The sequence below is a fragment of the Setaria viridis genome, chromosome 1 (assembly GCF_005286985.2).
Source record: "Setaria viridis chromosome 1, Setaria_viridis_v4.0, whole genome shotgun sequence".
NCBI lineage: Eukaryota > Viridiplantae > Streptophyta > Magnoliopsida > Poales > Poaceae > Setaria > Setaria viridis.
Genome location: NC_048263.2, coordinates 33,808,334 through 33,947,930, shown reverse-complemented (window position 1 = coordinate 33,947,930; position 139,597 = coordinate 33,808,334). Strand labels below are relative to the sequence as shown.

At 46.8% G+C, this 139,597-nt stretch overlaps 14 protein-coding genes and 1 non-coding gene across 20 annotated transcripts in view; 2 read left to right on the top strand and 13 right to left on the bottom strand.

Moving 5' to 3' along the window:
• The window catches only part of LOC117866192 (pentatricopeptide repeat-containing protein At1g74900, mitochondrial), a 2,105-nt gene extending 896 nt beyond the window's left edge, over positions 1–1,209 (top strand). Inside the window, exons 1-2 of the mRNA XM_034750381.2 lie at positions 1–817; positions 904–1,209. The exon at positions 1–817 is cut by the window's left edge and continues 896 nt beyond it. Coding sequence (XP_034606272.1) covers positions 1–654 — 654 coding nt within the window. The 3' untranslated portion in view covers positions 655–817; positions 904–1,209. The remainder of the gene's footprint in view (positions 818–903) is intronic.
• A 1,944-nt stretch (positions 1,210–3,153) lies between these two features.
• LOC117844669 (growth-regulating factor 10) lies at positions 3,154–4,450 on the bottom strand. Its single transcript, XM_034725424.2, has 3 exons — positions 4,197–4,450; positions 3,827–4,108; positions 3,154–3,691 (listed from the first exon to the last, which is right to left on the bottom strand). The coding sequence occupies exons 1-3, from the start codon at positions 4,273–4,275 to the stop codon at positions 3,354–3,356; spliced, it is 699 nt and encodes a 232-aa protein (XP_034581315.1). The 5' UTR covers positions 4,276–4,450; the 3' UTR covers positions 3,154–3,353.
• Positions 4,451–11,607: 7,157 nt separating this feature from the next.
• Positions 11,608–11,746, bottom strand: LOC117841757 (small nucleolar RNA Z247). The gene has a single exon (XR_004637346.1). It is a non-coding gene; the product is annotated as a small nucleolar RNA Z247 (small nucleolar RNA).
• Positions 11,747–12,322: 576 nt separating this feature from the next.
• LOC117856066 (uncharacterized) lies at positions 12,323–15,909 on the bottom strand. Its single transcript, XM_072291146.1, has 3 exons — positions 15,268–15,909; positions 12,906–13,700; positions 12,323–12,823 (listed from the first exon to the last, which is right to left on the bottom strand). The coding sequence occupies exons 1-2, from the start codon at positions 15,865–15,867 to the stop codon at positions 13,032–13,034; spliced, it is 1,269 nt and encodes a 422-aa protein (XP_072147247.1). The 5' UTR covers positions 15,868–15,909; the 3' UTR covers positions 12,323–12,823; positions 12,906–13,031.
• Positions 15,910–16,777: 868 nt separating this feature from the next.
• LOC117866881 (bifunctional dTDP-4-dehydrorhamnose 3,5-epimerase/dTDP-4-dehydrorhamnose reductase) lies at positions 16,778–20,855 on the bottom strand. Its single transcript, XM_034751180.2, has 2 exons — positions 20,280–20,855; positions 16,778–17,511 (listed from the first exon to the last, which is right to left on the bottom strand). The coding sequence occupies exons 1-2, from the start codon at positions 20,748–20,750 to the stop codon at positions 17,059–17,061; spliced, it is 924 nt and encodes a 307-aa protein (XP_034607071.1). The 5' UTR covers positions 20,751–20,855; the 3' UTR covers positions 16,778–17,058.
• Positions 20,856–23,132: 2,277 nt separating this feature from the next.
• On the bottom strand, positions 23,133–25,599 carry LOC117864956 (protein HOTHEAD). Its single transcript, XM_034749019.2, has 5 exons — positions 25,462–25,599; positions 24,725–25,372; positions 24,141–24,541; positions 23,464–24,053; positions 23,133–23,358 (listed from the first exon to the last, which is right to left on the bottom strand). The coding sequence occupies exons 1-5, from the start codon at positions 25,544–25,546 to the stop codon at positions 23,292–23,294; spliced, it is 1,791 nt and encodes a 596-aa protein (XP_034604910.1). The 5' UTR covers positions 25,547–25,599; the 3' UTR covers positions 23,133–23,291.
• Positions 25,600–26,774: 1,175 nt separating this feature from the next.
• LOC117841542 (SPX domain-containing membrane protein OsI_08463) lies at positions 26,775–31,971 on the bottom strand. 4 transcript variants are annotated; one of them, XM_034721944.2, is made up of 11 exons: positions 31,539–31,971; positions 30,186–30,266; positions 29,899–30,019; positions 29,459–29,770; positions 29,281–29,385; positions 28,732–29,183; positions 28,278–28,582; positions 27,953–28,131; positions 27,626–27,816; positions 27,354–27,487; positions 26,775–27,235 (listed from the first exon to the last, which is right to left on the bottom strand). In XM_034721944.2, exons 2-11 carry the CDS (start codon positions 30,236–30,238, stop codon positions 26,997–26,999), a joined length of 2,091 nt encoding a protein of 696 aa, XP_034577835.1. In that variant the 5' UTR covers positions 30,239–30,266; positions 31,539–31,971; the 3' UTR covers positions 26,775–26,996. The 4 variants fall into 4 exon arrangements, with proteins under 4 accessions (XP_034577835.1, XP_034577838.1, XP_034577837.1 ...); XM_034721947.2 differs by having other exon boundaries at positions 30,186–30,260; XM_034721946.2 differs by lacking the exon at positions 31,539–31,971 and adding an exon at positions 31,107–31,463.
• Positions 31,972–55,132: 23,161 nt separating this feature from the next.
• On the bottom strand, positions 55,133–61,291 carry LOC117866836 (zinc finger CCCH domain-containing protein 17). Its single transcript, XM_034751129.2, has 9 exons — positions 60,583–61,291; positions 60,410–60,505; positions 60,222–60,311; positions 59,880–59,981; positions 59,643–59,789; positions 58,665–58,784; positions 58,489–58,548; positions 56,006–56,103; positions 55,133–55,921 (listed from the first exon to the last, which is right to left on the bottom strand). Exons 1-9 carry the CDS (start codon positions 61,018–61,020, stop codon positions 55,786–55,788), a joined length of 1,287 nt encoding a protein of 428 aa, XP_034607020.1. The 5' UTR covers positions 61,021–61,291; the 3' UTR covers positions 55,133–55,785.
• A 1,961-nt stretch (positions 61,292–63,252) lies between these two features.
• On the top strand, positions 63,253–64,694 carry LOC117841537 (uncharacterized). The gene is made up of 2 exons (XM_034721939.2): positions 63,253–63,894; positions 64,175–64,694. Exons 1-2 carry the CDS (start codon positions 63,382–63,384, stop codon positions 64,448–64,450), a joined length of 789 nt encoding a protein of 262 aa, XP_034577830.1. The 5' UTR covers positions 63,253–63,381; the 3' UTR covers positions 64,451–64,694.
• A 4,953-nt stretch (positions 64,695–69,647) lies between these two features.
• LOC117862483 (dehydration-responsive element-binding protein 1G) lies at positions 69,648–70,724 on the bottom strand. Its single transcript, XM_034745973.2, has one exon. The coding sequence runs from the start codon at positions 70,713–70,715 to the stop codon at positions 69,969–69,971; it is 747 nt and encodes a 248-aa protein (XP_034601864.2). The 5' UTR covers positions 70,716–70,724; the 3' UTR covers positions 69,648–69,968.
• An 11,369-nt stretch (positions 70,725–82,093) lies between these two features.
• Positions 82,094–83,594, bottom strand: LOC117842944 (ethylene-responsive transcription factor ERF027). The gene has a single exon (XM_034723476.2). The coding sequence runs from the start codon at positions 83,238–83,240 to the stop codon at positions 82,407–82,409; it is 834 nt and encodes a 277-aa protein (XP_034579367.1). The 5' UTR covers positions 83,241–83,594; the 3' UTR covers positions 82,094–82,406.
• Positions 83,595–89,986: 6,392 nt separating this feature from the next.
• LOC117841487 (putative RING-H2 finger protein ATL12) lies at positions 89,987–94,255 on the bottom strand. Its single transcript, XM_034721880.2, has 3 exons — positions 93,501–94,255; positions 91,862–91,959; positions 89,987–90,716 (listed from the first exon to the last, which is right to left on the bottom strand). Exons 1-3 carry the CDS (start codon positions 93,723–93,725, stop codon positions 90,377–90,379), a joined length of 663 nt encoding a protein of 220 aa, XP_034577771.1. The 5' UTR covers positions 93,726–94,255; the 3' UTR covers positions 89,987–90,376.
• Positions 94,256–110,609: 16,354 nt separating this feature from the next.
• Positions 110,610–112,841, bottom strand: LOC117845292 (protein DETOXIFICATION 49). Its single transcript, XM_034726279.2, has one exon. It carries the CDS (start codon positions 112,504–112,506, stop codon positions 110,818–110,820), a length of 1,689 nt encoding a protein of 562 aa, XP_034582170.1. The 5' UTR covers positions 112,507–112,841; the 3' UTR covers positions 110,610–110,817.
• Positions 112,842–121,109: 8,268 nt separating this feature from the next.
• On the bottom strand, positions 121,110–128,222 carry LOC117866735 (lysophospholipid acyltransferase 1). The gene is made up of 8 exons (XM_034751020.2): positions 127,597–128,222; positions 124,388–124,443; positions 123,671–123,891; positions 123,199–123,595; positions 122,850–122,935; positions 122,188–122,251; positions 121,957–122,069; positions 121,110–121,504 (listed from the first exon to the last, which is right to left on the bottom strand). Exons 1-8 carry the CDS (start codon positions 128,220–128,222, stop codon positions 121,370–121,372), a joined length of 1,698 nt encoding a protein of 565 aa, XP_034606911.2. The 3' UTR covers positions 121,110–121,369.
• A 4,409-nt stretch (positions 128,223–132,631) lies between these two features.
• LOC117866711 (F-box protein PP2-A13) lies at positions 132,632–136,175 on the bottom strand. Of its 3 annotated transcripts, none has more exons than XM_034750992.2 (4): positions 135,853–136,175; positions 135,169–135,761; positions 134,888–135,006; positions 132,632–133,403 (listed from the first exon to the last, which is right to left on the bottom strand). In XM_034750992.2, exons 2-4 carry the CDS (start codon positions 135,514–135,516, stop codon positions 132,968–132,970), a joined length of 903 nt encoding a protein of 300 aa, XP_034606883.1. In that variant the 5' UTR covers positions 135,517–135,761; positions 135,853–136,175; the 3' UTR covers positions 132,632–132,967. The 3 variants fall into 3 exon arrangements, with proteins under 3 accessions (XP_034606883.1, XP_034606889.1, XP_034606875.1); XM_034750998.2 differs by having other exon boundaries at positions 135,169–135,723; XM_034750984.2 differs by having other exon boundaries at positions 135,169–136,175.
• Positions 136,176–139,597: the final 3,422 nt, after the last annotated feature.

Genomic DNA, 139,597 nt, shown 5'->3' with positions numbered 1-139,597 from the left:
GTGTCGTACACTACCGTACTGCACGGGCTTGGTGTTGCCGGGCAGCTAGAAAAAGCTCGCAAAGTGTTCGATGAAATGTCTAAAGAAGGATGCCCACCATCAACGGCAACTTATAATGCATTAATTCAGGCTATCTGTAAGAAGGGCAATGTGGAGGATGCTGTGGCAGTCTTTGATGATATGGTTGGAAAAGGTTATGTCCCAAATGTAGTTACTTACACCGTCTTGATCCGAGGCCTCTGCCACGCCAAGAAGATTGACCGAGCTATGAAGCTTTTGGAGAGGATGAAGAGTGAAGGTTGCGAGCATAACGTTCAGGCACACAATGTCCTTATAAGGTATTCATTTGAGGAAGGGGAAATAGAGAAGGCATTGGATTTGTTCGAGAGAATGAGCAAGGGGATGGAGTGCTTGCCCAACCAAGACACATATAACATCATAATAAGTGCAATGTTTGTGCGTAAGAGGGCAGAGGACATGGCAGTGGCTGCGAGGATGGTGGTGGATATGGTTGATAGAGGCTACTTGCCTAGAAGGTTTATGTTCAATCGTGTACTGAACGGATTAATGCTGACTGGGAATCAAGAGCTTTCAAGGGAGCTCTTGAGGATGCAGGAGAAATATGCACGCTTGCGACGAGAAATAAGATTGTAATTGGCTTTGGTTTCTTGAATGGTATATGCATTCAGCATCATCATTTTTTCAGCTTGGATGACTGAAGATCAGAATCAAGGTGTAACCCTGGAGTACCCAGTCAGTTAATGCTCCTGATGTCCCATGATTTCTGATCTCTTTCATTTGGAACTGACACTTAACTGTAAGTATATATTGTGAAACTTATCTGCAAGTTTCCCCAATTGATGTGTATCCAGACTGTAACTTTCTTTCTTAACTTCTGTTTAGGTGACTTTGGCGATTCTTTCAGTAGCTCTGCGAATGTTTAAAGTGCCACGGTGTGCAGATTGTCTTGTGGTAGTTTGATCTCGTCTTACTAGAGTCTAGGATAGTATGATGCTGCAAGTGTGTTACTGACCTGTGAGGAAGAAAAATGTTTATTCATGCTTCATGCCAATTACTAGCAAAGCACATTTTAGGTTTCAAAAATAGAATGGATTTTCAAGCATTCTGATTACTATTTTGGGTCAACTTGCCGACGAACATCAATAAGGTCGGATCTCTATTCAGGATACTTGAACTTGCTTTGATGTTTTCCTCATATTTTTCTTTGATGTTGAGATTTGTTTGGATTATGGTAGTGCCCGGTCTAGGTCTTGTTCAATGGTGATTTCTGTAGCTAGTGAGTCTTATGTGCACCACAGTTGCCAATGCCAACCCAGGCATCATAAATCTCCAAATGTACTGTTGAATTTTGTAGGATTCAGGCGCTCTGGTGCCTACTCGCGCTCACTAGCATGTAGTATGAGATACTCAGTAATCAGCATCCGACATCCAATCCCAACAGTATTATGCAAGTGGCAGAACAAGATATATGCCACAGCTTTCAATTGTGATGGACTGGGTATATTTGCCACAATCTGGCTGGCGTTTTACCAATCGGTCATCTCAAGTTTAACACATGGGCCAACCTATAATTTCTGAAGTACCATTCTTCAGAAATAGTTGCTTTGTGGTTCATGTACCATTCTTCACTGGAACTCATAGGTCCACAATACTTGCTTTTGTGTTTCGTTGGCGCCCGGCTGCTGCTTCTATGCATTCAGAAGCAAACATTGGATAGGAGAAGGCCGAGGTAGTTGCCTACTTGGATTGGGCCAAAATATACGACTTGCAACTTGGTAAAACTTTGTAAACCTCCTGCTTACATTGGTTGACTATTTATGCTATGTTTTTGTGGGCACATTCCCTTGTCGACTGAACTTTTTGAGGGCAAGGTCTATTGGGGGAGCAGAAAGTTCAGCCCATCGTCCATCTAGCCTCAAGAAGTAAAGAGGTCCACATGCGTGGCGGCAGGCGGCAGGCCAAAGCCTGTTTAGCCTGTTGATTGAACCTGTTTGCCACAGACAGAGCAGTGAGGTGTACTAGTGAGAGTTCTGCTCCCCACGGTCCACGGGAACCAGTGATCATCTCGTGATGCCGGCATTATTGCATGACAGTGCTACGGCCTGTACAGTATATTGGCTGGCAGGTCAAGGAGCCCTTGGCCCATAGGAATAGTTTGCTTTGAAATCGAAAGATCCTCCTGTGGCATGCATCCACGAGCGCGGTTTGCAGAGGAGGAAGAAAAGGTATACGATCATACGATCATAACGGATGTATCATGGGCAAACGCAAGCGCAAGGCGATGGAATCGTGCATCGCGAGCCGTCTGGTCGGGTTTGAGGTTTCGATGTCGTTTCACCTCTACCTAGCTCCTTAGCAGAAGCTAATGAACACCGTTCCAGCCGTTTGAATGTTCACCTGAAGAATGGGTTCAGATTAATTAAGCGCACCCGGTTCAAGATTAGGTTAAGTGCACCGGGTAAGTGCTGCGCCGGACCAGGATTTCGCACGGTTTGAGCTGCCCAGCAGAAGTGGAGTGGAGCAGCCCAGCAGCTCAGTTCTACACCAGGCCCTGCAACTGCAAACGTGAAGCTTCATGCCACGAAAACGGACACGTAAATGTGAAGCCAACATCCCAGCCATCTCAGGTTTACGGAGCCATGCACTCACCAATCACCGCACCCGCGCGTGAAGGCAGCTTCGAGCGGAAGCGCTGGCTGCAGTGCTGCTGAGAGCATGAGACGTGAGTCAGCAGTTCTCACTCAGCCGATCGTTTGCGCTGCCTGTGGGCAACGGGGCCACCGCGCCACAGGCCACTGCGCGCCTGCGCCATGCGCAGACAGGAGTGCAGCATCCAACGTCTCACACTGCCCGAGCCTCTGACATGGTCAGAGCGCTCAGCACTGCACACCGTCCCTCCCTCTCTCTTTCTCTCTCCCCCTCCGACGGCCCGACCCTCCTCGCGTCCCCAGGAGGAACCACAAGGCAGGCCCCCCCGCCCACACCTCCTGCACCAGCAGTCCAGCACCACCGAGGCGCGCTCCCCACAACCCAACAAAAGAAAATGATCCCCTGCCCTGGTACAGGTGTCGCAGGCCACGCAAAGCCACAGGCTCACGCACAGCACAAGGCGTAACAGCACACGTAACAAGAGAAGCAAACGCCGCGATGCATGCCATCGAACGGCGCAAACTGGTTTGGAAAGTTGCGAGAGAAAACGAAAAAAAATTGCAGCACACACGACATAGCAATCCCTGCGGATTCCGTTTTCCCTCGTCATCCGGGTGTGGCCCAAGGCCCCAAGCCGCACAGCGTGACGGACTGACTGACGGTGGCGCCGACGGCGTGCGCTCTCATGTGGCACGCGCGGCGCTGTGGGCGAGGAGGACGCTGGTGGGGGAGAAGCCGAGCCCGTGCGGGGCCGCGCCGCCGTGGTGGGCGACGGGGGCGCCACCGCGGCTGCTGCTGACGGCGGCGGCCGCCGCGGTCGGCGGCGGGGCAGCTGCGGAGGCGGCTTCCACAGGCTTTCTTGAACGGCCGCGGCCGCGGTGGACGTGCCTCTCGCAGTACTTGTGGCCCGGCACCACGTCGCGGGAGCACCGCCACTTCTTGCCGTCCGTGCGCCGGCACCGCCCGGGCTCCGGCTCCATGCTGCTGCGGTAGTCGAAGCACAGGCTCCCCAGGCCCACCACTGCGCGCCATTCAAAACAATAAATTCATTTTTCGGTTTCGCTAAAGCATATTCTTTTTCTCCCAGGAAACAGCCAAGCCATAACCAGCCGGTAGTAAGCAAAACGCAATGCCTGTAAGCTCTGCCGGCACTTACGGGAGGGAAAGCGCTGCGGGCCGAAGGAGGAGGCGGCGACGCTCTTCCAGATGGGGAGCACGAGGTGCACCGGCACGGGCGCGCCCGCGGCGAAGTAGCGGTAGATGAGCACCTGGTGCTCCAGCTCCTGCTGCTGCATGAACGTCAGCGCCGACGCCCTCTTGGGCGCCGCCGTCGCCGCGGACGCCTCGCCGTCACGCTCGCCACCGCCGCCGCCGCCCGCGCCGAGTCCCAGCCCCAGCCCGAGGACCAGCGGCGACGAGGCCGCCATGGTCACCTCCCCTGCAAACGAAGCAACATTGATCAATCAACTCCTCCAACGAACCCGACCAGAACCTGTCCTACTCCCCCAGCGCCCGCGTGTACTTACCGGCGCTCGTGTCGGCGCAGGAGAGACGGGGTAGCTTGGCCGGCGGCTGCGGCGAGTCGGTCTCCTTGTCCTCGGCCATCTGGGGGGACTCCGGTGTTGCGCTCCCGCGGTGGTTTCGATTTCGAACTATATGGAGGGACGGGGGCGGAGAGCCGAGGGCGCGCGGGCGGGTAGGTTCTCGAGGGGAGGGGCGAGGCGACAGTGGCAGTGTCAGAGGAAGTGTGAAGCGGTGGATATATTTTATGCGTGACGGCTCCCGTTGTCTGGTCGCTCCTGTAAACTTCTGTCTCGCAGGCTCCCAGCTCGAGAGGTAACGGGAACTGTCGTCGCAGGGGGCGTCCGGACAAAATTCATTCAGGTTTCGGAATTAAAGGTAAGTATGAGCTAATTAAAAAATAAATTAAGGAAGGCTAATTGAGGCGAATCTATTAAATCTAATTAATTCATCATTAGCACATGTTTACTGTAGCATCACATTGTTAATCATGGACTAATTAGATTTAATAGATTTATCTCGCCAATTAGTCTTCATATGTGCAATTAGTTTTATAATTAGCTTATGTTTAATACTAATATCTAAATATTTGATGTGATAGGAATTTTAGGAGATACTATAGAAACAAACACGCCCGTAGTAGCGAGGGGGTGTTTGGATAGCTAAAGTATTCATGTTACGTAGCATTTTTGGAGGCTAATTAGCATTTTTGGAGGCTAATTAGCAGGACTAAATGTGAGTTAATTATATAACTAATTACACGGATGGAGGCTAGTTCACAAGACGAATTTATCAAGCCTAATTAATTCATGATTAGCACATGTTTACTGTAATATTATATTATCAAATTACGGAATAATTAGGTTTAATAGATTCATCTCGCAAATTAGTCTCCATCTGTTCAATGAATTTTATAATTAGTTTATATTTAATACTCCTAATTAGTACCTATTAAATATTAAATATTAATATGATAGTAACTTTAGTCCGCACTAGGAACGAGGGTCACCTCCTGGAAGCTCAGCCGGCTTGCGGTGGCGTGAAGGTGGCAATGGCATCCTGGCACGGCAGCAGCAGGTGACACGCATGGAAATCTTTTGGCCTTTTCGTTGTTTTGGACCGAGTTCGGCTGCTGCTTTATCTCATCTGCCTTTGGCAATGCGATGGCCGATGGGGAGGGCCAGTGCTCGAATGGAGTGGCCATTTTTTACCACAGGACTTGCTTGCCAAGAAGTGATATTTGCTCGAATGGAGTGTACGAAATGTTTGATGGAGCTGTCCACAAGCTGCGGGAAAACCCCAAAAACCGGTGAAAATTTTTCTGCAAGGGAAAAGTCCGCGTGGATCTACTCGCCATATCACGTGAAGATCAGGCTCCCGCTCTGACCTCTGACACGGTGTCAGCCTTTTGTTTCGTTCCGCGTTCTTAATTATTTCCGCCATGGCGCCATGCCGTGACCGAGCCGCTTCGAGAGGAGGAAAGACTGACCAAAAAAACTCACTTGTGCTTTCTTTTCCTCCGATAAAAGCACGCCTCTTTCTAAATTCTTTTCATCAAAAAGAAAACATCGAAAAACTTTGGGCGCAGCTTTGAGTTCGCGCTTCGCATGGCCTGCGCGCACTGCGCCGGCCGCTGGTGCAGCGAGGCTGGCCGGGCGCCAGACGAGCGGCGAACGCTGCTGATGCAGTCGCCGCTGACAGGGGGCAGAGCGGGAGCCAGAGCCTGCGCAAGACCGGCGAGAAAAAAAATATTTTCGTGGCGGGACGGCACGGCACAGCCGGACAGGAGGGGGAGGCCGGAGGGGAGAAGACGGAAAGCGGGAGCTGGGAGCGATCTGCCTGAACACTCCACCGGGCCCCTACCGCTTGTCCGCTGCGGCCGAGCGCGTGCAGCGGCCAGGCGTCAGGACTCAGGAGGCTCGTGCCTCGCCGAGAGCTGGCCAGCTGGGGTCTCGGTAGGGTGCACACAGGGGCGGGCGCGTGCTACGGATGCTGGGGCAAGGACACAGCGTGTCGTTCCCCACGCCGGCAGCCGCGCGGTCCACCGGTCTTGGCTGTTATCACCGCATGATATTGCGGCCGTAACCGCGATCCGGCCCAAGCGGGGGCGGGACAACGAGGCTGATCGCGGCCGGGGGCGGCCGTGTACGGCGACGAGCTGTACCCAGCTTGGCGGCCTTGTTCTGCTTGCCCCCGCCAGTTGCCGCTTGCCGGTGACGACGAGGCCGAGCTCGGCGCGGAGCCCAGACGGACGGGGACCGGTCGCAACTCAATGGACGTTTTCAAAAGCGTCCGGAGTGCGAGTCCATCGGCGTTGGAGTCCATGGTCCATAGACATGGGAGGAGGCTTGCAGGCATGCGGCGCGGCAGTGTAAAAGCTGCGAGCTGCAGCAGTTTCAACTGACACGCTACCCTAAAAAAAAAACTTCACTGCAACTGCAACGACTGCAAGTGAAAGCAAGCTCTCTGAATCTCTGACCCACCTGTAAAGGTGAGCAACCGTTCGCACTCTCGGAGGAGGATTAAGGGTTGTTTGATAACAGGGTGAACTTTAACGGTCTCGTGTCTAGTATTCGGATACTAATTAGAAAAACTAAACATAAGCTAATTATAAAATTAATTACAGAAAACTGTGCTAATTTATAAGATGAATCTATTAAGCCTAATTAATTTATTATTAGCAAACGGTTAATGTAGCACCGCATTGTGAAATATGGACTAATTAGGCTTAATAGATTCGTCTCGCGAATTACACTTCATTCGTGCAATTATTTTTGTAATTAGCCTATGTTTAATACTCCTAATTAGCATCAACATCCGATGTGACGGGTGTTAAACTGTAACACCCTGAGCCAAACAGACCCTAATTTAGCGTACTGTGCTAAACTTTATCAGTATCACATCGAATGTTTGGATGCTAAGTAGGAGTACTAAACATAAGCTAATTATAAAACTAATTGCAGAACCCCTGGACTAATTCGCGAGAAGAATCTATTAAGCCAAATTAATCCATCATTAACAAATGGTTACTGTAGCACCATATTGTCAAATCATGGACTAATTAGGCTTAATAGATTCATCTCGCGAATTAGACTCCACCTATGCAATTAGTTTTGTAATTACCCTATATTTAATACTCGTAATTAGTATCCAAACATCCGATGTGACAGGTGCTAAACTTTAGTGGGTGGTATACATACACCCTCTTAGTCCGTGTCACATCGAATCTTCGGAGGCTAATTAGGAGGACTAAATATGAGTTAATTATAAAACTAATTATATTGATGGAGGCTTTCGCGAGACGAATCTATTAAGCCTCATTAATTCATGATTAGCACATATTTACTGTAGCATCACATTGTCAAATCATGGACTAATTAGGCTTAATAGATTCGTCTCGCGAATTAGCCTCTATCTGTACAATTGGTTTTGTAATTAGTTTATATTTAATACTCCTAATTAGTATCTAAACATTCGATGTGAAAGGGACTAAACTTTAGTCATGGAAACCAAACGGGGCCTTATATTGGCGTACGAACAAAGTATCTACCGAGTAGATTAGGCTAGGTTTGTTACAACAACCTAGCATATACGCTAACAACTAAATCCTTAGCCTATCTACTCGGTTGTACCAATCTGTTTACAAGACGCAATCTCAACTAACTCTAACATCCTCCCTCAATCTCAACCGGGGAGTCCAAGGTTAAGATTGCTCCCCGACATGTCCATGGTTTTGTAAACCCATCTACTATTTGATCATTTGTTGATATAAGCCTCACGTCAAGAAGTTTGTCAAAAACTCTTTCTCTGACAAAATGGAAATCAACTTCTATGTGCTCTGTTCTTGCATGGAAAACTGGGTTAGCAAATAGATAAGTTGCTCCAATGTTGTCACACCGTATCCAGGTAGCTCTAGGACTTGGGACACCAAGCTCTTGTAACAAGGTTTGAATCCAGATAATCTCCGCTGTTGCATTCGCCATGGCTTTGTACTCTGCTTTAGTAGAGGATCTGGAGACAGTAGCTTGCTTTCTCGCGCTCCGCTCCAGGAGACAAGGTTACTTCCAAGATATATTGCGAAGCCTCATGTGGAACGCTGGTCATCAAGACTTCTTGCCCAGTCTGCGTCTGTAAATCCACAAACTAGGGTGGATGTGGATTTGATTATTTTCATGACAACCTTTAGTGTATACTTCAAATATCTCAGCACTCTCTTGGCTGCAGTCCAATGGATGTCAGTAGAAGTATGCAAGAACTGACAGATGTTACCGCGAAAGAAATATCTGGTCTTGTGAGAGTTAAATATAGCAATCCTCCTACTATACTTCGGTACCTTGTTGCATCTTCAGGCCCTAGTGGAACACCTTCATGAGCTGACAGTTTTTTTGATGTGGACAATGGAGTATTGGCCGGTTTACAGTATATCATCTTTGTCCTTTTAACCAGATCATCTGCATATTTCTCTTGTGAGAGAATTATTCCATTCTGTATCTTGTTAACTTCGATGCCTAGAAAGAAATTCAAGTCTCCAAGGTCCTTGAGTGCAAAGTCTGTCTTCAATGCATCCAACAGAATCTTGGTAGCTGCATTTAAGGAGCTTGCCACAATAATATCATCAACATAGATTAACATAAATATGATAGTATCACCTTGATTGTAGAAGAATAATGATGTGTTGGCTTTGGCTGGTTTGAACCCCAACTCTTGGAGTTTCATACAGAGTGTATGATACCGCGCCCGAGGTGCCTATTTTAGTCCATACAATGCTTTCTCCAGCTTGCACACATAATTTGGGTGCCTCTTATCTAGAAAGCTAAGAGGTTGTTTCATGAACACTTCTTCCTCTAGAACACCATGAAGAAACGCGTTTTGCACATCCAATTGCCGAAGGCTCCATCCTCGTGAGACAGCTCTGGAGAGCACAAGTCTGATGGTAGCCTCTTTTACTACCGAACTAAAAGTGTCCTCGTAATCGATGCCGTACCGTTGCTTGAACCCTTTCACCACTGGACGTGCTTGTACCGATCTATGGAACCATCTGCTCTCTTCTTGATCTTGTAGACCCATTTGCAGTCTATCACATTCCTCCCTTGCTGTGGAGGAACCAATGACCAAGTGTTGTTCTTGTGCGAAGCTGAAATCTCGGTGTGCATAGCTTCTTTCCATCTTGGATCGTCGAGAGCTGTGGCAATGGAGGTTGGTTCACTAGCAGTCATGAGTAGACCATACCCATAGCGGACCGTCCCATTGGTGTACTGCTTGGGTTTGCGAATACTGCTTTGTAATCGAGTTGCAAGGCGAGTGGAAGGAGCAGCAGAAACACCAGGAGGAGTTGGTTCAGCCACAGCAGTAGCATCAGGCATAGCCGCCACATCAGATCCCATCGAATCCTCCTCAGAAGCAGCGGAAAGCACAGAGGATCCCTCCGCCCCCTGTGTGGCACCATCGGACATGGTAGCTGGTGTAGAAGATCCCGACGCCAATGCGGTGCGCGCTGAAGAAGACAAAATCGGGGCTCCACGCGGCAGCAGCGAGGTGGAGGGCGCATGACTCGATGGCAATCCGCCTGCTGCGCTGCCCAGACAGATGGAAGGTTCGGCTGGCAGCAGATCCTCCTCGTGACTAGCGCTTGTTCCCTCTGGAGAAGCACTATCTATATCCCCTAAAACAGGCAGAGATCGATCCTGCACACTTTGTGAAACATCAGCACCAGGGTTAGGAACATTATGCACAGGCCCTAGCAACGTACCATCCCCTAGCGAAGCAGGAAAAAGAGATGGTAAAAGAGAGATTTCTGTGCAAAGTTGAGAACCGGCATTTGGATTTAATTTGGCGAATGGAAAAATGTCTTCATCAAAGACAACATCCCTAGAGATGTAGATACGGCCGGAGCTGATGTCTAAACATTTGAACCCTTTGTGGAGATTGCTATACCCCAAGAAGGCGCATTGCTTGGATCTAAATTGTAACTTATGAGAATTGTAGGGTCTCAAGTTAGGCCAACAAGCACACCTAAAAGTTTTAAAGGACATATAGTCAGGCTGCATATGACAGAGTCGCTCAAGGGGAGTTTGGGAATGTAGAACCTTGCTAGTGTGCAGTTTATGAAATAGGTAGCAGCAAGAAAGGCTTCATCCCAATAATTCAATGGCATGGACGAGCGAGCGAGGAGAGCAAGACCCACTTCTACTATATGTCTATGTTTTCATTCGGCGGCGCCATTTTGTTGGTGTGCATGAGGACAGGAGACAAGATGATAAATCCCTACTTGATGAAAAAAGGAATTAAGCCTCTCATATTGTCCACCCCAATCCGATTGCAAGGCTAAAATTTTCCTGTCAAATTGGCGTTCAACGAGGCTTTGAAATTCATGGAAGCGTTGGAAGACTTCATATTTATATTTAAGTAAGTAGATCCAAGTAAACTTGCTGTAGTCATCAATAAAACTAACATAGTATTTATTTCTTCCAAAGGAATCACAAGCTGGCCCCAAACATGTGAGAACACGAGAGCTAAAGGAGCACTAGATTCACTAGATGAATGCGGATAGGGAAGCTGATGGCTCTTGGCCCTTTGACATGAATCACAAATTGAATGGGAAACAGACTCATCTAAGAAAGGTAAATTGTTCTTAATGACGACTTCACGAATAACACGACTTACTGGATGCCCTAAATGATCATGCCACCTCTCCATGGTAGGCTAGGAGGAACTGGTTGCATCGGAAGATGCACCAAAGGCATGTTTATTCTTGAACTTGAACGAAGCAGCTGGAAGGGGATAAAGGCCGCCTCTACACCTACCTTGAAGCAGGGTTTTCTTTGACACCTGATCCTTGACAAAGAACACGTGTGGGTGAAACTCTAGAAAGGCATTATTGTCAAGAGCAAGACGATGAACAGATATCAATTTTTTTATGTTTGTGGAACATGCAAGATATTTTTAAGAACAAGATTTCGACTAGGGGTATGGCAAATCGTGTGACCAATATGTGCAATGTTCATACCTGTTCCATTCGCAGCATGAATCTGCTCATTGCCTGTGTACTTGTCTCGGAGCATCAGCTTGTCCAATTCTCCTGTGATGTGATCTGTTGCACCGGAGTCACTCACCAGTTTGAGTCAGCACCATAGTTATTAGTTGCTGTTGCTGCTGCGGTCTTCTCTTCTGGTGGCACGAAATCTTCATCATAACGGTACCAACCGTTGACAATGGAGTGTCCATCCTTCTTGTAAAGCTGTCAATTGATCTTGGGCTTGCCGTTGGAGTTGTTGTTGAAGCCACCATGTGATCGTCCACCATTGCCGCGGCCACGGTTTGCTCCGCAACCACGACCGCCACCACGACTGCCACCACAGCCACAGGTAGCAGAGTTTGCTAATGACCCAGAGCCGCTGCCGACGAGATCCAATCGCTGCTCAAAGGCAAGCAGTTGGGTGTAGAGCTCGCTGACCGAGATCGGTTCAACGCGAGCAAGGACCGCAGACGCGATAGGATTAAACTCCATATCGAGCCCGGTCAGTATGTAGGAGACCAGTTCTTCATCATCGAGAGGTTTGCCGGCGCTCACCATCTCATCAGCAAGCGCGCGCATCTTGCCAGCATACTCCGAGTTCTGCATGGCTTCTTTCTTCATTGTGGCTAGGGCTATCCTGGTGTTGACAGCCCAGGCCCTGGTCTGGGAGGAGTACATCTCCTCCAGTGCCGCCCACACCTGGGCGGCAGTAGTGTGCGTCGCAATCTGGGAGAGGACATCACGTGATAATGATGTAACAAAGTAACTGAATACCTACTGATCCATGGCTAGCCACTTGACATAGTTAGGATTCGGTTGCTTGACGTCCTTGTCACCGACTTTGACGTCAATCTCCTTCACAGGTGCCGGCATGCTGTCGTCGAGGAAACCTTCGAGCCATGCTCCCCGGAAGGCAGGAAGAATATGCACTTTCCACTTTCCACTTTCCACAGGACAAAGTTGGACTTGATGAGCTTCTCAGTGATTGGACGGCCAAAGGGAGCAGGAAGCGCTGAGCCGGACGCCATGAACGAGGACGGGATAATTAACATTGTAGATGTATTTATAAAGGAAGGCTCTGATAACCATGTAAAGGTTAGGAAGTGTTCTCACCTCCCGTAGGAGGCCGCGTGAATGTATTTATACTGGCTAAGAAGAGCCCTGGCGTGACGATTAGGCTGGGTTTATTATAACAGCCTGACATATACCCTAACAACTCGGTTGTACCATGACGCAACCTCAACTAAGGTCCTGTTTGGGAGGAGGGGCTAAAATTTAGCCTTGGGCTAAAGTTTAGCCCACTCAAATAAAGAGGCTAAAATTTAGTACCTAGGGTGTTTGGATGGGAGGCTAAAATTTAGCACCTAATAGTGAAAATGACTACCATGCCCCTGCTTTTCTCCTCCCGCCCGCGCGCTGCCCCTCCCGCCCGCTTGCATGCATGCGCTGGCCCCCCTCGCTGGCCCCCCTTGCATGCATGCGTGCTGCGCTAGCTGTGCTGGCCCCCTCTGGGCATTGGACCATTACGAAACTCCGGTAGATGGTACTTCGTACCCTTGTAAGGTGCTAGGTAACCGGGATGGTTAGGATACCCCGAATCAACTAGGTAAAACTTGCCTACAAATAAAGGCAGACTTGTTAGGTAAAAAAAACTAGAGAACATATAGGCAAAAAAACTATCGTATAGAAACTAGTGTACCTGTAGGAGGATGTGGAAACTTGTCACCGTATTTTTCTATGGCATCACTGAACACTCTCATATCATGGACCGATCCAGGCCATCCACTAACAACAAATGTAAACCTCATGTCGAAGTCACAAATAGCTAGCACATTCTGTGAGGTATACCCGTGCCTCCCTGTATATTGCATGACCTTTCACTTGGCACCACAACTGGAACATGTGTCCCATCTATAGCTCCTATACAGTTGTTGAAATACGGAGCAAACCGAGGGTTGAGTAATCTCTTGTGCACCGTCTTAAATTGAGGGTCGAGCGGCCTAATATTATCTACTGCTAGCTTAAGAACAGTGCCTAACACTTTGTCGAACGTACGGCTTATTGTCTCCAACGACCTCACAAATCGATCCTCAACTTGCCTAAGTGACTGCGGTGCACCAAGTATCCATAGGAACATTCCTAAGGCCTCCACTGTTGACATATCTCGAGTCCCTCTCAAACCATAGGAGTCAACCAATAAATCATGAAGTTGATGAAATAATGGGCAACTCATCCTAAACATGTTATAACAAGAGGTCGTATTTGATAATGTTTCGTTTACCCATTCAATGCCCGTCACTGTTGCAACCCTCCTTGGAGCTTTGTGTATGTAAGATTCGTAGTACATACCGAGGGTTAACATCATTTGGACGAACTCCCGATTCCTCTTACGACAGTGCAATATGAGCTCCATAGTTTCATCTTCACTAGATAATTCTTCCATAATATGATTATCCTCATCATCACTTGAGAACTCAGTTGAAGAACTAGCATCCTAAATCATAAACAATGCAAAAGGTTAGTACTATTTCATCCTAAATCAGGAACACTACTCATTTTATTCAAACAACATGGTTCAAACACAAACAACTCAGTTCAATCAACTCAATCAACTCAGTGCAATCAACTCAGTTCAAACACACTAAGACAGGAAAGTAGCAAACAACTCAGTTCAACAGGGCCTAAACTAGTACATCTTGTGTTCCTCGCACCATCTCTTCAAGAAAACCAGCCTAGCTTCAGGACTTGGGATATTGCAGAAGAACTCCCTGTGCATTCCATCTTTAAAAATGCTCAGGCAAGCATAGTACTCAACACTATCAGCAGCACCACCACATTCTAAGGCCAATTCTTGACACTTCTTCAACTCTGCTCTTTCCTGCATCTCCTTGCTAGTTTTGTCGTCCACCTTCTTCTTCAGTATCTTGTGGTGCCTAGCATCAGATTCAACCCATTTATGCAACATCTTGTCCATAACCTGAACCATAGGACTCTTGGACTTCTTTCCAGGACTTGTGGCAGTGGACCTAGTGCTAGTACTACTAACCCTCTTCCTGCTATTAGTACTAACTGGGCTGTCATCATAATCAAAAGGGAGCCCCTGCTCTCCGGGAAGTTCTTCATCTTCTTCTCCAGGTTCTCCATGAAGTTCTTCATCTTCTTCTCCAGGTTCTTCATCTTCTTCTCCAGGTATGAAGGAGGTAGACCCATCTACTACAACCTCATGGAATATCTCCTCTAGCTGGTCCATATACTCTGGAACACCATATCTGAACTTTTTACATTCTGATTTGGGAACCTGCAAAACAAATGCAATGGTGGTTACCTTTGTGTTTTTCTACATAAGACAGGAGCACATAACAGTACCATTTGAAGCTGTGACTTACCTTTGTGTTTTTCTCCCACCACCAATCTGGAGCTGTGCAGCACCATTTGAAGCCCTTCCCAAGCCACTTTCTGTCTGCAAGCCCCTCCAGAAGGTGTACAATGTTTTCAATCCATGTATCCTATTCCTGAACTACCTCCTTTTATGTCTCAATCCAGTTGCAGCAAAATATTTTTCTTGCACTATTTTGTAACCTCTTGCGGACATGGTAGCTTTGTGACAATTCCCTTCTCTAATTTGCTCAACGCACAAATTACAGAACAAATGTGTATTTGGTTCTGACCAATATGCCTTGTCATAGGTAATCTAGTGCAAACACACAAGGATATGAAAAAGTCATACAAAAAAGCTTAGCCACTCTTACTAGCTTAGCTACTGCTGGATTACTCATACATATGGCAATGAATCAGTACAATCAAATGAATCAAATGAATCATACAATCAAATGAATCAGTACTGCTGGATTACTAGCTTAGCTTAGGTAATCTACTTGAATTACTCATACATATGCCGCTGGGTTACTAGAAGGATCAGGAATCAAATGAATCAGCAATCAACATTCAACATCAGACTAGCAGGAATCAAATGAATCAACATTCAACATTCATACATCTGGCAACCTCTGGCGCAATTCAACTCATTGCATACAACTTGCAGTTCAAGTTTAGATAATTACCTTTGAAGAGCCAGGAAAGATCACTTCGACGCCATCAGCAACCTCTGGCGCGTTTCCTTCGTCAGCATACAGGTAACCTTCGTGGTCACTGCCTCCACGTCGACGACGCCCACCCACACGTCCACCGCCGCGTCCACCGCCGCCGGCAGCACCACCATCAGACGCGGAACCAATGAATAGGTTCCTAGTCACGCGCCCACCACCTCTGCTACCGCCAGTGCCGCCGCCACGGATTGCACCGCCACCTCTGCTTCTCGCGGCGCCGCATCCTCTGCTCCCCCCGGCGCCGCGAACCTTGCTCCCACTTGCGCCGCCACCTCTCGTGGCGCCTCCTCCTCTGCTGTCTCCGCCACCATTGTGGGCCACGCGAAGCCCGGGGGTGCGAGCACCGCCCCCTCGAGCAACTCCGCCGTCCTCACCCCGGAGGATGTCGGCGTACGAGCTGAAGGCGGGGAACTCGTCGACCTGGGAGTTCAGATCCAAGGCCTGCATCCCGGATCGTGGTCCTTGATACGAATCCGCCTGGGAGTAAAGGTCGAAGGCGCCGGAGGGGAAGGCCGGATCCGGCTGCGAGAAGTGGTCGTCGCCGTGGCCGTCCATGACGACGCGCGAGTGGTGCTTCTGGATCTGAAGCTAGAGCGGCGTGGAGTGGGGACGCCGCCGCCACGCGTGGTGGGGAGTGACGGACGGCGAGGAGGCGCGGCTGAGGGGGCGCGGCAGAGGGAGCGGCGGTGGGGTGGCGACGCAAGGAAGGCGGCGGGGTGGGGAAGAAAAGGAGGGCGACAGAAGGGGCGCGGTGGAGGGAGCGGCGGAGGGGCGGCGGAGGGGCGGCGGAGGAGCGTCGGCGGAGGGAGCGGCGTAGGGAGCGGCGGAGGGAGAGGCGAGGGGGGGCGCGGCGGAGGGGGCGCGGAGGAGGGGGCGCGGCGGAGGGAGCGGCGGCGGAGGCGCGCCGGCGGAGGGAGCGGCGGAGAGGGCACGGCGGAGGGAGCGGCGGAGGGGGCGAGATCCAGACGGGAGGGAAAGGGAGTGGTGGCGCACGTGCGGGAGTGGGAGGAGAGAGGATGGGTGCGGGGTACCGGTGGAAAAATGGAGGAGGGGGACCACTTTTAGCACTTCTAGTCCATTTTAGCATCTCTTGAAGGGCTAATGGATTATGGGGGGCTAAAATTTAGCACCCCCTCCCAAACACCCAACGGGCCAATGCCACAGAACTGATCATTACTGAGGAAACGCAGCTGCCCATGCCACAGCCCACAGAACTCATCATTACTGAGGAAATGCAGTTGCCAATGCGACAGCCCTCCTAGTTCAAAACAAAAAAAAGCCCAGAACTTATCATTACTGAGGAAATACAGTTGTGCAGTCGGAAGATACAACCTCTCAGAAAAAAGTACTCGAAGCACTGAAGCATACCTGCAATGCAAGCAGCCCATACCTACATTAGCTAGGAATCCAAAGTCATTGCCAGATAAAAGTTTGCAAATGAAACAGATCGTGAGCTACAGTCACATGGCACAACAGAGGAAGCTCATCAGTCCATTCCCATCGTATTGATAAGACCCCAGGAGGCATATAAAACCTGAGTTAAATTACACCTTGTCTAGCTCCGTGTTATAATCTGACCGTAAACAAGCAGTATGGCATGACATCCTATGAGAAACCTATCTGCTTCAAATACAATGCGCACGAAACAGGGCGTGCTTATTGATGATCTCAGTAGAGAAAAATGTCAATTCAGATAGAATAAATAGCATCAACAATTCAACAAACAGTCGTGTGCAGCTCCATCTCTCAAGCCTTGGGTGTCTTCCGGTTCGGCTCGAAAACGTATTTGATCAGCGACTCCTTGATTGACAACAGCTCCGGGAACTCATTCTTCAACTTGGTTTGATCGAGCTCATTGTTGCTCCTGGGTGCAACTATGACCTTCGCTTGCTCCTCCAAGTTGAAGTTTTTCCAAGAGAAGCTTGGGTCGATGCAGTCTCTGTACATCTCTAGTATCTCATTGTGGCTCACCACACCAGGATTTGTGAAATTCCAAATTCCAGTGAGGTTCCTCTTCGCCATTTCAATTGAGATGGGAAGAAGTTCATCCAATATTGTCATTGAGTTCGGGATGTTGACAACCTTCTCGTATCTGGTGATTTTGGTAATGAAATTACGAGGATTGGAGAGATCCGATGAAATAGGCATCCTTACACGAAGGGTGCATACATTCTCGTAGTTCTTCAGCAGTTCCTCAACCTATGAAAATAAATGTTAGGTTCACTATGGATGGAATAACTGCTCTATCAATCTAATCAGATATAGGGACTAACATGAAATACAAATAATGTAGAAAAATAGCATGGTAACATGCCAACATTATCTCTATCTAATATTAAAGTGCGGTTGTTTCTTCCAACCGTCGTGGTTGTTTTGCAAAAAAGTCCCTCAACTTTTTAATCAACCCGCAATCCTTGGAGTAGTTCAACTGTCGTCATATTTTACAAAAAGCCCCCTAAACTTTCATGGAATCAACCTGCAGTCACCGATGATTGGTGCTTGACTGCATGGATTTTGAGGAGGCCTGTAGAAAAGGAAATGCTGCCAAGTTGCTGGTTTAAGCTCAAGGAGGAAGGTGGCGGTGGCTTGGGTGCTTGCGTGTGATTGCTTTGGTCGTGGAGGTTAAGGAATAGAGGAGAAAGGATAGGAAGTGAAGGTGCTTCGGTTCGATTCAAAGAGGAGCTCCTTGGAATATTGGAGTAACGAGAAGAGGATAGAAAGTGTTGCAGTTTTGCTTGCTTGAGGATTTTTTGAGAAAGAAGAGAGATCGAGAGGACGAGAGCTGAGGAAAATTGGAGTGAATTGGGTGCCTACTGTTGCTGCTCGAGTGGGGATCAACCAAAGGAGATGAGGTGGTGAGTTTAATTGGGGAAGAAAGATTATAGCAAAGAGAATCAGCTCAAATGTTATAGCAAGGAGAAGTAGCTCTGTTTCTGCTGAATAGCTTCGTGTAAAAGAGAAGCTGGAGAAAGAGACGAGCAGGCCGGGGTGCGGCAGCCTGCTAGGAAGGGAAAGAAATGAGCGGCAATTTGGGGATTAAGTAATGTTAGCTATGTTAGATTTGGTAAGAGATGGAGTTCAAAAAAAAATAGACTATTATTAATCGAATTAGATAGCAATGGGATTAATTGGCAGAGCTGTAAAATAATATGGTTAGCAAACAAGGATTTGTTCCTTGTTCAATAGAATAAAAGAATAGTAGGTCATAAATAAGTTACCACATGAGTTTTGGGACATGTTTATTTACTGGACGAGGGGTGGGTGTGCAAATTTTTTCTCACCCGTTGCAACGCACGGGCATATTTGCTAGTTACAAAAGAAATGAGAAAGGCATAGTTTCTTCCTCAAAACATCAAATGGGTTAAGTGTGCGGTAGAATGACAACTTTTGGGTGCACTAGTTGCATGCCTCCCAGTGTTCTACTCTATCTAAAAGTTAAATCATCATGTGAAAAACACTTGCACTTCCACGTTCCAATGCTCGTGTTTGTAAAGTATAAAGAAACAGAGATTATAAGGGCCCAGCTAACATATAGACACCTTTTGCTTTGCAATTAAGAAACTATTTTCCAAGATTCAAGCTCATGGCGTTAGACTGCTCAGATGAAAGCAAAGAGACACAGTAGTCAACAAAATGCATATCCTAGTAACATTAAGCAAACTTCAGTGATTACTCAATAATCTAAAGTCTGAATCAGAATGTAAAATGTTAAATAACAAGGTTTTGGACAAAAATCCTTGTTTTCACACTATCACGTCAGCACTTCTATCAATAAAATTTTAGGTGATTTCATCCTACAAATATATTCACTGTGTTAATTTATATATGCTATTTCTAATCTATAGTATTTGAAACTTACGTTTTTAACTATCTCCTTTGGGTGAAAAATACTGCCATTATCCAGAGAATACATATTGCATTAGCTTTGGGTAGTTGGAACTCAAAACACACTTGAGAAATTTAATTTATAAAAAATCAACAGTCTTCAGGATTTCCTTAAGACTTAGCAGGAACTGATAGGATCATATCCTGTAAATTCCACTCTAAACTCAGCTAGCTGCTTCTTAGTGTGGATGTTAGCCACAAGATGCAGGTGCCATACCATTGGACAAGCCACTGTTTGGAAAGAAACTACAGTTTGAGAAAACGAAAGCAATTATTTAGATAAGACGAGGTGTGCCTTGCAGTGCAATGCACCATGTGCAATGCAAACAAAAATGTAGCAAGGGATATCGCGAACAATTACTAATGCTGTACCTAAGATGCTTACTTGTTCAACCTATGTAGATATGTCTTTCATTTTTTTTCCGGTTGTTGTCTCAATTCAGATTATAGAGTTTTCCTCCAGATAAAAGGTAAACCTCACATGTATTCAAATTAGCACAAGATGGGAGTATATCTTGAGGTGAGCATCTGCATTTAAATTAATGACGACCTCCACAGGTCTATCTGATCAAAATGAAACAAAATTTCTTCTTGGCCAATCTCTGCCAATGATAGGATACAAACACAAATACAGAGCACCCTGGCAGGATCCAAACATTTATCTAGTAAGGATGGATGGTGAAGACTGGACCAGACTGCTCTGTGAAGTCAAAACAGACTCTAGCACATATTCGAAGGTTGTATTCGAAAATGAATTATAGTTTTCCTAAAGTCAACCGAAGCTGAAGGGCAACGCGATCAACCATTCCGCTGACCAAGATGCACAATATCATGTACTATCTTGTACAGACTACACCAGATCCAAGTGAAAGCAACCTTAAGCATAAGTGCACACCAATTGAACTCGAACTAGCACCGAAAACTGAGCTAGTGGCAGCCCCATTTTCTCACTATGATAATCGGGACGACCATCCCAGGTTTTGGGTAAAAATAGCACCGATCTATTTGTACTTTCCCATTTGGAGGGAAACTTGAGCATGTAAAGCTACCCCAAAGCCAGAAGAGGAGAGAGCAATGCATACCATGGCCTTGGTCTTGGAGTAGAACGATCCTACGAAGTTGGGCGTGTCCTCCTCCTTGAAGCCTACCCCGGAGCCGAGCGGGTGCGCGTCGTCGTACTCGAAGATGCACCCGGTGGCGTAGTTGATGAGCACGAGCCCGCGGCCGCGGCAGACGTCGGCGAGCGTGAGCGTGCCCACGACGTTGGCCCGGACGGTCTCGGCGCGGTGCGTCTCGCACCAGTCGACGTTGGGGCGGCCCGTGACGCCCGCAGCGTTGAACACGTGCGTGGGCGCCGCGGCGTCGATGTCGGCCTCGAGCTGCGCGCGGTTCTCGAGCCGGCCGGCGCCGTAGGCGAAGGGGATCCCTTGCGCGGCGCAGAGGCCGCCCAGCAGGCCCCCGATCCAGCCCGTGCGGCCGTAGATGAGGAACTTGAGCGCCGAAGCGGGCGCGGGCGCCTGCTCCGCCGCCGAGCCGTTGGTGGCGACGCCCATGGCGAGATCCGGGCGTGGGGGGGCAGCGGCGGAGTGGTGGCGACTGGCGAGGTGAGCTGAGCAAGCTGAGGGCCAGGGGCTACAGGGGAGAGGATCAGAGGGAGACTGGGATTTTAATACTGAGGTGAGCTGATGCTGTCAGTCCCGGGGCGATTGGGCTGGGACCTGGGAGTAATGGGACGCGAACACTGACGGTGACGCACTGACGCGGCAACACAGCCTGGTCCTCCACCGCCACCGTGCTTCACGCTGGCCGGTCGTGCTTCGCCCTCGCATGATCTCGGAAAGAACGGGCATCCACCGACAGGTGCAAAACAGTTACTGCACGACACGAGCTCTGACAGAGAGCGAAGCCACTTTTACGAGCTTTCGCCTTGGCGAAGTGATTCAAGTTCTCATTTTTCATCATTTCATGTAGCTGCTCAGCTGCTTAAAAGAGCTTTGCGATAGGTTTAACGGTGGCGGAATTAGCGAGGACGCGGTGGGGGTTTGTCCGTTTACTTCCGAGATCTTCGTTATCTGGAACCCGGGGAACGGGGGGAACCGAGCGTGGCCACGTGATCCCGTGGCCGGAGATGGGCGATTAGCTGGGGGGCGTCGGCGATGCCTTGCACTCCATCATGTGCGTGATCGGACCGTGCCGGGCAGTCATGTGCGGCTCATCATGTGCGTGATCGGATCTTTCTTTGGGCGTTCGTGGCTAGTCGGGCATGTTAACTTACACGGCATGCAGTGTGTTTCAGCCATGTTCTTGTTCTCTTTATTAATTCTTTTTAGATCAGGCTCGCATATATTTGCGGTCCTTGACTGACTGCACTCAAGTCGTGCAATACTTTACTGATCAGGCCAGCGTTATCCGAAGCAGGAAGGAACCTTCCAGCTGCGCTGCGCTGAGTTTAAGAATCTGAACTTGTAAGCCACGATTTTTACAAGTCTTCGAGATTTTTTTTCGAAAGACAAGTCTTCGAGAATTTAGGCTGAGCTTTGAAGAAACGATGTCAGTAGAACTCGTGATTCGTACTAAGTTTGCCACCAATGCAAGGCCAGAATATCACAGTTCCACGAGTAAGTACTGACACTAACAGGGCTTTATTACTAACCAAGCCAGAACGGACGGTAATCGGGCACTTCTCTGAAGCATCACGTGCGGAGCAAACCTGTGGTGATTAGTCTACTAATCTGTGGTGATTAGTCTACTAATTAAGTTGTCTTTTCGTTTTCCAGGCCCATTAGGCTAATCCCAGAGTTTCATTTTGATGTTCCAAGATAGCCACATAAACAACATGAAAAAGAAATTGTGTTTGAAACTACCTCTACAATGCAAAATTTCATGGTGTAGTTTCATATGCACTACATGCAAGACACAAACTGTGTTGGTAACTGTGCATACATGGTTTCATCTAGATAAAACCCCTCTTACCTCTCTCCTCATTAACTCACTACCACATCATCAAAAATGCTGACATGACACCCTAATTAATGTGCATGAAACCTCTATGAAACCTGCACTAGGATTAGTCTTAGCAAACTGAGAGAGTCTGTGTCTGACGCCTCACATCCCCTCAGTAATCGATCGACATATACGGCACAACACCGAGGCCAACGCGCGCGCCGCCGCTGCAAGCCGCCGTCCGTCCAGGGGCTACAGCTCGTTCGGCTGGCTGGCTGCTCGGCTCTCTGCCGCATTAATACTTATATTTATTACATTATTATGTATAAATATATTTTGTTATTTGCATTTTGAAAATATAAGGTCATCATTTTGTGTTTCTCGCCGAGGTCTCGTAAGCTTAGGTACAGGCCTGCTTGACTGGCATCGTCCCCAAGCATCGTCCCCGGGACCGAAACGACAGAAAGCAACAGTGCAACACGACACCTAAGAATCCTGCTTCAGAAAAGACAGGGAAACTGTCGAAAGTTGAAGGATTACCTTGCACTTTCAGAGATCTCAATGCACCATTAGCAAACAAATGGTACTACTACAACATAGCATGTCTTTGATTCTCGAGAAAAAACGTCTTTCAGATTAGCTGATAAACTATTAAGGCACTGTATTTTCAAAAAAAAAAATTAAGGCACTGGCTTGCCCTATACATGGCGTGAGGTTTTTGCCCTTTCTGCTGCGAAGGCGACTACTCCTAGTTGATACAGGAAAGTTCGTGGCTTCGTGCCGACAAGTACGGATCAGATCCAGCCTCTCATAATTGGAGTGCAATAGTAGAACAAGGCTTTTCGCTCAAGATTCAGGAAAAAGGCTTGCCCGTTGATTTCACTGACAAGGCGGCCACGTTTGTGTAAGCACGTTTGCTAGAAAAATGCGTCTCATGATAGTGGACAAGAAATATTCATGGGCTCAGCAGTGTGCTAAAGAAAAACACCAAATGAAGATCTAAATACCATATATTTCCACATTTTTGGGCAAATTAATTGGCATGAAATTTTCATGTATTACAATCAGTATCTCAAATAACTCGTAGGATCATCATCGCTAAAAGAATCCTGAAAGGTTAATAGCAGACGTGCAGCGATCATCAGGGCAGGCTACGGGTTTTTCCTGCCTGGCCCTTCGAAGAGCATCCTCTCTCTCAGGAGCTTCACGCCCATGTACCTGTCAGACCAAAGAGCATGAGCGCACGTCGGTCAGATTGACCCCCCGAATCACGGGCAAGAACAGGCCCAAAGAGACGCCAGACGGCGAAAGATGGTTCCGTACCTGCCGAGCATCATGACGGTGGCCTGCGGGTTGGTGCCCGGCGAGGCGTTGAACGTGGAGCCGTCGATGACGCGGAGCGCCTCGACGCCGAGGACCTTGTAGTCGCGGTCGACGACCCGGCCGACCTGGCACCCGCCGTGGTAGTGCCAGATGGTCATCACGGTGTCCCTGCAGAACTGCTCCAGCGCCCTGGGGTCGCTGCCCCCGCCGCCGCCGGCGCCGCCGCGCCGACCGTAGAGCGTGTTCACGGGAAAGTCGGCCGTGACGTTGAGCGTGGCCGGGAACGCGAAGTTTGGGTACGTGAACCGCGAGAAGGCCCTGGACCGGATCACCCGCTCGATGCCCGAGATGCCCGCCACGCAGCGCCGGAGGTCGTCCGGGTGCGCGAAGTAGTTGAACCGCACGGAGGGGTTGTCGTCGGGGTCCAGGTTGCGGAGCGCCAGGTGGCCCGTCGACTGCGGGCCCAACACCTTCTCAAGGATGAACCCGCCCCGGAGCGCCGCGTCGGGGACCTGGCTCATGGCCTCCACGGCGCGCGCGATGGCCTCCGGCGTCCGCTGCGCCGGCGGCACCGTCGCCAGCTGCCCCGTCTGCGACAACACACACATAAGTCTCGATCGATCCATCGTGTCCCTATGGCTGTGCTGTGCACGTCCGTGAAAGGAAAATCGCGTTACCTGGGGAGAGAACATGCCAAAGTTCCGAGGAGGAGGCTGCGTGCCGGAGGGATGGCTGTTCCAGTTGGCGCCGCTGGCGCCCTCGATGTAGCTGCCGAACCGGGTGATGCCGACCACCTGGATCAGCGACACCTCCACCGGCGACGGCGACGGCACGTAGATGGCGTTCATGGGGTTGTCGGACATGCCCTGCCCGACGCCCGGCAGGTCCAGGATCACGTCGATGCCGAGCGACCGGAGGTGGTCGGCCGGGCCGATGCCGCTGAGCATCAGCTGCTGCGGGCTCCCTAGCGCCCCCGCCGAGAGGATCACCTCGTTGGCCGCGCCGCGGTTCAGGTACGCCACGTGGGTGCCGCCCTGCGCGTCGCGGTACACCACGCCTCGCGCCACCGGCTTGGTCCCTGCCAAAAAAAGAACCGTTGGCATCCCCAAATTCCTCGCTCAGTTCTCCAGCGTGACGCCGAACACGACCCCAATTGCGTGACGCCGACAAAGAAGCGACGGGTAAAACCGTTACACTTACCTCAGCCACATTGTAATTTTTTTTCCTGCAAACATTAAATTGATGCACGATGTGCTCTCACCTTTGTAACCGAACAAGATCCTGGCCACTCTGGCCCGGAGAAACAGGTCGATGCCGTCGGGGTTCGAGTACCGGAGCAAGTCCGCCGCGGTGTGCCGCCGACCGTCGGCGTCGAAGATGGATCCGCCGACCTTGGTCCCGGGGATGTGGTCGTAGGTGAACCCGTTGTCCGGGAGCACGCCGGTCTCCAACAGTCCCCTCTGCACGGCGGCCTGCCACGGGCCCAGCGCCGGCTGGAACGCCACGACGTCCTCCACCCACCGGTACGCCGCCAGCACCTCCCTGGGGTCCCACCCGACGGCCCTGACGTACCCGGCGCCGGCGCGCGTGAAGAACCCGGCGTTGATGCAGCTGCCTCCGCCCAGCACCCGCGGCCGGGAGTTGATCACGCCGTCCTCCGACACGAACCGCTGCGACGGCGACGACGCCGACGTGTCCGCCAGCACGTCCGAGAAGTGGACCATGCTCAGGACGCGCCCGTCCTCGTAGGGCGAACCGCCGCGCTCCAGCAGGAGCACCCGCGAGCGCTCCGACAGCGTCGCCGCCAGCGGGCAACCCGCCGTGCCGCCGCCGATGATGATGTAGTCGTAGTAGGCCACCGGCGGCGCTTGCACCGCCTCCCTCATGAAGGTGTAGTTCACAGCTCGCGCTGCCACCATTGTCACAAGCATCAGTCACAACGTACACAACAGATGCAGAATTTGACATCTGAATCAAGAGAAGAAGAAGACCAATCACCTAGCTGAGCGACGCACAAGAGCGCGAAGAAGCTTGCGACAGTGAAGACGGCCATTGTTTGTGCGGAGACCAGGGCAGAAGCCATTGGATCGCCTGGAAGCTGTTGCACTTCGAGTTTGATGATGGCAACTCGGAGAGTTTGGTGCGCTTATATACTGGCAAGCCGCAAGCGGTCAGAGGTTGCTGAAGAAGCCGTTCTTGGATGGGTTGGTAGTTTGTTCTGGTGCAGTTTGAGTTGACACACCGGCTCTTTGGTCGGTCCGCAGCCTTTGTGTCACCTGAAACTGTTCGGCAGATTCGGATATGATAATTGGATCAGCTCCGTAGTTGTCTGCTACTTGCTAGGCAAATGAGAGGCGATTCGGAGAAACGTGTGGTTCCTTTGGACTATAGCAATTCCAGAGCAATCAGTTCAGTTCAGTCCAACACAAATGGGGAAAAAAAACAAGCGTTTCAGCAACAGATGCATGCTCTACTTTTTTTTTGAGAAAACAGGAAGGGTACAAGCCCCTACTGATTATATTAAAAATAAGAAAGAAGCATTACAAGTTTATAAGAGCCAACAAAGAGGAATAGAGTCGGGAGAAAAGGAGTAAACAAAATGAAGAAAGAGAAACCTAGAAAGCAGGGAAAGGAAAGCAAGTGTATCGTTAACGAAAACAAGACAAAGAGCCCTTGCTAAAGTACGGCGAACAGATGGAGCCAATTTTCCATCTGTTGCAAAAATCTTGGCTTTACTCTTAGTAAAAGGTCTTTGAATTCCGACTTGAATTTTTGCAAGCAAACCCCAGGAGATGGAGCCAAATTGTTGAAAAACCATCCATTCCTTGTTGTCCATATACTCCAAGCCATCAAGATGATGATTTCCATATAGAAGGGAACCTGTAGCTTGTTTTTAATTTGTAGGATAATATTCTGGATCGTCCTTGTGGAGGTATATGTTATCCCTATACTGTTCCAACAAGTTTTGGCAAATGCATGCTCTACTTAGCCGGCCTGCAAAATAAATCTTCGATTTTCTACATGCTTGACCGCGCGAGCATGCCATGAGTGTGAGGAAAGAAAGGCCTCAACCACCCAACGGCAAACCCACCAGTCGCCTTTCACTTGGTTGCATCACGCAGCAATCTTTTGTTCCCGCCTTGCATCAAATTTCAAACGTGTATGCTGCTATTGTGCTAATTTTCTTCCCTGAACCTTCCCATTCAAAGGATCCGGCAAATGAACGTCTGATAACTGACAGAAATTCTAAACTTGCCGCGTTTAATCCAAACATACAGCCAATATATTCTCGTGGTTAGGACTTAGGAGCATTAGATCAGTAGGGCAGTTTATTTAACAAGTCCATGTCAGGTTACAACCGTTGCAAGTTTGCAACACTGCAGGCTCACTGCAGACTTCAGGACGCACGGACCATTCACATCTTTACACTAGCAGCAGCAGCCTGAAATTAACAGCGTCATTGCAAGACGCCATCCAGCAGCAGCTCCACAGCTCAGAAAAACGTGCGCAAGAGGAGAGCTGTTCATCGGTCATCAGTAGAGTGAGTTGTAAGTGCAGAACGTCGCGACGATGGAGGCCACGCAAATCAACAAAGACGGCAGCAGGGTGGCATTCAGGAGGCGACTCTGCCCCAGATAACCGGCGGCGGTGATCGTCATGTCCGCGGCGACGCGGGCCAGCGTCCCGGCCTCCGTCGAGAGCAGCCCGCCGTTGTAGGTCCCACGGGAGAGCCTCGACGACATCACGCGGGAGAGGAGGGACAGGTTGACCCCTGCATCGCATTGTTCACAAATGGTCAGAAATGCATGGAATGGCAATTTCAGAAACATGGCACGCACCTTCAGAATTCAGATTAGATTGTGCGTTGGCTTTCTGCAGTCACTACTTACCTTCGAGCACCTCAGAGAATACGAACGTTATGAGAGCTGACGTGACGTATTGTGGGACGGAGTATTGAGGGGTGAAGCAGAAACTCATGACTATGCCGATCAACACCATGATCTCGGATGCCACCAGAATTTGCCTTTAGTGGTCGAGCAAGAAAAATAAGTGGAAAATAATGAGAATAACTGTTGAGCGTAAACATGAACAATATTCCTAGAAAGAACAATGCAAATGGCCAGTGGCTTCTCCAGTTTAAGGAGTCACAAATACAACATACCTGTCCTGAAACAAGTTGGTGACATAGCTTCCAACGATGACATTAACAGGAAGAACAGTCAGTCCAAGAACTGCTAAAAAGATTGCCACAGTACTAGTTGTCCAGTTGAAGTAGAATGTGGTGACCACACTGGACTCCGAGAGTAGAATTTCCATGGCAAACTTGAGCATGAAGTAGATCAGTAGTTGAACCTGTTAAGTTGCAGACATCAGATATAAGCTAATACAGAAGAAACGCAGGGAAGCAGGTAATCCAACAAACAGGAGTGGTATTGTGCCTCAACGATTGTAAAAGACAATACAAGTGTAACATATGAATAATCAAAACCTTAACGGATGGTGTTAGCAATCTGTATGCTGCAGCAAGTGATGTCGCAGGTTTATGAGATTCTTCAGGGTCTTCTTCATTGTCGTCATTGTCCTCTCCATCTTCATCGTGTCTTTCCTTTACATCTACGAGCAAAGGCTGTCCTAGACCATCCTCCAAATTTCCGCTTACTTGATGAGCTATTTTAGCAGAGAATTTGACAAGTAAGTTATATTTAAATGATGTTCAGAGGATATGCTTTCTGATCATGACCATACTTGTCTAATCTATCTAAACTATGCCCCTACTTTTTTCTTTTTAAAATGAAGCAAATGAAAATGTTTACCAGAATCAGATGACTGTGAGTTGACAGAATTGTCTGTAGCAATGTGACCCGGCTCTTTGAATGAAATCCACAACCAGCACAGATACACAAGCCAAGCAACGCACATGACCCACCCAGGTAAGGTGTTCTGATTGAATGTGAGCCCATAGATCCTAAATTTTGTCTGCAGCAAACCGGCAAGAGCAGGACCGCATGCCATTCCAAGAGCACTAGCACTGACAAACCCTGCAGATGCCTGCAGCCTGGTTTTCAGAGGTACGCAGTCGCTGATGTACCGACGATTCACAGCTCTGGCAGAACCCAAGCTGCACATCATGTTGCCAATTTGATCAAATAACAGTTTGATATTACAATGCTCAAATTAGCTCAAGCACTGTAATGTTCAGCAACTTTATAAAAAAAGCAAAAATGAAACTTATTTGCACATAAATAAACTATGAGAGGAGTAACTAACCCACACAGCAGCCGGCCAACAATGAGAACAGTTAGGGAATTCAGATCATACGCCAAAGCATACAGCAGGTTCCCCAGAAATAACATGATGCTGCTGAATACGAGGGGTCTGAAGTACGACCTATTCGACCAGGCACTGAAATATACTGAGGAGAAGATTTGAGCAACTGCCATTGATCCAATAATCACACCGCAGACAGTTGCTGCTGCGCCGAGGCTTACTGAATAGTCATCTGCAGTTGGCACGATGATATATGTGTTCACCATATACAGAAATGTGTTCACTAAGTTGAGCAGTAGTGACAGGAAGTGGTAGCTTTGGTCATCAACAAGATCGGAGCCACTATGCATATCATCTGGAACGATAAGTGCGTGTTGCCCTAAGAATTGCAGGAAGTTTGTGGAGTGTGTGAGTTTCTGTACTGAATGATTTATTTGTTCTATGACAGGGTCCTGCACATGGGAAGAAAAAGTGCACATGTTCCACTTTAGGATTCGGACTATATGAGAATGCATCAATATGGTTAGAACAGAAAAGAGAATTAAATACCTTGAATGTTATTGATGGATGATCATAGATGGATGAAAAGCTTCCTCGATGATCTTGCAGATAAGCAAGATTGCGTGACAAAGCGCCAACTACAGCCACGACACCCTGCATTCATAAACTGCATCATAAGAGAAAAGTGATCCTTTTTCAGATAAAAAGGAGAGGCGTGAGAATTTACCACTTGCTTGAATATCTGCTGAAGCTGAGAATAAGGATGGTTTGCCCGAGTAGAGACGTAATAATCCGTGAACTTATAGCCAAAGCGCTTATCAAACTTCTTGAGTATTTTCCGGATGCCAGTTGCATTCATATCAAGAAACCTAAGGAGCTTCACAAGATCATATCCAACCTCCCTGTAAGCCTCTCGTAGCTGGCAAATCTGGGATACATCAGACTGTTCCATAAGTGCGGCACGCTGTTCTCCCAAATTCTCGATCCTGCTAGCAAGATGACCTTGTTGTTGCAGAAGAAAGAGCACAATCTTTTCAATCTGCAAGGAAGAAGCTTATATGAAGGTTGTTAATAAGGTGGCAACTTGCACTGAAGAATGGGCATTTAGGCTTTGACGATTCAAGCTAAAAGTAACAAATCAGAAAATAATATCGATTTTATTTATACCTGGTCATCCAGCATCCTTGAAAACTCTTTAAGAACTTGTTCACGGTTTTTTCCACCAGTTTGCGTCTGCTGGACATACTGTTTTACCTTTTTCTTCATCATCTTGTAGTTAATATAGTATCTATCAATGAAAAAACAAAAGAATAATAAGTTACATGTCTCATTTGCAGATTTTGCTTATTTTATCACAAGAAGCTCATAACCATTTGGATTAAAGATCTAATTATTCTGATCAATGGCACCCTGCTTAAATGAGAGATAACTTACACAAGAGCAAAGAAACTTACTCTCTCCACTCCTCCAATTGGTCTGCCACCAATCTCTTACCGAAATTAACCATCTTGGCGTTTCAGTACCTGAATCTGGAACTGAAAAGAATTGTTAGCATGGCACCACAGAGGATCATCACTCAGTATAGGCATGGTTTAGTTTAGGATACCAGTTAGAAAGTTCACTGCTCGGCTAATCTATTGTTCTTACTGAAGAGCATTTTTCAGTCTCGTCTCATGTACTGAGACCGGGAAATAGATACTGTTGACAGACTACTCTCAACAACATATCATAAGACATACATCATGAGTGTTAAAATGCAGAGCAAGGCCATCAAGAATAAAGGCAAAAAATTCTGAAAGCCCGATCTGTCAGTGGGTAAATGGACAAAAGATACTTTATAGTGGAGAACCCAAGATAACATTAACATTTCTGACTAAAGAAAAAAAATCCAGATAGATCCAAAAGTGTACGGCACGTGGCAAGCAAGGTGACACCGAATCATCTAGTGACACTGTCGGATGAAGCCAATTTAGGATGCTCCATCACTGTCCAGGATATGCAGCAACACTAACGCAAATGGCTCTAGGAGCTCCCAAGAGCTAAGCATATTATGACGACATCGTTACGCTCTTCCTGCACAAGCTATCCGTGCAAAGAGTTGAGCATGCCAAATACTGAAGCCTTACTGTGCCTGGAAAGTGAAATGCAATGCATGCCATGTTTCTTTTTTTTTAAAAAAAAAGAGAGATAGAAACAAACACTTCTGACAGGCTTGTCATGCAGTTTAGTACAAGCAAACCATTCAAGTGAATTATTCAAGGAAAGGTGCCGCTCAGCCGAGGATGTTTACTCTGAAGAAATAAGGACGCACTAGAGGGCACATTCACCATGTTTGTCTCTCAAGAACATGTGTCAAAAGTAAATTATGTCATTACCCCATGAAGAAAATGGTTTTAAAGTGAAGATGCTGTGCTTCATCAGAACATACAAACTGGTGCAGCCTCCGAGCTTCGTATCAGTATGATCCTCCAATGGTTGCACAACAAAAAGCACAGGCATGCGCATCATATAAGGTGCCCATTGAAAACGATCGCCTAAAAACAAGACATGTAATGTTTTGGTACCTCTCTCTGTTCGTTCGCCATCACTTTTTGTTCGATAGCTAGAGCGGCAAAAAGCTAACATATAGCGCCACGACCATTCAGAAAGCAGAAAAATGAACAATATAATGTGCCAAGCGCAACAAACAAAACTCCCAAAATGTTCAGACAGTTAAATGCCAGAAATTCCGTACATGCGACATGAGAGAAGATAAATCTTATTTCAGGTTTTAAAACAAGGGAATAGCAACAGAACAGATGGCTTACCGTGGGGCGCGTCCTTGGATTCAGCGCGCGGCTCCCTCTCTTCCTCCGATCTCGCGGAGCGATCGATCTCCCCTCTCGCTTGTAGCTAGATGACCATCAACAAAGCTCGATCGCGCGAGCGCAAAACCGGCAAATGGGAGTAGTTTTTAGCCGCTCCAGCTGGGCACCATCAGGTCAAAGCAGGGAGCACACGAGCCCTAGGGGAGGCAACAACGCCAGGAGGAAGAACCAAATTCATGCACGGGCGTGCATGCGAATGCGCGAGACGCAGGGACGCATCGATCGATCCAGCACCAGCAGGCTAGGACGGACGCCGCGGCGAGGAATCAATCCGAGGGGCTCCGCAACCTTCGCTGCAATGGCGCGTGGGCGCGAATGCAATGGGTTTGGCTGTCAGTATGCGCCTGGCGTGGGAGATGGGGAGGGAGGGAAGGGAAGGAGGAGGTATTTATAAGCGGCGACGAGCGGGAAGGGAGAGGACGGAGGACAGGGGAGAGGCGTGCGGCGGCCGTGTGGACGGAGGGAGGTGGGGTCTCGCCGGGGTTGTGGCGGAGAGACAGCGCTGTGCCTGCGGGGCCGTATCGCTGTCGGGTCGCCGATGCGGACGTGGCGGATTCGATCGGGACGACGCCTTTTGGAAGCGCCCGTGGCTGTGGCCAAAAATGCCTCGCCACACCCAACCTCTGCTCCAAACGCTTGTCTCCTTCCTCGGTTCCTCCTCTCCTTCCCGATGGATCGGTCCAGATGGTTGGGTTTGGGGACAGCTCGGCGCCGGGCGCACTCAGCTTACCGTTGTTCAAACAAACCAAACCTTGGGATCGCACGAACGAGCTACGATCTTGCACGTAGCGTCGATTCACCCTCACCTGACAATCGCTCCATTATCAGGTCTCAAATCATGGTGTTGAGCTAGGAAGAAGATGAAGTTTGGATGGTTCGATCAGGATCAAGTGGTTGAGGTCTGTGGATTACGCGCAACATATTTCCATACGCCACATAGTTAGCATATGCTATTATTTTATCAGATTCGCTCAACGTTAGATGATTAATATCCATTAAACCGATTTTTGATGAAAAAACAAACCTGGCTTGCCAGTGTATCGGTTGGACACTAATTCATCGATTGAACCATCGGTTCATAAAAATATAAAATAAATAACTTTACGTAACATGCCCATAAAATATATCACATTGTCATTCCAGCACATAAATTTTTTTAACAACTCTGCGCAACTCCAGCACAACAGTCCAATTGCATGGCTGATCATTTAGTTGAAGGGAACCTGTAGTGTCACTAGCTAGTTCTGTTTTTTCTAATTCAACCGATAGCCGTCCACCTTTTTAACTGTGGCTTAATGTTCCAAGGTTACAACGAAAATATTCTACTCAATGAAAAATATTTGAGCTTCAAAAGAAAAATATTATAGCTTCTGCTCATAATAATAAAAACATTCTATTCAATAAAAAATAATTGAGTAAAAATAAAAGGATACTAGAGATGTTATATTCAAAAAGTATGATCCACATGTTAGTGAAATGTGATACACAGGATTTAGTGGCTACCCCATATATAGTTCTAGGTGTTAATCCATAAGGCATTGAACCCAATAAGACCACTAATTCACTACTAACGATAAGTGAAATAGCAAGTAGGATACTCTTAATAAAAACGTTCTCATGAAAAAAATAGCAAGTAGCAATCATGGTCGGGCAACAGGAACGGAAATGGTTCATTGTTGATCACGATACCCATACGCTTTGAGGAAGACCCAATAACTCTGCCAAAGGTGTATTCATGCAGAGAGATAAATGAAATATTATTATTTGGTTCAAGACTTGTATGACTACTCTATATATGATATGTGGGACCTGAAGAAAATCTGTTCACACATCCACGTGTGTTTTGACGGAACAAATTCTCCTTAATAAAGGGCATTTCAATCTCACAAATGAGAAAAAAAATCAAACTATTGTACTCTTATATATTCTGGAAATTTTTAATCCTCCTGAATGCAAAAGGGAGGAGGCTTGCCTAGAAATCCCATCTTATAAGTGGGACCAATCAGATTTAAAGTTGGAGATTTTATCATTTCTTTGACGTAGATGTATGCTCATCCCAATATACTGTCTAAAACCGTATTTGTTTTTACAGTGAAGATTGCCAACTGCTCTACGAATCATGTGACAACGCTTGTTCCCCAACACCTCCGTTGTTTGCATCCAGAATCCAATATCTCGAAATCTTAAACCTTTTTTGTGCCATGTACTTTCTGATGGAACACCGATGTAAAGTTCAGATGCAGACTGTCACTCTGCCAGTTCCTCAGGGAATAAACCCGAGAATATTCAAGATACCTACCCAGAACGTCGTCTTCTCTCGGTGACGGTGACGGTGAACAAGAACGACTCCCCAGAGGGCAGAGGCCAACCACTTCTTTCTTTTCTTTTCTTTTTCTCAATCCCAGTCACTAGCTCCTCATCCTCATGTTCATGTAGTCATGTAGCAAAAAGTTGGGGACGATTTTTGGCAGAGAATCTCCGAAGCTGGGGCGAACATGCTACAGTAGCTAGAAGAATGGCATGTGAGATATCTTGACTGCATTTGCTATGAAGTGCTACATGCAATCCTTTGCGTGATCTCGACAGCCAATTAAACGTGAACCCTATCCACGTCCAAATAAACATGTGCTTCCCACTTTGTACTCCCTCCGTATAGGAAAAAGAAAGTCGTTTTGGACAAGGTTTGGACAAGATTTGGGTAAAACATTGGAAATATAAATCATGAATAGCTTTTAAGTTGTTGAGTTTGGAAATGTGAAAACCATATAAATAGATTTGTCTTGAAAAATACTTTCATAAAAATATACATATATCACTTTTTGATAAATATTTTTATTAAAACAAGGAGTCAAAGTAATGCTTTGGAGACCGTGTCGCTATCCAAAACGACTTCCTTTTCCTATACGGAGGGAGTATTAACATAAAGTTTTAGAAGAAAGAACAGTTTTCCCTGCACGTGTTAGTTGACTAATGGTTGGTACTAAGCAGTGTCACTTTGGTATATGACAGGTAATAATATGGTGATGTCTCAAAATGTCCACGTGAATATCGAGGCCATGCTTTGGAGATATATAAACAAGCACGGCATCAAACATGATATTTATCAGGTACAAAGGTTCTATAATTTTAGTAATGTGCACAAAAGGTGGACGCCTATCTATATTATTGAAAATCCAGGGTCAAGTTGCACAAACACTTTAGCTATCTCCAGTGATAAAGGGAGATGAATAAAGCACAAAGCAATCCACCACTATATATAAAATATTGTTTACTTGAGACAAGTGGACATCTATTCCATGGTTCAAAAAAGACAAGTACACATCGCCTATCTTCATATTTTGTCCTGGAGGAGACAATAAGTTGTCCTTAGTTGTGGTGGATGTGGCGTATCGATGCTGTCTTTGTCTTTCAGCATATCCCATGCCTGTGCCAAATAACTTGACAAAATCAATTTCTGCCAACCTTAGGCGCTATATATTATCCCAACATATGGTTATGAGGAATATATAAATTGTACTACTAGCAAACAAAATATATTTCCTACATGTTTAGTTATCTTCAAGTCAAACGCAACCCACGTGTTTACCTCGCTAGGATAATTTTAGATCGTAGATACCATACCACTGATTATAAATAGTACAAGAAAAGTAGCAGCCAGGAGAATTCCCTCCGATATACCTGATTTTTCGTGGCTTCTGAGTTTTAACTTCGACCACAGTTTTATAATTATAATATAGTTATAAGGACGTGTTTTATCTACATGTGCATGTAGCTACTCTCATCATCAGTATACCACCGTGGGTATGTCTACATACTCATTTATCACTTTGAGTATGTTCACATACTAATTCTAAGATACTCCAAAGGGAACTATATGAAAACTTTCAGAAGCACCCGTAGTTTTTTAATATATTTTGATTGTACCTTATTACTGGTACATAAAAATTAGTATGTCCATATACTCTATGTATGATCACATACTCAATGTATATACCACCACAGATGGTCCAATATCATCACATACGTGTATGTACTTTTCATTCAGTCAGATTCATCGTATATCATGAGATACGCAGGTAGGAGTAGCTAGTAGCTACACACGCATATAGAAAGGATTTTCCCATAGTTACAATATCTACTATGTAACTTTATATTTTCAAACTAAATGCATTAGAACTATTGACACTCAAAATTTACAAAGTTTGACGATATTTTAGTCATTGAATACTTGTGATGGTTCAGGGGAACATACACTACTACAAAAACGGTTTCCAAGGACGGTTGATATGACATTTGCATGGGTGGGCGCACCACCCACTCCTAGCTTTCGTAGCTACAAATAGCTATTTGTAGGAGCGGGCAAAAGTCCCGCCCCTGTAAAGCCGTTTCCAGTATTTCGAGGGGCAGGTGACGGCATCACCCGCCCCTAGTAATGGTGTCTTTAGGGGCGGGTGACACCATAACTGTTGACGCTCGTTATTGACACACTTTTAATGCCATTTAACTAGTATTTTCATGCATATTCTTATACTAACCCACCACTTGGCACCTGAAATAACCCGGTTTTCGCATATGAAAGATATTTTGGAGGATATTCTATACTCGTAGGAAATTGAGCTAAGTATACATTTTTTGGATAAAGCCATGAACGAGTAGTGGATCAGAGAAAAACGAAGACTAGGAGGCAGAAAAAGGGCCTAGGCCGATCAGCCTGGTGCCTCTCAGGACGATCGACTTGGGGTCTTCTGGCCTCCACCGACGCTCATTTTTGGCAAGCAATCCTCCAAGATGAATTCATCGAGCCCGGGGATCCATCCATCAGAAGTTGGTGAAACCAAGGGAGACACAACATAGGGAGCTGAGTGCCATGCAAGTCTTCGAGGTTGTCTAGGAGATGGCTTAGGCTAGACCCTAGCCGCCATGGTCGTCCCTGCACGGCGAAGCCATGGTGGAGTTCCGGAGCCAAGCCTTGTGATCTTCAAGGCTTATGTACACATGATGGTGGTATCAATCTAATCTTGTCTTTACTTTGATCTACTATGATGCATGCTTATCCTCATATGTTCAGCTGACATATGTTATTAGTAGGAATAGATGTAATCGTGGTGATTAGTCTATGTCTTGCAGATACATCTTACTAGTGCGTAGGAAGTCGGTGTGATTACTCGATTGCGTAATGTTGAGTAGGATCGATGGCGAGTATTGTGGGAGTCGTTGCAGTAGCTATCAAGAAGGAGAACTTCAGATAAGAGCGTTTGATAGTTGTTTGAGGTAAAGCTTTGGGAAACCGAAGGCGTCAACACACACACTGCAGTGGCATCCATAAGGAAGTAGGCTGCTTGCGAGCCGCCTTTCTGAGAGATGACTCTTCATCAAGGTACGAGATAGATTGGTTACCACTTTGGCTAGAGCTACGATAAGAAGACGATAGGCACATGCTACCCTTGGTTATGTTACCACATATATACATGGATGCAATCTATTTAACCTATCTATAATGCTTATCTCATGATTGGGTTACCTTTATATGCAATTCGTGCTTCTTGATAGGATTAGATCCATTTAGCTGGATAGAGAACCCTAGCCAGTTCGCTGTCGATCCATGAATTGATAAATCTTGGATGGAATACTCTAAGGGAAAAGTTACAACTGATCCGTGCGCTTGTGGTTCAAACTGGCGTGCTAACTGCCGTCAACAAACTTTTCTGGCGTCGTTGCCGGGGATCGTCAACTCGAACCCTAGGGTGATCTATCTAATTTTTTGGACTACCCCTAATTTTCATTGTTGCATATATTCTATTTTTTTCTTGTTTGCATCTTTGAAAGCAGGAAAATACTAGACGTCAGATAATGGAGGAAGTGGATTAAACTTCAAGTTCATCAAATCTGAAATCACTCCAACACGAAGATGATGACATCAAGCTCAGCTCTGTAGTAGTAGGTGCTAACTTTGTTAGTGGCCCAGCATTTGCTATCGAGTCCACACTAATGAAGACAATACAACTAATGATAAACAAGGTATGCCGCTGTGTGAATTATTTTTGAGACTAATGTTTCTTGGAGATTTGTTTGTTCAAGTAACAGGTGTTGGAAGTAACCATGTCAAGCAAAGAGGGACAATTGGATAGCCTCTCTACATAGAAGGCGACAATTTGGAGGTGATCAAGACTAGAGGTGAGAAGATTAGGAGCACCATGACACCACCAAACTTCTCCAGTGAGATACTCCTGAGGGTTCCACCTAACTACCCTCTGCCCTGTTTTGGCTTGGTTTGTTACCCTCAATTCTGGCACCCTCGTTTCTGGCACCCTTGTTTCTAGCACCCTCGTTTTGACTTGGTCTGGCACCCTCATTCCGACTTGGTTGCCTAAGGCTACTGCCATGCTGGGATGAAGTGTGTCGAACTGAGTCTATTGGGCTTTATTGACCAAGTTGCTCATACGCACGCTCCGCCAGTTGAGCAAGTTGCCTGGTGTACTTGGTTTGTGGCAATGCCCGAATAATCAGGTCGATGGATGTGATGGTGGCGAGAGGAGTATGGTACTGACATGATTGAATTGATTCAAATACGTGATCCAAGTTCATGATGGGTAGGTCAGCTGCAAGGTGGCAGCGATGCTCTACTCTTGCAGCATTTCTTGCTCGTCGTCGATTCCTTTGAGCTTCGATTTCTTATCCTTCTACGTTGGCGGTGAGCTCATCCTGCGAGATGTCGTCTGGTTGACGTTCATGTCGTGGATTTCTTTCTGGTTGATCTTCATCCTCACCTCCTTGTGGAGTAACGATGGCGAGGAGTTCCCGCTCCGGAGAATAGCTACCGAACTTGACGTGATGACCTCTGTGGATTCGTATTCTTCATAGATGGGCGATAGAGGGGTTCCCTCTTGGTACGGGAGGGTGTCGAAGTAGGCAACAAGGCGTGACTCATCGTCCTTGGTGAGAGCAGGTGGGTTCATGTTGGGCCAGTAGATTAATCTGCCTTGTAGAGTAGATGTGATAACCAGGCCCTGTTGTGGACCTAATAATGGATTCTACTCGTTTAGATCCAAGTAGTAGTCAAGGTCCTCAATCAAATCCGAGTTGGATTGTGATCTGGACAGGGTAGCTTGGTAAGCAGCATACGAGTTTCGAAGTCCGAATGGGAATCGACTTGTATTGTAGACTGATTCGCATAATGGCTTAAGTGCCAGCTCGTGGGAACAATTCAGACTAGTGGGAGAAGTCGAGTTGTACTCAGACTCATCCCTCGAGCAACGAAATAGGTCAAAAATTTCGTTGTTTTTTTGACGAAATCCTCCAAAGCTTGGTGATGAAAGTTGATGTCGTACTGCTTCTCCTCCAGGGCCGGCGCAATGTGGTGGTGAAAGTTTCCAACACCGTTTGTGACGCAAACCCAGGAGCCAAAGGTGAATGTCGCACCCACTTTGAACGCGACGGTTGGCTTGATGATGACGTGAGACATCGAGTTCGCTAGTGGATTCTTAGCGAGATCCCCTACCTGGCACGCCAACTGTCGGTGTTTAGACCCGGCAACCTACCGAGGGGGTATCTAAGGTAGTGTTTTATGCATGGGGCTCACTGAGATCAGAAACTCGAAGGTGAACTCGAACACACGATTTAGACATGTTCGGGCTGCTTATGTCGCGTAATACCCTACGTCCTATGTGTTGGTTGGATTGTATTGATTGAACTTGTTTGAAGGGGTCCCTGCCTGACCTTATATTACTAGGGGCAGCGTTAAATTTTGGTTGTTTACAAGAATACTAGTCAGATTCGACTAGAGAGTCCTACTCTAATTGCTACGATTAGTTTCCTAATCCTCGACTAGTTCTTATCCCCCACGTAGACCACACCGTCCTGCACCGTAGTCTCCATGTCTGACACGTCTTGGTGTAAAGCCCCATATCTAGGACTGTCCAAACCTTCTGGTGGGCCCATAAATGTATGGACGATAGCAACCAAGAAAGACAACTGCTCAGATCATCGATACAAAGCGCAGGAGCATCCTCTAATCCCGTCACTTTGGCTAAAGCAAAAATTATGGAGAAGATGCATCATTGCCGCCATGCTACTCACTGGTGCAGCAATGGTGATGACCCGAAGCCAAAGGATGTGTGACATCATGCCCCAAAGACCACAAGATTAAGATCATCCACATCTCCAAATCCATTTACGAGAAGCTACTGTTATCATCAAGATTTTGCACGACCTCAGACGAAAATAATAGAATATTTTTGGATATTTAGAAGCCCCATGAAGTCCACGTTCCAACGAATCAAGAAGCAAGGCAATCAGGTTCCCACAAGCGATTATGGCCAAATCATCGAACGTCGCGCGTCCTGAAATCAGTTCTGGACAACACGCGGTGCTAAATTAAAATGGGCATAACTGTCTCATTTGAACTCCGTTTTGGATGAATGACCACTCGTTGAAAAGAAAATTTCATAAACTTTTCAATAGAACTATATTTCAGTATATGTTCCGTTCTTTATGCAGGGGAAAATCCATGAAGAAGGGGCAGCAGCAAGACGATTAGAACAAGACGAAGGAGATGAACATGATAACAATGAAGAGGAGCTTGGGCAATACTTTCATTGAGCTTACATAATCAAATTCAGAGACTTAGAACAAAAGAAAAACCTCTGGAGCATTGGCACATGAAGACACAAGTAGGCATCATTCAACACATGAAGATGTTACAAGCGAACCATGAAGGATTACAAAAGATGACATCAAGCTACATGGACACTTTGTATTATCCCACAAAGGACCATGGCTTCACATAAACATGAGCAAGATGAGGAGTCTAGCTATTTGACTATAACTAAAGCGCTTTGCGGGAGGCAATCCATCTTTTTATTTTATTTATCTTTATTAAGATGATGGTCTATATTGTGGTCTTCAATCAAAAACATCAAGCAACATTGTACCATTACTCTAACAAATTCTGCAATAACATGTGGTATGCTTTAAATAATATTGAGGGAGCACTTTGTTATTTGATCTTGGAAAATTTGTAGACCCCTTTTGTGTGCTATTAATGTCCTTTTAGAGAGGAATATGAAGCATGGCACCACCCCTTTGATTCTAAACTTGTGGCTAGTTGATTTAGGCTAACTTTTGTTTTGTTTTAGACCACCTCCATTTCATGTCATGTCATTTTGTTCTTCCACCTCTTCTTATTGCTTTGCATTTTCTTGCTAACCCTTGTGCATTTGCATTTGTTCCCTCATTCATGTGTTAGCTTGGTTTTATCCCAAAACTTTATGATCAATGCTTTCATATCTATGTTAATGCTTGGACAGCATTTTTCTTTTGCAATCTTGTATAAATGTGGTGTTTAGACATGATCGCAGACCATCATCATTCAGTTTAACAGACCTTTCCAACTGTTCATATTGCATTGGTTGGTTTATAAGCTTTGTATGTGCTGTAAAGAGTTATTGATCTTGGGATAAGCATGTTATTTGACCTCGATTAACAATTTTTATAGCTATGGAGAATTTCAGCAACCTAGTTGTAAGTATGGTGTTTAGAACTTGGTGTAAACATTGTTTTAGTTTATGTTCCAACCTATCATTTGCATTCCCACCTACACTCACATACACTCATTAGATGGTTGTTTTTATTTCACTAAATTAGCTATACCACAAGTTAAGGTCTTAGGGATGTCTTTGGTTTGTTGGCAACTGTATCTACTCCTGACAGTCACCCTGGGGGTAGTATGTGCATTTGAATTGTTTTGCAGGCATAGCGAAGCGCTTTTATGAAAAGAAAAGAGAAGAAATTGAAGGATAATAAATGCGACAAAAGTGAAGAAGCATAAAGACAAGCTCCGGACGCTGAGACCAAGGATTTCAACAATCACGAAATGCTTCATCTTCTTCTTCCATGCCTAGCACAATGCTAAGCATGGGGGAGGACTTGACGGATGAAGATAAAAATACTATTTGAAATGCAAGGACCATGATAGCTAAAAGATGCTCATTTTTTCTTCTTCCATGCTAAGCACAATGCTTAAGCATGGTGGTGGCTGCGCTACACTTCATTACAAGCATCAAAAGGACGGTAAATTTTTTCTACACCTTCTCTTTTTTGATTTCTTTATAAAGCCTGTGTATATAAACCTTCAACCATAGACTTGATGCAACCTTTGTATATCCCTCGATAATAACATGGCTACTAGGAGTACAACGTAGTTTTTATTTTCAATAACTTATGATCACCATCTCCTTGTGCTCACCGCGATGTTGTAATTTTTGTATAATCTTGCTTATGAAAAAATGATGAAGGTTGCTGCTTTGTTTTACCTACGCAATGTTGTATATGACTTGACTAGTTACTCTCCATCTAATGAACCTAAATTGATTAAATGATGGCTCTTTTAATTTGTGGAAGTTAAATAACTAAATTCTAGACCCACAAACTCTATGTTGCTCTTCGATTTAAGTTTACAGATGACCCGATTACTTGATTGGTTTTTATTTAAAAATTAATTCTTATGCAATCTATATTTGAGAATCTCTTGCAAAGTTCTACCTACCAGAGCCTATATACATGCATGATCTTTCATAATGAACCTTTAGATTGCAAACTAATATTTTGATTAGTTGGATTAAGATTGATTTATGTGGTATGATACTTAGAAGCTGGTCATTTCTTTGCGTAAACCTTTTTCTTACTAGCCTTTCTGTCCGTGCATTGTGAGTTTCTACACTAAAAATTTTGCAAACCTCGCTAGGCATCCAACCTAAACTCAAATTATCATTTTTGTGACTACCACCTTGACCACAACCTATTATTGAGTATGGAAAAATATTTTGGCAAGATTGAAGATTTTAGTACTTACCTCAACAGTTTATCTTCCTTTCTCTTACATGCTCGAGGACGAGAACTGTCTAAGCTTGGCGGGAGGAGTCATTGCATTATCTCTGACTACCGCTGAGTAAGGTACTATGTTGCAAGAAGTTCTGAGGAGAAAGAGAAAGAAAGAAGAGAAAACGAATGAAAAAGAAAAAAATATAATAAAGGAGAAAACTAATAAAATGCTCCTCAGTTCTTTGAGCCTCGTTAAAGTTCCCAGTGCTCTCAAGATTAAGGATTGATCCATACTCATTTTTTCAACCATGTGCAATCTGATTACGAGAACTTCATTTGTGTCTCGTGATCACCCTTTGCCCTTGCACATGTCCACTATCTAAATGTGTGTGTTTCATCCCTCTACTTCTCCAATATTTATTTTCCATGGCCATTTTGACAAGTCTCAGTAATCCTAATAGATCTCTCTCTTAGTTTGATAATATTTCAGATATAATATTTTGTTAGGATCATTTTTACCTACCAAGCTCCACATAAGCCTTCCACTTTCATATATGAGTAGAATAGGTTGAAAACAATCTAGTATAGGCTTAAGTGACTTGATGAGATGAGTGTTTCCATGAGCTTTTGCAAGAGAACCTCCCTTATGTTGGATTTGCATCTTTTTGAAAAACTCTTCACAATGGAACAAGGTAAAGGTCTGAAGTTCACTTAAGTTCAAGAGCACTATATCTATTTATTGTGGCATGTTCTTTATTGCTAAGTCTATCTTTCATAATGAAAAGCAGCCAACCAAAACTTGAACTTTAAACGCTAAATACTCGAGAGAGCAATGTGTCTTTTTATGTATAACTGAGTGCAAGGATGACATCGAAGGGCAATGCTGATTTTCTGATTAAGCAAGTATCCTGGACTTACTCGAGGGCAAGCAAGGCTTAAGCCTGAATAAAATCTGAGGGTCGAGTGAGTGCTTTTAGTCTCTACCTTTGCTTGCTTGTCTTTTACTTTGCCCTTGCAACTTTTGATTATAAGCATTGTCTTGAATTCTAAATCTTAGTTGTGGAGTTTAGTAATTATTTGTCTTTGCAATACCCATGCTTTGTGATGATCTAGTGCTTTAGTTTTAATTATGCTTCATGAGTAAGACTTAATTTGGAGGTGATGTGAAATTTTTATTGCTTATCCAAAACCTCTGCAAAAACAAGTTTGAACAAGTTCTCTACCAGGTTGAGAGTTTTTACATATCCTATCCAGTACCTGATAAATAAATTTTGTGCCACCATAAGTAGAGTTGATGCTTTGAATTGAGTTAGGATCGCTCTCTCTCGGCTTGTTTTAATTTCAAGCATTGATCGTATCCTTCTACTATCTTTTATTAGCCTCGTCAATATTCAGTAATGAGTGTTCCTCATTGAATCAGTCATATTCTACTGAATTCCTTAAACCTGAACCAAATATTTCTCAATTTTATTACCTATTCCTTGAACACAACCTAATATTCAAAGATATGTTCTGTTTCTGACCGTGGAATATAAAATTTTATGGAAAGAATAATGTATGGAAGCCACACTAGAAAATTGAGCAAGAAAGGAAGGAGGAAGAGGCCAGGCCAATCAACCTGGGGATCTCCTACCTCGGTTCACGTGTGAAAATTTTTGGGAAGCTCTTGGGAACATTCTAAAGCTAATTTTTGTGGTGTGTTGTTCAAAGAGAGGTTCGGAGAAAAGATGAAAAATATAGGAAAGAAAGAAAGAAAGAAAGAAAGAAAGAAAGAAAGGAAAAAAGGAAGAAAAGAAAAGGTATAGAAAAAGAAACGAATAAGAATGAAAAGAGGAGGAGTTTCTACTGTCATGAAGATCAAAGAAAGTGCTAAGAAGGATTACCTTGTTCATGGAACGGATTTTCATTCCAACCATGTACAATCGGACGAAGGGGACATCACTTGTGCCTCAAAGTCATTATTTTATTTGCCTTTGCACATGTCCACTATTCTATATCTTCTCATCCTTAAAGACCTCACATTACATGGATATTCTTATGATCATTGGCTTAGAAGGTAAGCAACCGTTAGAGAGTTTTCTTAATTTGATAATATAAGTGTTGATTCTTGCAAGCCCTATCCAAGCTCCACTGTGTAATGAGTGACTTTTTGAGAGATGAGAATTTGCAAAATAACTAGGATAGCCACTTTTAAATTTAGCGACATGTAAGCACCTAGAAGAGAATTTTGTTTTCAATTCTTGCTGCAGGGAGATTGTTTTATAACGAAAGAAAAACCCTCCAAGGCAAGCTAGAAAGTAAGTGTGATTGATTCATGAAGTTACTTAGTTCTGATAAAAGCTATGGGGTGATTTTTGCTTAGATAAATCTTTAAATACCCATACTTCGATTATCTTTGCTGCTCCTCTAATATTTTGTTTGAAGGACTAGTTACTTGACTCGCTTGCTCACGTTTGGTTAAAGATCTTTGCTCGCCCCTATGGAGAATTTTGTAGTCATCTGACTTGCTCGAGGACGACCAAGACCTGAGCATGGGAAGACTGTTTACGCTCATTATTGACACACTTTTAATGTCATTTAACTAGTGTTTTCATGCATATTCTTAAACTAACCCGCCATTCGGCACCTGAAATAATCCTATTTTCGCATATGCAAGATATTTTGGAGGATATTCTGTTTTCCCAGGAAATTGGGCTAAATATACATTTTTTGGATAAAGCCATGAATGAGCAGTGGACCAGACCATGAGGCACGAAAAGGGCCTAGGCCGATCGGCCTGGGGTCTTCTGGCTTCCACCGACGCTCATTATTGGCAAGCAGTCCTCCAAGATGACTTAAGGGTTAAATTTGTGAAGATATGGCAAGGATCACTTCAGGATCAAGGAGGAATCAAAGAAGATCAAGCGGAGATTTGGAAAGTAATTAAAGATCAATCTCATCCCGAAGTACCGACGTGCCAGGCCCACATGCATACAAAAATAAGGTTCCAAAATATTGAAAAAGACTTGGCGACGAATCTGGACACGAGGGGGTAAAAGGAAGGGCCAGGCCGATTGGCCTGGACCCCTCCAGGTCGATGGCCTACCCCTTTCCTTCACCCGTTCGCCTCCCAATTTAGCCCACGGGCTATCCAGACTATAAATACCCCGAAAATTCACCGAGCCTGAGGATCCATCCACCAGAAGTCAGCGAGACCATGGGAGACACACCATAAGGAGCTGAGGGTCATGCTAGTCTTCGAGGTTGTCTAGGAGATGACTTAGGCTAGACCCTAGCCACCATGGTCGTCCCTGCACGGTGAAGCCATGGTGGAGTTCCGGAGCCAAGCCTTGTGATCTTCAAGGCTTATGTACACATGATAGTGATATCAATCTAATCTTGTCTTTACTTTGATCTACTATGATTCATGCTTATTCTCATATGTTCAGCTGGCATATGTTCTTAGTAGGAATAGATGTAATCGTGGTGATTAGTCTATGTCTTGCGGATATATCTTAGTAGTGCGTAGGAAGTCGCTATGATTACTCTTGTGTGCTGACAGCGTGCGGGAGGAAAAGGCCGAATGATTGTGTAATGTTGAGTAGGATCGATGGCGAGTATTGTGGGAGTCGCTGCAGCAGCTGTCAAGAAGGACAGCTATAGATAAGAGCGCTTGATGGTTGTTTGAGGTAAAGCTTTGGAAAACCAGAGGCGTCAACACGCACCTCGCTGTGGCGTCCATAAGGAAGTAGGCTAGTTGCAAGCTGCCTTTCTGAGAGATGACTCTTCATCAAGGTACCAGATAGATTGGTTACCACTTTGGCTAGAGCTACAACAAGAAAACGATAAGCACATGCTACCCTTGGTTTTGTTACCACATATATACATGGATGCGATCTATTTACCCTATCTATAATGCTTATCTCATGATTGGGTTACCTTTATATGCAATTCATACTTCTTGATAGGATTAGATACGTTTAGTTGGATAGAGAACCCTAGCCAGTTCATTGTCGATCCACGGATTGATAAACCTTGGATGGAATACTCTAAGGGAAAACCTACACCTGATCCGTGCGCTTGTGATTCAAACTGGCATGCTAACTACTGTCAACAATCACCCGCCCCTGGAAATGTCGTTCCCACCAAAAAATTCAGCGATTGAAATTTGAATTTGCCGAAACTGTTGCTTGCCAGTTTTTAAAACTTTTGGTTCCCGCTAATTTCACTCTAACAGTCTAGTGTGCCATCGAATTGAAGAAGCTATAGTGATCGACATAGAATATATATTCCATAAATTTAATTTAAGTATACGAAATAATAATAAGGAAATAGAACCGTATATATACATCATTAGAGTGCACATTGACAACATGTTTTTTTGCCCCTCACGAAGGCTAACCTTGGCGGTACTCTTGATTCTCCCACTCACAGAGGCTAACATATTTATCTTCTTGTGCTAATTCGTGTTCTTGGTGATAATAGGTACCTATCAGGTTTACCACTTCACGCAAAATGAAACGACATAAATCAGAGCCTATATTTAGAATTTGTTGCTCATGAAGACGCGAACTGCATAGTCTAGGCCTAACCTGTAATTAAAATCTACGAAAAAATTAAGCAAGTGTTAGATAGGCGGAAAATAATGCAATGTACATATATATATATATATACAACCCTATATATGAAAGGTAGCCCCTTACACGTTCGGGATCAGTTGTGTATCTCCTGATCATCCTGATGTGCTCGCCCATGTAATACCCACAGTGTACAGAACTAGATGGTTGCTTGTGGCATGGAAAGTTTGTGCGTACAACCATTTCTTTCGGTCTCTTGGGGTTATGAATCCCTCCATTGGTAATGTAGTGCTGGTAAGCCCTGTTTTGAAAAAAAAATGAGAAGTTAGTTTATATGTAACCTTTAGGGGGGGACAATTTGCACAATGTAAGTGTACACAACGAGAAATTTCCTAAATTTTGTAGGATCAATATGAATTCTTTATAGGTGCTCTGGTCATAATCCAATGAGTCAAATACGGTCACAACTCCATTCTTTGGTTGTATCATAAAAGAATCCAGTGACCCCTGCAAAAATATTATATAAGGTTTTTTTAGGTATGAAGGAGCAAGTGTATATATTATAACAAATGGTAGAAATTTAGACTAACTGAAAGTTGTAGGGTGCCCATATGTAATGCCTATCTTGCCGCTTAAGCATCATATATGCTATGTAGGCTGAAACCCTCCTCATAGCTTTTTTATGTTGTTGTACTCGTTTTGCCCTGTTGTCCTTCTTTGTCTTGTACTTAGCTATCTTGTCATGGTTGTCTCCCCACTGGCTCGGGAAGTTGTGCTTAACTTCATAAGATCAAGATATCCGACCTTCTCCTTTACAACATGCACGTCATTTTCTTGCATCCTATACAATGTATCGAAATTAATTAGTTATGCATAGTACATGTGTAGTCCATAGCATATATACAAGATATTAGCATCGATGAAGCACTTACATGCACCACAATCTGACGAGCTATAACTCTAGCTCTGAGAGGCGGAACACATCATGGATATCTCAAAAATTGAAGAAGATTTTGCTGGAATCCTCATTGAATGGAGGTCCGAACACATCCGATGAGTACCGTGCCCATATGGTTCTGAGCCCAATCTACATGCCCTCGTGTACCAATTGTGCATCCTTTGCATTTCACCTGGAATCCCAGCGATTGCCCAGTCGAGTAGTAATGGTTTTCCATACTCAAATTTTCGAGGACAATCCGGTAAATCTGGTATGTCATCAACTCTAACGACCAAGTTGTACTCTATGTCAGTGTGGGCCTTCGAATATCCCGATCATCGGATGTCTTGCGTCTTGTCTGTCATCTTGGCTGCCGTCTTGGCTGCTTTGTTGCTCACGTGCCATCTTGCTGCAATGTTTCATCCTTCCTTCTCGTAAGCTCGTATGACTCAAGGCACTAATTGCGGGTCCACCTATTGTTGTTGTAGCTCCTTTGGTGGGTCCACCTGTTTTTGTTGTGGCTCCTCTAGCAGGTCCGACTATTGTTGTTGTGGCTCCTGTGGCAGGTCCACCTGTTGTTGTTGTGGTGATGCTTGAGAAGGTGGTGGATGGTCTTCCGGCCATTCCACCGGCTCTGATGTTGCAGCTGGGGATGCCGGTGGTGTGGCCACCCATTGTTCTTCTGATGCTGCATCTGGTGGTGCTGGACCCGGTAGTGTAGAGTCCACAAGTGCGTGCTCAGAAGGAACCGAAGATAGTATGATATCTCGTTTATGCCACAGTATGGTACTGCTGGTGCTTTGTCCAAGGCAATGGATACCTTCCGCAGTGGGAATGTCTATCTCATGATCATCATAGTTTGAATTAATTTCAAGCACTCTTACGCATGCATAATGGTGCGGGATAGGTTTTCCCTCAGACAAACTGCCAACTGGAATCGCAAGGCCCTTGACAACCTCTTTTTGTCTTACCAACTCTGCCAACCAGAATGTGCAACGACCAAGGAGTACTGATGCATATAGAATCTATCGGATATGGTTGTGCTATAGTAGAGCCAACGCTGCTCGGAGCATAAACTTGTGTATTTGCTTGGCCCAATAGTGGATGTGACATCATGACCATCGGTATTTATATATTGGCCTCACCGCTTTGTTGCTACTCCGCAAGTGTTGCTAGCAAAAAGTCCTTAAACCTAGATTCTAGTGCTTTCTCTGTCGCCTCTCTTAGATCGTCCTTGTAACGGGAGTGGCTCTTGTAGCTAGCCCTATCCCTCTCGAACCCATCCTTGATGGTCAACTTCAAGGAAACCCCTCTGACGCGGCCTCCATGCTCTTTCATCCCAAGGGCCGAACTAAGCACATCTTTATCCCTATTTAGTATGAACTCTCCTTTCCTCTGACGCTTGGAAAGATTGTTTATCTTTTCTGCCACCTGATTGGTTTTGGATGTTGAAAACGTAGGTTTACCATCTACTATTGTAGGCTTCCTTGCTACAAGCCACTACTAGCCACGCTCATCCAAGCCTTCAAAAGGGTCGGGTTGCCTTGCAGCTATTGCTGCCTCCCTATCCTGCTGCCACTTGTCAATCTTCCCTCGATACCCACCCGGCCTAAGGTGAACTTTATGTATGTTCGTCAGCGCAAATTCTCTATTCCTCTGGCTTAGAGCTAAAGCTTCCGGAGAGGTCTTTTGCCTTACAAACTCATCCCATTGGGATAGTGTGATGCTCCCGTATTCATTAAAGGGGGGTAGGCCCGTTTTGAGATACTTGTCATTCAGCTCACCCCTCCACCGGCGAAAACTTTCACCAAGCTGCTTCCTGGCATAATGCTTTACGCGTTTTCTGAGTTCTTCTGATCTATGCAAAATAAATGTTTCTTTCAAAAGCTTCCACATCGCTTTCCTCCCCTTAGGAACCAATAGCCAATCAAAGATCGAGGGATCCAAAATTTCCTTTGTTCTAATTATTGCTCCTATTACGTTCCGAAACTTTGAACGCACCATGAAGGCTCTATGGGCTCTCCTGCTGGGCTAACAACATAGAATCTCCATTTGCCTTCAGGGTATGGGTATCTTCCTCGCTCACCCCATCTTTTTTTACTTTGACTCCCAAAGGTTGTAGTTTCAACTTCGGGAGCTGAGCTGCCACTGTCTTCAAGATCTTCTGGGGGGGTAGGGGGCTGGCGGAGGCATTTACTCCTTCCGGTGGGAGACATCTACATGAATCATAAGGTTAAGAAAATGAAATTCATTGCAGTTAGTATATAAAAATGTGCACTAAATATTGGCGGCAATTATATTCAGCATTACCTCACTTGGATTCAGATTGTAATCCCGATCAAAATCCACCATTGAACGGACTTCTCTCGGAGGCAAAGGGTGTGGATATAGAGGATCTTGCCACAGGCCCTCTACCCACGCCCCTAATCCTATCTCCAGTTCGTCATTATCTTCGTCCCCAGATCCTACACCAATATTTGCTTCGTCCTCCCATGACGGCATCTGGAATGCAATTTGGTCCATTTCATTTTGGGACACATCACCTTCGTTCGATGCATCCCTTTGGTGTATAAATGCTGCGGAATGCATTTACAAGTTCTACATATAAATTAAAAAATGATAAATATATAAAGAATTTCATATGGAGTTTGTATTTAGTATTTCTCATGCAATATACAATTTACCATTTCACAATTTGCCACACAATTAACATGCATGCATCCCTATTGAGAATTCACATTTCAAAATTTAAAATTGAATTGACATTCACAATTTCACAATTCACAATGAAAAAAATTAAATTCAAAGGAAAAATTCACTATTTAACAATTTATCAATTTCACTAAGTACAATTTTACAATGCACTAATTACAAATTCACATTTTCACAATTCACTAAGTACAATTTCACAATTCACTAAGTGCAATTTCAAAATTTACCAATTTCATAATTTCACAATTTGTAGGTTCACTAAGTACAAAATGAAAAAAAATGAAAAGAAAAGAAAATTAAAGAAAAGTGATGTGTACTGGATGGAGGCGGCGCGCACAGAGAGGACGGTCCGGCCGGCGGCGCGGAGAGGAGGGTCCGGCCGGCAGTGGAGTGGCACGGGGAAGGGAGGAGCCATGAGGAGCTAGGACGCCACGGTGGCGGTGTGGAGAGGAGGGCCTAGCCCCAGCGGTGGATGCGTCGCGACGGGAGGCGCCGCGGGAAGGGGAGGCACCACGATGGGAGACGGCTAGCGCGGGGAGGGTGCCGCGGCGGCGTCCTGCGAAAGGAGGCACCGTGGGAGGAGGGGTAGACACGCGGCACTGCGGCGGCAGACCGGGTGGCGGAGGGGAGAGGTGCCGGAGTGGGGGAGGGAGGGTCTGGGAAATTTTGGCAGCCTAACGGCGTCCCGCGGGCTTCTTCAAAAATTTGGCTAAGGCCCCACGGGCGCAACTATATATAGACTGCCATTTAGCAGGGACGGGTGACATCACCACCCACCCTGGAACGATTTCCAAGTGCGGGTAACGCCATCACCCGCCTCGGAAAGGATTTTCAGGTGCGGGTGCTGGCGTCACCTGCCCCTGGAAACATCATTTCTCTATTTTTTTTCTTCTAAAATGTATTTTGGAGCTATTAAATGATCTCAAATGTAAAAGTTGTCAACTGCAAAGTTTAATGTCTCGTTGAGCTCTACAATTTTTATATAAAGTTTGTATTCATCCGAGATGAAATGAAAAAGTTTGTATTAAAAAATACATCCACTAAACACATTCACATGTACTCACACATATACTCATACATTCACATATACTTATACATTAACATTTAGTCACACATATGATGAATGAATAAGTAAATGTGAATGTATGAGTATATATTGATGCATTGTATAAGTATATGTGAATGTATGAGTATATGTGTGAGTACATGTGAATGTGTTTAGTGGATGTATTTTTTGAATACAAACTTTACATTTCATCTCGGATGAATACAAACTTTATATCAAAATTGTAGAGCACAATAAGACATTAAAATTTGCAGTTGACAACTTTTGCATTTGAGATCATTTAATAGCTCCAAAATATATTTTAGAACAAAAATAAAAATGGAGAAATGATTTCCAGGTGCCAGTGATGACGTCACCCGCCCCTGGAAACAGTTTCTAGGGGCGAGTGATGGCGTCACCCGCCCTTGCTAATGCCACCCTATATATGGTGACGCCCATGGGTACTTAGCCAAATTTTGAGAAGCCTGCGGGACGCCGTCAGGCTGCCAAAATTTCCTTAGCCCCTCCCTCCTCCCCTACTCTGATGCTGCTCCCCTCCCCCGCGGGCTCCGCTGCCGCAATGCCTCCCCGCGACACCTCCACCGCCGTGTCGTAGCGTCGCGCCTCCTCCCCTACTCCCGTGGCGCCTTCCATTCGCAACGCCTCCTTCCGTGCTCGGGCCGCTGCCGTGGCGCCCTCCTCCCACGGCACCTCCTTCCGCGCGGGCACGACACCAAGCTTCCACCGCCGACACAGCTTCCGCCACCGCAGAGAAGGACAAGGGAGGCAAGGCAAGATGTCGACCTTTCTGATCGTCCTCTAGCTCCTCGACATTCATCGAGAATAAGCAAGTGAAGGTCATGTCAAGCAGCTGCCCATCGTCGGTACCAAGCCGCAAACAGTTCATGCCACTCCCCCTCGTCGACTGCCATAAGTGCGAAATCAGGGTGATTGGCTCAATGAGGGCTACATATTCTACAAGTGCTCCAACAACATTAAGGTAAGATTGCAACCCTAACATCATAAAATCAACCGTGTTGGAACCATAGGGTTGACTTGCATTTGTGTTGTTGATGTAGGGAGATCCTAGAATATGTGACCAATACTGGTTTGAGCCGCAGTACTTGAACCATTTGAAGGAAAACTTCCCCATTTGGTGCCTCCAAACTACAATTGGCGAGTACTGCTCTAGGAACAGCAGTAGCTCAGTCAAGTGCTGGATTTCAGCCTCCTCAGCCGTCGGCAAGCACTGATTTGTTGAATGAGATAAGTCAGATAAAGGTGGTAAATTGTTATCTGAAGATGGAGATGTGTGAATTGAAGATCCAGTGTGGAGAAATGAAATGGCATGTTAATGAACTGAAGTTGGAAGTAGGAGAGTTGAATCATCTTCTGGGGAAGAAAAATAAGGCTGTTGTGGCCAAGAAAAACAAGGTTGTTGTGGCCAAGAAAAACAAGGTTGCTGGGGGTGGATGCAATATGGCTGCCATTGTTGCTGCTGTGACCTTGATTGTAGGTGTCATATTTGGGATCTTTGCCTCGGAAGTAGCTAATGCTAAGTGAAGAAATGGATAGTGTAGTAGTGCTATTTGTCAATGAATCTTGGTTCTGTCTCTGTTGTGTGGAATTTGTCATTTGGTTGTGTTGAATTGTGATCTATGAACTTCATATGTAATGTGACATGTTTGTTGTGTGGGATCTATCATTTGGTTGTGTTTATGTTGAGTTGTGACATGACTTATCTGTTGGTTTATATATGACACTTATTTTTGTAAGCTACAGTTTATATTTTTGTGAGCTTGTTTCCTACCATAGTCACATTCAGGAAGGCAGTGAGGCACTATGCCAAGTGTTTTGCTGAGGATGTCTATGACGCATTCATGCATAAAAGATTGTACCCATTTCCAGTGGCGGGCCACATCATCACCCGCCCCTGGAAATAATTTTCGGGAGCAGGTGATGCCGCACCCGCTCCTGGAAATGAGGGTTATTTCCAGGGTTGGGTGTTGTTATAACCCATCCCTGCAAATTATGATTTCCAGGGACGGGTCACCCCATCGTCCGCCCTTGGAAATCGCCCCCATTTCCAGAGACGGGTCGTCCTGTGACCCGTCCCTGCAAATAGTCTTTTAAGGGTGAGCCGTATGCTACAATAACAAACTCGTTTTGTATGCGCGGTTGGAACATCCCTGCTAATAGCAGTGATATGCTGGGTGGAACATCCCTGCAAATCGTTTTTTAAGCAGTGATATGCTCAAGCAGCTGTCGGTGTTACGGCAATAAACCAAACTCCCGGTGTCGCCTTCTTTTCCGTATGATGCTACTGTGCGACTGTGAGAGTTGCCACGCGGACGTTTTCTCGTGCTATCGGTGCACATGGGTGCAAATACTGGCCAACCCTACACGGATGGCTACCTAAAAATTACAGAGCTTTACAGTACTAGCGTACTACAGGAATGTACCGAAGGATATTCTCTCCCTCTTGCTAGCTTTCCCAAGGAGAACATTATCTTTCCCAGAAGGTCGTCGTCGTGGATGGCGAAACCGCTGGAAGAATCGCCACGCTCATCACGGTCATCAGCGTCATCTTTATGTTCCAATCGCTCGTCAGTTGAGAATCACGAGATGCATATTTCTCCGCAAATGACTGATGCATATTTCTCCGCAAATGACTGGAACTTAATGGTAGTGGCAGCATCGATCGTTTGGCGTCTCGTCTCGTCGTTGATGTGTGCGTGCTCCGACATGAAAAGATCGATGGGATCTCGTGTCACCAAGTCACTGTTCAGCATCCCATCCACGCTGACATCAGTCTGCGTCGAGCGATGACGCCTTGACGTACGCGCTGCCACGGGCCGCTAGTTTCTGCGGTGGGGCCGCGGGAGATGCCGCACAAATCACCACCAGTAGCGTACGGCGTATCAGAGGGTATCATTGCACAATGATCGGCCGGCGTCGCCTTCTGTCTCCGGTTCGGTATCGTTCCTGTCCTGTCCAACTTCTCAACAAAAGCTTTCTGCTTATGATTTGAGAACACTGGTGAAGAACCACCGAGAAGCACAGCCCGTGGCCTCTCCAGAATCTGTCATGACTCACGATCAATCATTAACAAACCGATGCGTCCGTTATGGTTCGTTACACGTTGGGCGTTACGAAAGTTTTCAACTTTTTTCTGGGGCCGCATTCTAGTTCTAGCAATTCAAATGGGCCGAAGCAATAGCGGTCCATCCAAGTAACCCAACTTTTTGCCCGGCAACGGGTCATGGATGGAATGGAAGGAAGTAACAGAGACAGAGGGAATCAAGTACTGACATCAAAATAGATAGCAGCGACCCGGCTCTGGTGCAGCAAAGGTAAAATATCGTGCTCAGATGAACTCTGAAACGAAGAAAAATAGCATGCACACATTTTACCGTTGCTACCATTTCTGATCCAAATAAGCATGCAAGCACAGTACAGCACCACGTAGTCCACAATTCCAATTGATTGCATAATTTGTTCTCTCAGATTCAGCAACAAATACAAACAATACCATCAACAAATACCCCGCTGCTATCCAAACAAAAATCTAGATAAATATTGGTACACAAGCTTTGCCTTGAGCTCCCGAATACTTTGAGCTGCCCTTGCTGCCACTCACCGAGCCGAATGAAGTTACAAGAACTGAAATGATCAGTTTAGCAAAAAAGTGATCGTTCAACAGTTCTGAAAAAGAAAGATGCCCATAGTCCTCAAACAATGAAGAATGGCCTTCTGAGAAAAACCACCAGTTCCTCGTGTACAAATGCAGCTGAACAAACCCTTTAGATTAGCATATCCTTTTGAAACTGTCAGCACCTCCAAGCAATGATCAGATACTTGCTGGTTCCAGTGCTTTACAAATTACAAGCAATTATTTCCATATCTTGAAATTCATACCAGGACAAAACTACAGTCTAACAGACTCTGCTTGTGCCAGCATGAACTGCCAGCCAGATCAACTGAATCTTGTATCCTTTGCGAATAAATGTAGGGCATATCACAAAAAGGAACTGGCCGCCAACCACAACTCATTATGCATATTTGCGAGAACTTCCTCATGAAATACACGAGTGAAACTATTCTAGCACATTATGTTCGTTAGGTCTGGGCTCCATCTACCCATTGCCAAACCTTCAGCTCACCAGTTCCATCCCCGGTAAAAAATAAACCAGCAGGACCCATTTGTATTGCCCTAATTTCTTGTTTGGAGAATATTCGGCCCCTATCACTGAACCTGTAAAACAAGCAAGAGTCACTTCTGATAACATCATTAGAAATAGAACGCATGAAAAACATCTTAGTATGACAGCTTGCTTACGATGGCAGATCATATAGGCGGACAGTATTGTCATTTAATGAACATAGTAGCACAGGTTTTGACTGTGCATCAGGCATACCACTGAGAGCAAGTGCACCCTAAAGATGGAAGAAAACCATTAGCATAAAAACATAAGAAAGGACAACACAGCATTGCATGTTCAAAAAAAATAAAGGCAAAGATGATCATGAACACTGTTGAAAAAGAAATGTTAAAGTGGTGACAAAATGAAACAGATTCTCATGCACAGTAATGAGTACAGACAGAAGTTATAGTTCTCATTTCAAAAAATCCAAAAAAAAAGAACAGTATGGATATAGCAGTTGTTATTGGTTTTAAAGTTGAGTACAGTAACTACTTAACATCACGATTTCAGGGTGTTGGTGATTAAAAATACTATTCTCAATTACCCCTTAGGAAGATTAAGGCATTTTAAGGACTTAGTGCGTGGTGGGTATGGGAAATATAACATCAAAGAACCTTCTGTCTGCAGGCTAAACCCTTTTATTGGAAGTTGTAGGGCATTTTATAATATCTTTGCAGGTCGGTGTTTCATTTCTACCTGTTAGGGGTGGCACTTTTCAGTTAAGGCCTTAAGGGGCATTTGTGTTTGTGCGGTTGTGCCCCTACTTTGTAGGCTAATGGTGAGATAAGATAAGAGTTCACCCCAATTCCGTTCAGATCAGTTGAAGGTGTCAAATCAGCTATAAAAAGACAAGTTTGCCCATGCGGATTTGCCCCTACCTTTCTGAGTACTATATGATTTTATCCCACTTTGATATCAAACATCCGGATAGCATTTTGACAGAGTTAAAAATTATTTTGACAACACAACTTGACAAAAATTGCATAATTTAAATATGGCCAGACTTTGACAAATTCTGAGAAAATTTTGATAGCATTACAACAGCAACTTTGATAGCCAAATCAAATCCAGCACATCAATCCATCTCCCTCACGGTACCAATCTCTCTTAGCGGCAGCCAAAAATCAATAAAATTTCTTTCCCAAAATCCCAAGCACCAGCCTCCGTTCCTCTCACAGGAGAAATCAACAAGAATCTGCCACCAATCCAGAGCAGAGCAGAGAGCACCATCGGCAGGCACATGGACGCCCCCAGCCCCTCTAAGATGATCTCATGCCACAGGTGGAGCACCTCTATGAGCATACCATCCTTTTGGAAGCTCCACCTTGAGGAGCTCTAGCCTCACACACCCTAGCGCCTACATGTCAAAAAGGTCAGGCCATAGCAGCGGCTGCCCATGGGCTGCTCCGGCTCGTGCTACCACAGAGTGCCGACGAACGATACCTCTGGATACAGCGGCCGCGCAAGCATGACCAGCACTATGCATCCAACCAAAAGGGCAGCACTCGGATGTGGCCGGAGGACAGGGGTCTTATGCATGGGGCCAAGGTCGGGCGATTATCTACTGTGGTAAGATCTAGGTGACAGCTGGCATGGGATGAGCAGCGTTTCAGATTCTCAGGGGTTAGCAGGGCCAATGGGCATTGGGTTATGGCAGCCTTCCTGCACGGCACACCGCACGCACTGCATCCTAGGCGGCCCGTAGTGCCCCAACGCCAGAAGCCACCAGCCACCAGCCAAGCAATGGTGACGGCTCGGAGACGCGGCCGCTACCTGACAATGACGGCCACCAACGGCGCAGGAGCAGACAACCCATCGAGGTTGAGCCACCCTGCCACCACCTCAGCTGCGCCGGCCATTCCCGCCCGTGCCACCTCCGCCTGGCCTCTCTTGAGCAATGGAGTCACAAGGGAGGGAGGAAATGCACGAGTATGTGTGGATAAGCTTAGGGGTAGTACTGCCTTTTCCAATTGCTCTGAATATTTTTTTCCATTTATAAAAAAGGAGGGGTAAAATCACAAAGTTAAAAAAGGAAAGCAAAATCACAATCGGAGTTCACAGATGGGGCAAGAACACCAAATTCCCTTCAGTTAACTATAAATATGACTGAATAAAGGCCTGTCGTGATTCTTTTATTGCACAACCATCAAGAAGTGGAAAACCAGCTAGGTTAGGCTTGTCTGTTCATCTCCAGCTACTTCTGCTATAAGGGTACAAATCTAGTATATGTTAGCTAAATATCAGTGAACCTAAATTACATATTAAACAAAAGTATTATATATCAACATATTGAATTGCTGGTCTAGTCCTTATATCGGTCCACCTTAGACAGGTTCAATATATCAGTTACTCCCTCCGTTTCAAAATGTAGGTCATTTTGACTTTTCTAGATGCATAGATTTTGCTATGCACCTAAATATAGGGTTAGTCTAGATACATAGCAAAATCTATGTATCTAGAAAAGCCAAAACGACCTACATTTTGAAACGGAGGAAGTATGTTTCAACAAGACAATAACGATATCTCAGTGGTTAGCACTGGCGGGTAAGAATACAGACTATAATAGCACAACACAAACTGGGTGCAATGAAGACGGTACTAGTGTAGGGTCTTTTACCTGCTCCTCTTTGTGTGTGTATGTTACTTCCAAGTTTCCAGTCTCTGTAGCTGCCCAAACCTGCACCAAAATAAATATTAGAACCATGAACAGCATTGAGAAGGGCAACATCTGAAATATGAATACATAAATTTATGAAATTACTAAACAAAATGAAGGCAAGGATGGGAACTAACTTTTATTGTTTGATCCAAAGAGCAAGATAATAGAAACTGATCCCAGCAAAGCACAGACATAACAACATCGGTATGATCAGAAAGAGTCTGTATGCACTGCAATGTTGCCAAATCCCACACCTGAAATTCACACGTTTTGTTATTATTATTTGTAAAAATGAAGTGAACAAAAAAGACAAGGAAACTTCTGTTGTCTTGATAGGAAAAGGTAATATGCAATAAAATAACACCTGACAGCTATCACTAGCAATGAATTCAATTGACAAAGTCGTGCACATAACAACACAAGTGATATCCCATTCTCCTAAAAAGTGAAGACATCAAAATGCTGGAGTAACAAGCATTCATTGCACTGAGAATAAATTCAACTTTCAGATATACCACCACTAGGACATTGAACCAACACTGGCATGGGTATTTTTTGGCAATTTAATTCTCCAGTACTATTTTCTTTTCTTTTCTTTCTTTTTTTCAAACACTAGCTGCAAATATTCAGCAGCCAATTGAAATATCAACACAAAACGTCCAAGCGAACATGCTACCACAAGGAATCAAGGGATTGCCAACTGCAGATACTATATGATACATGCTGGTACCACCTATATAATAATAGTGCCTCTTTGTGAACAAGTTTGCACCAGCATTAAGTTTCAACATTTTCCTGAACTTATTTTTACTGAATACTAGCAGACATTCATCCGCTGATCTTAGTCATAATCCATTGTTTATCTGATTGTTATTAGAACTCACAAATAGCTCTGCCACCTAAACACTAGAGAAACTTATAGTTGTGTTGAGTATGAGTAATTAATTGAACATGCACCGAAAAACTTCGACTACGAGGAACAGAAATGATAAGAAGCAATACATCATTATGTGAATAGCCAAACATCAAGAAATTAAAATCTCAAACGCAACATATACTCCTGCGTAAATTGAATCTATCTTAAAATGAGGATGTGAACAAGTTTGCCATACTCTGATTGTTTTATCCATTGAAGCAGAATAAAGCCTCATGCCTCCTACTATTAATGAAACAACAGCAAGCTTATGGCCATCAAGAGAAGCAGCTGGCTCAAAACGGTTAGTTGCAGCACTAAATCTCCATGCCAAAATCCTACCATCCTGCAAAAAGTGCACCAAAAGAGAATCAAGTAAATGAAGAATCAAAAGCTTCAAGACAAACAAAGATAACCCGAAGGATGAAAATCTTACTTGTGTTGCAGCAAAGAGTAGCTCACTGGCAACAGCGAGTGCATAGACTTGCCCAGTTGGTCCTGTAAGATCCATTACCGCTGATGTTTGCGTATTCCAGACCTGAAGTAATAGATCATGTATTCACACACATGCAGAACACCAGTGGTGACGAATTACAGAATTTAAAAAGAACTAGGGGAGTAGCAGTGGTGCATGGTGTCCAATCACTGACTAGGTGGGCTACACAGGTAATTAGATGCTAAGCAGGAGAGTCATGCATAAAGCCTATCGCATGATGGGCTAGGTGGCCCCAAGTTCTGAAACAGTGAGTAATGCACAAATTTGAAGTATATTACTTACCTTCACCGCATCAGGTATTCCAACAAATAACCATGGACCTTCGCTGATCATACACCCAACCTCGCGACCCATAGGGCTGACACCGGCACACTAACAGACCACCAACAGCAAAGAAGTACTGAATTCTTGTTTTTTCATAAGGAACATACAAAACTCTCGAAGATTCAATCTAATGATGCCTCAGCTACCTGCCCGGTTTGGCAATCCCACATGCGAACAGTTCCATCCTTACTCCCAGAATATAGCTTGTCCGACCCGGTGGGCAGTGCAATGCCCGTGACACCCTGACTCAAGAGCATTTCAGTTAGCAACGTTTCATGCTTTACCAGACAGGCTAATTGGCAATTGGGATTAAGCATACCTTCTCGTGGCCCTTGAGCAGGGTGAGCATTGTGATACTATCGCTTATGCAGTAGCTGTGGGGATAGCGGCACCTCTCGCCATAGCTGCAATCGGTACCGGCGAGGAAGTACTTGCAGGGCCTGTCGGGCGGCCTGTGGGCCGCAGTCCCGCTGCCGCCTCCAGGGCCCCTCCCCCATCTATTGTGACCGCCACCTCCTCGTCCCCCTGAGTTGGGGTTGCGCCAGACGTTCCCCCCGGGTCCAGACGGGCGCTTGGGCGGCGCCGCCGCCTCGGGGAGCTCGCTGTGGAGGTAGGGGCACGGGAAGCGATTGCACCGCCCGGCACGCCAGTAGTTGCAGACCTTCCCGGTGGTAGATGACGGGCCGCCGCCGGAGCCCGGGCCGAGGCGATTGTGCACGCGCTTGTTGCCGAATCGCCCGTCGGTCTCTACGTCCATGGGCGGCGCCGACTAGGGTTTGCTGGCTCGGAAGCAGAGGTATATGGGGGGCGCAGCCTACGATTGGGCGCGCGCGGCGGCGGGGAAGTCGGATGGATGGATAGATAGATAGGTTTATGAGGTAGTCGGTCGCGACGCGGCGATGGCTCGCCGGAGCGGGTGGGGAGATCCGGATCGGAGAGGAAGGGGGCGGTGGCCCGATTGCTGGGTCGGGTTTAGCTCGCGCGCGCGGTCGCGGGCGGAACCGAGGGCCCGACTCCGGCTATTGATTGTGTTTTCCGCACGCGGCCCATAGGTGGCAGCTTACGCCGCCGCCGACGGACGGCTGGGATGGTCGATTTCTATTTTTTTCCCCAAATATAATAAGGAAAAAAATGGGAAAGTGGGGCCCAGCTTCGACTTCTAGCTCCTTCGAGAAGCGAAACGGGCTCAAGCAATTAGCTAGCGCATAGACATTTTCTAATAGTAGCCAAATTAATTTCGCCCTGTACACCAAACAAGAATGTAGTACTAGTATGTAGCTATTTTTTCTTTTTTCTAAATGTGAGTACTAGAATTCGAACTATGCTGGGCTTCTAAAACATTGTTTTAAGTAATTAGAGAATAATAGGGTGACAACACAAGAAATTAGGAAGCGTGGAATGACGACATCTACATGGAATGATGTAAAAGTAATGGTAGAGGTTATGGGCGAGAGGCTGGGTCGACGGCCCTGACGGGAAGCACTGTACTCTCAAACCCTTTGTGCAAGATAATGTGCTTTTCTAAAATTATGTTAAGGGAAAAAAGAACAGAACTATAGTGTTTGGGTGTGATCAAGCGGCTGATGTAGTAGTCAAGTGGCAGCCGACGGTGATGTTGAGTTGTGGAGTTTAGCGTGGCTGAGTGGTATTAGTATTGGAGTAGTAGCTTGGAGTCTGCGGTGTTTCGAGTGTTTGTTTGAGTTGCTTGTGTTTAGGTGGTCCTCAGCTTTCATGCCTAGTTCGTAAAAAAAAGTATTTGGTATTTTGGATCAGTTTGAGCAATATATATTTCTCTGGATACGAATGGGCAACAAAATTATTTTTTTTTGAAATTCACTAACTGTTTTCCTTTTCCTAAATTGGTTAATATCTTTTTCAGTAAATTATTTTAGTAATACTTAAAGCGTTGGTCAGGTCAAATTTGGCCTAGCCCATTTTCCGGAGAGGGTCTGGCCCAATTGCCTAGGCAAGATCGGGTATAAATCCATGTAAAATGCAATAGGCTAGATCCTTTGACAAGAAAATCTGGAATTTTTTTTATTTTTTTATTTTTTATTTTAGCATTTTGCAAAAATATATAGTCGGATGAAAAAATTGCAAAACTAGGCTATTGTCGCCGGCTGGGCCGGCGGTAACCCTTACCACCCCGTCGGCCCAGCCGGCGGTAACGGGTACACCCCTCCGCACACACTTTCAAAAAATCATAACTAATTCATATAAACTTGGATGGAGATAAAATTTATATAAAAATTGTAGATCTCGACGAGATCTACAACTTTGTAGTTAAAACTTTTTTCATTTGATGTCATATTAGTGCTCAAATAATCAACACAAATTTCAGATCCAAAATTCAATTTTTAGATCTGAAATTGGGCAGCACACTTTCAAAAAATGATAACTAATTCATACGAGCTCAGATAGAAATAAGATTTATATGAAAATTATAGCCCTCGACGAGATTTACAACTTTGTAGTTCAAACTATTTTCATTTGGAGCCATTTAATTGCTGAAATAATCAACACAAGTTTCAGATCTAAAAATTAAATTTTAGATCTGAAACTTGTATCGATTATTTGAGCATCAATATGATATCAAATGAAAAAAGTTTTAAGTAGATCTCGTCGAGGTCTTTAAGTTTTATATAAAGTTTATCTCCATTCGAATTAATATGAATTAGTTATAATTTTTTGAAAATGTGGTGCGGAGGGGTGTACCTGTTACCGCCGGGCCCTTCCGCCGGCCCAACCGCCCTTTACCCCGCCTGGGCTGGCGGTAAGGCCGGCGAGTTTTGCAATTTTTTCATCCGACTATATATTTTTACAAAATACTAAAATAAAAAATAAAAAAATAAAAAAATCTTTTGGAAGGCCTGATACTTGCATAGCAAGGCCCACTTCTTGGAACCGACTAGTTCCTGGCAAATTCCAGGCCTTTTTTTTATAAAGAAATTCCAGGCCTTGGGAAAATGGATGACAAAAGCAGCGGCAACAAATCGAAGCGATAAGGCCATGGCCATCGAAGGCCATTGCTGCCTCATATACCCCGCGGAAAGCATCATCGTCGCTTCGTCAGCTGCTTTTCACCGCCGCTGCCGTGCCACCGTGCGCGCACGCCCAAATGGCAGCCGGCAGCATCAAAACCTTCTCGCGAGACCTCTCAACCCTGCAAAGACTCGCGAATCCGAGACAACCGCGCGCTTACTCCGCTGCTGGTGCGCACCGGAGACTCCCACGGCCGCCGTCGATAAGACGCGGGGCCGCGGTGGTAGCATGCGCCCCCGGAAGCGAGCAGCGATCCTCCCCCGCCATCGCCACGCAGCAAGCGCGGCCCGGCACCGGCACGCTTAGCGTCGAGTTTCGGACGCGGGAGGGATGCCGGCTCGGCATCGCCAGGTACCCGGACTTCGTGTACAACGCGCAGGGCGGCCGCGGCGTGGGCGCGGCGCGCGGCGCCGAGAGCGGGGAGGACGGCAACGGCACGGTGCTCGTCGACTTCGACGTGGCGAGTCTGTACATCCCGCCCATGTCCGGCGCGACGACCAGGTTCCTCGGCCTGCCGCTGCCGCCGTTCCTCAAGATCGACATCTTGCCCGAGGCCCTTGGCGGAACCATCGACCGAGCCACTGGTCAGGTAACACTGCAGTCTGCACTCTGCAGACACCATCGTTCTCTCATTCTCTGCATCCACCCACCTGTAGTATTTTTGGCTATCAGGCATTAGAGTGCGGAGTATTATCTGCTATTCCAAGAGGAATCGCGTTGTTTAGTTCCGGTAATCAGAATATGTGATGAACAAGTTCAGAAGTCAGCTATGGCTGATTTCTTTAGCTGCTTAGTGAAATGACGCGCAGAAACGTCCTCCGAGAAAAAAAAATGGTGTTGACGAGCACTGTACTCATCTTCCTTTGCAGGTTGATCTCAAGTTCAGGTCGAGGTTCTGTTTCTCGGTGGGGAGCATCTACAAAGCGCCGCCTTTGTTCATCGACACAACACTGACCTCCGAGGAATCCAGGGGAGCTATAAGATCCGGCACTGGAGAAAGAATGGACGATAAAGGGAGATGCAAGCTGGTTGGGGTGGCCGTCGTCGACCCAATCGATGACCTCTTCATGAACACATTTCTCAGCCTGCCGACCGAATGCATTGCATACCTGAACGCCACCATCTCCGTAGCCACATCTAGATGATCTTGTTTATTGCTGGTCTACATTGCAGATGCCAATAAGTTTATTTTCTTGTAAAGACTAGCCAAGACCTCTGGCACTATAATCACATAAGGAGATCGGCATGCACCTAGATCAACCATAGCACTCGAATTGTATCGGGAGGGTTGAGATGCATAACCATCATCACCAGGCCATTGACACAGTTCCAAGTATGTGTGTGACAGAACATGTGAAAAATACATAATACAAGACATCATTGTTTTCATATGGTGAAAAGTATCAACATATGGCACAAACGTGTGTAATGCCTTCATATTTTCCGCCTCTGTGCCAGTACTAATGAACCATCACCCACTGATTTTCAGATTCTGTGATTTCTTGTGTTTGAAACCTCATCACCGCCATCTTCAACAATAATAAGCTCCATTCTCAGAAATTTCTACAGACCTGCCCAGTGGGAAAAAAAACACCAAGCAGATGATCTTAGGAGGATGTCTCATAAACTTCTTATAAAAACCAACCTTTTTCTTATTCTTCACAAAAAAATATCCACAAAGTTCACTATAAATGTCTCGTTATCGATGGTGACGCCACATATACTGAAGGAATTATGTCTTTAATTCCCCGAGAAAATCCGGAAAATGCGAGTAACCATGTAGGTGAATTAGGTTCCACCATAAAGGAACCTAACCATTTGGTAAGAGATGATTATCCATAACCAAAATTTATCATAAGGATCAGATGACAAATTGCCCCTAAAACTGAACTGGTCAAGCTCTAGATAGACACATTTGGCCATAGTACAACAAAAGGCTGCTGTTGAATTGTTTCATTCTAGTTGGGGAAAAAACTTACTTTTCATCCCCGTACCATTTACGTTTGGTGAAATTATCTTTTACGTGCTTGCGCCTCTTCATCAAGTGCCAATGAAGTGCTAGCTTCTGGTCGTTATCAATCTCGAATTGACCTCCTTATCAGCAATCTATTATCTTAATATAATAGTGTTAAAAGAAGCCATCACGTTCGTCGAGAAGGTCTAGAAATTCTTATATTAATCTTAAAAAAAGAAGAATATATACCGTTGGATTTTATGAAGATCTAATGGTCTATACTAGTGCAAAGAGTCCATATCGAATACGATTAATAAATATACACCATTGATTTTAATGATGATCCGATGGCCCAAATTGAACCGGAGATTCGTTTTGCCAAGTTGGATAAATAAAGAGTCCTCGCCAATGTCAAATACAATTAATATCTAGCTAATATGACAGGATAAATATAAGTAAAGAAACTGGACTCTAGCTTCATCCGTAAAGAAATTTAGCCTATATTTAAATGGATACAATTGGACGTCCTGCCACAAATATGATGATCTTCTGGCCGGAATCAACACTTTGGTTGTTTGTCTCAGCCATTCATCTGAACATAGTCATCCCGCCGAAATCAACAAGAAGAAAATTTTCTCCCATAATCAGCACACTGTTTTCGCTTTTTTATATTCATATATTTTTTTGCTATGCACATAGATATACACTATGTCTAGCTATGTAGCAAAATCTATAAACCTAAAAATTCAAAACGACCTACAATTTGAAATGAAGGGAGTATAAGACAACTTCCTAGCCGAAACTATCCACTGTGAACATGCTATGGTCTGTATATCGTATTCACAACCATCCATCTGCCTTCTTATAGGAATTAACAAACAGCACCAGTAATCTCAACAACACTTGCTTGGAAAGATGATTTGCTAATCGAACTCAAGCATACAAGATTCGAGCAGCGGTGGCTCGAGGCATGTGCCATGGCTGGAGCACGTCATTACACTCATATTAAGAAATGTGGTCTGCAAAAGTATACAAAAAGAGGGCATATGTGGCTCTAAGTATGGAAGAGCAAGATGCAAGATAGTGTATTTCTAGAAAGGGCTCCACTGAGTTACTAGAGTCCTCTTGAATAACTAGGTTACTATAGGTTTTTAGGATGTCCTAACCGTACAAAAAGCGATTAGAGAGGGCTCGACTTGGAGAGCGCCACGACAATGAGCAAGGGAATTAGGTCACAACAATGACAAGAATTTTATGCAGCCATGTCGAACAAGCGACGTGATTCTAACTTAGTCACCAGTTCAAGTATCACCATGACACATGGCCTAGCACAGTCGCTACCATTTAGGCATCGCAATCACCACCAGCAACGACGATAAGCATTGAGATGGTGATGTCTATCTATTAAGAATTGTGATTAGTAGACTCCCGGCTGGCTGAGAGCTGAATATTTAGGAGACATGAATAACAATATAGTTGCAGCATAGTGGCGATGTGATATGGAACAAAGCTACTCAAAATCAATATTTGACACGCACGCCCGTCTGAAGTAGTATTGTTCAACACTCACTGTTGGGGACACATGCTGGATGATCGTGGCATTGCGGGCTGAGCTTTTAGGGAGCAGAGGCAAGGCAGGAGAGAGAGGCAACGTGAGCACATGATACTATTTGGAGTTGCTGCACTCCATATTTTTTAATCCACTCAAAAAAATTCACGTTGGATTAACTCCATCGATTTCTGAAGCCGCTATGGATCCCAAAAAAACCCCTTAGTCGAGACCATTAGGACCAAAACAATTATAATAATATGATTAAACAAAACTATTTGCATATATTACACTACTAGAAAGCGAAACATCGATCCTCAAAAAAAAAATCGAAACAAATTGGTCCTGAGAGGTCTAAATTTTGTACTCCCTCGGAGACCTTTTAATCCCGATTGTTAACACCAACCGGGACTAAGGGTCCTTAGTCCCGGTACGTAACACACTAAAATTCGTACTCCCCGGAGACCTTTTAGTCCTGGTCAACCGCGACTAAAGGGTCAGCCTAAAGGTGATCCTTTAGTCCTGATTTGTAACACAATAAATTTCATACTCCCCGAGGCCTTTTAGTCCCGGTGTTAACACCAACGGGGACTAAAGGATTCTCACGGGTGACTACAAAAGGAAAAACGCCCCCTACTCAATTAAATATGTTGTGCAGGTGAGATGTTAAGGAAGCTACACGCGAGAAAAGAGGTCGTGGGTTCAAATTCCATGCACCGCGCACGCGCATACTTTGCAGGAAAAATCATGTGACTTTGTAGCGTGCCCGTGTGTGGGAGCTTCCCTAGAATTTAGAATAATATTTTACTGCATAGCTCTTTAGTTCCGGTGGGCGCATAACTCTTTAGTACCAACTGGGATAAGGAGATATTTTTAGTCTTGGTTGAGTAAACCGGGACTAAAGGCTGGAACTTAATTCGTAGTCCCGGTTGGGAAAACTGGATTCTTTTTGTTTCCCAACAGCGACTGAAGATGAGTTTTCCAGTGATGTTTAAAGCTTTTCAAATCTTACGCTAAAAAAATTCTAGCTACCCGCGCTATTTGCGCAGGGTACCTTGCTAGTTGATAGTATTGAAGCCCCTGGGGACGTCAAACCCCTGCAAGAACAGAACCCATGGATTAGAAGCAGGGTGCTGATTTGTATCATCTAGAATGTTTGGAAATGCAGGAATGCGAAAGTCTTCAGACACGAGGATGACACTAGCATGCAGATTTCTAGACGATGCCGAAATGTTCTCCTCCTTTGGTCGTATAGATGTAGCAACTTCTTCACCTCTTAACTGTCTTCTTCTGGTGTTTTTCTCCTTGTATTTATTCCTTTTGCTCCTCTGTACCTTTCCTTTTTTTGATGCTTCTTGCCAGTTTATCCCTGGCTAGTAATTATTATAATGTAAAGTGTTTTCCCGATGAAATAAAGTTCAGGCAAGATAAATTTTGGAGTCTTCCTTGAAATCAGTCTGCTTGCAAGCACCAATCATCATGATTATCACTTCAAGATAAATTTATTTATTTAGCTTTGATGAAGTCATTCCACACAAGGGAATTACATTCAGTATCGAGCTTTGCTGATCTAGAACCCTGTTACATTCAGCTGCGCCTGCACGCGTAAGCAAACTGAGACGAGCCCTGGTCGTAGAGGCCAGAGACGACGTTCCCACATAGGGGCGGCGCGAACCCGCGGGAGGACTGGGTAAAAAAGAGAAGAAACACGCCGTGAGCTGGCGGTTGGCGGGGGCACTACTTCTGTTGGGTTGGAATTTGGAAGGTGGAACTCGCGGTCCGAGCCGCCCGACCCAGGGGAGGGAGGGAGCGCGCGCGACAGCGAGTGGCCGTCAGCCTCCACTCTGAGCCTGAGGCTCTGAGCTCTGAGGTGACGGGAGACCTCACTATGGTATGGACCGCTTTTTCCCGCGGCTTTGCCAGCTTAGGCCTAGAGGGAGCTTCATTGACATCGTCAAAGCCTTTTCCGTTATCAGTTGGCCATCATCAGCTCCCAAGTCTCCAACGCTAACCACGAGCTGGCACTTTGTTAAGGATAAGCAGGAAGAATGTTTTAGACCTTAAAAAAGGACTAGTGCTCATACTCGGTCAACAGAATGAAGTACAGCAGAGTTTTTATGATATCCTGAATTAATCCTGATTCAGGTTGCTTTTCTATTTTCTCACGCGTGGATTGAAGATATGCCAGAGGAGATGTGTCCATAGAAGAACTGTCATCTGTCCAGTTCAATGTGCTTCTTCCAGTAAAAGAGTTAATTGTTCTTTGCAGATCTTGCTAAAAAATGTTCTTTGCAGAATCAATACTTCATAACTTTAGCATTTTTATTTGTATCGTCCTTAACTAACCTTACTCTGTACTCTATAATAATAGGCATTTCTTTCTTGTTTAAAATGCGAGACCTAAAGGCGCGACATTGGCCTTTCCGAAAAAAACAAAAAGAAAAACAAACTAGTTAGATAATGGTTTTATCAGGCACAGATCGATGCTCTGAACAAACCCCAAGAACAAAACGAACCCAACAAAAATAAAAAGGCATTATGGTAGATCGAAGCGTCATACTTTAAATAATTTTGCATTAAAAAATTTATGGATAAAATCTACCTTTCTGAAAATCTTTCAGCAATGTAGAAATTTCAGTACTAAAACAAGTGGTAGTATTATTCATCGTTGTAGTATCGTACTATCGTTATCGAGTGCTGCAGTAAAGATTTCAAGTCTGAAGAACTACATTGACTTAGATCACGCATATAACGGATCTTCGTGATGAAGTGGTTGGTTATGAGTTCTAGCTGGATTATTTCTCATTTGTGATCCCTGAAAGATGTCAAATTCTCAATGTGCAGAAATAACACCGGGCCATTTGCAAATCCATAATATCAAACCACATGTTTTTGCTGCTTATTACACAAGTGCTCTAAGCACTCCCGAGATCACTGATCTCATGCATTGTGCAGCAACAAGGGTGATGATCTAGTGACAAACGCCCACAACTGTCTACCAAACTGAGATCGAAGCCCCAGTCTTCTGCTGCTCCTGATCACACTTCATCAGGAGAGCAGGGAAGATACATTAACATTACCGTCGAGTTCCGAAGGGAAATGGCAACCAGTACTAGGTTCCCATAGGCTGTACAGGGAAGTTCCAAACACGCGCGATTGATCAGTAGCTCCAGAGCTTAACCTCACCGTTGTCATCGTCGTCGGCGCCACTGGTGGACGAACCAGCCATGGGTGGCGGGTCAATGAGCATCCCTTGCGCCATGTCGAGGTACCCCTGCATCCCAAAGTCGAGCTTGTCATCGATAATGCAGTACGGGTCATCGAAGTTCTGCGTCGCGCTAGGCAAGGCCTCCGGCTGTGCAGCGGCGGCCTCCTCGGCGGCCACATTGCCCTGATCGGGAGGCGGCCGGAACTGGTCGGCCGCGACGGCGGCCGCCCGCCGTATCTCGTCATGGCCGGCGCCCATCGGAGGGACCCTGAGCAGGCGCGGCGAGTCGGCGAAGTTGAGGCAGGCGGCGCGGCCGCGCAGGGTGAGCGCGGCGACGTCGTGCGCGCGTGCGGCCATCTCGGCGGTCTCGAAGGTCCCGAGCCATATCCGCTGCTTGCCGTGCGGCTCCCGCACCTCGCAGACCCACCTCCCGGGGTTCCTCCGGCGGACGCCCTTGTACACCGGGTGCCGCGTCTCCTTGAACTTGGTCCGCCCGGCGCGCCGCTTGGGCGGCGCCGACGACACCGTCATGTACGAGGACGAGCCGCCGCCTGCGTCATCGCCGTCCGCGCCGCCGCCGCCGCCGGCGGCGACCGGCGACGGCGTCCCCGAGGAGTAGTCGCTGCTGAACGCGCCGACGTCCATGGCGGGTGCCCGGCGGATGCGGTGCTGAGCGGGGGGAGGAACGAGTCGGAGCATTCGATTTGAATTTGGAGGGAAAGGTGGCGGGTTATATAGGTTAGCGCGTGGAGAGGGACGTGGCCGTGTGCACTGTTCCTACGCGGTGCGGCTCGGGAGGCGCCAGCCAGGTAGCGCGACTTGATGGGTCGGAGGGACTCGGGGGAGAGGGCTCGGAGGGCTCGGAGGGTCAGTTGGGTCGGAACCAGCTGGAGCTCGCGGGGTCGGGGGACGACGGGGACGCGCGGAACGCGCAGGCATGGGATCCGAGGTGGGCCGGCTGGGCCTCCCTCTCCCCGCTCTTCTGCTGTTTAGGGCTCTTTTTTCTTTCTCTGACGGCGACGTGTGTTGAAAAGGACTCGCCGCTCTCTCTTCAGTCTCTCTGTCTCTGGTGCTGACGGGTTGGGAGGGGATGTCGCCTAGCTCTCCCAAGTGGGTAGTCTGATGCGCACTCGTGCGAGATGGATAGCTTGGGATTCTCTGTACGCCGTATGCGCTGGATCAGTGGAGCGAGCGGATGGGGAGCCACGCAGAGGATCCCGCTGCACGGTTAGGTGGCTGTTATGTTGGACTTGGTCGCCCGGGGGTTTCCAGATCGCCAATGGTGATGGAGAGCGACTCCGGCGTATCGCTGGCGTTCTTCTCCGTTTTCCAGAGCCTCTTCTTTCGTTTTCGACTGGATAAACGGCGACCGCTCTGTTGACAGTGTACGCCCGCGCAGGCTCGCAACTTGCGCGCCTTGCCGTGCTCGAGCGTCGCCGAGGAGACCCGCTACTGCAGAAATCAACCCACGTATGTAATCGCAGTAGCAGGCTGTATATGTTACTATTTGACTTCTTCTGAGCGTGGACTCGTAAGATCTCAACTCCTTCGGGGGGATTTGTTTGAAAATATTAGTGGCAGGAGCGCTGCCTTTCATTTAAGGAGAATTAGAAAGCGGATTATATATGTTTGACGATTACATGGAAGCAATTGGTCTCGATTACCCTTAAGTTACTAAGAACTGAAGGAACGCTACTTGAAAAGAAGAAACTACGATACATGAAGCTCTGCTTGAAGAAACTACGATACATGAACCTCTGCCGCAAGCAGAGGCTTCCCGCAAGCTGCCCGGCGCAAGTTGACATCATCTTGGATGAGTGTGAGCACTTGTGCCGGTGTGAGGTAGGCGTTGTCGAAGATTCTGCGATTCCGTTCCTTTCAGATGTGCCATGATGTATACATCAGTATTGCCGCCACCGATCTTCTCTTTCTCTGATTGAAAAGCTCCATTAATCTGTTCCACCAGGCCTCCATGTCTTCATCTTGAGCCACCTGCGCCACTGCAGTCACTCCTGTCCAGTTGGCCACAAGAAACCAAACCTCTTTTGCAAATGGGCAAAGCAAACACAAGTGAATGGCTGTTTCAGAAGCTTGATCACAAAGAGAGCAAGTTGAAGAACAAGGCCAATTTCTAACAATGAGTTTGTCAGCTGTGAGAAGTTCGCTTTGTACCAATAGCCATGCAAAGACCTTGATCTTGGATTCAGAGTGTGCTGTCCATATACTGTAGCCTGCCAAGATGAGTATGTGCCATGATACTGAGCCAAATATGCAGTCTTGGAAGTATAGATCCCATTTGAAGTCCATTTCCATGTGATGATGTCTTCCTCTTCAGTTAATTGAATGTTTTGCCACATATCCCATAAAGTAATAAATTGGCTCATCTGCTCCACTGAATCCATCCTCCACAGACCTCTTGTCCAATTGAGATTATGCAATTCGTCCTTTACCAACCTGTTCTTCCTCCACGCAATCTCGTAAAGATCTAGAGTCACATCCATAGGTGCCTTGCCATGTAACCTAGAATGCCAGAATTGAGCTCGGCTGCTGGTAATAGTAACCACTGTGCTTGCTCTAAATAATTGTCGATCAACATTGTTGCACGGTGTGATAGATCCTACCCACGTTCGGGGGGATTTGTCAACGCTGTTTTTAAGTAGGAAGCTACCGTATCACGGCATCTTCTAGAGGAATTGTATGAGGTCCACTACTGTATCTGACTGTATCTTGATTAGGAAAGCCATCATGGCGTATTGGCGTGTCCTGCCTACGCGAACGTTGCATTAATTGCGTAGATGCAGCCCCATCCACGGTCCATGGCTATACATATGTGCATTTTTTTTTTATCAAAGATATGTGCATTTGGAACGTGGATACACATATAGGCTGCATAATGTGCTAATGTACGTTTTCCCTTTTTTAAATGTGTTATTACTGTACATTTCCTTTTTTTAAAGATTTTCACTGTGGTACTGTACTGATTTTGGAAAGGGTTGTGACACCGCAAAACTCTATGCAGGGACAACTAATCTGCAGGGACTCAAGGCAGAACTTTGGACTTCAGGGCAACTAATCTGCAGGGACAATCTCTTGGCAGAGATCAAGCAGGTCGGAGACTTGGAAACAGCCTAACAGGCAGGCAAAGACCTCAGAAAGTCCATCCAAAAACTGCGTTGCCGCGGCCACCCAGGGCGCTGGCTTGTTGCCTGGGCCCTGCGATGGATGCACACGCACAGCCACAGCAAAATATTTGGGCCTTAGATTTGTTTGGAACTGTCAAGCACTGCTGGGCCGGCAATCTATCCTTTGGGCTACAGAGTCTGACAAAAAAGATTCACAAATAAAAAGAAAGTGGGAAAAGGGTATGGTTCCTACGGATCTTTATGCAAACCCTGAAATAACTCTAGCAAGCACAACAGGCACCAGCTCAGGAACTTCGATGGCTCTTGAGCGGTTTACTGAGTGGACAGCTAAGGCCAACCATCTTTTGAGAGTTTTCCCTAAGTGGTGATAGCTATCTTAGGCTTTTTCATGACTATGTCATCTCTTCTGAAGCTTCCCGGTCATAATCAGCTTTTTCATGAGACTATGAGAGGCGCGTCATGCTCAACATTTCCCCTAGCCACCTAAATGATCCGGTCATTTTCATCTCTCCTTATCATATAGTACGAAAAAAGAATTAAATTCCACTGAGCACATTCAATATATTGCCTTTGCCAGTTGTTGGATTGCACTAGCCGGTGTGCAAGGGCCGCACATTGGTTCCTGGGCTGAGACCGACTGACAGTAAACGTTCAGTTCCACCATAGCATCAACGATACGGCCAGATCCCAGATGGACCAGTTTGTACAGGTTTATACACATCTCTCGGATGTATACGGCAAATGACAAAAAAAAAACATAGAATTATTTGGAGGCTGCTACTCTCATGAACATTATTTGCTTACATTTTCACAATATGATTACATACGTGCACGATGTGAATTTGTCGGGGTAAAGTCCACATTGCAACGCGTGTGGTTGAAAGAAGGAAAAGAAGTTAAGTTCGTTTTGTTATTTGTAATAAAACGAACCTAGATTCCTTGAGAACGCTCGTGAGAAAAGGACGGGCCAGCCAACTGAAAAGTGAGCACGCTTTATTGCCAAAAGGAAACCGAATCGAGTATGGTGGCGAACAGTTTCGCAATTGGACATGTTTCCCTTCACATACCAAAGCGACTAATCAACGCAATCCGCAAAGAAAATGTGCCTCGATAGATGGTGGCCGAAAAAACCTTTTTCCGTTGGCCTGTGAGTGTTGCCCGAATGATTGGTCAAAGCAAGCGCCACACTGTTCGCGCATCACGATCGCGGTGTGCGTGCAAACACGTCTCACGCAATCGCTGATCGAGCTGATCATGTCACAGGTGGACCATTAATCGACAAACGAAGCTTTAGGCAGGCATGCACGCGGCGGTCATCCCTTCCCCGGCCGGACAGTGCAAGAATGCAACAGCAGTGTTCAACGCACAAGCACACAAACGACGCGATTGAAACCGGCCGTCTGGCTGGCCCCAATGAACACCAAAACGGCAAAACCTGTAGCGAAAAGAGGAGGAAAAGATAATGCGGCGATATACGATATCTAATTCCAACCACAGTAGCTGCTGAGAGCCTTCCGTTCACACAGTCAGTTCGATCGGCATCTTAAGCTAAGTCTGGAACCAAGAACAGAATTGAAAATCGAATCCCGTCTCGTCAATGCGCGCTCGATCTTGTTGGTTCGTGACCCAGCACTGTGCACGTGCACGGCTGCTATTCGCTAATCGAAACGGCAGAACCACCTCTCGTTGATAATCGAGTGCCTTTGCCACTGTTGGTCGAGCGCTCCCCTTTTCCTTTCCCCTCCCGATCGTACTCTCACGTCCCATCGCCATTGAAACGACGCTGCCTTTTCCTCCCCGCGCGGGGCCCTCCGTCCCCGCCGACCAGGCGGCGCCCACGTACGAGCGCCATCTTTTTTCTCCGCCGGAGACGGCGACCTGTTGGGGTGGAGCGGATCATACGCGCAGGCGCGCCTTTCGGCAGATTCGTACGTGTGATCCGTGGAAAACAGCGTGCCCGCGCGCAGCCGAGAGTCGTAGGCTCATGCGATGCCTGGGCACCGTCCTGTATGCTTCGCCGTTCCGGCGGGGTGCCGGGCGGCGGCCCCCTCTCGGCGTGTGCACAAGAGCTAGCAAGCGCAGTAGCGCGCGGCATCCGAAACGAAACCGGTGATCCTGTCAACCTCACCGGCGCGCCTGTTTTTTCCGCGTTCGGAGATCCCCGAAAGCGATCGTGCCGCCTGCCTCGACGGCACAGGTGCGCGGCGTTGCTGTCGCTGGTTCGATCCGCCACGAAAATCAATTGGTTTGCAAAGATCTGCAGCTTAACAGCCGCGTCAGTTGGATACCAAACAGTTTCCCCAGGTTTGTCAGGGGCCCCCCAGCTTAAACTACCGAGAAGGGTCGGGAAACCAGGACAAAGGACATGATGGATGGATGGGGGCGATCCGACACGTTAGCACAGACAGCGGTTTGAGGCCGCCAAAAGGAGCCCCCTACTCCAAATCGGGGAGGCACTGTGGGTTTCAACGCCACTTTACTAGACACCCAATCACGAAGGTTCCGGCTCCAGACAAGCGGTCGCCAACAACTCGCAATAGTCACCTCCCTCCCTGGAAATAGTTCGTCGCAGGAAGTAGTAGTCCGTCGTCCTCGTCCCCCACCTGCCTGAGCTGCCGCCTCTCGTTTTCCTTTCTGTTCTGCCATGGCAAACGAGGTAGTACTACGTAGCTGCTTGCATTTGACTTTGAGTCTGAAGGATGAAGTCTGCTCTTCACGGCGGTCAATTCCGGGTGACTGACTCTGACTGACTTTACAATGCACCGGGACTGCTGCTGTCACAGGGTGCTCTCAATCATGCATCTCTGTAATTGACCTCAGCTCGAGCTCGGGGTGAAAATTCATCCGACCGGGCGTGTTGGAGTAAAGTAGCACGTACAGCACCGTACTAAGCTAGCTAGCCTCACGATCGGGTCGGACCGGATAACGTGAGCGCCGCTTGATGCGGTAGAACTGGCAGGGGGCCCACCACCTGACGTGGCCGTGGGCCCGGGATATCTAACCTAAGATCGTGCTAACGACTTCTTGTCTGCCGCTTGCCTCTCGACATCCGCACGTGCGCCGGTTCCCACTGTCGAACTTGCAGTGGTCCATCTTCATCTCCCTTCAATCTTCATGAACTGCGTCTGCATCAGGAGTAGTAACTGGTTACCGTACGGAGTAGTAAAACCACGTGCTAATGACCCCATTAGCAGGTTAGCACGCTAACCTAAACCTCTCCATCGCCAGGGACTTCCAATCGCCATCAGGGACGCTCAGACGTCCACGGTAGCCGCAGGCCGCCGAAGAATGTCAGAGTTAAAGCTGGTCCGGATCCTGCGACGGGCCTGGGAAAGGAACCGACCAGGGCGCCGCAATCCTTCCGGTTCACACGTGGCCGCGTAGAATACGAGCATAAGCAGTCTACGCCTTAGGCTCCGTTTCAGATTCATAGCAGTTTAGCACCTGTCACATTGGATGTTTGATGCTAATTAGGAGTATTAAATATAAATTAATTATAAAACTAATTGCACAGATGGAGTCTAATTCGCGAAACGAATCTATTAAGCCTAATTAATCCATGATTTGACAATGTGTTGCTACAGTAACCATTTGCTAATGATGGATTAATTAGGTTTAATAGATTCGTCTCGCGAATTAGCACAGAGTTCTGCAATTAGTTTTATAATTAGCTCATATTTAGTCCTCCTAATTAGCATTCGAATATCCAATGAGACACTGCTAAAGTTTAGCACCTAGTATCAAACATCCCTCAAGTATCGTCTGCCTGCGACGTAACGTACATGTATAGGCGCGCATGTGTGCATTGCATGTGTACGTACGTCTGAATTTTCGGCAAGGTATAGACTTTGCCAGCGCAGATCAACTTAAATTCGGTCCCCAATAAAAAAGAAAAAAAAGAAAAGGAATGTGGATTTGCACTTGCCGTTGTGGCCTCAAGTGTTATCGTGTGGCCATTCATTTTGTATCGAGAAAGAATCAGAGGTTGGTGAGAAAATTACTGGCTGGATGGATATATATCATGTAAAAGAGATAAAATGTTAAGATAATAAGCTTGTCGTCCACAAATAAAACACATGTGCCAAAGATTAAAGGCTATAGTGATGCATACGAGGCCACGTACCCATGGGTGGAGATTTAGTAACGTCCGATTGTGTTTCTAATTTGTTTTACCACGTACGGTCTGAATATCAGGACATGTTTATTCATTTATTAGAAAAAAAATCTACTCAAATTCTATGGAAAAAGCTAACTTAAATTCAACTGTATCATATGTGGCCGCGGGATACCGTTCCTGGATAAGACAGGGAGAAGAGCTCCAAACACTTGTAGCTAAGCTTCGCACGTTGGAGTACAACGTACTGGAAGTCCGAAACACAGAGAGAGGGCGCCGGGCCTGGCAGCAGGGATGGACAGCGTGCTAACTGTACCGGCTTTGTACTGTTGTACAGTGCGTCGTGCCGGTCTCGCTGCTAGGTGCTTTCGGGGAGCAGCCGGGGCCTCCCCATTACGCACGCGACTCCGGCGCCGGTGACGTGCCGGGCCGCCGCTTCATCCTGATCTTCGTTCGGATCGGCGGCTCCGTCCGATCCGTCCTACCTAGCAGACGGCCGGACACGATGTGATGGACTTGCCCGCACAAACTAGGTAGCTACTACTATTAGCTAGCTAGGCTAGGCTACGGCCGAGCTACCCAAGTGCCGGCCGGCCTCCGGGTCCTCCTCCTCCGTCGTTCCCGAGCCGAGTCCTGGCTGCGCGCGTTGCTGGCACGCGTGTACTGTGGATCACACTGTTCCCTCGTCATTGCTGGGCAACCGCTGCCGGTTGGGTTGCCCATCTATCCATCACCACCAGTCTGGTTCGACAAGACCCACCCGCTAGCATACGCACGAATTATTCAGTAGCAACTTGGCGTTTCTCGCATGTGGCCACCTCCACGGAGCACGGATCGTCTTCACGCGCCTCAATAATTCCGATCGGCCCATGCATATAGGCAGTTCTTACTCCTTAGGAGTGCCGGCCGGCCGGCCGGGCATGGTCCCCGTACGACCACCACCCGGTGTCTGTCACACGCATCGTTTGCGCCTGCTGCCCGCCGGGCGGCCGTACGCGCCCCTCTTGGCTCGGCGCGCAGGGCCGGTCGCGTCCCCCGGCGACAGGCGCACGGTACGCGCGTCCGTGGGGGAGGACGTGATATAGAGCTAGTTTGGCAGGGCTTCAGCTCCTCCTAAAACAGCTCCGGTTTTGACTCCTCTAATGGAGTAGCTTCTCTGGTGTTGATGGAGCTGTTTTCGAAAGTGTTTGATAAAACAGCTTCTCCTATGTTATTAGCTATGGATATAAAAGGTCAAATGTCCTATATGCCTTTGAATATATATTTTTTTAATAGACGAATTGAATGTTAATAATAGTTTATAATTTAAGCTCATTTGAATTAAAAAAATAAATGAAAAGGGATTCTCTCTCCTTTTCTTTTTTCTTCTTTTTTCCCTTCCCCTTTTCTTTTTCCTCCGTATTCCCCATCTCCTTCTGCCTTATCTTTTTCCCATCTCCTCTGACTTCCGCCGCTTTCCCCCTCACGCGCCGCCCGGCCCTCGGGTTCCTCGGCGCTGCTCCGCCTCAGCTCGCCGCCAACACTGAGCTCCACTGCCATCCCCGTCGCCGCGCCACCTCGAGTCGCCACCCGGCCCTCGGGTCCCTCATCCCCGTGCCGGCCAGCTCCCTGTCTCCTGGCCTGCCTGCGGGCCCTCCTTGAGAGCAAGAGTGGGAAACGGCCGAGGAGGAGCCGCGGGAGCCGTTTTTTTTACTCCGCCTCCCCGAAAGGGCTCCAGAGAGCGCGATTTGCGGGGCTCTGCCGCCGGAGCCAGAGCGTTTTGCTGCACGCGCATCCTTTGGCAAGGCTTCGGGAGAAGCCGCTCGAGAAGCCGCTCCGGAGCCCTACCAAACGAGCCCATAATTCTCTCTAGCTAGCTATCCCGGACGCTGGCCCACACGGCCACACCGGCCAGACGACGCCGCCCTGTGGAGCGGGGTTGGCCTCGCTCGCTCTGATCTCGTCGAGTTCCGGGGCACGCACAGCGGCGCATGACCCTGACGCGACAGCCGGGCCGTACCCCCTGGCGACGGGGCATGTCGCGCGCTCGGGACCGTAGCTTCCGCAAGCATATCGATCCGTCCATGCGCGGCATCCATCGGCCGGCGTCCCGCGGAGGCGCGGACGACGACGATGTCCGATCCGTGCATGCCGTCGTGCCGTGGCCATCAACTGTGCTGTGCCTAGCGAATGACAGAACGGAGGACCCATGCGCTCGCCGGCCGGCAGCAAAAAGTTCGATCGTCTGACCGGGTACCTGTCGAGAGCCATCATGCATGACGACGCTGGTGCCTGCCTCTCGCTAGCTCTGTGTGTAGCCAGGGGCAGCGGCTCCTCATCGTATTTGGGGTCTTGGGGAAGAGAGCAAGTACCAAATGCAAATGGTGCCTCCCACCTTAGATAAGAGTTCATCGATCAGCCATATTATTCGATGTACCCTAGCTAGCCTTTTTGCTAACGCTGATCAGGGAAGAATCTAATAAAGTACTTGCACTTTTTCTCGCACAAGACTTTAAAGGAAGCACTGTATATTTGTTTCACTTTAGTACTCAAAATAATCATTATTTCAGTTTTATCCAGTTAATAGGTCGTCGCAACTTTTTTTTCTGTACTACTTCGCAATTTATTCCATGTTTTCTGCTGAAGTTTTGCTTCCTTGTCGTCTTGCACCACGATTGTGGTTGACCTTTTGGATTTGAATTAATGAATAATTATTATGTGCATCACGTGTTCTTGAAAACATCGTGTAGATTGATTTCAAGCTCCATTATATTTTTCTTCTTTTTGTAAAGAAGATTTACCAACGGACAGATCGATTCTCCTGCATAGTACTGCTCTATCAATTTTTCGAGCAAACTTATGTGATTCCTGAATGCAGAGAGATGGAACCGGAAGCTAACGATGAGAAATTAACCACGACCTAAAAACAAGATTACCATACGGAGAGCCACCTGCCATCTGATGCTCACAAAAATCTGAAAATGCATGCGTAGGTTAATCAATTCACTGAACCATACAAAAGGGTGCCTCTGGACGATGTCAACAAATATAATGGTACCTGAAAGTATGCATGCATGCGTGAAACAGTGTCAGTGCACACAAACAGAAGAATCATGGCCCACATACACTCAAGAACCAGGCCAAATCACTCAATCTTCACCAGGAAGCTGACAGTTTTATTTCCATCACCAAATTGGTAAAACACTGTTTAAGCTGATAAACTGTGGATCTGCTATCTTATTGTACCTTATCTCAAAACATGGTGTCAGAGTCTTGGCCCTTGGCCTTTCCTAAAGAAACTCCTTACTGCTGCTCAACAGTTAAATAGTGAGTTCTCAAGAGCATTTGGTTGTACGGGTTCTTTACTCCTTTTTTGAGACTCGGGAGAGATCTTTTACCTGCTTTCCACCTTACACTATTTGTTTATAGGCTTTCACTGTTCGCATAGATGTTTATGGATTATATGATGACCAACTTTGGTCAGTCTTGTGGGTGCAAACTGAAGATACCAAGGGAATGAACCAAAGGGTATAGAGCTCACTAATTACCATGCTTCAAATCTGACACTTCAGATCCAGTCATTTATATCAGGCACCTTGGCACATGCATGTAAGCGAGATCTTGAGACAAAAAAGACATGATTCAGGCATCCAATCATAAAACATCCCACATTGGTAGAGGTCATCAAGTGACCATCTGTTTTAGCCCAGAAGAGGGGACTGGTGAAGGATTCATTTGTTTAAAAATTCGATATGATCGGAATATATTTTACGAATTCTCAGAGGCCATTGCTGTGATATCTTCAATGATGCTAGTTCTGCCTGACATTTGGCTACTAGGAGAACGATGAAAAAGGTATTAAAGCGATAGGAAACAATGTTTCCGACCATGGATCAATATGATAGTGACACTATTGATCAAAAAATTACTGTTGATTAATAATTCTAAGAAAAGAGATTTATAGATAATAAAACTGATTTATAGATATACGTAGGAATGGAGAATGTCTGCAAGCTGTAAAATATCTTCAGAAATATTGTTCAAGAGCGGGAAATATTTAAATTTATTTTTTGACCCTATTTTTTTCAGCTGCCTACTATTTGTTTCAGGTACCACTATATATATATAGTAACTATAGTCTATAAACAACAAACTACCACCTACTTCCTTCGTCCTGCAAAGAGTGTCATTTTAGGTTTGTCCTAAGTCAAACTATTTTAAGTTTGACTAAATTTACAATGAAGAGTATCAATATTTATAATACTAAATAGGTATGCTATGAAAATATATTTCATAACGAATCTAATGAAACTTATTAGACATAAAAAAATATTGATATATTTGTATATAAACTTGATCAAACATAAAATGGTTTGACGTAGGACATAACTAAAAGACACTCTTTGCGGGACGGAGGGAGTACTCCTATATATAGTAAGCGGTGAAAAACAGCAAGAATCGAGAGATTGGCCACCTAACTCCTTTCCCTTTTGAGCACCTCAACTGCCAACTTCCCCAATATGCATACACTAAACAGCACCAAAACTTAGCACTCTATTAAAAAAGGTAAGTGGAGCATATGCATGTACACGCCTATTTTCTTATCCATGGGACCATATATCACAAATATTTTTTTTCTTGTCTACAGACGCAATGACACCCGCACATATATTGATATAGTTGCGTCCCCCCTACGATCCACTTGGCACATCAAAAACATGTGCTAGCTTGATCTTACACCAAAACTGGAAATACGCCAATTGCATCAACAATTGGACTTTGCTCAATCTTGCCGAATCACTTGAAATAAAGCAGCAATAGGAAATGAATACTGAACAAAGTAGAGAAATAGAAAATTGTAAAATTTGAAAGGGTAGTACACTAGCACATGGATGCTCTGGTAATTAACTAGTACTCTTACTAGCGATCGAGCATGTCACACTACGCTTATGGCATACACTTATATTACCAGATAAGTAGAGGACGCTGCGCAGCACCGGCCGGGGTCCATGTATGTACCTCCTGGTTCTCCTGTTGTTGTTGCCATAATCAATTCTGGTTCGCTACCGGTTGTACTAGTTCACTATAATTTGTATTATTACCACACTAGGCCAAGGCCATGGGCTAGGTGTGCTATTGAGCGAGCAATGCGGTCTACGGGTCATGGTAGCTCCAGAGGCTCTCCCCGGCCTCCGACGGGTCCGGCGACTCGTCGGAGGTGTCGGGGCTCAGCCTCGGCGGGCTCATCATCATCCCCGCCGCCATGTTCCGCAGGAGCTGCGGCATCTCGAAGATCGCCTCTTCGTCCATGAACTCGCCACTGTCGATTCCCTGCTGCGGCGTGTAGCCGCCCGCCGCGTCGGCCGTGGCGCTGCTCATGCCGTGGTGCTGGTGGTGCCGGTCCTGTGCGGCGGCGGGAGGATTGGCGGTGGCAGCAGCCTCGCCACCCTGCGGGTGCTCAAGCTGCGCCGCGGCAGCGGCGGCGGCCGCCGCGGCGCGTATGTCCGCGGGGGACGCGGACGCTGGCGCCTGGCGCGAAGCGATCGCTCCGGGGAAGTTGAGCACGGCGTCGGCCCCGCGCAACGCGCGCGCCGCCACGTCGTAGGCCGCCGCGGCCATCTCGGCCGTCGGGTACGTGCCGAGCCATATGCGGCGGGCCTTGCGGGGCTCCCGGATCTCCGACACCCACTTGCCGCTCCTGCACCGGATGCCGCGGTAGAACGCGTGCTTCCCGGACGACCGCGGCGACGGCTCCCCGGAGCTCGTCGCGGTGGCCATCGCCGGGGCCGTGGCAACTACCCCCGCCGCCGCCGTCGCCGTCCCGTCGCTGGCCTGCACCACCGGAGAAGGAGAATGAGGCGAGGCGGGACCCGAACCCGAAGCCTGGTGGCTCGCTGGCAGCCCCGCTTGCACTTGCACCGTTGGGGAAGGAGAATGAGGAGCCGGCGGCGATGACGACGACGGGGGCGGCGGCTGCTGCTCAGCCATGAACCCTTAGGGCACGACCATCTATCTGGGCACCTACTGACATGTGCCGAATTCAGCTGCAGTGCACCTATGCACACCTACCTATCTATATGGTGCACGCAGGTGTGTGCCTCCCCTTCCCCAAGCAACTGATGATGATGAAGTGTGCGTCTCGATTTGTGTGTGTGCGTGCGCCCTGTAACTTGTGCCGCGAGGAGAGCAAGCTATAGGTGTCATGAGATGGAGAGGGGTGGAGACGGGTATATAAGGGTTGGTTAAAGAAGCGGGAATGAAGCGTGCGGGCCGCCATGGTGAAAAGATCGGGAGGAGCTAGCATACAGAGGGAGACGAGGCGCGCGCCGGGGAGGGAGGAGGGGGAGGCGGCAGACGCGTAATTCGAGCTGGGGATGCATGTTGTGTTGTATGGCTTGCGCTGAGCTGGTGCCTGGGAAGCAAAGCGCACGAGACAGCAGCCCACCTAACCTAAGCGCAAGCCGGATAAAAACCGCTGCTTATAGCTAGCTTCGTCTTATCTTCCCCGGAGCGACAGCGAGATGGCGCCGTCGCTCTCCGCCTTTCTAAATGGCGTAGCGGTAGCCTTTCGCGCGCGGGGGGTTGCGAGCTCTGTCATTAGCGCCCCCGCGGACAGGTGATTGGCGCTAATTCTCTCACCCTTTCGTGGTTGGGGCCCCCCCTCCTCCTCGCTCGCGCGCGCGGCGGTGTGGGTGACGCGAGATACGCGGGACGGACGTGGGGGCAGGTTCTGTGGCTGACGGACTGACGGGTGCTGGGCTGCGGCGCTGCCAGGCGGGGCCGCCACCTTTCCCGCGGCGGCCATCTGTCTCCGCTCCGTTTCGTTCCCCGGAGGCTGCCGTCGTGGTCGCACGCAGGACGCAGCTGTGGTTGGGCGAGGAAGCTCCTAGTCCTCCCAATAGCCTTTGCTAATGGGCGCGTTTCGGGATAGCGGCGCCCTGTTAATTTCAGACAGGGGGTTTGACAAATATCTGACGCTGCTGTTTCTGTAGGATCGGATCAGCCACATGCATGAACCTGGGGTTGGTGCTCGACGGGGGAAAACATATAAGAATACTACGCATAAAGCTACGCCTTAAAGCGAATTGAATCTCTATAGAGTTGTGTTAGGATTAGCTTTTTACCTGTGCGAGTGCTGCGCAAGTTGTTGTTGTTGTTGTTTTTTTTTTGTGCGGGTAGCAGTGCAAGTTGTTACATGAGTCAGTCCGTAGGGTGAGTGGTTCTGGTAATTGTTGGGTGGTCGGCTATTGAGCAAGAGGCCTCTGGTGAAGTTGTTATTAATTGTGTGGTTTTGACGAACGGTTTTTTACCCACACAAAAAAAATAAATCAACACTCCTTTTATTTTTAATAAACTTGTGGCAGAGTTTTTGGCGTCCTTTAAGAAACAAATTGAATTGTTTGATGAATACAAGCTAGATGTTTTATTCCGTACGTGCTTTAACCTAAGGGAGAGGTATGCACATGTGTAGCGAATAAAATCATGGATAGTACAAAATTAATTGTGTTGGTTCAAGTGCAATTGATGTGGTTGTAGATTTTGCTGAGTCACAAAATTCCTAATTGCAACAAGGCGGGCCCAGGGGGTATTCAAGGGTGAATACCCATTATTTTGCTAATCAATGGTATTTATCAATGAAGCGTGACACAAAACAGGGTTGAGACACTAATTTCTTTTATCTTTTGAATACCCAATCTCCAATCCCTAGGCCCGCCTCTGACTTGCAACTAGCACAAGCCTTATGCCAGGAATGGTGTTGTAATCTCGCTCTTATGCTGGAGCATGGTGTTGCTACCTATAGTAATTATTATGGCCATATTTCCACCCTTTGCACTTGGGTGTAGAGCTAGCTCATGCCTAGTTTAGCTAGGTAGCTATTGTTGTGGTTGGGTTTTAGCCCAATTTTCCCGAATTAAACGTGCGATATAGGGTATCTTGCTTTCATGAAATATGAGATCATTGGTTTGCGGTTATGCCACGGCTTACCAATGCCATTCAGGTGGGGATGTTCAGTCACTACTTTTTTCATGAAAAATAGCCTAAGGGTGAGGGCCATGTTATTCACTCAAAGCAAGAAACACTACTAGAAAAATGACCTCTCGTCCCAAGGCTTAGTATTGATCATTTTTGGATCCAGTACTAATGTTAGTATTAGTACCGGGTCTAAATTTGGGATCCCTCGGAGGCCCTTAGTACTGGGTGGGGGCTCCACCCGGTACTAAAGGTGACCCTTTAGTATCGAGTGGAACCCCCACCCGGTACTAAAAGTTACTTCCGTCCGCACCTCACCTCCCTCGACCTTTTTAATTTACTGCACCGGTCGGCCCCTCCGCTACCTTATCCTCTCCCTCTTCCTCCGCTCTCCTCTGGCTCCCTCAGCTCCTTCTCCTCGCCTCCCTCAGCTCCCTCCATCGGCCCCCTCCCTCCCTCTCCCCGACCTCCCCTCTCCTCCCCCCTCCACTCGCCCCTCACCTCGTGCCTGAGGCGAGGAGCAACGGCGGGGCGAGACGCGGCGGCGGTGGCGGGGGCGGCGGGGCGAGCGGCGGGGGCGGAGGAGCGGCGGGGCGGGCGGAGGGCGGCGGCGGCGGCGGGGCTAGTGGATGCGGCGGGAGGCGAATGGGGCGGAGGAGGCGAAGGCAGGGTGGAGGCGGAGCGAGCGGGATGGTAGTGGCGGAGGGGGCTGGCGGCGGGGTGGAGGGGGGGACGGGGCTGGCGAGGATTTTGGTATTTTTTATTTTTTAATACCTTTTAGTACCGGTAGACCCCCTCTAGTAGCGAATTGCTTCGGTTGTGAAACCGGTACTAGAGGGGGTTCCCAACCGGTATTAGAGCTGTTTTGTCTAGTAGTGAAATTGTTTAATCTTTCCGATGAATTGTGTTTGAGTATAACTGCTTTTTAAAAAAAATTTCCTACATACTTAAGCTTGGGCATTGATAAAAAAATGCTTTCTCCCCAACGGGATTGGAGCGATACAGAGCTTAGTTTATTTCCGAGTTAGTACATACTTTGAGGGAATGGCATTTTCCGGTTTAATAATTTTTCTTTTGCATGGAATGGATGGTGCTGTAGCTTTGCTATTAGTGGTCAAAAAATTCTCTCGGACTGTGGCAATAAAGTGTACAAGTACCTTCTTTGACTAAGGAAGTACTAGTATGTTTGACTCTAGTTTTCCTTCCGCACGAGTATCCGCGCCGACTTGCCGCCACATTCCGAGGGCTAGCGAATAAGCTCGTGCCGCATTTTCCCATCCCAACCCCGAGAACACACAGGGCCCAAGATCGCCCCCGGTTGTCCAGAAGGGTGACACGGACGGCACTGCGATCCCGCCGCTGGCCCTCCGCCTCCACCATCGTCAGTCCCCCTCCTTTCCCACCTCCAACATCTCGTCGGAGATCGGAAGGAGTAGGGACCATCTTTCTAATAGTTTTAGTAGATCGAGTTTAGTTTTAGGGTTCAAGTTTCTTCATGCTACGGTTCGTGGCACTGGAGATTTGTTTCCTCCTTCTCTTTTCCGACAACGACGAGGAGGTGGCACTGGAGATTTGTTTCCTCCTTCTCTTTTCCGACAACGACGAGGAGGTAAGGTGGATTTGGTCTGTCCATGGTGACTCCGACGAAGATGATGGCGGCAACTATGGCGTCGGTAACTTCCTTAGCATGACGACATGGAGAATTAGATTTTCGTATGGCGACATTGAGGTGGGGGTAGTGCTGCTGTCGTGGAATAATTTTCTCCGGCCCCTTCTCCGTTTTGTCATGGTTAGATCCAACCACGATGAAAGACTTGTGAGAATAATTCTGCTCCTCGAGCTGATGTTGATTAGTCTTGGGTTGGGTAGAGTGGGATCGGTCTCTCTTCTTCATCGGTGGCAGAAAGAGGAAGAAGAAAACGCAAGAGGAAGAGGAAGAGGAAGAGGAAGAAGAAGTATGTTGGTCGTTATTTTTTGGCGCTTGTTCTCAGCTTGCTTGCTGAGCGTATGCCTGTGCGACCTTCTATATGAATCTTTATACAGGGTTGAGACTGAGATTTGGAACTGCATGACGCGTGAGTACAATGAAGATGAAGAGGAGTACTTGATTATTCTTAAATGTAATTTTATTTTCTTCAAGAGTGCTGTGTGTGTGACATGATGATTTACTCGGCTTTGATTTAATACTATTCTTCCTTTGGTGTCGGAAAAAAACCCGAGAACACGTACTGTACGACGTATACTCCGATAGTGTCCGATGATGGAGACTCGTGCATGCACACGGGGATCGGATATCGGAGCTGTTGTGGACTTGCCGGTGGGAATCAGTTTTCCACTATTCCTTTGATACGAAGAAAACGTACGCGTTACTACGCTCAGATCGCGCAAGACCCCCCGGCCGCCACTCGGCAGCACGCAAGTGGTCGTGAGCGGGTCGGTGCGCTTTGTCACGGCCCGCGGCTCCCGCCCCATGCCTCCCTCGGCGACCTTTTTCTTTCGCCGTCCGGCTCCCGGCTGCGAGTCCAGTTGGGCAGGGCAACGACGACTGCGGCGGGTGTCACGCGACCGAGCGTTCCCCGGCCGGGCCCTTCTCCCTCTCGAAAATCTCCGACCCGCCGCGGAATCCACGCTAACGTAGCGTGCGTACCAGCGGCGTTGCACTGGCGGATCATATCTGGACGCTTTGGCTGCTTTGACCACGTGAGCGTACGGCGCGAGGTGCATCCGAGTTGTCGAGCGAAGATTCATTAGCACGTCATCAGACCGCCGCTTATGCCCTTGATTGCCATCCGAAAGATAGTTATGTCTCGGACAATTCAAGCATCCGTTCCAAATTGTAGTCTAGGTTTATATATATTATTATACATCTAAATATATACTATATCTAGATGTATAATAATATTTATAAATAAAAAAGCTACAACGATTTACAATTTAGAACGGAGGACTGTTCCATTCCAGTTGGAAGGAGATTTTCTGTATGCCGCAACCCCGCAACAAGATCAGATCGATAGTAGGACGGCTACGCTACAACAAATAGCCCTGCGCAAACGCGGTGATAGTAAATAGATCCACATACAAAATTAGGCAAAACGCAGACCACACGACCAGGTTATACTATATTGGTAACATGCTAGGATCGAGTATGCAGGAGGACAACCATAGCCATGCAATGATTCGGCTCGATCCATTGCAACGGATCCGGTCAAGTGATCGATGCTCTGACGGAACAAGGGACACTATACGTGCGGATTAAATAGTTCCCGGAGCTCAGAAAATTAAAGTTCGACGCGACATGTATAGGACCCGACGCGTACCGGCGTCTTTAAAAGCGCCTAAAAAGTGAGAAGCCACGGAGCATCCACGTCGTCTCCGCGGCCGTTGTTAGTTGTTGCTCGCGCAAAACAGCAAATTACGCCTTTTTCTTATCCGTTCCATCACCATCGTCATCATCCATGTATGTACACGAACACGCTCGACGCAACGCATCAGCCAAATTTTAATCCGGGCGTGGTGCGCCCTGGGCCCTGGCGGACTGGATGGATGGGCCAGCCGGCCCGTGGCTGCCTGAACGCGAGTTGGGTTGGGGGTTCGGGTCGTCGTCGATCGGGAACGCGCGTCGCCTGTCCAATCTGCGAATCTGGGGGGTGATCGGGTCGCCGTCGTCGCCGAAGAGGAAACAGCCGTCATCCGGCGTAATCCAGTCCACGGTTAAAACAAATCCGCAGCTGCATAAAACTGTTCGTCTCGATTAAATAGTGTTTACCGGAAGCCGTACATGGTTCTGACTTCTGAATTTTGGTCAGTGCTCTTCACTGGTACACAGAGCTTCTCCGTATGAAAAGTTGGTGGCACGTGACTTTGTGAATACCTGCCCCGTATCGTATCTCTCCGTTCACAGTTCCGTTTCCCAAGTCCTAATAGCTCGGCCCCCATGGCCCCATGTATGAGCACGACCGTCAAGGAAACCGGCGGGGTGCACAACGCCGGCGCCATGGCATCCAGCCGGCGCACCGGAGGTACAAGTCGGCCGGAACCTCCCTTTCGGGAGACGTCACGGTCCCGCGAATTCGTTGCACGCAGTAAGCCGCGTGGAAGGCTGGAGGGCGCACACGGGATCGCGGCCTGTGCGAGGTGATGCGCCGATAGCTCCACGGCCTTCAGCTGCTCGATCAGGTTGCAGGCTGCCCCGGGACGCCGACTGATCGGACGCGACGCGCGCGCGTCCACCCGCGCAGCGCCGCCAGCCACAGCTCCTCGCTCGCGACTCGTGTAGCCCACACGGACGCTGCTTTGCGCTATCAGTTCACAGTGATCCGCGGTTTGGGGATCTTTCGGGTTTCGACAGTTCTCCTTTTAGTAACACGGTTACACCGAGCGCTGAATCGCTGCCAGGCTGAGCCGGGACTGTGCCCCTGGGACAGTGAAGTGTCGCAACAACCGGTCGTGGGAGGTGATGTGTCCTTACAGCCGCTCACAGTAGAGAAACAGGGGGGGGGGGACGAGTGAGCAACGCTAAGTGTCCCGGTCGCTGATGAAACGTCACCGATGCTGGTACAGGAGTTAACAGCCGCGCTCACAGCCTGGAAAAGGAGGGAACAGGCGAACAACGAGTAGTTAGCACAGGAGGGAATTTTTAAATCTCGCACCGGAAGTGAAAGAGAATCTGGAAATCATCAGGGCCAAGAAAGAACAGTTGCTGGGTTCATCTTTAGTCTGAAGCTCTGCTATGGTGATCGGAACTGGGAAATAGGAAGCAGCAGTTTGTGCAGGTTCAAGGGCCAATGCTCCCTTGAGCATTGACGATTTATTGACGGGCGGAGCCGCTGCAAATATTCTCGCAACTCCGAATCTGATCAGTATATCATTTCTTTACAACATACAACGACAACACATCAAAAAAAAGAAAACACAGAAAGAACCACGCACAGCCGTGGCGAAAGGAAAGTCGCTAATCTACAGCTCGAGATGTACAAAGAATGCCTAGACACCAGGCCAAACAAATGAATGCGCTCTCATTCTGTACCCAACTACTGTGCTGCAGGACGAACAGGCTGAGCATGGGTTCTGCAACGGCAGATCCTTTTGATGCTCGACAAAAACAGCATAGCCTCACCAATTTCTCATGGTTTCCACCCTGTATATCCATGCCCTCAATGTCTTTGTGGCTGGATTTCAATGATCACCTCCAGTGACTCTTGTGAGGTTGGACTGTTTTGTCTGCCACCAGTCCGATCACGATGAATTGGAAGTATCCAATGAGGCGATCTATTGACAGAGCTCTCCGGGTGTCCCAACAGTTGAGGGAGGCCACGGAGGGGCGATGCAGCAGATTTTGCACCAGCTTGGTCCTTCAATGAGATCCTGCATATTGGGCAAGTCGTTTGTTTCTGTAACCATACATCTATACATTCAAGATGGAAGTTATGTCGGCATGTGGGCATTATACGAAGTATCTCCTTTTCTCTGTATTCACCTAAACATATTGAGCACCTGTCAAAGAAAATTAGGAGCATGTTATTTTCTTTTCAGTTAGAAGTAAACATACCTCATAAAGGTATCTATGCAATTATTCAATTCCCATAATGTTCATCAACAATAAGCAATGTGGTAATATAATTCTATCAGAAATATTTCTCTCTTAACTTCCTAAACTACCAAATACTAGAATATATCTAATCTAATAAGCATGTCTCATTTTAGACATTTCATTGTTCAATAACAGAAAAAACTGCACTACAGACAAAACAATATCCACTGGGCAAGAAATTAGCTGCTTGCCATAAAGAAACATATACCAGACGTCTATGCTACCTATGGCTGTTCCAAAAAAAGAAAAACACAGGGTATTTGGGCTCTGTTTGCTTCGTGTCCTCAACCAGCCTAGCTTAAGTGCGGCACGCCGCATGTGTGGCGGACGATTTGTCCGCCGCACGTTAGGTGAGCTGTGGCGTGCGTTTTGTACTAGAATGAGCATAGTTGAGTTGTGGCAGCCCAAGGTTAGGCAAGAAGCAAACACTAGCCTAGAGAAGTGCGGCAGCCGAAGATCTGGCGTGGCTACTTTGGGATACAAACCAAACACAGCCTTGATCAATACAGGTCATAGTAAATGTCTCCACATAAACAAAACGTAGTACCTGTAAATGTACATAATCAAGATGGTTATTGTTTAATCACAGTTATGCAGTTGATTGCTTATATGCCAAGCATAGTCATTATTGAATGTTAGGGGCCAATTATCAGCCCTTCCCATTACCTTCCCACAGTTACAAGAGAGAAAATACAGACAACGGGTAGATTTACTTCTTGTTCTAGACAATATGGTTCTCCATTAGATGATTTATGAATCCAACTAAAAATCTAGTCCATTTAAGTGCTTCACTTAATCATAGCATCTTTCAGTTCAGATTGACAAACCACTGCAGCTATGCTTCAGAACTTATAAATCACCCAATAACAAAGACTGAAAATTATGGAGGCTTTGACAATCCAATTATCACCATTTTAACCGATCGGTATACACACAGATATCGTGTGAACATTAATCCCTTCGTGAATGAACATTTTGGTTGAAGGAATGGCGGAACATTTGCAAACATGGAAGTAAATTAACACTAGATTATGCACTGTTTGCTTACTGGGCGTCATCTTTTGAATGGAAGGCCTCAGAACTATAACTCATTGTAGGAATTGCAGCAACAGCAAAAGGATCCAACCCACTGCGGGAACGCTCAATCTATTGAACAAAACGAAATAAACAATGTTAATTTTTTTTAACACAAAGCCTGTTCTGGATAGCTGTAAGTAAACTGACACGGAGGATCACAACGCAGAAACATAATGCATAAAAATAAATATCCATTTATGAATGTAAACTCTGTAATTGTTTAGTCATCTCCAACTGTTGTTTTGAAACTATGAAGCAAGCCAAGTAAGAACAATTTAATCCAAGTGTGCGCAACAAATTCCCAAGTAATATCAGGAACATCTTAGAGTGATCTCAATCTTCGTAGCTGAAAGTTGGAAGAGTATCTACTTATCTCCATTTTTCAGGTAAATGGTATACTGGACATAGTACTCAAGCTAATGCATCGACTAAAGTATTCCTCAGTCATACATAGCTTTGCATGAAGATTTTTTATCAGTATTTTGGTAGCAAATAAAGAAGCATAAATAAAGCGCAATTGGGCTATGCATAACCACACCTATGCAATTGGGAAATGAAAGAAAGCATAGAATACTGAGAAATATTTTGAAATAGGCACATAGAAAAGTAATGTGCGTGCTTAGCTTTGCAAAAGACGAATCCTTTGCGTTTGTCCACTTTCAGTTACCACTGGAAAGTTAGCATAGTTGTAAAGGTCTGATAGGACTCAATGCTGGCCATAATATGACCCGAAATCCAAACTTATCACTAAAAGACTAAAAAGACACTTTTCTAAATGTATCATATCCATGATTGAGACAGATGATACACATGCCTACCAACCTATTAATTGACACAACAAACATTAATAATATGCTTGATACTATTGTCCATGGTTCAGACCAATCAGAAGATATGGAAGAAGGACCGTATACGACACCTCAATTTTCAGGGTGAGAAATACCATGAGTGATTAAAATAACAATAACTAACCAAGGCATCCATGATGATAACCGCATTGCCCAGTCTGCTGTGAATGTTTTGAACACTATATGAACATCATGAGTATAATTGTATTACTATCGCCAATTCAATTAGCACAGACCAACCTTATGCTGAATTATTTTGCCAAGACAGAGTGTGTTTATATTCTACAAGAACAGGACTTCTATGACATGTTCTCATGTCAATGAGCTTGCTACTTCACGGAGAGTTTATAGAGAATAGAAGAGCTGGTGTAGTATGAGAACTATGCGCAGCAAATAGGAGCTGCATCTCATATGACAGTTTTCAGTCTTGCAAGTTCCTCATACGTCCCTGCCCATGTTACTTCCCTTTGTTCGTTTTCATACAGTCGTGGGTCGGTGGTGGCCTCTAACTATTTGCGGCTAGTTGGGTCTAACTTTGCTGAACTATTTACTTTATGGGCCACATAAACACGACTGCTATATAACACAACAATGTGACTGAAAAGGTTGAACTGTGTTCTAGCGTGTAAAACAGAATTAAACAGAGGAATATGTCCCCGAGCATGACTTGGGATCACCAAGCAATCCATGGTGCTTCGGTGCTTCACAAACGTAAGCATGTAATGCTACGCACGCTAGCGGAGTTAGAAGATGGGCGCTCACCGTGCGGTCGAGATCCGCGACGTTGCGGAACTCGACGTCGAAGTCGAAGGGCGCGGGTGGCTGCGCCAGCGCCCTCGCCGCGGCGACCGCGGTCGCGTCGGCGGCGTCGGCGTCGGCCCGCGCGGCGCGGCCGCAGATGAGGCGCGCGCAGACGAAGACGATGAAGGTGGCGCTCATCCCGAAGCCGATCACCGTGGTCACCAGATTCAGCCCGGACCCCAGCATCTCCGCCGCCCTTCCCCCAGCGCCGCCGCCGCCGCCGCCGCCGCCAAGGCCGCACTCCCCAGTCCCGCCGCCAGCCAGGCAGCCAGCCAACTCCCCTCCCCAAGATGCGCACGCGAATCAGCCGGAAGCACGCAACGCGAACGGATTAAGCAGCGAGCCGCTGCTGCGGCTGCCGGGGCGGCGTATAAGAACGGCGCGGCGGGCGGCTGGGTCCGGGCAGCTGGGGGCTGGTGGCCATCGGCGCGGGGTTTGGGATTTGGGATTTGCGTGGGCCGCTGGCAAGGAATGATGCGCCGCGGCGCGAGCGGCGGGAGTTGGCAGAATCCGGGAGTTGGTGGTGGGCGAGGACGCGAGGTCCTGGGAGAGACACAAGTATCTCCCTCGTATCGTCTCCTCTCCTGTGCGTGACTTGCGAGAGAGGGGTGCCTCCGTGCCTGCCTTGCGCTGCGCGAATCTACCCGCCTCAGCTCAGCTCGGCAGCCAGCCCAGCTTGCTCACGACGACGCGGATCTGCTCATCTGCTGCTGCTGCTACTCTGCCCCTGGGCCAAACGCCCAAACCAAACTCCCCTCCCGACTCCCGTATGACGCGCGGGGCCCGCGCTGCAGTGGGGTCCGCTGTCATCGACCGGACGGGTCGGGAGCCGTGGCCGGAGCCGGTGTTGACAGGGGGGGGGGAGCACGCGGGGCCCGCTTCGGCGGCGTGGGCAGCGCGCGAGGACAGGATCACAGGAGGGTGCGCGCCGAGGACAGGATCCAGTCGCCACGCGAGCGCGACAGGAGAAGGCAAAATTGCATATACCCACACATAAGTCAAACTCAGCCCCGATTTGATATTGCCCCCCACATAAGCCCAATCGTTGCAGAAGCCCACCCACCCCAGCCGGCCTGGTTGCAATCTGCCCTTGAAGCCCACGTTGCCTTGCCACCTCGACCCATAGCAGCCAGCGTGGCACGGTAACGGGCCAGGTCTCAAGTCAGACTGGATCATGGCCTGGTTGAGACGTATTAATTCGACTGAAGCCAGACGCGCGGCGGCAAACTGACAAAGGCATGTTCGTGAGCACTCCACCTCAGAAAAACCAGCTCCACTCCATTAGCTTCACAATTTTCCTAGCTCCACTCCACCGACTCTAAAAAAATATGGAGCTCCTGCACGTGTTTAGCTGATGGCAGTGCTCCAGCTCAAAAAACATGAGCACTTGGTGTGAATGGTCTATTTTACCCTTTGTTAACGGACCCACATGTCATACTCTTCTATTTTCTCCTCTCTTCTTCCTCTCTCTCCTCTCCTCTTCTCTTCTACGGGCACCTGCCAGAAGATGGACATGGGCCGGCCTACGCCCCGGTCGCGCCGGCCGGCCTACGCCCCGGCCGCGCCGCCGCGGGGGAGCTCGCCCCGGGCGGCGGCCGGCGCGCGGGTGGGACGGGGCGGCGCGCGGGCGGCACGGCGGGCGGCGGCCGGCGCGCAGGTGGGACGGGGCGGCGGCCGGCGCGCAGGTGGGACGGGGCGGCGGCCGGCGCGCGGGTGGAACGGGCGACGGGAGTTTTATGTTTCGCGAACCGGTACTGTGTAACGAGTGGCAATGGTGGGTAAATACCCACCAACTCCACGAGGAGGTCTGTACAGGGGTTTTTGGAGCACCTATTGAGGTACTCCACAAAAAACGTGGATCTACCCCCGTGTTCCACCTTTTTCTTGGAGCCGGAGTTGCTGGAGCTAGACGCGTTTGGTTGCGAAATTTTCGGAGTTGGTGGAGTGGAGCAATTTTTTGTGGAGTGGAGTGCTACCAAACACCCCCAAACTATCGTGGCCGAAAAGCTTGGAGGAAGAACGGGAAGTGCGCATCGCCAGCAGCCATCTGCCGCGGCGATTCCAGTGGGAGGGAGGTCGTCAGGGTTCGCGACACGGCTCCGCACGGTATGTATGTTCCATTTGTGCAAGGGTTCTGGTGATTGTGGGAGGGGAAAAGATTGGAGTTTTGCCGATGGACAGGGGAGTTCCGTGACCTGGTTGGTAGGAAATTAGGGTAGGGTTTAGTAAATTTTTTTTTAATTTTGGTAGAATTTGATGGTTTTGTTCAATTGATAAGCTGAAACTAAGTGAGTAACGTAACTGGACTTTTTTTCACAGAGATTCGAGCTTTCACGTAGTTTTTATTATCATCAGGGCATTTACATTTTTTCAGATGGCAAGTTCGGATGCCATATTTTTTCTGAGGCATGGGTTTGGCTTACTCAAATACCACCTGAACATTGGTGTAGGCACAAATTTAGTTCAAGAGCCAAACCTGATTTGGTAGTTAACAGCATTAGTGAAACTTACAACTCATCTATACTTGAAGCTAGAGATGAACGTGTGATTACAATGTTTTTTTTAAACGAGAGTTGCCAATTATGTTAAAAAGAAGAATAAATCTAGACTGAGCAAACAATAAAGAAACAACACCAGCCGGTTGGATTGGGACATCAACCCGCGCCGTACCATGTCAGCGCACAACTCAAATTCAACTCAAGCACACAACATCTGCCAGTTGGATTGGGGCATCAACTGTGTCTCTCTCAACTCTGCCCGGTCGGATTGGGACATCGACACGAGCCTCAACGAAGACTCCATCCGGTCGGATTGGGACATCGACCCGAGCCTCCACGAACTCTGCCCGATTGGATTGGGACGTCGGGCCAGCACACAACCAATGCCACGGACTGGATTTTTTTAAAGGAAAGAGAAAGAAAGGAAAAGAAAGAAAGCACCCTCTCTGGAGCCACCATCGCCGAAGCAAGCCGCCTTGCCGGAAGTGTTTGACATTGCCTTCAAGAAGGTTGAGACGTTGAAGATGTCGTTGATGCCAGCCCAAACTGGGTTGGGTTTTCACCCGCCTCATCCGACAGGGAAGCTAGACAAGAGCCAAGGCCCGCGCAAGAGATGCCCAACGTCACCTTCAGGAAGGATATGACGCCAATGGCGCCATCGACGCTGTCCTAAGGAGGGATGGGTTTTCACCCGCATCGTCACCACGGTATAAAGAGACGGTTGGCGCCACCAGCCCCACCACCATGGCGCTGCTGGTGAGCCTCCACACGGTCACAGCCAACGACACCACCACGGCAATGCTGGAATGCACCCAAGCACACCATTGTCGGCCACACCACCACGGCGCCACTGACATACCGCTGCACAGCACCTTGGAGCCCACCCGCCGCAAGGGCAGGCTGCGACGCACGCGCCGCCGCGGCTGGACGCAGCCGCTGCTGCCTGGAAGGCAGCCGCCATGTGCCTACCGCGGGCGCCGTCGCATCCGAGCCACACCCGCACCGGCCGCTGACGCCACCGTAGCCAAGCCACGCCGCCCGAGCCGCAGTCGCCGACGCCGCCGTGGCCTAACCAAAGCTCCGCCGGCGTGGAAGGAGGAGTCGCCGTCGGCGCCGAGGGGGACCACCCGCATGGGGATCGCGTGTGGGTGGACGTGGCAGGAGAAGGAGGGGGCGGCATCCCCATCCAGCCGCATGGCGATGGTCTCACCGCGGCGGTGCGTGGTCGTGGACCGGAACGCGAACAGGTGCGGCGCGGGGCATGCCGCCGCCACCGCAATCCCTAACACGCCGAGGCCCCGGGGAAGCAGATTCGACGGCCTAGGGTGTGGATCGGGCCGCGGGCGGCCGACGACCGCCGCCTCCACCACGGTCGCCACCAGGGAGAGCACGAGGGGGAGGAAAGGAGAGGAGGAGGGTGGTGGAGCCCCGACGTTGCCTTCCTTGTGGGCACGCGGGCTTCTGGCGGCCGCTCGGGCGACAGCGAGGAGGGGAGGCGGCGACGGCTCTCGGGTTCCGCCCAAGCCGCCCCAGGGAGGAGCGACGCGGGGTCGTTTTTACTTCTGTGTGATTATAATGTTAGAGCATATGAGATCTAAGACCATGGGAGGCTATGCAACTAAGGGGGTGTTTGGGAGGAGGGGGCTAAACTTTAGTCCTGTCACATCGGATGTTCGGATACTAATTAGGAGGACTAAATATAAGCTAATTACAAAACTAATTGCAGAACCCCTAGGCTAAATCGCGAGACGAATCTATTAAGTCTAATTAATCCATCATTAGTGAATGGTTACTGTAGCACCACATTGTCAAATCATGGACTAATTAGGCTTAATAGATTCGTCTCACGATTTAGCCTAGGGGTTGTGTAATTAGTTTTGTAATTAGTCTAGGTTTAATACTCCTAATTAGTGTCCAAACATTCGATATGACGGGGCTAAAATTTAACCCCCTCCTCCCAAACACCCCCTAAAGAGGAAGGTGCTCAGAGGGATAAATGGCAAATTGCTCCAAATTATCAAAAGGGATTGGAGTTTGAAAAACACCTTGCAAGCTTTTGTAGGCCAATTTGTGCTGACAGAGGCATATGGCAGGTTTCAATGTCTGAATTCACCTTCATTGTTGATTTGAATAGCAGAACATGTGGATGCAGGAAGTGGAATGTAGCTGGTATACCTTGCTGCCATGCTGTGTCAGCCATACAAGCATTCAACCATAAGCCTGAGGAATATGTGGATGATTTGTTCAAAAAAGAGGCATATTTGCTAGCATATGCAGGACAAATCATCCCTGTTCCGGATAAGACACAGTGGCTGCAGACTCCATTCCCAGATGTTGATCCACCTAGATTCAATGTACAGCCTGGGAGACCTAAGAAAAAGAGAAGAAAGGCTCGTGGTGAGCGACATGTGCCATCAAGATCTTCAAAACGAGTAGCAATCAGGTGTAGCCGTTGCAAGGGTTTTGGCCACAATGTTATGGGTGCAAAATGAGGAAGAGTGTGGCAAACAGGGTTAGTTCCTATAGTAGTACCTACAGCTATTGGCATGCCAGTGCTGTTCTGTATGATAAAAGGCCTAACAATTTTACTTTTGCAGGAAGGAACCAAGACAAAAGGTTCACAAGAGAAGAGGGGAAGGAAGCCCAAGACTGATGCAACTTCTAGCTCACAACAGCAATCTCAGCACGTTACTCCGATCACTGCACCACAGAAGGGAAGCAAGCCAAGGCATGATGCTAACTCCGGTTCACAGCAGCAACCACAAATGATGTCCACTTCTCAGCCTGAGGTTCAATTATATTCACAGCCACCTCCTGATCCTATACCAACGAACAATTGGTATGGGTATGGCATGTTACACCAAGTTGATGGAGGCCCAACAGTTGACCGGATCAGAGCTTCAAGGGAAAGATTTCTTAGGAAGAAGAAGTAGCCATGTGAACAAGTTAGGGCTCATTCGTTGTATATATCATCAGTTGTAATATATCTCTAGAAAAAGCTAGTCATGAACAAGGATCATATTTTGCATCGCCAGCAACAAGCAAACTGTCATTATAAAGGCATTTTGTGTCATTTCACCACTGAAAATGCTCATTTCTGACCACAGATAAAAAAAAAAGCTACAGAACCATATTTTCAGTGCTAAGCAAACTGTCCTTAATTTTGTGCCGATCACAGATCAAACAGGCACAAGACATGTTGTTCAGAACATGCATTACATCTCCAGAACCATAACACCTACAGCTACTGAACCATAACACCTATATTTACTGAATCTGCATGTCTACAATAGCATAATCTTGACACCTGACGACATTCCTTGGTCGCCTTCAGCAACTACTGGCGAGCTTGGACTGCTTTCTTCAAACAGCATTTGCCACAAGCCTCTTGCAGGAGAGTCACTCAGCAACACGAGTAATTTCAATTGGTGGCGTGGACCACTTCTTCCAGTTGTGAAAATGATCCTCACAAATTCTTAGCCTTGGGCTCTGTCTAAAAACAAGTAGTACCCATTCTTCACGTCGTATGTCTTCATTAAGCTGCAGGAAAAACAATAGCGACATTAGATGGATATGCATATTGAAATTTGATGCAAGGACCCAAGATGAAAAATTCGCTATTAGTAATCATAGTTTAATACATATGCTGTCTAACTATGTCAATATAAGAGATTGATTGGTTATTAGCTATAGGAACAACAGAAGTCCAAAACATTATCTAGATATTTATTCATCAAATCCTTTGCCCTGTTAAAGTTTCAAAATGTTTTAGGTTCATTTAAGAAAAAAAGTCACAGAAAAAATTTCGTGCGCATCTTAGCGGTCCCTGGCACTAGCAGCCGCTCCTTCAACCTGCCCACGAACCTGTCAAGATTCCAACATCCCATAATAAAATTGAGGCATTAAATCATCTGGCAATCCACCTATACCTCATCCTGTACCATCCATATTTGAATCGCATAAAAACCAGCAAATCCAAACCCTAACCCCCAATTAACAAACTAAATCCTCAAATTCCTAGACCGTAATACCAAGAGTAGTCCAAGATTGAGGGCACACCTGGTCGGAGCACAATGTTGCGGTTAGTTTTCATGGGCTGCAACTACTGGGGTCAGTGGGCTTCTAGCCTTCTAGGAAATTGGCATGTTCGGATGTTCCGGCCCAGATACTCCTCGCTCTTTGCGAATTAGCCAACTTTGCAGAATTGCAGGCTTATTTGCAGGTCTCACACGATACGTTCTCATCGGCGATTGGCCGGTTTCTTCAGAGCGCAGAGACGATCTGCTTTCGGCTTTCCGCGAGATCCCCATTAGGATATGTTACCTCGGTTGATTCATGTCAGGAATTCCATGGCACACACCTGCTTACTATTAGTTTGCATGAGGCATGCACTGAAGGTGCTTGTTGAAATGTTTCTGCGTATTTTTCATCAAATCGCAAGTTTGATTTGATATCTTACTTGCTAGTACACCGAATGCTTTGGTTAACAGGGTAGGGTTGTTATTTTCATTAAGAATAGAAAGAATGTTTTGTACCAGAGGTCGGTAGTATCTGGAAGCTTTTTCTGTACGAGCAACTACACATTTTAACAGACTTGAGTGGCACAAACTATTTTATTTTTATTTTGGTCCTTGTTCAGAACAATGTTGTGGCAACTTAACTAAGAAAAAAACTTTAACTAAAAATTAAGCAAGAAACTGATCCATTTTAACTTTTAAGCTCCGCATAGCATTGGTTAGTACATTTTCTTTTTTTTTATGAGTAGTCAACTCGAATAAGAACTCGAAGAAGTAGACTCAACTTAATGACTTCCAATCCCTGCAATTCTAGTGTCACATTTTGCATTTCCATGTACTAATTTAGATGTCGTCAACTGTTGTCGGAGTTTCAGATCGCGTGCTGTCATTGGCTATGTCATGATTTGATTTTATACTGTTTCTATTATATTCTTTGCTGACTTTCTAACCCATCTATTATAAGTGTTATCGCCGATTAAACAACTGGTGTATAAGCAGGATACTATTAAAAGTAACTTATGAACAATTGAAAAAATGAAGTCAACAGATTGTTATATTGCATGATGTGCCCCTGTACCTTGCCTTTGAAGCTCATTTTCCAGGCAAAAATTCATTGGGGATCACTTCTGGTTGAGGGTACTACCATCCAAAGTATTCTGTTGCAACTGAAGTTCCTTTCCGTTCCTAAAGCATTGGAAATGGAGCTATCTTGGACAGCTGCATAATGTTTGTAGGTGCTTCAGTGCTCGCACCTGTTCAACTGGGATCTACTGAATGTCCATCTTAATCTTAATTCGAAGGAGAATTTAAGAATATTCAGACAATCCATTCAAGTTGTTCAGTTTTTTCCCCTTTCAAATATCTCCGGATATATTTTTTTTAGCTGTGAATAAACCGGATTTAATGTGATTTCGCTGCTTGGCCGGTTTTATGATCTGCTGTGAACATCTTTTGACTTTTTTTATCAGTATTTACTAATTGTTTTTCATGTCTTTCAGCTATCTCCCTTTGACAATGCATCCAAATGTCTGAACTTAAATTGTCTCGATGGCTCGATGATCATGTTAGTGCTGGGCGTGGTGAGCAGACTGAGCACAAACCAAAACTATTCTTTCGACTTTCAGAACGGCATGTGCCAAGAATAAATCTGGTTAATGCTGGCTGTAGTAATAAATTCTGAAGGAAATGGACATCATAGATTACAGAAAGTGCCTGTTTTATTCGAGAAAAAAAAAAGGAAAGTGCGTGTTTGATTCACCTTAAAGGAGCAGACGATATCTTACAATGGGATCCTTTTCTGTCCGTACTGGTTAAGGCTAATTCATACAGTTTTGATACACAAGACACCGTCACCTCAGTCGGGCAAAATCATTGGGTACTGATGCTGAGCGATCTACAGTCGTTATCTACAACGATATTGAGTGCGACATGGTACCGTATAGAGTTAACATCTGAAAATCTGATGCTACGGAGAAGTGGCAATCGAATAACAACTCTAGGAAATTCTGAACAGCCATCCGTTCTGGTTCAGATAATTTCAAATTTGCAGCTCTAAACTTCAGGACTTCTGCACAATGCACGCCATCAATAGCTAAAAGTGCCGCTTCCTATAGTTCCATTATTTTCGTGAGCACGATTTATTTTCTTATCACAATATAAGGCTGCAGTTCCATACCTCCATCGATCGCGATATGTCTGTTTCCTAGGATGAAAACCCGGTCGAAGTGAATATTGTTACATGCCTTATCTGAAAAAAATTCTTAGGAACCTTCCTTGTTGGCCGGTTAGTGGCTATAATTTTTTTTCCTTGAAAGCACATGCACGCCATATCCTTACGAACACTTTCTAGAGACTGGAGTGACAGATTTTGTGATTGAAATTGCATAACTCTGCAAAACTTATCTATGCAAGGCTAACTTTCTTGAGCATTCTGTAACAGAGCCTTACGCCCTGCAGGCTAGCAAAGTGCTACTTGAAAAAAGGATGAGAAAGCCGTCGTCGTCGTTGTTTTCCTTTAGCAATCAGAAAAACAAAATGGAAAAGGCACCCTCCATCTCAGGCATTATTAAACAAAATTATCGTACTTGACGAATAATTTCCCACTAAGTATTTAACAAATCATGTGTCAGTAATGTAAAGTAAACGATGTCTCGATCCAGGCCTTGTACAACAAGTTGACATTCTTTTTCAAAAAAAAAAAAGAAAAACAGTTTGAGTTGACTTGCTAAATGCCAGCTTGTATATAAAATGCAGTACGTCGATATGTCAACTGCATTACTAAGGCTGAACTGAGGGGTCTCAGGCCTTTCGTTAACAACTGAACTGATGCTGCCGCCCTGTCAACACGCTCCGATCTGTTTGAGTTTTTATTGTTGGAACGTGCTCATATCATATACTAGGCATCTATTTATTTATATTTTGTTATTCACAAGCACATTCTGTTCTGCGCATTTGATCTAGTGGGCACGTCTTCAGCTGCCGCGCCGGCGCTGAGTCAGGGTCGGTGCATCCCCGCGACGACCCGAATATTGTCCAACTGGTCCATGACGCCGCACTGAGCCGCACCGCGCGTGCGGCCGGCCGTCACGGCTGGCCGCCGCCCTCGGCGACCGCCAGCCCGACGCCGCCACCGCCCCTACACTAGCCAGCCAAGCCAGCCGGCCCGCCTCTTCCATCCGAGACGTCCCTCCCGCCCACGTCGGGGCTGGCCGGGTCCGCGCGTGCGCCGGCCGGCCGGTGGGGAGCCTTTGCCCTTTGAACCCCCGCGCCGCCCCACCGGTGGCGCTGCTCCCCCACCACTAGACACGCGCCCAGGCCCAGGTCGCCCCATCCCCCCCGTGCCCGTGCCCGCCCGCCCCGGCTGGCTGGCTGGCTGACGGCTGCAACTTGCAACCGGCCGGCCGGGTCGCGCACGGCCGACACGCCCGCGAGCCGCGCCTGGGCGAGCGTTAAAGAAATCCCCCACGAGGCCACGAGCCGTCGCGATCGGCGGTGCTGTGCCCCCGTTGCCACCACGGCTCCCGCGCCGGCTGCAAGCGACGGATTGGGACGGACGTGGCGCGCGTGCTTTCGGCGAACAGTTGGTGCGCGAGCGGGATGTGTAGTAGGCCGGCCGGCTTCGGGTTGGCACGTCACTCCCTCACCAGAACCACTGGTACTACGTTACAGGAAGCTCGACGCACTGCGTGCCAGGATCGTCCGCTACAAAAAGTCGCAGGCAGTATCGATTTATCTTGTTCCACATGCACTCTTTACGCTCTGGTTGGTCCCGGACTGTGGTAGATACGTACCGTGAACTCTGAACTGAGTGTTTGGCTCGGAGGCAAAGGTACTCGCAAGATCGTAGGCGAACCAGCTTGGTCGTGTCGTGATCGTGACACGCCCATCGGTTTACGCTGGCGTCTGTTTCAACTATCCACAGGTGGTCTAGAGAGCAGAGGCCGGGCCGGCAGGGGAGTTCGAATTCGAGGACGAAATGCAACTAAAAGTAACTGTTGTTAGATTTCAGACGAAATACGATGAGATGGTGACTAGCATCAAGGATAACTATCGCTTTGAGCCTTTGATAGATGTTGACCGGACATGGTTCTGTGGGTCACTTTGCTTGGTAATCAAGGGCATATCAAATCAATGATGATTGCCAATGCCAAAGTCTGTTGACTTATTGCCTTCTTTCATTTCTTCTCCGGAAAACTCTTATTGGGGAAGGAATTGCGGTATTACCCATCTAACATATATATGTACAACTAAGCATTTCATATGGCCATACAGCAATGAAAAATAGTATGTTTATCATAAAAGTAATTTTATATATTTTATTTTGAAAGTTATTTAGTCTGGTGTTCTTTTCCATTTTTCATTTGCAATTCTTTACTTTATGTGGTCTTCAAAATATCATGCACATGCATATAATAAAAATATCTTAATGATAAATATTTGAAAATATCAATTGTGCAAATAGGTGGTCGCACTAGGGAAAACAACATCCCCTTGCCTAGAACCAATGCCTCACAAAGAGTGATTCAATTAGAAAGTGGGATAAATTGGAGGTGGAGGAATATGACTGACTAGGTTCATGGGATATTTATGCATCAATTGTTGATTCTCTATTCTGATATGCTAGTTTTTTCTTATTTAACTAGTCATTTATCTACCGCATACTATTACATTTTCTAAAAAAATCTATTAACTACTAGGTTTTTGTAACATTGATAAAATAAAAAAATATAGTAATAACCGAGCACCATGCTCCAGCAAAAGCATAAAAATGGCATCAGATGGATGAATATAGAAGACCTCAATCATGCCTCATCATGAGGATTCACACTAATAAGTATTAGAAACAATATCCAACATAAAAGATAAAATGATTAAGATTATGCGATCATGATTTTTATGTGATTACGATGGTTTACATATAACCCACAAAAATGTTAACAAGAAATTCTAATAAAAAGTCCAGCTTCAAAGTACACCCACAAATATAAAATGATAGCTCAAGCTATAACTTACAAATATACAAATATTAATTGAGGTCAATTGATTCAATAGAAATAATATGATATTTAATAAAATAACATTTCATATTAATATAGTGAAATCGTGATACTCTAGCTCATATTGTTGGTATTGCTACAAATTACAAAAGGAATGATGTAGATATTGTATGCTACGTCGAATATATAGGATGAGTTGTAGGTAGACTCCATTTATGTGTGCCTCAAGCACGTCGGAAGATCCAAAAATCATGGAGAAAAGATTACAATCCAGACAAAATCTTACATATTGTAACCGATTAGAGAATACATCTTGGAACTTTACTCCAAGATTATGTAAAGCGAGGAAATGACCCCCTAGATCCGTGACACACAATCTTGTATACAAACTGAAAGGATCTTGATGTCACCTAGGGGGGTGAATAGGCATAACCTGAAATCGTCGCCACTTAAAACAAATTTGTTAGCGACTTGCGGATTATTCCGGAAATACTTCCGAAGATTCCGCAAATTATGGATTCTTCGAAGAAATCTTCGGAATCTCCGTTGAAGGAAACACACGCCTTAAGCAGTGGAATAAAGCTGTCTGCCTGAAAACCGGAACTTCCAGTTTCAAAACCAGAGCTTCCGATTTTGGCTCGGGCAGAGAGCAACCCCAAAACCTTATGCGTAGCAAGTGAGGTAAAGATCAAACCAGATTTAGAGAGTATGCTTAGATAGGTATCTTAGTAGGATCATAAAGTTCCTGCACTTCACAAACACTAACACCTAAGTAGATCAACCAATATTACGAGATCAAAAATGAGATGGAAGTGCAATGCAAATGTAAGCAAACCAATGAGGAGATACAGTGATTTGTTTCACCGAAGTTCAGATTCATCCTGAGTGAATCCTACATCTCTGTTGGGTGCTTCCAAATAAGCCGGGTTGCACTCAACCCTTTCCCCACTTCACTAGTTAGCTTCTTCCCTTTGAGAAGCGAAGCTCAACTTGCACAAACTGTCCCATAGCTCACCACACCTTGGGAGCTCTTGGACGACACCTAGCCGTCTAGGAGGAACACCTCCAAGAGTAACAAATACTTTACTTGAAACTTGACAAGGAAAACCAGCGCTCAAGTGTATGAGTGCTCTTCTAGTGCTCTCAAATGACTCATCTCTACAACCTAACTCACAAGATCTAGTAAAGATCACACTACCTTACCAAGAGGGGTTGGGGAGAGCTATTTGGCTTTACTTCAGCTTAGAACAGGCAGGAAGCACGCTAGCAACTGCAAAAATAGCAACCAGCCATTGAGGGGATCGAGGGGTATAAATACTCCACTCCCCAAAAACTAGCCGTTGGAGTTGTCAGACCAAAACCAAAACTTCCGATTTTTCAAAACTGGAACCTCCAGTTTTTCAAACCAACTAGCCGTTAGGGTTTAAGTTTCGAAGTTTTTTGGAACTTTCTTCAGAAACTCTGGAACCTCCAGAATCTTCCGGAACTCACTCCGGAAACTCCGGAACTTCTTGTTTTTCCACATCCTAACCCATTAGTGTGTACGTGTGGCTTTTGTGTCTCTCGTCCCTCACATAGGATACTTGAGCATTGAGACTTTATCAAATGACCATGTGATGCATCCCTCTTGATAGTACGGCACACCTATACTCAAGATCAAAATATAAATACCATATTCATCCTCTTGAGCTTCATTACCACGAACCATGCCATACTCGATAATCATATCTACTTTAGAGTTGCATCCATCTTTATCTCTTTGGTTTGAGCACTTCAACCTTAAGCTAGTGACTTGGATCAATATTCAACCGCATATGAATGAAACTCAATTTTCAATCACAAGTCACTTCTTCATATGACTAGATAAACATTTGATCCATTCCATTGCTATACTCGGTAAGGCTTGACTTGAAACCTCAAAATCCTCTAGGCACTAGCCGCTTTACCCTAGCAAAGCTGAAGGCCCAAGTCACTACTTGACCTAACTTTGCCTAGTACCTCGTTGCTAATCACTTGCTTGATTTCTTCATCCAATCGCTGCCGCATTTGAGTCTAGCTATGTTTTGACATCACGAATGAAATCCACTTGAGATCATATCTTCTTTTGACTTCTATATCCCATCTGTTCATAACAAGTTTCTCATTTTATTTAGAGACCAACTAATATTCCAATGCCATCATACCTCTATCCTTACTTCAATTTGCTTTGCTTGTCACGTATCACACATAGCCATCATGGGATCCACATAATATCCCTTATTAGGACATTCATCTTTAACCCAAGCAATCTTGCAATATGAGGCTATTAACCAAGCCTCAACTCTCTTGTACACCATTGCCTGCTTAGATGAACAATGCTATATACCATACTTATTTTTTTCATTGTATGAGCCATTTAATACAATATTTTCCACAAAGATTATTTGTCAATAGCATTATGCTTACTCATAGACTTAACAAGTTCATTACACCTTTAATCACGTTATCATTCAACCCACCAAAACCCACTAGGGGCCTAGATGTTCTTTCACAAACCGATCCACTGGAACGCAGGGTATAATATAATCCATCCATATAAAAGATAGTATATTACAACTCCTTAGTAACTCAAATATATATAATTTTTTGTTTCCAGTGTTATCATCGAGCTCTAGTCCTTAGTCTAGCTCTATAAATTTATATTGTCAGTGAGAGACACTGATATAACAGAATTCATATTGAATGTCAAATTTTAGAAACAACAACAAAGGATTTTTTTTTCTCAAATCATGATAGTGGTTTAGCAATATGTGATGTGCAACTCCTAATTCACCAAATTTGGAAGCCCATTAGCATATTTGTTATGCAAAACAAGACATGTACATGTTGTATGCTGAAATTGAGCATGTTTGTAATATTCTAGAGCTTCGAGGGCAAATCTAAAAAGTTGTTATTATATGTCTCTTTCCCAACTTGGGAATAGACAGAGAGTTGAGAGCTAGGGTTAAGGAGAGGAGAGGAGATGTTTAAATCTACCAAATCCATCCAATAGAAACTGAAATCCGTGGGGGATTAGGAGCCTCCCATCATTATTGGCTCTCACCTCTTATATTACTTCTTCATATAGTGGATTGCTCGCCGCCGCCCGTGGTTTTTCCTTGCAAGGGGTTTCCACGTAAATCTTAGTGTCTATTCTTGATTTGGTATTTTCCTTACCATATGTGTTGATTAAGTCACCATCTTGCTCGCTGCCGATCCATATGTGAAGTGGTTGCTTGTATGGATAAGTTGGCATGGAGGCATATGTGTGTTTTTTGATATGTTGAGATGAGATGATGGGGATTGGTATTCTAGTAAGTTGGCTATTGCAAGTATTTTGTTATTGAATCATTGGACACTTTGTTGTTTGAAAGTTTGAAGCATAGTTGATGTTTTGTTCATGCACACAAGGTGTTCGGTGAAATGCTTGTGACAAGTTAGTTTGCTAATTTGATTATTCCGCTGCTCCATTGTTATCACACAATATGATTTTACTTAAATGGTCTCCATATTTTGTTTCATTCGGACCCTTTGGCCTTTTGTTAGATGCTTTGGTGCATATATAAAAGCTCAAACTTTATATAGGTATCAACGTACCAATACTCAATCTTATGGAAATAACGCATACAAAGTAAATACACTAATTCAGTAAGAATTGTCATGAACGAATAAAAAATAGACACGGTAATGAACTTGCTTTGCTTCTAAGTCGATGGCTAAACACGGTTGCTTTCATTCAAAAGGTGCTAATCGCTAGCCAACCCTCCAACCATCTCAGAATGGAGCTCTCAAATATCGGTAGTCGAGTTCCAGTCCGTTAGTTTGTAATCACCAAATCCAAAGATACCATTGACTTCGAGTGCACAACTCCTGGACATCCATTACTGCTCCTTATATATCCCATCGGAAATGAGAGCTTAGGCTGTTGATTCAAGCAAGAAGTGGCGATTGCTTCCACGCAAACGCCAGATGTTACCACGCCGAATCGCAACGTATACCAACCCCAAAATCTACTACTACCGCTACTTGCTGACACACATACATAAATACATACGGGCACATCTTTTCTACGACAAGTGAAGTAGTAGCACGCCGAACCCACATGTCCAGGACATGCGTGATGAACTGATGAGGAGAGCCATTTTTTTTAACCGACTACTAATAATCTGGAATATAATACGTCCTGCGCTGGCTCTTTATCTTTTTCTATAAGAACCTGCACTGGCTCTTGAGGCCATCCAAAAAATGTTATCTTCTCGGAGTCCCAAGAAGGCCAGTGAGAGAGAGGCAGGGAGCCACACTGCCCACAGGCTGACCATTTATTTTACATTTTTTGTAGGAAAAAAACGCGCCACCCGTGGCCGGCAGCGGCAGGCATGGCGGTGCCGCCGGTAGCCGTCACGCCCACGAGTTGGCCAGTTTGCCACTGCGGCCACCGTACGAACTCGGCGTATAATTATGCGCGGCACAGGCGGATCCACCTCGGCCTCGTGGCGCCGTGGCTGGTTCGATCGGTTGCGCCCTGCGCCCTGCGCCCGGACACCGGGAGCAGAGGAATCTCATCGCCTTCGCCGGGATGCGAGCCGCGCCAGCGACCCCTGCATGTTGTTCGGCTCACCAAGTTGTAGGATGTGCATGTACACTGTACAGCAGAGGTAGGAGTTTTTAAGTGAACTGATCTTGTTTAAGACTGCCACTGTGGAAGATTACATTGTTAAATACGGGGTATGCTGTCACGGCAGTTCAAACTTCAAACTGAGCTAAAACTCCGGACGGTAGGAGTATGCTCGTTTAGCAAAGCTCCAGCTCTAGCTGCTTCTACAGTTTCTGCTGGAGGCCTACTAAATTGGGATGTTAAAAATAGCTCTATGCCTGGAGCACTGAAGAAGCTGGAGCCATTTTGTTAAAGAAGTCGAAGAAAAAAAAAGTAGCTACTCCAACTTCTCCTGATTTCAGGAGGAGTCCGAGGCTTGCCAAATGAGGTCACGGGAGTAAGGTTCGTTAGCATGGGCGCCGGCTTCAGATCGCTGTTGATTCGTGTGGAGGTACGTCATGGAATCTCCGATTGTTAATGGCGAGGTCTTAGACTTTGCGGTTGCAGGCGTGCTCCTATTGATCAGCAACCTGGCCTATCGTCGAACGAGTCCGTGACTAGTCTATTGGTGGCTTTGCATCGGTTTTGTCGACGATGAATAATATACCTAGGATGAGATGTAAAAGTGGCACGAATCAGTAACATTTGACTCGTTTTGAAATGTAAATTCATAATAAACCACCTCCTCAAATTAGGATGTTTTCTCTAATACATATACCGTGTCCGACTCAGTTACTTTCTCGTTCATTAGACCACATTTTAGTGTGGAGACAGAGGCGGATGGATGTGGCTTCACCAACCATGATTCAACTCCTAGAGTTCAGGATTTACACGTGTGCGTCTATGCGACGCCTATTTTTCACTTGGAGCAGCTGTGAAAGTAGATAGTGAATTGTGGGTGTTGAGGAAAGAGGCTGCTCAGTGCTCAACCAATAGAAGAAAACGAATCCCTTCGATATTTCCTGTCAATGTTCTCATCTTCTATAATATCCATCATCAGAAAAAGAAAAGAAAAGAAAAGAAATCATTTACAAACAACCAATTGGAAACAAAATTTTCGCTCTGTCAGCCTCTGGTTCCCTCTCCCGCCAAAAAATATGACAAAAGAATGGCTCGAAATGTCGATTGGCGCACACACGGTTGCCTGCCCTTGTGTCAGCATTGATCCTTTGGTCGCTCGATCACTACGTCGATAGTCACGCCCGGCTTGTCGTCTCCTCCAACTTCCATGCCCTCTTTGGTCTCCACCGCGCCAGCAGCTCCGGCGAGCTGCTGCGCGCGCTTGGCCTCGGCGGCCCAATCCGTCCGGCCGATCACCAGCAGCATGCGCACGACGCAGGCTGCCTGCGCCGCGAGGAGGCCCAGCCACAGGCCCTGGAAGTCGTAGTGGTACCAGAAGGCGAGGACGAGCGCAACGGGCGTGCCCACCAGATAGAAGGATCGGAGGTTGATGCTGGCGGCGTCCTTGGGCCGAGCGCTGCCCCGCAGCACGCCGCAGCCGGCGGTCTGCGGGCAGTTGCCGAGCTCGCAGGCGCCCAGGATCGGCAGCACGGACGCGGTGAGCGCCACGATCGCCGGGTCGGCCGTGAACATGGTCGCCCACGCGCCCCGCACGAGCCACGCGAACGCGGACGCCACGCCGCCGAACGCGAACCCGAGCATGAGGCCGGCCGTGGCCGCGCGGCCGGCTTGGTCGGGGCGGTTCGCGCCGAGCTCGTTGCTGACGCGCGTCGAGACGCCGAAGCCGAGCGAGGAAGGGAAGATGTAGATGAGCGACGTGGTCTGGATGAGGATGCCCATGCTGGCCACCGTCGCCTGCGGGTCGGCGAGCAGGCCGCAGAGGAGGATCATGATCTCGTACCACCACCACTCGAGGCAGACGCTGACGCAGCTCGGCAGCGCGAGGCCGGCAAGCTCGCCCCAGCCGCGGAAGCTCTCGGCCGAGAGCGCGAAGCCGCCGGTGCGCCGGTGCACGCCCTTGAACAGGATGTAGGCGAGGAGGAAGAGAAGGAGGTTCAGGTTGGCGAGCACGGAGGCCAATGCGACCCCCCTGATGCCGAGGCCGAGGACGGAGACGAGCACATAGTTGATGGGCAGGTGGAGCGCGATGGCGAGCGCGGCGCACAGGGTGAGGGGCAGGTTGATGGACTGCGTCCGGAGGTAGATGCGGACGGGGTGGAGGAACGCCTGGAGGAGCAGGTCGGGGAGGGAGGCGAGAATGTAGGTCTCGGCTACGGCGGCGATGCCGGCGTCCTGCCCGCAAAGCAGGAGCAGGGGCCGCATGTGCGCCCACAGCCCGCCGATGGGCACGGCGGCCGCGAGGAGCATCAGCACGGTGCGCTGCGTGGTGACGCCGAGGAGCTCGTAGTGGCCCGCGCCGAAGGCCTGCCCGCAGATGGGCTCCATGCCCATGGCGAGCCCCGACAGCACGGAGTACCCCGTGATGTTGGCGAAGCCGATGGCGAGGGAGCCGCCGGCGAGCGCCAGCCCGCCGAGGCGGCCGAGGAAGAGCATGGAGATCATGGAGCGGAGGTACAGCAACAGCCCCGTGAGGATCATCGGCAGCGCCAGGCCCAGGATGGACCGCGCCTCCGCGCCCGCCGCGCCGGCCGACATGGACGGCATCATGGGGAATGTGACGGACAGGGACACGGACCAGGCTTCCTTCACCGCCCTGGCGAGCCGGCCCCTCGGCTTGCGCGTGAGCACCGGTGGCGCCGTCAGCTCGTCCTCCACCGGCACGAGAACCTCGGCCTTGGGGAGGAGGAGGGAGGCCGCGAGGAGGGCCTCTTCGCCGGCGGCATCCCGGCACGCCACCGTGGCGGCGCCGCAAGACAACGACATGCCCGAAACAGAGGAAACGCTCTGCCTCCGCGTGCGTTTCGCAGGGAGAGGAGAGGAGCCCCGTTACTCGCTCGCGAGTCCCGAAACGTGCAGGCTAGCGAGCGAGCTGTCTCCGGCGCGGAGGCGACGCCGCGACGGTGCTGACAAGGAGAATTGAATAAATTATGCGTGGATGGCGAGAGTGCTGCCCCTGCCGCCGGTGCTGCAACTGCAAGGGCGATGGAGAGGGGCGGGGAGTTTATATAGGAGGCCGCCGCACGGGCACGGCCGGAGTGGGTTGGACTTTTGGACTCGGCCACTCAGCGACCGCCCCTTTCTCCAATTCCTAGCGGTTTTTTGGATGGCTCTGTTTCTCTGGCTGCCAGCAGGGGCCGACGACTGAATTTTCAGCGGAGGGTGTCAACAACATGAGGCTCCGCGCGTCATTCTTTACAGTCCCGCACGATGCTATGAATATCCCTGTTCAAAACAAACTTATCACCTGGTCTTTCCGTAAAGCGCACTGGCACGCGTTGATCGCCACTGTGGGCGGGCGCTTGGGTAGTGGCCGAGGTTGGTGCCGAGCTGAACGGATATGGGTGGCAATTTTTATCGGCCCGGACGGCAGGCCGGCCGGCTCGATCCCGTCGGACGGCGATGTGGGTGGCTGCATGCCTAGGTGCGCAGGGCACGGGGCTATCGGCTATCGCCCCTGGTTTGAGTGGCCGAGATGTTGTTTGCGTCCTGGGGGTGTCTCGCTCATCACTCATCAGTCGTCTCTGTCGTCTTCATCGATCTTGTCTAGGTGCTTAGCTGCTTATTAATCACTAGGATTTTAACTTTAGGCAAATGGATCCGGTTTATACTGCTGTCAGAAATTAAGTCATGTGACACGTGACTCGCATTGTCATTAACTCGAGCCAACAATGCAAATCTTTCATTAAAAAACATACATATGGATCAGGCATTTATGCGAGAATAACATGGCAGTGGTTTTCTAAAAGTGAAAAACACAGTTCTTACTATCTTTTGCAAATATACAATAAAAATTATGGATCAAAAGTTGTGCATTGTTAACATGCCAATATCCAAAATGGCATTGTTTCAACATGTAGCCCAACTTGAGGAGATCGTATTGATTCGGTGTAACATGTGTAGGCCATCTAGAGTAAATAATTGCTTTGTAGAGTCTCCAATGGTAAAATCAACCACTTTTTATAAGAAGCTTACAAGACATTTAAAGATAGCATAATAGACAATGGATCAACTGTATCCCATTAATTCTCCTAAGTTAATATGGGTCCAGATGTCGTAGACCTTTTTTAACTATACGATTGTCGGGAAATGTGAGTAGACCATCTATTAGTAGTCAGCTTTTATATCTCATAATCTTTCCCTACCACATAAGCAAAATGTCGACATAAACAGACTTATAGCTAGCTAAGTTGGCGCCAATGGCCCTTATGGCCTTATGCTATAACAAGACATCTTATACCACTTGGGCGACCCTCCTCTAATCTTAGATTTCTGGCTCTGCCCCTATATGTAACAAAGCAGTTCTTAGCTTGTACAGCAGAGCTGTGGCATTTTTTTCAGACTAGGGCCAATCTCCTTTGGGTTACCTGTATTAATTATACAAAAGATAAGACGAAGGTTCCTGACTCCTGAGAGTCAACTGCTTTGTTCCATCGATCCAGCATATGGGCTTAGCCCTCGTGATAACCTTTTGGATTGCCCATTCACAACTTATTAGCAGTTGACGTTGATTTCACTTCTAAGCTCTTAAGGTAATGATGATTACTTCATGTATACTGGATATATAGTGTATGTACATATCTAGACAAAGTACTTATTGCTTACCCTCTGTACGAAAGATCAGTACTGCTTGCATCCCGGCTCGAATAATTTTTCTTAAATGAACTTGAAATTTGGGATTCGCGGAAGAGAGATATATAAAAATGCTATAGCCTCACTTAGATGTAAATTGGCAAGGGAATGTAGCATTTCCAGCGTAATTGTTATAAAAATCTGATTGCTCCCTGCTTCCTCCAATCAAAAATGTAAATTTATCTAGATATGTTATAAGTTATTTTTTAAACCTTGGCTAGCAATATCTACAAAAATACATTATTTTGAATTAAAAGAGTTATATGCCACAAAAACTAGTTTTCATAGAGAACCTAGCAATGTCTGAATGTCAATCTTACGTTGTCAACCGTATAAAATTTAGATATTGATGGTAAAAGTTAAAAATGTTTGACTTAGGTTAAAAATGTATAAACTTATATTTATGATCATACAATGAACAATAATGCAGTAAATTAAATATGATTTTACACATAAGTGTTTGTGGCAATGAGGCCTCTCTGAACACCAGTTGCACCAAAAACCATATTTATTTCCGTCGCTTATTAATATTATAACCAGGCCTTGAAACTACTACAGGCAATTAGAGGGGATTTAAAAATATTGATGTTTTGTGAAGCTGAAGCATTTGTACGCTGCATCTGGTCACCCATGAAGAGTGCCATCCGCAACCGATATCATTATATATTCCCTCTAATCATAAATAATTAATATTTTATATATCAATAATGATCTCTAAACACCACTTTGGCTATCATTTTTTATTATATCATCGTATAAAATACACCTGACTATTTTTTGACATAAATATCCAAACCCAACAAAATAAAGTAAATTTGAAGCCAAAGTTTGCACACAACCCTGTCACTGTGAAGAATCAATCAATAGAACTACCATCATTAACAGTAAAGGATAATGAGGAACTCTATTGTATGAGTTGGAATCTCACAACAAATGCAATTGTGCATCAGATTAATTGTAACTTTGAATATTCTAGCTGCACAACTGCACAGGCAAATAGGTACATTAAGTCAAAATAATAGCCTTTTTATGGTTCTTGTGGGGGAGCCTTTCGGCATGGTTTTGTCAAAATCTCGATCACATCATATGATTGTGTTGACTCTATGGTCAGAATTGAAGTTCCTGGTTCTAATAAAATTAATTTCGTTTTTCTATGATTTCTATTTTTATGTTTTCTACGTGTCGATGGAATCATAAGATCCTATTTTGCGATCCTACGATTAGAATCTGTGAGTTTTCGGTACAACATTGCCTTTTGACTAGAAAAAAAAGTAACATATAGAATCAGGAGGTAGCATTAGTACGAATTTTCATACGACTAAAGCTACATCTAGAAGCAAATTCCACAAAATCACTTCTTATATGCTGAAACGGACAATGCTTATATGTTTCGGTGTTATGATCAATGTCAAGTAGCCTCACGTTCAATGCCTCTCTCGGGGACCGTACACGTTATTATACACTTAGAACGCGTTTGGCATGACTCCGAATAGTTTTGATTTACTGTTTGAGCATTTAGTTGTAGCAGGTTAGAGGAGCACTGCAGCAATCGGTGAAGGGGAAAAATGACTTCACCAGCCTAATCCATTTTAGGTGGAAAGAGAGACAACTTCTGCTACAGTACTCGTTGTTACCAAACGGGCCCTTACTCTCTTTCGCATGCCATATCTTGGAGACACACGATCGATCTTAATTCACAGATCAGTAGCAAAACCAAGGTTGTTACAGGCAGACGCCGCAAGTTAGATGCAGGCGAGCAGAATATACGTACGCGAGATGCTTGACCATATGCACGCATCGTCCATGCGTGCATGTTGTAGCAATGTAGCATGAGAGTCGATGATCTAGCCAATGGTCATTGGAGCAAGTATGGCCATATTATAAGCGGGCACCGATCGAGCATTTTTGGGTAGATGGGAAGAGCGTTTCGTCGTCTTCCGTCAGGAACGGATTCTCCGCGAGATCCATGCAGGCGTCCTTTTGTCTGCATCGATCTAGAGTGCTCTTATTAGATGTATATAGCTCCCAATCCCAAATGTTTGTCCGTAGGTGTTGTGTCCAGTTTACCTCCAGCCGTCCAAAGCTTCACATTGTTCAGTTCAGATACCCATTCATTCACATGTTGAGCTACTAGTAGATCGATGGTTTTGCATGGGCCATGGCGCCTCTAGCTATATCGCTACCAATATACTACTATACTAGGGCATCATTACGGCATCTACGTGCTTAGTAAAAATAAAACCTAGCTAAGCACGCAATGCCACAACATTAGCGCTAGCTTACAAACGCCCATGGGGAGTCCACGAGTGGACTTTGTAGGCGCACTTGCGTTGGATTTTTGGCCTGAACGCAACCGCTAACAGGACGAATTCGTACGTGGTAACAAGGGTACAATGGAGCCCTTGTTGTTTCTTGGCTATGCATTGTTTGTCGGCACCCAATCCCCGGGTAGCTGAAGGACGTTAATATATATAAGCTGCCTTCAGCCTGCAGCGATACGGACGCACAGGGTCGGGCAGGCTATGCATGCGTCGTCTCTGCGTGCGAGCCATATGCACACTAAAAGCGCCTCGATCTCTTGGCGCGTCTGCTCTCTGCATTCGGCCAAAACTCTCTGTCGCCACGCCTTCCCGCAGTTGCAGTTTATACTAAGTACTGCGCTCAGCTACTCCACTTGTAGTATTGTTTTACTTAGGATATTAGCTTGCCAATGAGCCTGCGTACGTGACGCAGGTCTTTGTATACATACGGTGATTCCTGCCAAGCAGCCCACATGCATGGGTACTTACGTCCATCAGCAGCAGCTGGTATGGTATAGTAGTATATATTATCTCGCTTAATTGTTTACTTGCGGACAGCTACTACCTCTGATCGGCAAATTAAAATTAAACGGTGTGAAATTGTTGTGACTCGTACCAAGACATTTTTTTGTTAATTTTGAAATTTTACGCTTTTGACCTCCCGGTTGTTTCGTCTCATCTCAGTTTGTCTCGTGCGGAGAACTTTCCAATGAAAGTGTTGTGTACGAATGACTCGATAGCCCGCGAGAAGCCTTGCATTTGGCAGGCCGGAAATGCAAGTTCAATTCTTCAACCTGGGACACAATGACGACGCAGGTGCATTATAAACATGAGCTTATCGTGTTCATGGGGGCGGGGGCTCGTTTCGTTTCTTTTTGACTAAAAATGCACGGCCCTAATGTCACTTTCGTTATCTGAACCGACCAGGCGAGAGTAGTTAGAACTCACACGGCCGGCCAAGCAAAATTTTTGCAGTGTACCGATCGATCTAAGAGTAGGTAGGCACGCGTCGCCTCGATCGTTTCGGCCGGCTTGGCGGCTGGCCTGGCCGGCCCCCTGCTCGTTATCCTGATTACATGTGGCGATACGGGAGTCGATGGACGTCCAGTCGGAGCAATGTTTGAGCCCGTTTCAGTACGATGTTCAGGAGTACGTCTGCTGTCACATTGATCCAACCCTTTAACTACTACAACGAACATGATGATTCACGTGTAACAGTGACATTTTTTTTGGTCTTACGCGCCGTTGTCGATTACTGGATAATGCGCGTGTATGTCCAAATGTAAAGTGTTTACATGCATGCACGCACGCAATGCGTGAAAATTTTGTCTGTCGTTGCGGCGTGTAATAGCGCAGCCGCAGATTGCACACCGGAAAATTGGCGACCGGCCTGGACAGATTAATTAAAACTCGTTCGTTCCAAATCTTTCCGTTCACGTGGGAAAGAAGTCTTGCATACGTAGGGGATGACGAATTGAAGCGTCGATCGGCAGCTGACTTAGGCCTTTGTTTACTTCCCAAGTTGGGAGTTGCAAAATTGACATTTTGCCATAAATGCGACACTGTAGCGTTTCGTTTGTATTTGTGAATTATTGTCCAAATATTGACTAATTAGGCTCAAAAGATTCGTCTCGCAAAGTACAACAAAACTGTGCAATTAGTTTTTGATTTCGTCTACATTTAGTACTCCATGCATGTACTGCAAGTTTGATGTGATGGGGAATCTTCTTTTTGCATAGTGTCAAAGTTGGGAGTTTGGAGGGAAGTAAACAAGAGCTTATAGAACGAAGGGCGAGACGCAACCGCTTCAACAGATGGGCACGTACGGCCGGCGAGCTAGCGTTAGCTTGGACTCGAAATGAACTGCTCGAAATAAACTGCTACTCCCTCCATTCCAAATTGTAGTTTGTTTTAGTATTTTTAGGTACATATTTTTTACTATGCACCTAGATATAGTGCATGTCTATATGCATAATACTATGTATGAACTAAAAAAAGCTAAAATGATCTATAATTTGGAATGGAGGGGTAGTAACGACGCATGCCACAGTTTAGTCTCTCACATGCACACTACAATTCGACTTGATTTTAATCGTCAATGGATAATTAATCGCTAGTTTTAGACCACTGTGAGTTAAGTGTCCGCGCACGGTCAGCACAGACCAATCAGTGGACGCGTGCTGCTTGAGAGAGACCCAACCCAAGGCAAACGCTGCAGCTAGCCTGCACGCCAGCTGCGACGCAAAAGGACCAGCTGCTCCGGGCTAGTACTCTATCCAGCTAGAGCTGTTGCGCCGCGCGGTGCATTGCACGCGGCGCAAAAGCCCGCGAAACCCCGCCCCTGCAACGTAACGCCACGCGCTGCGCCGCCGCGTGATGGTGCTGGCTGCTGACTTGCTTCTTTTTTTTTTTTTGATGGAAAGCTGCTGACTTGCTGCTGAGGGGCGGGCCTCTCGTAACAGTGGCGCACGCGCACACCGCTCGTCGGCCTCATCTCACCTGGCACCTGCGCCGCCTGCGCGAACTGTGGAGTGGAGCATCTCGCGCTGGGGGCCGGGGCCTGCCGCCTGCGTCTGCGTGTGTGATGGTGGATCGGCAGAAGCAGCCCGCGCTCCTTTCTGGCTTTCTCCTGTTGCTGCGTTTGTGGGGAGCATGGCGCTGGCGTCAGACGGGCAGGCCGCAGGCGAGGCCGCGGCTGGCAGGGCAAACTCTGCGGCTGATGTACTCCAGCGATGACGCCTGCTGAGCCTGCCTGGGAAAGCTGCGATCCTCTGCGTGGATCGCATGCATGCCAGCGGGCAGGTACGCCGGAGAGTACACAGACGCATTTCCCATGCAGCACAAACTAGTGACGCCTGATAAGGCTGGGGGGCTTCTTTTGCCTGTAGCAAATAGCAGAGCCCGTTGCAAAGCACTGGAGACCCGTGCCCGTTCGGCCGTTCGTGTAAAAAGGACTGGTCGCAAGTTGCCTGAAATCGTCGACGGGCACGTATCGTTGCAAAAGTTTCAGGTGGTCCGGTCGCTGTCTCGTCAGCCATGCCACGCATGCATGCTAGTGCGTTCATAAAACTGTGCTCTGGCGCTGACCAGTAATTGTGAGCAAGTCTGCGTTATCTTTGGAACGGAGGCCAGTCCTAGCAGCGTCCCCCGGCCGGCCAAGGCTGCAGCAAGCGCGCGCCCAGGGCATGGGCTCGCGCGGCGCCGGGCCGGCCCCGCCCGTTCGTCGGCGTGTGGGTGGTGAGGTGTGGCCGCCGCGCAAGCTCTGGTCGCTGGCACGCCCCCATCCCGTGCCGGTGCCGCGGCGTGGCCGGGTGGTCGTCGCCGGGTGGGAAGGAAGGGAGGAAGAACGACCGCGGGCGTTGGCGCGTGCGCGGCACGGAGCGCGAGACGGATGGGCGGCGGTGGCGCGAGCCGCGTCGCAATCAGAGACCGGCTCAGTGCCGCCGGCGTGGCCGATCTTCCCTTTCCCTTCCCAAGCTCAGCCGTCCGTGGTCGCAGGCGTTGAAGGTTGGTCGTGGGCGTGAGTGCCGCATGATAGGAACAGTGAAAAGACAGGGCGCGCGAGCGGGCTAAAAATCAATCAATGGCAAAATGAGCTGAGTTGTCTTGGAAATGCCGAGATTCCAAGTCCAACCCGATCGTGCGCAGGACGTCATCCGCTGGAGCTGGACCGTTTGACCCGAACATTCTCTATCTGGAAAGAAAAGGTTGACTTGGTATACGCCTCGGCGTTCTTGGTGGTCTTCGTGTCCATGACGCCGATGCGAGTGGCATCTAGTGCATGATGGATCAGTGATTCAGTAGATGCCCGTCACGGTCATGACCGGATCAACGCCGCGTCCCGTCCCGTCGCGTCACCATTTACCAACAACACTGTAGGCGGATAGCGCACCACGTCCCTTTTATACAAGTCGTCCGGGTGCGCCCGAGCCCCCACGCACGAAGCACACTACTTGCAGTTGCAGCATACGCAGTCCACGTAACAGTATACTAGGCCATGGCCCAGCACGTGAATGAGTATGACGCGACCAACACCCAACACCACATCACCGCCTCTGCCGCACGTTGGGTTGGACCGGGCCACCCAGGCGTGCGTATACCGCAGCAGCAGCGGAAGCACCATTTATACGACGACAGGCTCCATGGTTCACACTTCATAGTCTATGACCAGCGTCCATCACCGCATCACGATGGCTACGACTTCAAAACTTCAGCTGCAATCGCACCAAAACTGCATTCAAAGTGAGCAGTGGAGAGAAAAAAAAAGGCCGAGTCAAAACACGGATGCTCAGTTCTAGGAGCTCAGTAGGTAACAAACTAACAACTAACACGATGGGATGTGAGGTGCGAGCAACAAGCGCATTCACACCTCCATCAGGCTCCAGGTGGAAAGGCGTCCCAAAGACATTCATCAACAGGCAGATGAGAACAAAAGAGTAGAAGGCTCGACAAGCCAAAAATGCTTTGCAACATGAAGTCATTATGTGGAAGAAAAACCCGACGGGAGTGACACGTTTTAATGACGGTCAATTGCGATGGAGTTCCGAAATATGAGAACTGGGGGCACCACACTATCCTTGTGCTAACTTTGATATGGTTCAAAAGGAGAATACATAATCTGAAAACTAGCTGTGTTATCGTCGTTGAAGCTCTCTCCCATCTTTCTTCTGTGTAACGATCACCCGAGTATATATTCCTCACTCGGCCTTCTGAGCCTTCGGCTTCCTTGCTGGTTTGATAACATTGCCCAGCAGGACACATACAATGGGAACAATTGTGCCAACATAATACACGCTCTGGTAGGATGCCAACGTTTCCTTGAAGCTCAGTACCTTCAGAAAACAAAATTAAACAGCATATTAATTGTCATGATCCTGGCCCAGGAAGTGAAACAGACATCCATTCCTCATCCTGCTCGAGGAAGTAGGCGCAAACTTTCTGCATTAAGATACGTGGAAACTGAAACTACATTAAAAGGCAGCATTATTTAACAATGACGTCCATATTTGCTAAAATGTTGTTCCCCCTCTGTACCGTCCCATCATCTAAAGGACTTATGGAACCAAAGATACTCACGGGAACTTTCTCACGTGTATAATCGGCTGTTACAACAATGCAAAAGGAAGCATAAAGCAAACTTATATGTTTATTTTAGTCATCAGAGGTTAGGACCATAACATGAGTCAAAAGTTTATGCAAGAATCTTTTGCTGAAAATTCATATAGAGAAGCACCATCATGTTCCAACTCCCAAGACATGATATGTTCATAGGTTTGAAACTAACCTGGAACCCAATGCACGAGTAGTTAAGCACCAGCAATGTATATGCAAAATTCAGAAAAGCCAGGATACCGCGGAAAACTGAATTGTTCACTGTTTGTTGCCATCTGTATATAACTGTATTGAAAGAAAAGGGAAAATCAAATTACAAGTTCAAAAGCCTTCTTTAAATAAACACATCTCCAAAATTGAGCTTAGCAGAAGCAAACCCAACAGTAATGGGATAGAGAGGTACCTCGTGAACCATTTATCATCAATGCCGATTGAACAAAGAATATGATATACCCAGGATACAGTCCCTGTAGAATGAGAATATCAGATAGGAGGACAAATTGGTGCGGATAAAGTTACAAAAAGTGTGAATCACCACAAGACAAACTTTGTTGGGATAAAAAAGATCAACAAGAATTGTCATCAATATGCCAAAAGTAAAACAAGTTCATGATCAGTAAGCTAAGTGCGATTTACCATTTTCACACGTGGACTCTACATGGCGAGGAGTATAATAAGACATCAGGACAACAGCAGATCTAATTTCCAAAAAGCATTCTTCTAGTAATTAGAAACTATTGGCCCAACTAACGTCAGGCTGCTCTATGACATGACAAGAAGTACAAGCAACAATCACCACAAACTAAGGGGGCGTTCGGTTTCTTTGCTACTTTGCCTGACCTTGCTTTGCCAGGCCAGCCAATTCTTGCCGGCGCAAGTGAGCCAGATTGGCTCTCCCGCATCAGCAAGGTAAAACCTTGCCAGCGGAGACCCCAAGACAGGCTAGCTGTCCTTCCAAACGCATAGCCCTCATCCCTATCCTTGCTTCGCAAGGCTAAATAGTAACCGGCAATGGTTCCAAATGGCCCCTAAGTACATAGGAGGTGAGAGGAAATATATACTCACATGCCAGACGGCGCTGACTGTCTGTGTACCCAACAACTGAAGGAAACCAGGTTTCTTTCCTTTCTGAATCAGCCTCTCATAGACATCTGAAACAGTTGTGGAAACATAAAAGTGAGTTAGTATTATGTAATGAATAATGTACTGTGGTATGAATGAATGTAAGGAAAGTAAATTGTTTCAGTAGTGGATCCTGTATAGCACAAAATATGGCAGATAACTTAGTTAAATCTTTACATGAATAAGTAGTGTTATATTCTCTCCCAAACCAAGCTTCACAAACAAGTGGTACAGCCGTACAGGCAATCATGAGTGGGTGATGTAATGGATTTTATCAAGAGACAGAACTTACAGTATCGTAGCCATGTGCTCACTTGAATATTCCACACAAGGGGCAATTGAACTGCACTTCCAGCTAATTCAACACCTAATACATCAACATTCTTTGCACGATCCCATTTGGCTTTTGGGGGAGAAGACTCTGACCAACCAGTAAAGCCCAGACCAGATATAATAATTGCAGCTTCTGAAATTGACCATATAAAGTAATATTTCCAACGAGCAGTAAAGCCTGACATGTACTGATAGAAGAGCCGGTGCCAGAAACCCCATTCATAATAAAGGGGCTCACTAAACCGTGAGAGTGGAAATTTAGGTGACAGGTATAAATATAACCCCATGCATATACCAGCCTGAACTAGAGCACGCAAAGTAGGTAACAAGGGTGAAGGAGTTGGGCTAGCCCATATCTGCAAAAGATTAACGAATATCAGGATGAGGCAAAAGATAGCATAACACACACAAAGTTGATGGAGGCCACTTACTCCTTTCCTTTCAGTCCAATCAAGATAATCTTTCATCTCGTACACCGGTCCAGCAAAGTGGCTCCCACAGCAGAGGCAGTAACCAAAATATTCAATTAGAGAAGGAAGCTTAGTCAATCGGTACTTTTTCTGAGCATCACGCAAACCCTCTTCCTTCAAGATGCCATCACTGTAGTTTATTGCGCAGGAAATGACTTTCAGCGTCAAAACCATTAAAGCACCTGCATTGCACAGATAAATCAAAAACCATTAAAGCACCTGCATTGACAGACAAATCAAATTATGGAAGGACACTATAACAGGGTCCGAGACAGATATAGAACAAACTAAAGTTTGTAGACACAAACTTAAAGAACAAGTTGACAAATGGCCTAAAAATAAAGGAACCTGTACTTGCTTCCATTCAGTTACATTATTACATATCATTGCCTCTATTTAGTCATTATGTAGCACTTTGCTTACGCTTCTACTAAACATGCAGTATGAATTATTCCTTGCCTCTTATAAAATGAAAGCACTGTTCTCACTATCTGATCATAACAAAACCCTGACGTAACGCTGTTAACTATCAGCAGCACAATATAAAGAAATGAATTGAAACCCATGATATAACTATTTTTTTTTGCAAGTATTTCATATATGCATGAGCAATGCTGCATAAAACTGCACAGCAAACGCTAGCTTTACTATGTGAAGTACAAACAGCAATAGGCATACCAGTTGCATCAATGCCTCCCTCCTTCCATGCATCTCCACTCATGTAGTACACATGACTAGTAATAAGAACAAAACACGTAAGGGATTTTGAATGTGTTATTATTATGTAATATACTACTGAACATAAAAAAAATTATTTTAGTTTCTTGCAAACATTATCTAACTTAGAATCGAGTACCAACATTTTATATCATGGCCAAGATTTTACTTTGTAAGATCTAAACTTAAAACCAAATGCACCAATACAAGAAGCCCCTTTTGAACCCAATAGTGGTAACATTCCTAACTCCAACCACAGCTGACTGATTCACCTCACTTTTCAAAACTTTGCATATGACACAAGGATTTAAGGGACAGTAGAAAACACAATATGAGAAACAGATAATAGCTATTGGCAGTGTATATGCTACACCCATGCAAGTAAACCTACATGTCAAAGCAAGGTTGGACACACACAAAAAAAAAGTGGATCGATATTCAGACCATACTCTCAAATCTCAACTCTCAAGACAGATACTTGGATAAGTTGTCCTAATTACTAAGTTAGGACAGAGGTCGACAGGACGACAATTATAGCATTTTATGGAAAAGATGTTGTATTGGCATATATAAGGTCCTCAATTTCAGTTACAGATAATCAATATACGGCGCCTTAGTTTGACACTTGTTATGCAATCAGAGGTGGTGTTATGCAATTACACGAGGTATGAGGACCTGCCAAATTGTCTCACCTTTTTTTTGGACCGTAGTAGAACAACATGAAACTTATTGCAAAAGTAGGCCCACTATTATGATAAGGCCATATTAGACACAGCATCCGCATTGCTACTTATTATATATATTGAAGCCTTCAATACCATTAAATTGGGCTAGAAATGTCTGTTTCCTGAAAAAAGTATGCCAGCTGTTTTGGTTTGATTCGCTATCCTAAGTCCTGTTTTGCACTTCTAACCAAGTATTAGCCTAAATATCAAATTGATTATCCAAGTTAATCAAATCTGTTGGAATAGCACAATTTTCATAAGAGGGTAGAGGAGAAGGGAGCGTCATTGATGAGAATGAAACTATGATTCATCTGTGCCCACAAAGTCAGACGTCATTGGATGTGGGTACTGCAGTGAAAACCCCTAAGGGCCTACAGTACAATTACATGTAATCAGGTTACAAAATTCATTAGATAGATAAAATAACAACAGGATCATTCCTGGATTGTTTAACTATGAAAAATTGAAATATTGAATTGATGTGCCTGATCCTAATAAACAGCACAGAAAAAGTTGGGGCGGCTTTGGATTATTCGGGTAACAAATGAAAAGCCCGTTAAAGCGGATCCCAAAAGACCACTATTTTTTCCTGGATTATATTTCTAGAGTAGGTATATTCTAGCCATTCTCTCTCGCCAATACAGCATGCTCCATGGATAGTGCCATCTCGCAACGTTGCATTTTGTTGTGCCTAGTGCCTACCATGGATAATGCCATCTCACAGCACCAAGTAACAACAACATCATCTCACATGGTTCCTTGCATATCCACGATATCTCTAGCTTTTACACACAAATAGCAGCGAACCATCCAAATAAAAGGGGGAAATCCTCGGAAGATGTAGCTTAACAATTTGTGTTTTCTTCTCTTCTCTTGGGTTTTGCCAAACAAAGTTCATATTAACTCAACTCCTAAAAAAACTTGACCGGTGAGGGAAAGACCGCTCCCACAGCTTTGACTTCAGAAGGAAACCTAGCCAAACCGGCCAAGAAACCCCCCAGACACTGACCTTACACCATAGGGATGCACCATAACACCTGGGTCGGCAACCACTGTCACTACCCCTGGTAGGCTCACACCGTTACCCGCCGCTGCCCTATTCTGTGGGGAGGCACAACAGGGGGATTTTTTTAACCAGTCCTGAAATTCGCTCCCACAGGGAGTCGAACCCAGGATCTGGAGATGCTACTAAAGTGTTGCTTCCATTGAGCTACACGCCCGTTCGCACAAGTCTTCATGGTGAATCATAAATATAATCTCAGAAATACCATTTATACTTACCATACAAAACAAAATTGACTGCACACACAGAACAAAACACTTGAGCTGGTGACTAATAGGGGTAGAAACAATAGTAAAAACCAGGCATGCAGATGAAAAGTTCCCGTGTTACTTCCATTATTCATGCAAATGTTCCATTGAGTAAACCGATGGATACTGAGGCATATACATGAACTAACAATGTCCAGGACACAACCTACAATAACTGATTGATTAAAGCGATGCAATCCAAAATAACAAACTAATGCTAAGACTTGCTGCAAAGGAAACTAATGTTTGGATGGAAAGCTCATGAACTGCTTGCAGTCATATAGAGTGTAAATAACATATAAATGGCAACAAAAAACCAGAGGCCCACTGGGGAGATGCTAATCTCAACTCAAAGCCCACGGAACAGTCATCTTGCTCTTAAATCAATACATTACCAGAAAGGATGCATAGAACTCTACCCCTCTACAGCACAGGACCTAGTTTCTGATTTGGCTTTGTGTTTGAAACAAAACCCACATATGATGGGCTACTGGTCAAATCTAAACACCGGGTTTAGATGCTATGAAAAAACAGTTGAACCGGAAGATGCAATCCATGCAACAGTTGAAATCTATTGTACGATGTTGCCAAATCTTAGCAGAGGATTTTGAGGCTACTAGTATATGATTGGATCGGAACATGCAATGCATGCAGCGGTTATGAACATCTATTGTAATTTGTAAGCCACTGCCACAATTTGCAGTTATCTAGACCGCAAGAAAAAAATGGTTACTATTTGAACGCATTCATTTCAAACAATAAGAGTTCCCCTATTGAAAAGTTAGCGGGCATGAGGCAAATTGGTACATAGTTAATGCAAGACCACAGTTCGCCCCCTTCAAAATCTTACTTGAAGCAGGACCACAAGACCCCAGAGGAAAGGTCAGAAACGCTCAATCAACTCGAGTACGAAAAAAAATCCAATGCTGGCGGCACCACACCCCATCCTTCGTCGGCAATTAATCAAGTTCACATCCGAATAAACTACAGTCGGTGCAATTTTCCTGCTCGGTTCTACTCAAATTTGAACATATAAGTACCGATCCCTGCTCCCAATCACCGTAAACTAAGCCCTGATATTAACCCGCTGGAGAGTGGAGACAGAGGGAGGAACTGAGGAAGGGCGAGTTTCACCATGCGATGAGGAAGCCGAAGGCGCCGAGGAAGGTGATGAGCCCGGCGTGGCGGCGGAAGAGGAGCATGGCGAGGTAGCCGAGCGCCATGGGCACGACGAAGAGGAGGTTGGACGTGGCCCCGAAGGAGAGGTAGGAGAGCGCGGCGCCCGTGAGCCCCGCGTAGAGGTGTCGCCCCGTGGCGCCGGGCACCGCGCGCCACAGGAGGCCCGTCGGGATGGTGGCCGCGAAGCAGAGCAGGAAGCGGAGCACGGGCACCGAGACGCCAATCGACGCCGCCATCGCCTCCATCTCCAGCCCCATCGCCGCCGCCGCCGCCGGGTGCCAAGGCGGCCAGATGCGGTGCGGGCAATAGAATACGGAGGGCGATTTGGTCCGCTTGCTCGCGTTCGGATGCGAGCTCCGAATGGCGTGTGTGTATGACGCGGCCGCGGCAGCGGCAGACATGTTGCGGGCAGCTTTGTAGAAAAGCCCCTTCCGTTTTCGGTTAATCGGATTCTGTAAAAGAGTAATCACTCTGTGTTTGCCCTTGATTGATCCTTGACTTAAAAGCATGGTCCACCCGGGAGGCATCGACATGATGCCGGCAATCTTGTCCCTATCAATAGTACAAGTGATTTCCCGCATACTCCCCAGCATACTTCATCTTTTCTTATGCCCATTGAGCTGCTGCTGGCGTGAAAATGAAGGGAAACTCATGGCATATGCAAACTGGTTTAATTAAACTTATTCTTTGACGCTTTGGCACATACAAGAATATTCTCTTTGAACTTTTTTATTATGGAACAAATGCTTTCCAACAATGAGATGATCACCAAGACCTCCAATAATTACAGTAATTTTCATAAGATTATAGTTCATAAATGCGGTGGTTTTGTTACCACATTCAAAAGTAGTTTGGTCCCCGAAAGGTAAATATGATCTTGAGTTGACTTGTACTAGGATCGGTCAATGATCCATTATCACGCTAGCTATCCGCTTTCCTAGACTCCCAGTACATTTAATCTCAAAATATATTAAGAAGATCAAACTTCGCAGTTCTGACCGATATGTAGGGCTCGTTTGGCAGGGTTGCGGCTGTGGCTAAAACGGTTGCAGCTATGGCTTCTTTGGTGAAGTAGTTTTTTTGCTTCGACTTGTCTTAATGGAAAAACGTTTAGCAAAACGGCTTCTCGTAGCTGTGTAACATGGATAAAAATGATAAAATATCTATAATACCCTTATCCTTTTTATTTTTATTTTTTAATTTTCTCTTTTCTTCCTATTTTTTATCCTCTCTTTATTTCCCATTCTCTCCATTTTCTTTTTTCCTTTATCCTTTTCTCTCCTCTTCCTATTCTTATTCACAGCCGTAGCCATTCGCCCGTGGCCAGCGCGTGTTGTCTTCCACCCCGCGCCCGCCGCCGCTGGCCCGTCCTCCGCCCCCGTGCATCCACGCCGTCGCCAGTGCCCTCCTCGCACCAGCGCCACCACCAACAGCGTCCTCCAGCCTCCCTGCGCCCGCCATCCTCCGGCCCCTGTGCGTCCATGAGCAAGATGGGGACTTTGGCCCCACGAAGGGGACGAAGCCGCGGGGAGTTCCTTTTTTGGGCTTCTCCTCTCTCTCCTGCCTCCTCTCAGCGTGATTTTCGGGGCTTCAGGTAAGAAGCCGTTTCATTCGTCGCTGTTTGGTAGGGCTTCTCAAGAAGCCGATGGTGAAGCTGGTTGAGAAGCCCTGCCAAAAGGGACCTTAGTCTAGTTTTATGCATTTTTAGTATAAAAAAGCTGTAAAGATTCACATTCCATATGTATTTTCTAATGCGAACTGAATTTGTATCGACTGATGTTGATGAATCTCTATATTGTTCTGAAACAGTAAAAGCAACTGATGGTTGAAGCATGTATTCCTAAATTCTAATAGCCTTAAGAAACAGAGGGAGTAGTTGTCGATCCTTGCACGTCAGCGAGTGCATAGAGAATCAGAGATTGCTTATCCGTCGAGTATTCTAAATGGTCTGCTGACAGAGTCACGTGATGTGCGTTTATCTGCCAAAACCGTTGTGGTTTGTAGAGCACATCACTATCTGAAAATAACAGCAAGTGCTTGGCAGTACCAGCAACACGCCCTTCCATCCAGAACGAATGAAACGTGCAGGAGCCAACACACGGATCACCGGGAACTTTCGACGGGAGGTCGTCCGTCGCTGTCACCACCGTTGTATCCTCCAAACGGTATCCTGTGTATCCATAACACCAGTCCAGACCGATGTTTTAGCTGCTCCAGCCGCTCGCGAATTCTTGGGGACCGGAGGGGCGTTTCTCCAATCTCGAGCCGCGAGAATCCGCCGTGCGGAGCAGTGGTGACTGCACAGGGAAACGATGGAGCGGAGAGGAGGACACAGGACAAGTCATTTCTCGCGGGGTCGGAAGGCCGCGATCGGATCCGGCGGCAGAGCGATTGATGAGCGCCCGGCCTACCTGGAAGGCTGGAACCGCAGCAGCTGCAGCTGCAGCTTGACTCGCGGGTCGCGGGCCCCGCCTCAATTAACTCCCGCCGCGCGCCGAGGGCCGCGGAGCATGACTCCCACAGTCCCAGCCCGGCAGTCCCACGGCGCGGTCCAACAACTCAGGAGGCGGGCGGGGGCCCCGAGGCGACACAGCGACACAGGCACGTTGCTAAAGTTTTCACTGTGGTCACGGGCAAAGGCACCGCGCGTCCGCGCTCAAGTGCCGCGCGCTGGTACAGTACCAGCGTACGCCAGCCGGCGCAAAACAAAAGGGTTCCGCCGGGACCCGGGACCAGCTCCTCCCTCCCTCTCGCCCCGCTCGTGAATCATGGTCGCTGGTCAGGAACGGGGGAATTGGAGGTGCCGCTTGTCTTGACCTGGCGTCTCCGGCAGGCTCGGTTGCTGAGAGAGGGTAACTGGTAACTGGTAAGACCCTCACGCTCACGCTCACGCTGCCGAATCTGAAACTGCTACTCGTCGAAACGGGGCGCCTAGCGTTTTGCAGTTGCAGGCACTCTTATTTGTTCGTTTACCCACCCTTGCCTTGCTTGCTGGGCAGGCCATTCTCGAGGTATTTTTATGCGCGAGGTTGCCGCTGGGGGCAAGATTTGGATCACTGGATGCGTGGTCATCTTGTACGTGGCGTGAGCCGTCAGGTGAGGTGACGTTTGGCCACAGATAAGCATCGTGGTAACATACTGATTAGTAGCCGCCGTCAGTTCACGGTTCTGATTAGCTCTGACTTGGTTAAGTTCTTGACACAAGCTTTTTTTCCCCCGTCCTTTACTGACGTTACTTGCTAGTCTAGTTGTCCCAGCAACTCCAGGGACGGAGGAGGGAGTAACAGCAGCCTTTTTTTTGTGGGGACAAAGGAAGGGGTAGAAGCAACTTGTTTTTAGAAAAAGGAAGTAGCAGCAACTAGCAAGCAAAATGTTTGTTTCAGCTTTGCAGATTGTGAAAGGAAAAGTTTCCAGATGGTAGCAATCCACAATCTGAAAAAAACCAGATGTTGAATTGATACGATCCACATGCCATACAGTTATGAGGCAACATCTCTCTCTCCCCTAGTCCTAGCCTCCACGTACAATGTTACAAACTGCTTTTACGATGTATGGATAACCTGAAACCAACTGGAGGACCTAGAATGTTTCAAAAAAAAAAACTGGAGGACCTAAACATGTTTTTAAGGAGGGCCTAAACAAACAGCAAGACCCAAGAGAATGGGCTGTGCCGGCCTTCTAGCTCGGTCCGTGACGCAGCCCATACCACGATGCGCGACGAACCGGGCTAGCCCAGGTTTTGCGATCCATCCACGTGAGGCCCAGAATCCAGCGGAAAACCTATCCATCTTCTGGAAGGTGGAAGACGTTGAGTCTTCCGATGTTGGAGATTCGTGCGGCCACTGCTAGCCGCACGATCTCCATCTTCCTCACAGGCTTCTTCTCTCGCGCGCGCCGCCGCTTGTCTCGTGACGCGCCGCCGCCGAGGTGGAAGCTGGGAGGAGGAAGCTCGCCGGAGGGGCGGGAGGTGGGCGGGGCGGCTCGGCGGTGAGGTCGCCGCCGGCAGCGGGCGGTGGTCGAGGCCGACGGTACTTAGGGTTAGGGTTAGGGTTCGGGGGTCCGGGTTTCGAGGGTTCTAATGGCCACCGGCCTTAGACCGGCGGTGGTGGCGGTTCGGCCGGTGGCGGGGGCAAGGCGGCGCGGGAGCACCGCCGGCCGGGTAGGGCTAGATATCCAGTGGGCAGTGGCCGGCGGCGGGGGTTATGCGCGGCGTCGGGCTAGGAAGGGCGGGGTGGAGGGCGGCGGTGGATGGCGGGCGGCGCGACAGCCGCCGGCCGGGGTGGTGGAGGAGGTGGCGGGGGTGGGAGGTGACCGGGGAAGAAGAAGAGGAAGAGGAGTTTAATGGGCCGGAGGTGGGATGGAAGTTTCCTTTCTTATCTATCTTCCACAGGAGCCCAGAATCCAGTCCCCTCCACACATCTCGCATGTGATTGGACTGCCGTCTGTCCGCAAGGAATGATGTGTGACAGTGTGACTGTGAGCGCGTACTTCGGGGACTCTGCTCAAACGCTCAGCTGCTAATCCTGTAATCCACATCTATGCTTCCAGGCCTGCTGTGGTGCGTCCACGCTCCATATGGTTGGATTAGGAATGGCATAAGCATTAAGCAGCACCGATCACTGCAAGTACGATAAACTTTTACAGTTTTGCGAGACCAAATAAGGCCGGGATCTGAATTCTTGAAGGCCAAAAGGCGCAATTATGTACTCCCTCCAACTCATAATATTTGATGTTGGTCAGTTCTTTTTTGAACTAACTAACGTCATATAAAATGATATCTGGTATTCAAAATCCTGTGTATACGCTGCACGAATTGCCTTGTAACATATCGAACGCATCATTTGTTCGAACAGAAGAAACAGAGCAGAAGCCGTACACAAGCTGTGTCTGCAGAAAATGGATTTTTAGCATCTGATGAAGATACCGATGCTTAAAAGATACAGTTTTTTTTGGCCGTAGGGCTAGAAAGCAAAGAGGAATATCAATCCAGTTCGCGAAACATCATTGTACTGATGAAAATTAGAGATGCAGATGGCATATCAGGCTATCAGCCTCTTTGAACTAATAGTGTGCACTCAATGACTCAAGTCTTGCTTCATTTCACCTGTTTCTAAACTCCCCTATTCTCCACCTGTTTAACTAACACTACAAAGAATACAGGAAATACCTTACATTCATGTAAAACTCTCAGAATGAAGGGGCAAAAAAAGACAAAAGAATGTACAATGGGCTTTCAGGTAAGAATGGCCAGGTAAAAGTCTAGCCACTCACATTTGAATTGCCTCTTGTTTCATCTTGCTGGAGGTATGAGGCCAACTCCGCTGAGCTACATGCAGACTATGTTCGCCCTCTCAGGCTTGTACCCTTTAGGATATATAAACACCGAATCAACGCACAAGCCACCTTTTGTATGGGTGCAATCAATCTGCATCATTGAGAACTTGAGTTTCATGGGCTCATCGGGGTTTGATACGACAAAATCACCAACATGGTAAAGCTTCCAGCCTCCTTGTTCATGTAGATGTAGGTAATACTCAGATGTCACTTGTTGCTCATCAGAGGTTGAGAGCTGGAACCGTGTGGGCGTGACATCCCACCCGTGCATGTGCTCGGTTGCACAAAGCCGACGACCCATGCGCCTATAGGGTCGCCCCAGGTGAAGATGGAAAAAAAGGCTGTAGGAGCCAGCAGGAAAGCAGAACTCAAGCTCCCCATCCACCTCAAGCCACCAAATTTGCTGAAGATAAGCAACGCTATGGAATCTGCAGTACCAGAAAGAAACAACTCATCAATCCAACATTCACACAAATCTGCAGAGGACAGGAAAAGTTTGTATAAAAAATTATTGACAAAAGAACTGCACGTGGTATGCAAAGTGTTTCATTTTCCTAGATATATCAACAGGTGCATAAGAAATGCAGTAGCAATCACATGGAAGAAAGGTTCTCCAATTGGAAACCTCACATTGCTAAAGCTATGTGAATTCCTACATGCAAGAAATAACAAACTATCTTCTGCTGGAGTATTTGGTAATCCTCCACAACACAGGCACACTCAACAAAAAATTATATTAGTGGTAGGTCAGGTAGAAAGATTTAGTAGGAAGAAGAAACCAATGGAAGGAATGAGGCGGTGATAAGAGTTGCCAGATTTTAAAGAGGAAAGCACAAACAGCTTTTTATGCCACTGAAATTATTTGATCTGACACATCCTGAGTTAAAGATCATGAACCATAATGAATGGTTTCATTATATTATCTCAGGTGACCTAAAGGCTAAAAGCATACAATTGTGAGTTCCTAACTCTAGGCTCTATAAAATGGAAATCGCACAAATCCAAACAAATGTTAATAGTTGGTGCAAACAACTGTTCATTCTGCAAAAACACAAATCCTAAAGGCTTTTGGTTTTGTTACTGTTGAATATAGAAGAATTGCATGGCAATAATATAAACTCAAATGGTCCAATGAACTATCCAATTGCTTAGACTTTTAGAGAAGTCATGGTTGTTAGAATTTAGCTCAAAGAAAACTATTTTCATTTTTCACTAGTTACTGCCTGATGAATGACTTTGACCAATTAAAAATTTGCACCATAGGAAAAACTATAAAAGCTACTCATAATTAACCCATCCCAAGAACAACAAGTGCAATCAATTAGCAAACCAAATTTGTAACATCTGGTAAACATAAGCTTAGATCCGCACTTTCTCTGGTTGGCCTAATGAACATGCAGGGGAGTCAAGAAATGTGCACTAATTAAGGAACTAATAGTTCCAAGAAAAAAAAATCAGTGAAATGACCATCAATGCCCCTAACAACATGATAAGATAACTTTTCTCTTTCAAATAGAGAGCGAAAATACTGAATTAACAACACTCTTGATATCACCAATGGACAAATATTGTGGAACATATTCTCCCAAGGCCATGGACAAGGGTCTTTGTTGTCAGCCTCCTATACCCCTCCTATACCAGAAACTTGATAGCCAATAAGGAGTTATGTTTCACAATCAGACAAAAGATTAAATAATAGCAATATCACTATTAGGTTTAAAATGTCCGTGAGCATTTTCTAGTTAATGTCACAATCTGTGCACAGTGTAACAAGAGTATGACTATCAGTAGTGCTGCAAAAGCTGAACTTAAATTGAGATTTGGAAGTGGTTGCAGCAATGCCAATTCTAATGGGATTCATTCGCTAAGAGAAGCTATGCAAATTAAATTCTTAAAGGGGAAAAAAAGCTACCTTGATTCCTCTGTGGCAAGGTGGCTCCAGTACCTCCGATCATCAATACCGGTAATAGTCATCGCCTTTGATGATATACTGATGCAAAGACCTCCCTTGTTCTTCAGAATCCAGAATTCCTACAATTGACAGCATGAATGCCTTCTAAGCAAAACAAACAATTTAAGCAAACAGAAGGCCAAGAACAGAACCGACAGTCCACTTCATATGAATATGGCACGATAGCAGATCAGTCCTAACAAACAAGTAACCTTCAAAGAGAAAAATATCAAATGAGCTACCTTTCTGCCAGCATCAAAGAGGGTGGGTCGGCACAGACGCGCGTAAATCTCCTTCTTCGTCGCCGCTAGAAAGAAACGCTTGTCATTGTCATCTCCATCGCCGCGGACCTCGTCATCGGCGGCCGCGGCTAGGACCGCAAGGTAGCGGTAGTTGGCGGGGAGCTTGACGGCCCAGACGCAGTCCGCGGAGGCCGCGCCGCGGAAGGCGCGGTTGAGGCGGGCGACCTGGCAGATCTCCGGCGGGTCGAGGTAGAGCAGCACCGCCGCCACGCAGCTCTCCGGCATGTCGCCGAGGGACGTCTCCCCCCACTCCCCGTCCGCGCCCAGGATGCTCGAACCCGCCCCCATCTACAACCCAATCGCCGCCTTGGAGAAGGATTGAATTGGGAAGGTGAAGGCCGAGTTCTTCAGGATCACTCTTCTGAGGCACACACGATCGAAGCTTCCAAGGAGCCCCCGAGCACTTCGACGCCGGGACAGCGCCAGCCCCAATCCGTGAGAGGGAGCCTCTCGCACGGATAACTGCAGCCTTCCTGGCGAATTTGGCTACCACACCTTTCCGATTGGAGAAGAAACCTCAGATTTGCACCGCCCTTCAAGATAAGAACCGAACAATTGTAGCAAAGAAACCGCCAATTCGCCTTCTATGAAGGTGAGCGCGGCTGCACAAGGCAAGAAGCTCACATGCGCAGGGAGCAGAATGGTTCTCGGATTGAACCCGAAGCACCGCCGATTCGATCAAGAGCTCACCAGGGTGCCCCCTGTCCGCCTCAAATCGCGCAAAACCGACCCCCAAATGCTCCGAATCCCAGCAGGTTGCCCTCAATTCGAGAACTCAGGATGCTAAAGTTCTCGACCTCTAATTGAGAATTGGATCGCTTCCTGCCACGATCTTTTCTTGTAATGGAACGGGGACGCGCTGGGAGGAGACAAGGAGATTTTTCAGAGGGCCTTTTAAAGGAGAAGACGACTCGGTCCTTTCTTCTCCTCGTTCTTCCGTGTCTGGTGTAGATACAGACTATACGGTAGGTAGCGGACAACTAACTGATCGTGTAAAATACTCCTTTGCTAGTATTACTTGGTTAAGGATACAGTAGCAGCAGATAATGTTGGATAATTGAGCGTTCATGTGCACGAGTATGTTTACCTGTGCGGGATCACGTCTGGATAATTCCGACACATTGGTCTTTTATAAAATCCATAGTATTAAATATAGTATTTTAATGTGCATAAAGCATAGGTAGAACACTTCAAATTGTGGATTTTGAATGATCTGGCCTTTGAAGTCTGAACCTAAAAATGGAAATACTGTGTGCTCTTTAAAAGAACAATATCAGCATGTACCTTACTTAGTTACTACTCATCCCATTCCAAAGTCTAATGCATTCTACCTTTATCGTCAGTTAAGTTTTAAAATTTTGATCAAAGTTATAATCAATAAAGAAATGTCTATAACATCAAACTACACCAGGAAATATAATTTTGTTGTGCATTCATTTGATTTTAGATGTTAACATATTTTCTAAAATTTAATCTGATTTAAATTAAACAAGTTTGACTTATGGAGTATTAGGGAAGTAAGTGGATACCTAATGTATATTTGTGGATCACTATATTAGTTTATTTTCTTTTGTTTTTAAATCGAATTAGTTTATTACTTCATGTATGTACTCCATGAATTTTGGGGTCTACACAATAACTAGAGAAATGAAAAGTCACATCCCATAATCACGAGAGACGGTAACCCTCTCGGGCAATGAATGAAATGGCTTACTCTAGATTTGATGTTAAACTGGCGCACTCTCACCGCCCCGGTCTCGAGGGGAAATGCCAAAGCTGAAAGTAACCACCCAACGATATAAAAACAACGGGCGATTAAGCGTGACAGCGTGGTAAGGAAAACGTTGGGATTGGCCGGAATAAACTAGCCGATCCCGGTGCAGGGCGAAGCAGCCCATGGTTTGATCAGGACGTGTTTGCTGCCGCCATTTAGAGTTCAGCGATGTCTTTCAGATTGCTTTGGGAGGTCTTCGCTTCGTCGACCCCCTTTTTCCGGGGGGCGCATGTTCTCACTTCTCAGCCTGCCGGTTACGTGTGGTGCGTGTTGCACGACGGTGCAGAACAAAACAAACAGGTTTGTCTGGTAATTGGAGGTTTTCAACGTTAAGGGAATCAGGGATGAAAGATGGAAAAATCAGTACGTGGAACGTAGTACCATGCGTGTCTTCGTCTCTTGGAGTTGGAACAGTGAAAGTGAAAGCGAGTTTGTTTTCACAGAGAGAGCTGACACACAGCTGCGTTTGTTTGTTTGTTTCGCTTGTCGGACGAGTAGCTTTAGGTTGTAACATCGAACGACCAGCAGCTGAGCAGCGTGCTGATTTCCTGGGTGAAATGCTGGCCACAACCTTATATGCGTGTGGTGCACGTATGCGCATGTTCTGAGTACGCTAATTGCTGGGATGAGGCACTCATAGCTGAACCCCGTCCTGGCATTCATGCTTGAACCCCGCCCGACACCGGCTGGTCCACGGAACCGCCTGCACGTTTTCTCTCTTGCACGCAGTAGCCGCTAGACAGGTCCACAGCCACATCGTCTGTTGAAAAAAAAAATACACACAAAGGTCAACGAGAATTGGGGGACAACAATCCAACTCCAATCGCCGTTTGCTTTTTTTTGCACAAAGCAGGGTGATGGACTGATGGTAGAGTAAGTCGGTACAAACGCCCGCACGTACACCACCTGTATGCTACTGTAGACGAGCTCACCTTTCACCGGAGATGGCGCTAGTTCCCGTCGCCACTCGCACGCGAGCATACGCGCCGCCCCACGCGACAATACGAGCTGTCCGTTGCGCCCCCCGCACCGCGCCGGACACGACAGCGAGAGCAGACAACAATCGACGCACCCTGAATCCCCGATAGCCAAAGCCCCTGACTGGCTGTGCTCCACTAGCCAAAGCCTCTCTAGTCTCTGCCCACCAGCCTGTGCTCCACCGCCGCCAGGACGTGGTTGGCCGCGGGAGCGACGTGTGCTTCGGTCCATCGTCCGCGTGGTGCCGTGGTCCTCGATCCTCGACGACGACGCGCCGGTGGAAAACCGAGCATCAGTACCTCATATCTCTAGAAAAAATAATCAGCACTCTAAGAGGGTGTTTGGATCCTGGAGCTAAAATTTAGTCCGTGTCACATCAAATATTCGGATGCTAATTAGGAGGACTAAACATGAGCTAATTACAAAACTAATTGCAGAACCCCTAGGCTAAATCACGAGATGAATCTATTAAGCCTAATTAATCCATCATTAGTGAATGTTTACTGTAGCACCATATTGTCAAATCATGGACTAATTAGGCTTAATAGATTCGTCTCGCAATTTAGTCTAGGGTTGTGAAATTGGTTTTGTAATTAGACTATGTTTAATACTCCTAATTAGTGTCCAAACATTCGATGTGACAGGAGCTAAAATTTAGCTCGGGGATCCAAACACCCCCTAAAAAGTCTCCTCTTTAATCACGGGTGGGTGATTCGCCGGGACTAAAGATCTCCTTTAGTCCCGGTTGGCCATACATATCCATGCACGTGACTCCTTTAGTCCCAGTTGGTATTACCATAATTTTTTTTTCTAATTTTGAACTGATAAACTTATGTGTTCCACCAAGCCAATAATTACGAATATATTTCATAAAACATTTTTTCAAGAGCTTTATACAAATATGTTACAACATATTGTATACTATTGGCATTCACCTCTAAAAAATAAGAAGATGGAATGAAGGAAAATAAATAGTTTGCAACAAGCGCAATCCAAAAGCAGGAAGTAAGAAACCCATGAACAAGCTTCCTCATCCCGGTCCTCGCGCTCGCCGCCGTAGCTACTAGGAGCTACTGATCCCGCATCGCCAGCGGCCAGGGGGGCGAGCCGGGGAGGCCCTGCGCGCGCGTGTGGCCGGCGGTCGGGGAGGCCCCGCGCCGGCGGCAAACAATGGAGGGAGGAGAGAGGAGAGGGAGGAGAGGAAGCGGTGGAAGGAGAGAGAGGCCGGTGGTGGGTTGGGAAAGGATAAGGTAGTAGTGGGGGAGAGAGGTCGGTGGGAAAGGATAAGTTAAGGTTGGTAGTGAGAGATAGTAGATCGGGGGGGGGGGGGACGGGGTAAAAAAAGAGTGGATATAGTCTCGGTTGTTAGTTTCAACTGGGAGCAAAGATCATTCTTTAGTCCCGGTTGGAAACATGAATCAGGACGAGTCCCGGTCAACTGGGACTAAATGAGTAGACTTTAGTCCTGATTGGTGTTACCAACCGAAATTAAATACCCTGCCAGATTTCCTTATCATTCCTAGTCATTACAACCGGGACTAAAAGGGGCTCTTTAGTCCCGGTTGATAGTTCCGGATAAAAACGATCAGAACTAGATACGCTGGATGGAAGATATAT

Coding starts and splice junctions, on each gene's coding strand:
- LOC117845292 (XM_034726279.2), bottom strand. CDS start 112,506: ATGTCGTTGTCTTGCGGCGCCGCCACGGTGGCGTGCCGGGATGCCGCC.
- LOC117842944 (XM_034723476.2), bottom strand. CDS start 83,240: ATGGCTGAGCAGCAGCCGCCGCCCCCGTCGTCGTCATCGCCGCCGGCT.
- LOC117844669 (XM_034725424.2), bottom strand. CDS start 4,275: ATGGCCGAGGACAAGGAGACCGACTCGCCGCAGCCGCCGGCCAAGCTA. Junction 4,109..4,196: donor CTGCGCCGACACGAGCGCCG/GTAAGTACACGC, acceptor CTTCGTTTGCAG/GGGAGGTGACCATGGCGGCC. Junction 3,692..3,826: donor CCCGCAGCGCTTTCCCTCCC/GTAAGTGCCGGC, acceptor AATGGCGCGCAG/TGGTGGGCCTGGGGAGCCTG.
- LOC117864956 (XM_034749019.2), bottom strand. CDS start 25,546: ATGGCTTCTGCCCTGGTCTCCGCACAAACAATGGCCGTCTTCACTGTC. Junction 24,542..24,724: donor GATCTTGTTCGGTTACAAAG/GTGAGAGCACAT, acceptor TTTTTTTGGCAG/GGACCAAGCCGGTGGCGCGA. Junction 24,054..24,140: donor TTGGCATGTTCTCTCCCCAG/GTAACGCGATTT, acceptor GTGTTGTCGCAG/ACGGGGCAGCTGGCGACGGT.
- LOC117866881 (XM_034751180.2), bottom strand. CDS start 20,750: ATGGGCGTCGCCACCAACGGCTCGGCGGCGGAGCAGGCGCCCGCGCCC. Junction 17,512..20,279: donor ACTCCAAGACCAAGGCCATG/GTATGCATTGCT, acceptor TTATTTTCATAG/GTTGAGGAACTGCTGAAGAA.
- LOC117862483 (XM_034745973.2), bottom strand. CDS start 70,715: ATGCTCCGACTCGTTCCTCCCCCCGCTCAGCACCGCATCCGCCGGGCA.
- LOC117856066 (XM_072291146.1), bottom strand. CDS start 15,867: ATGGACGGCCACGGCGACGACCACTTCTCGCAGCCGGATCCGGCCTTC. Junction 13,701..15,267: donor TCTTTCCTGGCTCTTCAAAG/GTAATTATCTAA, acceptor TTTATGATTTAG/GATGCTAGTTCTTCAACTGA.
- LOC117841542 (XM_034721944.2), bottom strand. CDS start 30,238: ATGGTTAATTTCGGTAAGAGATTGGTGGCAGACCAATTGGAGGAGTGG. Junction 27,817..27,952: donor TGCTAACACCATCCGTTAAG/GTTTTGATTATT, acceptor GCAACTTAACAG/GTTCAACTACTGATCTACTT. Junction 27,488..27,625: donor ACCAACTTGTTTCAGGACAG/GTATGTTGTATT, acceptor CGACCACTAAAG/GCAAATTCTGGTGGCATCCG.
- LOC117841537 (XM_034721939.2), top strand. CDS start 63,382: ATGGCAGCCGGCAGCATCAAAACCTTCTCGCGAGACCTCTCAACCCTG. Junction 63,895..64,174: donor TCGACCGAGCCACTGGTCAG/GTAACACTGCAG, acceptor CTTCCTTTGCAG/GTTGATCTCAAGTTCAGGTC.
- LOC117866836 (XM_034751129.2), bottom strand. CDS start 61,020: ATGGACGTAGAGACCGACGGGCGATTCGGCAACAAGCGCGTGCACAAT. Junction 60,312..60,409: donor GGGATTGCCAAACCGGGCAG/GTAGCTGAGGCA, acceptor GTGGTCTGTTAG/TGTGCCGGTGTCAGCCCTAT. Junction 59,982..60,221: donor GAATACCTGATGCGGTGAAG/GTAAGTAATATA, acceptor CTATTACTTCAG/GTCTGGAATACGCAAACATC.
- LOC117866735 (XM_034751020.2), bottom strand. CDS start 128,222: ATGCGGGAAATCACTTGTACTATTGATAGGGACAAGATTGCCGGCATC. Junction 123,596..123,670: donor ATTGGACTGAAAGGAAAGGA/GTAAGTGGCCTC, acceptor AATCTTTTGCAG/ATATGGGCTAGCCCAACTCC. Junction 121,505..121,956: donor ACTCGTGCATTGGGTTCCAG/GTTAGTTTCAAA, acceptor TGTTTTCTGAAG/GTACTGAGCTTCAAGGAAAC.
- LOC117841487 (XM_034721880.2), bottom strand. CDS start 93,725: ATGCTGGGGTCCGGGCTGAATCTGGTGACCACGGTGATCGGCTTCGGG. Junction 91,960..93,500: donor TCGCGGATCTCGACCGCACG/GTGAGCGCCCAT, acceptor TTTGTTCAATAG/ATTGAGCGTTCCCGCAGTGG. Junction 90,717..91,861: donor CATTCAAAAGATGACGCCCA/GTAAGCAAACAG, acceptor TTTCTTTGACAG/GTGCTCAATATGTTTAGGTG.
- LOC117866711 (XM_034750984.2), bottom strand. CDS start 135,516: ATGGGGGCGGGTTCGAGCATCCTGGGCGCGGACGGGGAGTGGGGGGAG. Junction 135,007..135,168: donor TCTTTGATGCTGGCAGAAAG/GTAGCTCATTTG, acceptor TGTCAATTGTAG/GAATTCTGGATTCTGAAGAA. Junction 133,404..134,887: donor CTTGCCACAGAGGAATCAAG/GTAGCTTTTTTT, acceptor CTGGTACTGCAG/ATTCCATAGCGTTGCTTATC.